Here is a 113,242-nt window from a genome sequence, read left to right as displayed (position 1 = left end):
TTTTTTTCTCCGTCCGATTTGAGCTGAGAAAAAAAATCGCAGTTGAGCTGTCACTCATTGATTAACATTGGTCCGAGTGCAATCCGATTTTTTTTATCGGATTTCACTCGTCCGTTTTTCTCGCACAAGAGTGCAAGATAAGTAATGTAATGTATGTACACAGTGACAGCACCAGCAGAATAGTGAGTGCAGCTCTGGAGTATAATACAGGATGTAACTCAGGATCAGTACAGGATAAGTAATGTAATGTACAGTGCTGGCCAAAAGTATTGGCACCCCTGCAATTCTGTCAGAGAATACTCAGTTTCTTCCTGAAAATGATTGCAATCACAAATTCTTTGGTATTATTCTCTTCATTTAATTTGCTTGCAAGGAAAAAACACAAAAGAGAATGAAGCAAAAATCAAATCATTGATCATTTCACACAAAACTCCAAAAATGGGCCAGACAAAAGTATTGGCACCCTCAGCCTATTTCTTGGTTGCACAACCTTTAGCCAAAATAACTGCGAACAACCGCTTCCGGTAACCATCAATGAGTTTCTTACAATGCTCTGCTGGAATTGTAGACCATTCTTCTTTGGCAAACTGCTCCAGGTCCCTGATATTTGAAGGGTGCCTTCTCCAAACTGCCATTTTGAGATCTCTCCACATGTGTTCTATGGGATTCAGGTCTGGACTCATTGCTGGCCACCTTAGAAGTCTCCAGTGCTTTCTCTCAAACCATTTTATAGTGCTTTTGGAAGTGTGTTTTGGGTCATTGTCCTGTTGGAAGACCCATGACCTCTGAGGGAGACCCAGCTTTCTCACACTGGGCCCTACATTATGCTGCAAAATTTGTTGGTAGTCTTCAGACTTCATAATGCCATGCACACGGTCAAGCAGTCCAGTGCCAGAGGCAGCAAAGCAACCCCAAAACATCAGGGAACCTCCGCCATGTTTGACTGTAGGGACCGTGTTCTTTTCTTTGAATGCCTCTTTTTTTTTCCTGTACACTCTGTTGATGCTTTTTCCCAAAAAGCTCTACTTTTGTCTCATCTGACCAGAGAACATTCTTCCAAAACATTTTGGGCTTTCTCAGGTAAGTTTTGGCAAACTCCAGCCTGGCTTTTTATGTCTCGGGGTAAGAAGTGGGGTCTTCCTGGGTATCTTACCATACAGTCCCTTTTCATTCAGACATCGACGGATAGTACATATTGACACTGTTGTACCCTCGGACTACAGGGCAGCTTGAACTTGTTTGGATGTTAGTCGAGGTTCTTTATCCACCATCCGCACAATCTTGCGTTGAAATCTCTCGTCAATTTTTCTTTTCCGTCCACATCTAGGGAGGTTAGCCACAGTGCCATGAGCTTTAACCCCTTAAGCCCCGCGGGTGGTTTGCACGTTAATGACCGGGCCAATTTTTACAATTCTGACCACTGTCACTTTATGAGGTAATTACTCTGGAACGCTTCAACGGATCCCCCTGATTCTGAGATTGTTTTTTCGTGACATATTGTACTTCATGATTGTGGAAAAATTTCTTCGATATCACTTGTGTTTATTTGTGAAAAAAACGGAAATTTGGCGAAAATTTTGAAAATTTTGCAATTTTCAAAATTTGAATTTTTAAGCCCTGAAATCAGAGCGATATGTCACACAAAAGAGTTAATAAATAACATTTCCCACATGTCTACTTTACATCAGCACAATTTTGGAACCAAAATTTTCTTTTGTTAGGGATCTATAAGGGTTAAAAGTTGACCAGCGATTTCTCATTTTTCCAACAAAATTTACAAAACCATTTTTTTAGGGACCACATCACATTTGAAGTCACTTTGAGAGGTCTTTATGACAGAAAATACCCAAAAGTGACACCATTCTAAAAACTGCACCCCTCAAGGTGCTCAAAACCACATTCAAGAACTTTATTAACCCTTCAGGTGCTTCACAGGAATTTTTTGAATGTGGAAGAAAAAAATGAACATTTAACTTTTTTCACAAAAATGTTACTTTAGACCCAATTTTTTTATTTTCACAGGGGTAACAAGAAAAAATGGACCCCAAAATTTGTTGTGCAATTTCCCCTGGGCACGCAGATACCCAATATTTGGGGAAAAAACACTGTTTGGGCGCACGGCAGGGCTCGGAAGGGAAGGAGCGCCATTTGACTTTTTGATTGTAAAATTTGCTTGAATAATTAGCGGACGCCATGTTGTGTTTGGAGAGCCCATGTGTGCCCAAACTTTGGAGCTCCCCCACAAGTGACCCCATTTTGGAAACTAGACCCCCCCAAGGCACCTTTCTAGATGCATAGTGAGCACTTGGAACCCCCAGGTGCTTCACAAATTGATTCGTAACAATGAAAAAGTGAAAAAAAAAAACACTTTTTCATTTTTATGAATCAATTTGTGAAGCACCTGAGGGTTCCAAGTGCTCACAATGCATCTAGATAGGTGCCTTGGGGGGTCTAGTTTCCAAAATGGGGTCACTTGTGGGGGAGCTCCAATGTTTGGGCACACAGCGGCTCTCCAAACGCAACATGGTGTCGCTAACAATTTGAGCCGATTTTCCGTTAAATTTGTTAGAGGACACCATGTTGCATTTAGAGAGTCCCTGTGTGCCCAAACATTGGAGCTCCCCCACAAGTGACCCCATTTTGGAAACTAGACCCCCCAAGGCACCTATCTAGATGCATAGTGAGCACTTGGAACCCCCAGGTGCTTCACAAATTGATTCGTAACAATGAAAAAGTGAAAAAAAAAAACACTTTTTCATTTTTATGAATCAATTTGTGAAGCACCTGAGGGTTCCAAGTGCTCACAATGCATCTAGATAGGTGCCTTGGGGGGTCTAGTTTCCAAAATGGGGTCACTTGTGGGGGAGCTCCAATGTTTGGGCACACAGCGGCTCTCCAAACGCAACATGGTGTCGCTAACAATTTGAGCCGATTTTCCGTTAAATTTGTTAGAGGACACCATGTTGCATTTAGAGAGTCCCTGTGTGCCCAAACATTGGAGCTCCCCCACAAGTGACCCCATTTTGGAAACTAGACCCCCCAAGGCACCTATCTAGATGCATAGTGAGCACTTGGAACCCCCAGGTGCTTCACAAATTGATTCGTAACAATGAAAAAGTGAAAAAAAAAAAAACACTTTTTCATTTTTATGAATCAATTTGTGAAGCACCTGAGGGTTCCAAGTGCTCACAATGCATCTAGATAGGTGCCTTGGGGGGTCTAGTTTCCAAAATGGGGTCACTTGTGGGGGAGCTCCAATGTTTGGGCACACAGCGGCTCTCCAAACGCAACATGGTGTCGCTAACAATTTGAGCCGATTTTCCGTTAAATTTGTTAGAGGACACCATGTTGCATTTAGAGAGTCCCTGTGTGCCCAAATATTGGAGCTCCCCAACAAGTGACCCCATTTTGGAAACTAGACCCCCCAAGGCACCTATTGAGATGCATAGTGAGCACTTGGAACCCCCAGGTGCTTCACAAATTGATCCATAAAAAGCAAAAGAATTAACAGGGACACTGGGGTGGGAAGGGGGGTTAAAAGACAGGGGAGTGGGAAGAGGGGTAAAAAGACAGGGGAGTGGGAAGAGGGGGATTGGGGTGAATGAGGGGAGATCAGAGTTAGACTTACCAAAGGGTCAGCAGGACTGGAACAGAAGACCCAGAGCAGGAGACCAGGAGCCCGGCGCTGGTGACCAGGAGCCCGGCGCTGGTGACCGGGAGTGGAGCTGGAGACTCGGACCAGAGCTGGAGACCGCTGCAGGACGCAGAAAAAAAAGGTAAGGGGGGGTAAAAAGAGGGGGGAGGGGGGATTGGGGTGGATGAGGGGAAAACAGACTTACCAAAGTCTTCTCTGCAGGATCAGCAGCAGGCTCTGGAGCAGGAACCACAGCAGGTCAGGAGCAGAAGATCCAGGAGCTGGAGCAGAAGATCCAGGACGCTGGAACAGAAGATCCAGGAGCAGCGGCAGCAGCAGCGACTGGAACAGTGAGAAGATGGTCTTGTGGTGTCACAGAATATTCTGTGGCACTACAAGGCCCAGCACAGACACATCAGATGTGATCGCTCTGTAGAAATCCTCACCAAATGTGAGGGTTTGCAGGGCGGTCACAGGGTGATGATGGGGTGGTGACAGGTGGAGGTAATCTGATTGGAGCAATCATTGATGACATCGATCGCTTCAATCAGAGTACCTGAATACAGGTGACCAGGCGGTCACAGGGAGGTGTCACCCCTCTGTGACCCCCTGTGGTGCATGTTGTGCCCCAGCCATCTGATTGGTGACACTGATTGCACCAATCAGAAATGGCTGGAGCAGAGCACGCACCACAGGGGGTCACAGAGGGGTGACACCTCCCTGTGACCGCCTGGTCACCTGTATTCAGGTACTCTGATTGGAGCGATCGATGTCATCATCGATCGCTCCAATCACAGCAGTCTGGGGGCTTGAGTCACATTACAGGGGGTCATGGGGCGGTGACAGGCAGGTCACAAGCCGGTCACCGCCCCATGACCGCCCTGTCACCGCGCGGTCGCGCTACAATCGGTGCGATCGATGTGATCGGCGATCGCACCGATCATAGCAGTCCGGGGCCAGGGCTGGGGTGTCCTAGCAACAGGAGGTAAGATGGCACCGTAACTTTAATGCGGTCACCGCGACTTAAGTCGCGGTGCCGCATTAAAGATATGACGTACTAATACGGGTCTGGCTCTTAAGTCCCAGGGCACAGACGCGTATTAGTACGTCAGATGTTATTAAGGGGTTAAACTTCTTGATGACACTGCGCACGGAAGACACAGGAACATACAGGTCTTTGGAGATGGACTTGTAGCCTTGAGATTGCTCATGCTTCCTCACATTTTGGTTTCTGAAGTCCTCAGACAGTTCTTTGGTCTTCTTTCTTTTCTCCATGCTCAATGTGGTCACACAAGGACACAGGACAGAGGTTGAGTCAACTTTAATCCATGTTAACTGGCTGCAAGTGTGATTTAGTTATTGCCAACACCTGTTAGGTGCCACAGGTAAGTTACAGGTGCTGTTAATTACACGAATTAGAGAAGCATCACATGATTTTTCAAAGGGTGCCAATACTTTTATCCACCCCCTTTTTTAGGTTTGGTGTGGAATTGTATCCAGTTTGGCTTTAGGACAATTCTTTTTGTGTTTTTTTCATTGAAGACAAATTAAATGAAGAGAATAATACCAAAGAATTTGTGATTGCAATCATTTTCAGGAAGAAACTGAGTATTAGCTGACAGAATTGCAGGGGTGCCAATACTTTTGGCCAGCACTGTATGTACACAGTGACTGCACCAGCAGAATAGTGAGTGCAGCTCTGGAGTATAATACAGGATGTAACTCAGGATCAGTAATGTAATGTATGTACACAGTGACTCCACCAGCAGAATAATGAGTGCAGCTCTGGAGTAAAATACAGGATGTAACTCAGGATCAGTAATGTAATGTATGTACACAGTGACTCCACCAGCAGAATAGTGAGTGCAGCTCTGGAGTAAAATACAGGATGTAACTCAGGATCAGTAATGTATGTACCCAGTGACTCCACCAGCATAAGTGAGTGCAGCTCTGGAGTATAATACAGGTTGTAACTTGGGATAAGTCATGAAATGTACCATATTATGCACATTAATTGTCTTCGCAAAGTGTGGTTCAAGTATCTTCAAAGAAATATTCTTCTTTCATGCACAGGTGATTGAGAGTTTCTGGGTCACCATGTGTAGCGATCGGCTGCTTAGATTCCTATGATGGTTTTTGCTTCAGCCCTTAGGCAAATGAATCTGCATGATTTGCAATCTGGAGTTATTTGTAAATTTTAAAGTACGGTACTTTTTTTGTGAATTCACATCTTACACTAAGAATAGAACATCAATGTGTTTTCCAGAAAACCCCTCCAAGTGAAAAATATCAGTAAAGTCTAAAAATACTTTCACAAGTCCTAAATGGCACCGTTTCTGCATTTCATGGTATTACGTTAATTTACCAGTAGAAATCATCAATAATCATAAAAACTAAATGTATAGTGAAAAAACCCTCAGTAATGTGTATGTCACAGGTTTACTGCGACATAGAGGAGCCAGAAGACCGCAGCGTCTGATTCCTCCTACTCCTGCACTCATTAGAAGCCTTTCACCTTCATATTAAACGTTGCAGGTTTCTTTTAGCAGTGCAGGGGTTAATTTGCTGCTGACAGCTTTTAGAAGCTTCAGAGGTGATGCTCTCAGCTGTTCACTGCTAGCCACTCCCCGCTCCTATATATATACTGGGCTCTAGCAAGTAGTCATTGCCAGAGCTAGCTTCATGCTGCATGGTTAGGAGTGTGGTGGTTTGTTGTTTGAGAAGGCATTTGGTGGTTTCAGCTAAGACTGTTGCGTGGTTTAGGTTGTGCACAAATCCTCTCCTTCTCCTACTTTGGTTTTTCCCCATCCTCCACTCCCCAGTGTTAACCTCTGTTGTTTGTGCGCGTATATTTGTATGATTGGTATTTTCCTGTATCCGTGTTTGTATTACCTTGTTAGTCTGTTTTGTGTACTGCCATGCACTACTACTCCCCTCTTCCCTCGGTGGGGGAAGGGGACAGACTAAGGGCGGATTCAGGAGTTCAGATAAGGTACATGGCCCTGGCGTCTTCACCTTCAGAAGTAATCGAGGGAACAGGGCCAGCTAGGGCGCCACTAGCGTAAGGGACAGGGAAGTAGCCCCTGGTCCCGGGATACCTAACAAACAGAATCGTGACAGTGTGATGATAATCTAGAATTTAACCGGAAATGCGTGTCTCTGTCTGAAGGCTTTATAGACTGCGCAAGCGTGACACGCCTGCGCAGTCTGGCTCCAGACTGAAGACCGCATCGAGTCGTTACAGGTAAGAGGAGTGTATGGCACCGGAGATCGCGGTATGCTTAGGCACTGAATGCACACCTCGATCTCTGGCGCCATACTTACATACTTACCTGACCGGCAGGAGCGTTGCCGCGGCGCCTCTCTTCGCCGGAGACCGGGGCAGCAGTGAGCCGTCGGAATCGGCGCATGCGCATACCGCTATCCGGCGCCATTTTACTGAAGACACATTTGCAGTGTGTCTTCAGCAAAATGATGCCGAAAAGCGCGGTATGGACACGCGCATACTCCAGCGCCGCACTCCTCCTCCGGCAGAACAGGACACAGCAGCGCTGGAGCACAGGGAAGAAAGGTAAGTATAAGTGTTTATTTTTTTTGTATGTGTGCAGTGTGAAAGGCATGAGGGGTGCCATGCATACCAGGATTGGGGTGTGAGGGGGCCACGCATACCAGGATTGGGGTGTGAGGGGGCCACGCATACCAGGATTGGGGTGTGAGGGGGCCACGCATACCAGGATTGGGGTGTGAGGGGGCCACGCATACCAGGATTGGGGTGTGAGGGGGCCACGCATACCAGGATTGGGGTGTGAGGGGGCCACGCATACCAGGATTGGGGTGTGAGGGGGCCACGCATACGAGGATTGGGGTGTGAGGGGGCCACGCATACGAGGATTGGGGGATGAAGGGGCCACGCATACGAGGATTGGGGGATGAAGGGTTCTCGCATACGAGGATTGGGGGATGAGGGGTTCTCGCATACCAGGATTGGGGGATGAGGGGTTCTCGCATACCAGGATTGGGGGATGAGGGGGGCCATGCATACCAGGATTGGGGGATGAGGGGGGCCATGCATACCAGGCTTGGGGGATGAGGGGGGGCCACGCATACCAGGATTGGGGGATGAGGGGGGGCCACGCATACCAGGATTGGGGGATGAGGGGGGGCCACGCATACCAGGATTGGGGGATGAGGGGGAGCCACGCATACCAGGATTGGGGGATGAGGGGGAGCCACGCATACCAGGATTGGGGGATGAGGGGGAGCCACGCATACCAGGATTGGGGGATGAGGGGGAGCCACGCATACCAGGATTGGGGGATGAGGGGGTGCCATGCATACCAGGATTGGGGATGAGTGGGTGCCATGCATACCAGGATTGGGGATGAGGGGGTGCCATGCATACCAGGATTGGGGATGAGGGGGTGCCATGCATACCAGGATTGGGGGTGAGGGGTGGCATGCTTACCAGGATTGGGGGTGAGGGGTGGCATGCTTACCAGGATTGGGATGTGGGGGAGCCATGCATACCAGGATAGGGATGTGGGGGAGCCATGCATACCAGGATAGGGATGAGGGGCCATGCATACCAGGATAGGGATGAGGGGTACCATGCATACCAGGATAGGGATGAGGAGTGCCATGCATACCAGGATGGGGGTGAGGGGCCCATGCATACCAGGATTGGGGGTGAGGGGTGCCATGCATACCAGGATTGGAGATGAGGGGAGCCATACATACCAGGATGAGGGATGGGGTGCCATGCATACAAGGATGAGGGGTACCATACATACCAGGATAGGGATGATGGGTACCATACATACCAGGATGAGGGATGGGGTGCCATGCATACCAAGATTGGGGGATGAGGGGTGCCATATGTACCAGAATTGGGATGAGGGGTGCCATGTATACCAAATTTGGGATGAGTGGGCCATGCATACCAGGATTGGGGATTAGGGGTGTCATGCATACCAGGATTGGGGATGAGGGGTGCCATGCATACCAAGATGGGGGTGAGGGGCCCATGCATACCAGGATTGGGTATGAGGGAGCCATGCATACCAGGATTGAGGGTGAGGGGTGCCGTGCATACCAGGATTGGGGGTGAGGGGTGCCGTGCATACCAGGATTGGGGGTGAGGGGTGCCGTGCATACCAGGATTGGGGGTGAGGGGTGCCGTGCATACCAGGATTGGGGGTGAGGGGTGCCATGCATACCAGGATGGGGGTGAGGGGTGCCATGCATACCAGGATGGGGATGAGGGGTGCCATGCATACCAGGATGGGGATGAGGGGTGCCATGCATACCAGGATGGGGATGAGGGGTGCCATGCATACCAGGATGGGGATGAGGGGTGCCATGCATACCAGGATGGGGATGAGGGGTGCCATGCATACCAGCATAGGATGGTGGGGACAGGATGGGGGCAGCACAAATACCAGGATGGGGGCAGCACATACCAGCATGGGAGACCATATACCAATAAAAATGCTCGCCACCCGGGCGTAGAACCGGTTCCATAGCTAGTCACACATATGCACCACTGATTATCACTACTACAGATCTGTACATGCTAAGGAGCAGCCTGCAGCCCCCCTCCCGAGGGTAACATTATGGCCTGCAGCCCCCCTCCCCGGGGTAACATTATGGCCTGCAGCCCCCCTCCCCGGGGTAACATTATGGCCTGCTGCCCCCCTCCCCGGGGTAACATTATGGCCTGCTGCCCCCCTCCCCGGGGTAACATCATGGCCTGCAACCCCCCTTCCCCCCAGGGTAACATCATGGCCTGCAACCCCCCTTCCCCCCAGGGTAACATCATGGCCTGCAACCCCCCTTCCCCCCAGGGTAACATTATGGCCTGCAACCCCCCTCCCCCCCAGGGTAACATCATGGCCTGCAACCCCCCTTCCCCCCAGGGTAACATCATGGCCTGCAACCCCCCTCCCCCCAGGGTAACATCATGGCCTGCAACCCCCCTTCCCCCCAGGGTAACATCATGGCCTGCAACCCCCCTTCCCCCCAGGGTAACATCATGGCCTGCAACCCCCCTTCCCCCCAGGGTAACATCATGGCCTGCAACCCCCCTTCCCCCCAGGGTAACATCATGGCCTGCAACCCCCCTTCCCCCCAGGGTAACATCATGGCCTGCAACCCCCCTTCCCCCCAGGGTAACATCATGGCCTGCAGCCCCCCTCCCCAGGGTAACATCATGGCCTGCAGCCCCCCTCCCCAGGGTAACATCATCCCCTGCAGCCCCCCTCCGCAGGGTAACATCATGGCCTGCAGCTCCCTTCCCAGGGTAACATCATGGCCTGCAGATCCCTTCCCAGGGTAACATCATGGCCTGCATCTACCCCCAGGGTAACATCATGTCCTGCAGCCCCCCAGGGTAACATCATGTCCTTCTCTCACAGCACACGATCTTTCATGCTGTTTGCCTCTTACCATCACCACCAGGCACCAGGAGCTGCCAGCAGGAGGGAAGCATTGAAAGGCAGCACAAGACACAAGACCAGCAGGGAGGCGGAGCCAGCACTGAACTGCAGGAGAAGAAGACAGCTGGGAACACCAGGGGCTCTGCTTGAGGTGAGGTGAGTAAAGTAGACGTGGCCACGCAGAGCATGTTGCGTGTTCGCGTCTGCTATATTGTCATGCAGGCTGCGCACAAAACATTATAATGAGGACAATCTGGCCATAGCCCCCTCGGTCCCCGGGTTGTAGCCCAGATTGCCCTCATTATAATCCGCCATTTGGCAAATATTAAAAATTATTGTAATCCTAATTGACCTAAAACGGGAAAGGTTTATTCTGATTTCATGTCAGATATTGAAAAAAACATGCCTATGTGTCTTTTTATATAGTGTATGTTATCTCCTGGTTTCAACTGTACATATTCGCCCTCTCATATAATAATGTCCCCCATCCTGTAATAATGTCCCTGATCCTGTGCCCCTTTCCTGTAATAATGTCCCCCATCCTGGCCTCTTCCAGGTATAATGTCTTCATCCTGGGCCCCTTCCTGGTATAATGTTTCCCTTCCTGGTGTAATGTCCTCCATCCTGCATACAGAGATATGTCATAAAGTTCTGTTGCCGGCCACCACTAGGGGGAGCTCCCTGTATGCAGAGATACATGATAAAATTGGTGGCTGCAGACAGAATCTTATCATGCATCTCTGTATACAGGGAGCTCCCCCTAGTGGTGGCTGAGGGCAGAGAGAATCATATCATGTAACTGCTTTTTCCTTGCCAACCATCACATCAGTCTCTCCTCTCTACACCACAGTTTTACACAAAGATTTTGCACATGCCATAAAATCAGTAAAGAAAACCAGAGCGATCCAATGTAAAGTGCGGAAGGATGAATGTGTTTTATTGAACATTTCTAAAAAATAAAATAAAATCCAAATAAAATAAAATAAAAATACAATTTATAAATATTCTACATTTTTTTTTTTGTTCCCATTGATACCAAACCCTGATGTGAGCGCTGCACAGAGCAGTCTCTCCTCTTATCTTCCTTTTGGTAAAAAATAATCGGTATCTTTAGATATTTGTAGCGTTTCCCACATGCGGATTGTAACACTGACAAACGAGCGTTTGTTGAGTCATTTCTCGGGATAATGCAGTCATTTAGTTTCCATAAAGCTGTAGACAAGGCAACAAGACATGCAGAAGAAGAGGAGAGCGTCAGGGAGTGCACGGATGTGGCACAAGCAGGTTTTTGCAAAATTGTATTTAGCTCCTGTAAAAACAAAGCCATCGTGACCATAAACCACACCCACATTTGTGTGGCCACGCCTTTTTCACTCCCATATATGTGTGGGTCTCCACCCCTGAACATTCCTTTTTTTATCTAAAGATCCCTCTAGTGGTGGATGCAGGATTTGCAGGGGATTTGGAACTGCAGGCAGAAGGCAGAAAAATTGAATTAAAATAATTGGAATTATTATTAATCTATTTTATATGCTGGCAGGGCTGCCTCCAGGTATTGTTTCTGAGCTTCGTACAATCTAATCGTCAGTTAATAAAATCTAAAATTGTACTTCTAAAGCTTAACTGGGACATCCAAATCTGCTGTATGCATAAGTCTATACCAGCAATGAATAAACTGCACCCATAAATGTATACCAGCAGTGAATACACTGCACCCATAAATGTATACCAGCAATGAATAAACTGCATATACTAATATATACCAGCAGTGAATAAACCACATATACAGGTGCATCTCACTAAATTAGAATATCATCAAAAAGTTAATTTATTTCAGTTCTTCAAAATAAAAAGTGAAACTCCTATATTATATAGTCATTACAAACAGAGTGATCTATTTCAAGTGTTTATTTCTGTTAATGTTGAGGATTATGGTTTACAGCCAATGAAAACACAAAAGTCATTATCTCAGTAAATTAGAATACTTTATAACAACAGCTTGAAAAATGTTTTTAAAATCCGAAATGTTGGCCTACTGAAATGTATGTTCAGTAAATGCACTCAATACTTGGTCGGGGCTCCATTTGCATCAATTACTGCATCAATGCGGCAATGTGGCATGGAGGCGATCAGCCTGTGGCACTGCTGAGGTGTTATGGAAGCCCAGGTTGCTTTGATAGCAGCCTTCAGCTCGTCTGCATTGTTGCATCTGGTTTCTCTCATCTTCCTCTTGACAATACCCCATAGATTCTCTATAATAGATTCTCTATGGGGTTAAGGTCAGGCGAGTTTACCGGCCAATCAAGCACAGTGATACTGTTGTTTATAAACCAGGTATTGGTACTTTTGGCAGTGTGGACAGGGGCCAAGTCCTGCTGGAGAATGACATTTCCATCTCCAAAAAGCTTGTCGGCAGAGGGAAGCATGAAGTGCTCTAAAATTTCCTGGTAGACGGCTGCGGTGACTTTGGTCTTGATAAAACACAGTGGACCTACACCAGCAGATGACATGGCTCCCCAAACCATCACTGATTGTGGAAACTTCACACTAGACCTCAAGCAGCTTGGATTGTGGCCTCTCCACTCTTCCTCCAGACTCTGGGACCTTGTGGAGTGTGTCAATGATTGCCTTCTGGACATCTGTCAAGTCAGCAGTCTTCCCTGTGATTGTGGAGCCTACTGAAATAGACTAAGGGACCTTTTTGAATGCTTTGGAAGCCTTTGCAGGTGTCTTTTGTTAATTATTTTAATTTACTGAGATAATGACTTTTGTGTTTTCATTGGCTGTAAGCCATAACCATCAACATTAACAGAAATAAACACTTGAAATAGATCACTGTTTGTAATGACTCTATATAATATATGAATTTCCCTTTTTGTATTGAAGAACTGAAATAAATTAACTTTTTGATGACATTCTAATTTAGGGAGATGCACCTGTATTAATATGTACCAGCAGTGAATAAACCACATATATTAATATGTACCAGCAGTGAATAAACTGCATATATTAGTATACACCCTTAGTGAATAAACTGCATACATTAGTATATACCAGTAGCGTGGTTGTCAGAACCGTCTGATAAACTGCAGACTGAGATGCTTTATGACAGATATAGCCACAGTGGACCACCTTCATTTTGTGCATGATACAGTACTAAGTGTACTGTCATGATTCCAGTCCTGCATGTTGGACCTAGAATGACTCGGTGTTAAAGTGTGGAGATTCACATAACTGTACACAATAGATGGTATGCATGTAATATCTGTGGAGGGCAGCGGCTGGTGATACCCATCCTAATGCCACATAACAGGGAAGCAGATGAAAAGCTGCCATGCATTACCCTCTGCAGTATCGCCGCCAGCCTGGCAAATCATTTCTGTAACAGAGTGTGTTAGCAGCCGAGAAGTCACACTGGTGCTAGTGGGGTGGGTTCAAGTCAGATGACGCAGATTCATGTCATTAATTCCTAACACTATAATAAGTAAATGGCTGGGCTCTTCCCTGCATTAACGCCGCAGATGACGCCAGGTCCCAGCCCGCAGCCATCAGCGGCTCTGTACTGAATTATACTAGACAGGTTAATGGGAATTGTGCATTGTTCGCCATGTTGGCTGCGTACCCTGTGCTGCACATTCGCTGTAGACTCTGCTGTCAGGTTACATCGCATTTCACTCCGGCCAACACAAAGTTTCAGGTCTCCTGCACCTGACGGGTCGGTGACGTCACTGTACAGGGTCCGGGCTCGCAGAACATCATTTATAGTAACCCTTTCCTCTTCCAATAGCCATAAGTTTTTTACTTTTCTATCCCTCCAGCCGTATGAGGGGCTTGTTTTTTGCCGGCTTGTTGTAGTTTGGATCAACTCCATTTATTTTACCGTATCATGTACTGAAAAACGCAGCAAAAATTTCCAAGTTCGGTGAAATGATGAGGAAAAACCCCAAAATAATTCCACCTTTTTTATTTTAGGTTTTATGACTCTCACAGTGCGGTAAAAAGGACCTGGTAATATAATTGTCCGGGTCACTACGAATACAGCGATAACAAACTTGTTACGTTTTTATAAATAACTTAATGGTTGAAAAAAAAAAAGTAACAACTTTTTTTATTCTCTATTTTTTATTTATTTTTTTTTCTTCCCGCATTTAATTTGAAGTTTAAATCCAGTTTTATTTTACATTTTGATCGGACGTTTACAGACGCGGCGATACCAAGTACATTCATTTTTTTATTTATTTTTGAACTGGGAAAAGGGGGCGATTTAAACTTTTATACATATGTATCATTTTTTTACTTCATTTTTTAGTACCATAGGAGACTTGACTCTGCGATCATTTGATCACTTGTTTTATGTACTGCAGTACTACAGAACTGGAGGATATTGGAAAATGATGCAGGCTGGACATCAAGATGGCGATGACACTGGCCCACTCCCTTTGGCTCATTGCCTATGGCTGCTGGAACCCCATGCAATTGGACCATTTAAAAGCTGCTGTCAGAGATAGACAGCAGTATTTAAATGGCTAAGCAGCCGCGGTCGGTGCAAGCTTTGGTTGCCACTGTATAACGCAGCACCTGAGCCCGGAAGGAATAAACGAGGCTCAGAGTTTATTATTGAGTTCAATGCAGTGAGCTCCCCCTAGTGGTGACTCTAGAAGAACAGATTCTAACTGGTGCAAAACTACAAGTCCCAGCATTAATTGCATTCAGGAACCCAAATATTAACACATCTCCACATGCCAAAGACAACGTTCTGCAGCCCAGGATTTAATAGGGGTTCATAACAACATATGCACAATGCTGCTACCATCCCGAAAATCCACTGCATCTGCGGCCAGTGTGAACGGCCGCTAATGCAACAGCTTCACCGGCTCTGTACAAGACCTGACTCCCGGAAGGACTTATTGCCCGCTACTGGCTCGTTACCAAGAACTCCAATCTCATCCAATGCTCATTAAAGAGGTTGTGCAGGAGTAGAAAAACATGGCTGCTTCGTCTAAGAATAGTGCCACCCTTGTGTCAGGTTGTGTCTGAGATTGCAGCTGAACCCCATTTATTTCAATCCCAGACAAGACCCGGGTGGCGCTGTTTCTCTAATCTTAATCAACACCACCTTTTTGTTAATTTGCGCGTCCTACCTGAAACATCGTAGTCAGAGACAAAAGACTGCGACTTGCAAACGGCGATCAGATGGCAAAAGAGCCAACATTACTGCTGATCCTCAGCTCTCTATAGGGTTCCTTTTATGATGAAAAATTCTGCAGCAAGATCTCTGCTTGCTGTCAGTAAAATCTCCAAGGTGCACGGCGTGTTTATGTCCTTTTCGGCCTTGGTCAGCATCAGTTTGTAGCCACTGAACAATGTTTCCATTTACTAAAAGCAAGCAGAGATCTTAAACTGTGAACTAAAAAAGGCAATTGGTTAATTGGTGCCTATGCCATTATTCTTGTCCTGCCTTTCTTTTTGCACTAGCCGCTTTTGCGTCCAGACTATTTTTGATGACTGGTGTAAAGATGCTTTTTTTTTTTTTTGTTTATGTACTTTAAGAGTAAAATGTTGCATACTCGCCCTCCACTATAATAAATATATATTGTTTTGTACTCCGCTAGGGTACTGGAGTATCATTGGATGAAAATTTTTGCAACATTTTGTAAAGTCTTAAGTGATGATTTAGCCAAAAATATCTAGACAATGAAAACTGGGCAAATGCAAAAAAAAACCTTACAAGGGCTGAAAAAAAAACCTTTGTACAAAAGAGGGTGCAAAAATAAAAATGCCAAAAGTCAAAAATTTTACTCCAAGAAAAGGCGCAAAAAGATGAATCAGGGGTCTGCTAGAAATGTGCAGAACTTAATTAAACTTTATTTATTGTCTGCAGCCAGTGCCCCCTCCTCAATAACCCAGCGCCGACTCTCAGTGATGTCACTGATCACGTGGTCTGGGGTCTGGACTCAGCCAGCCATAACTTTATCAGAAACCTCAGGATGGGACGAGCCAAGAATTTATATACAAAGCCGCGCAGATAAGAGCCAGCCCAGTACTGGAGCCATCTGCGGTATGTACAAGACCTCCGCAGCAGCAAAGCTCAGCCATACTGGCCCCAGAATGGCAGTCGCACTGCACCCCTGGCGCGGCCATAGTCTTTGGCATTCTGTTTGATGCCCTTCAATATCACACATCGGTGGTCCTAAAACTATCGATAGAGGGTCCTAGACCACAGCTTTGTAACAGGTCGCCGGTCTACATCCAAGCTTTACCCAGTATATTACATTCATAACGGTCTTATCCAGCAGCAAGGGAGTTAAACGGTGTATAATAGGAACACTGAGGTACATACATATATAATGCGCTTGCGTCTCAGGACCCCGTGGGGCTTACGTACCAGGCAGATAAAATGAAAAATGGGGTCTTGTTTTGGCAACGTTCCAGTGACGGAGATCAACCCCCGCCAGAATTGGCACATTCCTTCAGAACCCAGTATGGACTACTGCCACCATCATCCAGTGCGGATAATGGATTGATTTTTCAGGTTTGCTTACTGCCCAGAATGCAATTGCTTATTTTGCAATTCCCTAATATATTCAATGCCTTTTCCTGATCGAGCGACCCGATGATTTCAGATACTGCATCGTCCAGTCTGTGACTGATGGGAAATCTGAATTCTACTACAAATCCTGTAGATCATAGGGAGTTTTGCTAGAAAGGCAACTCTATAAATATCCCCAATGTAGTCCCTAAAAAATATAATATTATATTACTTTGGCAGCCACACGAGACAATGATGGTCTGCTGTGCTGCTGTCACAATAATTTTATTTATGAAGGTTTTGTTTTTGGGTGGACCAGACTTCTTCATTTCTTACATTTCATAGGTTTCTTTTCTGCTGCAATGAAAAACCCCAAAATTACTGTACCGCCACCACCACAGGTAAGTCAGGTACAGCCGTTCTCATTAGCAACCCTTGTGGATACAGTTAGGTACTGCATACATATATTTTATTTTATTTTGAAAAAAAAATTTCAGCTTAAAAAAAGAAACCTACAAAATATAAACCAAACGCTCCTTTTTTTTTTTTTTTTTTCATTCTAAAACACTCCTTAGGGAATATTTGTAATTTTTTGTTCTGCAGCACACAAAAACATCAGGACAAGAAAATCATAAAAAAAAATAAATATAAATAAAATTACAAATTTACTTTGAAAGTGACCTGATACAGATTCGGTACCTTTTTCTCAACCCTCTATTTTGCATAAAGTAAAAATGCGTTAATGTACCGTGAACAAAAAAAAAGTGAATCGCAGCCAATATGACCCCAATCAGCCCCAGAAGCTTGTGACACAACAAATACATAAAAAATAAATAAAAAGATATGCTATACATATATGTATAAAAAAATCACATATTCACAAAGAAAAAAAACACAATTCAGCATGGTGGACACCGCCCCATGGCGGCTGCTCGCTGCTCATCCCTTTTTTTTTCCCAAAAAGTCTTTTTTTTGTAAAATACTGCATGAGTGGGACGGCCTCGTCTGTAGTCTCTGACGTTGTTCCTTACCATCCTCCAGGGGTACAGTTTGAGGATTTGTGAGGTCTGGGGTGGGGTCCTTGGTCCTGGAGATTAGGGCCAGCTCTTCCTTGTGATTAAGCAATCCTCCCCGAATGCAAGATAACACAAGAAGCAGCAAGAAGGAGACGGGATGCTGTAAAAACTGAAGCATGGCGGGTACCCGGGAGCACAGACAGATGCTGCAGCGCCTCCTGCCGGCCGCCAGCGCTGGGCGAAGGTGGTCGGGAAAAAGAGGGCATGTTAACATGGGCATCCTCGTCCTGGCGCTGTATGGGAGTGATTGATAAGAGGGAGGTAAGCTGCTGACGTTAGTCTGGTGGCACAGGGAAGATACTCTTTACCCGGGGCATCTGCAAAAGAGAAGGAAAAAAAACACAAAAATGAGCATGAATTAAAATTAGGCACACATGACATCACTTAGGCGGCTCATCTGGGTGTCAGATTCAATGGTAACGGTGTAGTGAGCCAATAAGACAACCAATACATTGCCTACAGCAGCAAGGGAGACGGTGGCTGGCAAATCCCGCTGCCATTAGGGTCAGGCGACCGTGGTGTGTCAGACTACACACAGGTTACAGGGGAGCATGGGACATGAAGAACACAGCTGCTTTCTTCCAGAGTTAGCGCCACCTGTGATCATGGGCAGTGCCAGGTATTACAGTCCAGCCCTGGACATATTTACCGACAGTCCCGATATTCCTGGAATAATCCAGCAAATCTGAAAACAAAACTGGTGCCGTTTACGCAAGCTCTGCTGAAAACGGCATTTTGGGGGTATTCCTGGGGCGATGGGTCTAATATTGGCCACTTTTGGGCAAATTCTGATTCGCGTTGAATTCTAGACACAACCCATGGGAAGGACAGCTGGAAACTTGTCCTGCTGTCACAGCTGATGGGTTGTCAGTGTAGCTTTATCAGTCTAGCCTTTATCTGCAAAGCCTCAGCACAGCACAGACATGGGTGCAAAGAGGGCAGTCTAGATCATTCTCCCTCAGCTGGGACATGTATCATATACAATCCCAGCATCTGGATGGGAAGAATTCTATATTCATTCACTGACAGCATGCAGAGATCCTAAAAACAGGGTTTTTTTAGAAAATTTCTGAACTTTATTTACATAAAATGACCAACACGGAGCAAACGATCAGACATATCGAACTCCAGCAGCCCAATCCCTCTATCGCCTGTATTTGTCATTAAGGCACAGTCAGGCGACCCCCATAAACTTTGGATCATCAGATAAGCATGGGTGGCTTCCTGTATATGTGATGAATATAGCAGGGCTCCATTTAGTCACAGTGGTGCTCCGAACACCAGTAATGGTGCAGCGCCCCCTCGTCCTCAGGACGCTCACATATCCCGGTGTACAGAGATTCTCAATGATTCATCCCCATCCTCGCTGAAACCCTGCATCCGACACAACTGTCCTAGAACTGAGATTCCCAGAGCAGCGGATACAGCGGCCCCTGTAATGTGCGACACAACCCGGGCCGGGACTACTGCATCCAATCTGACGTGACAAGATGCTGCAGTTTTAGATACAGAGCTCAGTAAATAGTATCACACAGGATGGGATTAGATACAGCAGAATGTATCATACAGGATGGGATTAGATGCACCACTCAGCAGTCTTTGGAGAGCCTTACTGTAGGACAGATGATCGCAGTCTATTAGTTCTTATCAGCCGCCCCTCTTATAACGCTCCAGTACTGATATATCCTCCAGGCATTACATCATATGTGACTGATATCAGCCCCTCTTATAACGCTCCACTACTGATATATCCTTCAGCCATTACATCATATGTGACTGATATCAGCCCCTCTTATAATGCTCCAGTACTGATATATCCTCCAGATATTACATCATATGTGACTGATATCAGCCCCTCTTATAACGCTCCAGTACTGATATATCCTCCAGACATTACACCATATGTGACTGATATCAGACCCTCTTATAGCGCTCCACTACTGATATATCCTCCAGCCATTACATCATATGTGACCGATATCAGCCCCTCTTATAATGCTCCAGTACTGATATATCCTCCAGACATTACACCATATGTGACTGATATCAGCCCCTCTTATAACGCTCCACTACTGATATATCCTCCAGACATTACACCATATGTGACTGATATCAGCCCCTCTTATAACGCTCCACTACTGATATATCCTCCAGACATTACACCATATGTGACTGATATCAGACCCTCTTATAACACTCCAGTACTGATATATCCTCCAGACATTACATCATATGTGACTGATATCAGACCCTCTTTTAATGCTCCAGTACCTATATATCCTCCAGACATTACACCATATGTGACTGATATCAGACCCTCTTATAACACTCCAGTACTGATATATCCTCCAGACATTACATCATATGTGACTGATATCAGACCCTCTTTTAATGCTCCAGTACCTATATATCCTCCAGACATTACACCATATGTGACTGATATCAGACCCTCCTTATAACGCTCGACTACTGATATATCCTCCAGACATTACATTATATGTGACTGATATCAGACCCTCTTATAATGCTCCAGTACTGATATATCCTCCGGACATTACATCATATGTGACTGATATCAGCTCCTCTTATAACGCTCTAGTACTGATATAACCTCCAGACATTACACTATATGTGACTGATATCAGCCCCTCTTATAACGCTCCAGTACTGATATATCCTCCAGACATTACACCATATGTGACTGATATCAGACCCTCTTATAACACTCCAGTACTGATATATCCTCCAGACATTACACCATATGTGACTGGTATCAGACCCTCTTATAACACTCCAGTACTGATATATCCTCCAGACATTACACCATATGTGACTGATGTCAGCCCCTCTTATAGCGCTCCAATACTGATATATCCTCCAGACATTACACCATATGTGACCGATATCAGCCCCTCTTATAACGCTCCAGTACTGAAATATCCTCCAGACATTACACCATATGTGACTGATATCAGCCCCTCTTATAACGCTCCAATACTGATATATCCTCCAGACATTACATCATATGTGACTGATGTCAGCCCCTCTTATAGCGCTCCAATACTGATATATCCTCCAGCCATTACACCATATGTGACTGATATCAGCCCCTCTTATAACACTCCAGTACTGATATATCCTCCAGACATTACACCATATGTGACTGATATCAGCCCCTCTTATAGCGCTCCACTACTGATATATCCTCCAGCCATTACATCATATGTGACTGATATCAGCCCCTCTTATAGCGCTCCAGTACTGATATATCGTCCAGACATTACACCATATGTGACTGATATCAGCCCCTCTTATAACGCTCTAGTACTGATATAACCTCCAGACATTACATCTTATGTGACTGATAACGTCCCCTCTTATAACGCTTCAGTAGTGATAGAACTTATTATGGTACTTTGTGTTATGGCTCTGCAGCGCCCCCTTGTGGTGATGCTATGGTTACTGCAATGCACAGAGAGTCCTCCTTTCTTGGTCTTGGGTGGTTTCCTCTGGTTACTGTCACCAGTGTGATCTTTTCCTGGGGATTTCACACCAGTGTTATGTAGGACAGCTCATAGTGTGACATGGAGCTGTGAATGCCGGGCGGCTGCTGATTCCCAAGGGAGGCGCAGATAAGACAGGGACTGCACCAATACCGGAGGAGACCTGACAACTCCTGGGCTGCTTTGTACGGCACGCTGTAGTCAGCAGCATGGCCAGAAATCTGCATTATAAGAGCAGGACCCCATTCCCTGACATCCACAATGGGAACTTCTGGTGCAGAATCCATACAGTTGATGCAGATTTTGCTGCAGATTGGGAAGTGGATCTCTGCAGGATAATATTATAGGATCATCGCTCCTTGGCGTAACTCCGCAATAGAAGGGGGAATTCCGGTGCCGTTACACGAGGTCCACAGTAGCACCCACACCCTCTATACTCGCCCCATTAGCAGAAGTGCATTGCAAGTGATACCAGAGTTCCTCACTGTAAACCCCTTCCCCTGCACCACAGGGCACTAAGGAAGTGCTGAAAGGAGTTGCTGGAACTTATAGTCCTACAGGAGGTACAATAATAGTGCAAGTCCAACCAGGTAGCGGCACGGTCTCAACCAGGTAGCGGCGCGGTCTTAGACTGCACAGTGCTGCATGTTATTAATACTGTTATTGTATTCTGTAATCCGGCATCTGATAGTCCAGAAATACAACGCGTCCTGCAGATGTTCCCATTACAGGATGATAATCTGGATTCTCTCAATCCCAGGCACCAGTTATGATAAGTGACTTACACACAGTGGCGGTTGGCGGTCCCTATACCAGCCCGTCATATAGCGATAGTGCTTGCACAATTGAGGGGTCTGCCTTTGATCCTTCCTGAAACTCCTGCAGGGTGAGTTTACCATCTGAGTTCTGGAAAGAAAGTGCAAGAAGGGTTAATATCAGCCCCTGATGGAACATATTCACATGAGGCAGATTTCTCATTCATCTGACGTTTTTTTTTTGGAGAGTGGGATTTCCGCAAGCACCATTCAGGAGCGTAGAAACTTCTGAGAGAAGTCTCCCCATCGCTTCTCTCACCTTGTCCATCATCGCAAAGATCCGGTCTACCCTCTTCTCTGGGGTGTTCTCCTCCTCGGGAAGCTCCACTGTGTTCCCCTGCAAGGAACAGACATATTAATGTGCAACTCCTCTAGGCAATCTCCCCCATATACAGTACTGTTCATCAACCCTGGAGTCCCCCTTTACATATAGTCTGTGACAATATAATGTAAGAAGTAGCTGACATGGAGGGTGAGAAGTATCAGGTCATGTCCAGCGCTGGGGACTATAACAAGCATGCAGAGTATTGCAGGAAAGCAATCAGACGGTATCTGCACGGGGGGCCCCGGCAGCGAGAGGGTCTGGGAATCTTACCACCATCTGGTAGATAGCGTCCACTATGTCCAGCATCTCGTTCCGTGTGATGTAGCCGTCATTATCCAGGTCGTAGAGTTTGAAAGCCCCTAGAGAAAGAGAAGCATGGACCCAGGAGATCAATCATCTGAGGAGCTGGCGGGACAGTCAGACAAGTGCAGACACCAGACCTCATCACTGACGCTGCTAGTGCTCTTGTGGGTGTGGCTTAGCAGGGGGCGTGGCTTACAAGACAAATTTACTATAATTTGTGGTTTTTATTCATGATGGAAACCCTAACTCAGATGTGAATAGAGCCGCAGCCATAGTGGTGGCTGCCACCTGAAAAAGTCCATGAGTTGCTGACCAAATGGAACGAGCTCACATACTAATGCAGTGACATAATACAATAATGCAGTGACATCAAATACTAATGCAGTGACATCCCATAGTAATTCAAAGACATTCTATAATTCAGTGATATCACATACTTATGCAATGACATCCTATAATAATGTGGTGACATCCCATACTAATGCAACATTTTATAATGCAGTGATATCACATAAAGATAAAGTGACATCCCATACTAATGCAATGGCATCCTGTAATGCAGTAACATCCCATACTAATGCAGATACATCCCATACTAATGAAGTGACATCCCATACTAATGCAATGGCATCCTGTAATGCAGTAACATCCCATACTAATGCAGTGACATCCCATACTAATGCAGTGACATCCCATACTAATGCAATGGCATCCAGTAATGCAGTAACATCCCATACTAATGCAGATACATCCCATACTAATGCAATGACATCCCATGCTAATGCAGATACATCCCATACTAATGCAATGACATCCCATACTAATGCAATGACATCCTGTAATGCAGTGACATCCCATACTAATGCAGTGACATCCCATACTAATGCAGTAACATCCCATACTAATGCAATGACATCCTGTAATGCAGTGACATCCCATACTAATGCAGTGACATCCCATACTAATGCAGTGACATCCCATACTAATGCAATGACATCCTGTAATGCAGTGACATCCCATACTAATGCAGTGACATCCCATACTAATGCAGTGACATCCCATACTAATGCAGTAACATCCCATACTAATGCAGTAACATCCCATACTAATGCAATAACATCCCATACTAATGCAATGACATCCTGTAATGCAGTGACATCCCATACTAATGCAGTGACATCCCATACTAATGCAGTAACATCCCATACTAATGCAGTAACATCCCATACTAATGCAGTGACATCCCATACTAATGCAGTAACATCCCATACTAATGCAGTAACATCCCATACTAATGCAATGACATCCTGTAATGCAGTGACATCCCATACTAATGCAGTGACATCCCATACTAATGCAGTAACATCCCATACTAATGCAGTAACATCCCATACTAATGCAATGACATCCTGTAATGCAGTGACATCCCATACTAATGCAGTAACATCCCATACTAATGCAGTAACATCCCATACTAATGCAATGACATCCTGTAATGCAGTGACATCCCATACTAATGCAGTGACATCCCATACTAATGCAGTAACATCCCATACTAATGCAGTAACATCCCATACTAATGCAATGACATCCTGTAATGCAGTGACATCCCATACTAATGCAGTAACATCCCATACTAATGCAGTGACATCCCATACTAATGCAGTAACATCCCATACTAATGCAGTAACATCCTGTAATGCAGTGACATCACATACTAATGCAGATACATCCCATACTAATGCAATGACATCCCATGCTAATGCAGATACATCCCATACTAATGCAATGACATCCCATACTAATGCAATGACATCCTGTAATGCAGTGACATCCCATACTAATGCAGTGACATCCCATACTAATGCAGTGACATCCCATACTAATGCAGTAACATCCCATACTAATGCAATGACATCCTGTAATGCAGTGACATCCCATACTAATGCAGTGACATCCCATACTAATGCAGTGACATCCCATACTAATGCAATGACATCCTGTAATGCAGTGACATCCCATACTAATGCAGTGACATCCCATACTAATGCAGTAACATCCCATACTAATGCAGTAACATCCCATACTAATGCAATGACATCCTGTAATGCAGTGAAATCCCATACTAATGCAGTGACATCCCATACTAATGCAGTGACATCCCATACTAATGCAGTAACATCCCATACTAATGCAGTGACATCCCATACTAATGCAGTAACATCCCATACTAATGCAGTAACATCCCATACTAATGCAATGACATCCTGTAATGCAGTGACATCCCATACTAATGCAGTAACATCCCATACTAATGCAGTGACATCCCATACTAATGCAGTAACATCCCATACTAATGCAGTAACATCCTGTAATGCAGTGACATCCCATACTAATGCAATGACATCCTGTAATGCAGTGACATCCCATACTAATGCAGTGACATCCCATACTAATGCAATGACATCCTGTAATGCAGTGACATCCCATACTAATGCAGTGACATCCCATACTAATGCAGTAACATCCCATACTAATGCAGTAACATCCCATACTAATGCAATGACATCCTGTAATGCAGTGACATCCCATACTAATGCAGTGACATCCCATACTAATGCAGTAACATCCCATACTAATGCAGTGACATCCCATACTAATGCAGTAACATCCCATACTAATGCAATGACATCCTGTAATGCAGTGACATCACATACTAATGCAGTGACATCACATACTAATGCAGTAACATCCCATACTAATGCAGTAACATCCCATACTAATGCAATGACATCCTGTAATGCAGTGACATCACATACTAATGCAGTGACATCCCATACTAATGCAGTGACATCCCATACTAATGCAGTAACATCCCATACTAATGCAGTGACATCCCATACTAATGCAGTGACATCCCATACTAATGCAGTAACATCCCATACTAATGCAATGACATCCTGTAATGCAGTGACATCCCATACTAATGCAGTGACATCCCATACTAATGCAGTAACATCCCATACTAATGCAATGACATCCTGTAATGCAGTGACATCCCATACTAATGCAGTGACATCCCATACTAATGCAGTAACATCCCATACTAATGCAGTGACATCCCATACTAATGCAATGACATCCCATACTAATGCAGTAACATCCCATACTAATGCAGTAACATCCCATACTAATGCAGTAACATCCCATACTAATGCAATGACATCCTGTAATGCAGTGACATCCCATACTAATGCAGTGACATCCCATACTAATGCAGTAACATCCCATACTAATGCAATGACATCCTGTAATGCAGTGACATCCCATACTAATGCAGTAACATCCCATACTAATGCAGTGACATCCCATACTAATGCAGTAACATCCCATACTAATGCAGTGACATCCCATACTAATGCAGTAACATCCCATACTAATGCAATGACATCCTGTAATGCAGTGACATCACATACTAATGCAGTGACATCACATACTAATGCAGTAACATCCCATACTAATGCAATGACATCCTGTAATGCAGTGACATCCCATACTAATGCAGTGACATCCCATACTAATGCAGTGACATCCCATACTAATGCAGTGACATCCCATACTAATGCAGTAACATCCCATACTAATGCAGTAACATCCCATACTAATGCAATGACATCCTGTAATGCAGTGACATCCCATACTAATGCAGTGACATCCCATACTAATGCAGTAACATCCCATACTAATGCAATGACATCCTGTAATGCAGTGACATCCCATACTAATGCAGTAACATCCCATACTAATGCAGTGACATCCCATACTAATGCAGTAACATCCCATACTAATGCAGTGACATCCCATACTAATGCAGTAACATCCCATACTAATGCAGTAACATCCCATGCTAATGCAGATACATCCCATGCTAATGCAATGACATCCCATACTAATGCAGTGGCATCCCATACTAATGCAGTGACATCCTATAATGCAGTGACATCCCATACTAATGCAGTGACATCCTATAATGCAGTGACATCCCATACTAATGCAGTAACATCCCATACTAATGCAGATACATCCCATACTAATGCAATGACATCCTGTAATGCAGTGACATCCCATACTAATGCAGTAACATCCCATACTAATGCAGATACATCCCATACTAATGCAGTGACATCCTATAATGCAGTGACATCCTATAATGCAGTAACATCCCATACTAATGCAGATACATCCCATACTAATGCAGTGACATCCCATACTAATGCAGTGACATCCCATGCTAATGCAATGGCTTCCTGTAATGCAGTAACATCCCATACTAATGCAGATACATCCCATACTAATGCAATGACATCCCATACTAATGCAATGACATCCTGTAATGCAGTGACATCACATACTAATGCAGTGACATCCCATACTAATGCAGTGACATCCCATACTAATGCAGTAACATCCCATACTAATGCAATGACATCCTGTAATGCAGTGACATCCCATACTAATGCAGTGACATCCCATACTAATGCAGTAACATCCCATACTAATGCAGTGACATCCCATACTAATGCAGATACATCCCATACTAATGCAGTAACATCCCATACTAATGCAGTGACATCCCATACTAATGCAGTAACATCCCATACTAATGCAATGACATCCTGTAATGCAGTGACATCCCATACTAATGCAGTAACATCCCATACTAATGCAGTGACATCCCATACTAATGCAGTAACATCCCATACTAATGCAATGACATCCTGTAATGCAGTGACATCACATACTAATGCAGTGACATCCCATACTAATGCAGTGACATCCCATACTAATGCAGTAACATCACATACTAAAGCAGTAACATCCCATGCTAATGCAGATACATCCCATACTAATGCAATGACATCCTGTAATGCAGTGACATCCCATACTAATGCAGTAACATCACATACTAAAGCAGTAACATCCCATACTAATGCAGTAACATCCCATACTAATGCAATGACATCCTGTAATGCAGTGACATCACATACTAATGCAGTGACATCCCATACTAATGCAGTAACATCACATACTAAAGCAGTAACATCCCATGCTAATGCAGATACATCCCATGCTAATGCAATGACATCCCATACTAATGCAGTGGCATCCCATACTAATGCAGTGACATCCCATACTAATGCAGTAACATCCCATACTAATGCAATGACATCCTGTAATGCAGTGACATCCCATACTAATGCAGTGACATCCCATACTAATGCAGTAACATCCCATACTAATGCAATGACATCCTGTAATGCAGTGACATCCCATACTAATGCAGTGACATCCCATACTAATGCAGTAACATCCCATACTAATGCAGTAACATCCCATACTAATGCAGTAACATCCCATACTAATGCAATGACATCCTGTAATGCAGTGACATCACATACTAAAGCAGTAACATCCCATGCTAATGCAGATACATCCCATACTAATGCAATGACATCCTGTAATGCAGTGACATCACATACTAATGCAGTGACATCCCATACTAATGCAGTAACATCACATACTAAAGCAGTAACATCCCATGCTAATGCAGATACATCCCATGCTAATGCAATGACATCCCATACTAATGCAGTGGCATCCCATACTAATGCAGTGACATCCTATAATGCAGTGACATCCCATACTAATGCAGTGACATCCTATAATGCAGTGACATCCCATACTAATGCAGTGACATCCTATAATGCAGTGACATCCTATAATGCAGTGACATCCCATACTAATGCAGTGACATCCTATAATGCAGTGACATCCTATAATGCAGTGACATCCCATGCATGTCCGGCGATCACTTACATCTCAGCTTCTCATCCAACGTGCCACGTGAAGTCACCGACAAGGCCTGGATAAATTCTGCAAATTCGATCTTCCCATCCTGCAATAATAAACTTGTCGTTACTATCCATAATAAATGTTACATACAAATGATTCCAGAGGTAAAACACTACAAGTCCAATCATCTCCACTTGAACTCTACTGATGCCTGAGTCACAGTAAGGCCACGGCCCCACTATCAGTATTTGGTCAGTATTCGGTCAGTATTTTTTCTCAGGAGTGGGAGCCAAAACCAGGTGAGGAACAATCAGAAAAAAGGTATAATAGAAACAAGTCACTGACTCTGCATTTATCACCCACTCCTGGTTTTGGCTCCCACTCCTGAGAAAAAATACTGACCGAATACTGATGGTGGGGCCGTGGCCTAACGATTATATCAGGCAACTGCAAAACTAGAAAATCCCTAGTGAATTAAAGAACTGAAGCCGGCAGCGTGTGATCATAGCAGAACTGGCGGGGAGTAGAGGACTACATATCCATTGTCTTCTCTTCAGGTGGTAGACGGCTGGTGACTTACTTTGTTCTCATCAAAAACGTTGAAGACAAAAGTGGCAAATTTTGTGGGGTCTCCAAATGGGAAGAATTGTTTGTAAATCTTCTGGAAGCCGGCGGCGTCCAGCTGACCACTAGGACAGTCTTTGATAAAGCCTTTATACCTGCAGGATGAAGAAGAAGGAGGATTACACCCATTGTCTTACAGAGCGACAATACATGCAGGGACACGGAGCTTGCAGATGGGGGTATTGCGGACCCTATTCCATATACAGTGGCATGTAAAAGTTTGGGCACCCCTGGTAAAAATTACTGTTATTGTGAACAGTTAAGCAAGTTCAATATGAAATGATCTCTAAAAGGCCTAAAGTTAAAAATGACACATTATCTTTGTATTTTAGGTAAAAAAAAAAAATATTGTACTGTTTTACATTTTAAAAATTACAAAAAGGAAAATGGGCCGATGCAAAAGTTTGGGCACCCTTGGAGATTTGTGTGCCCAGATAACTGACCAAGGTTTCAGACTTTAATTAGCCTGTTAGGGTTATGGCTAGTTCACTATCATCGTTCGAAAGACCAGGAGATGCAAATTTCCCAGCTTTATAGAAACCCAGCCTCCTCTAACCTTGTGCCAAAAAAGACAGCAGTCATGGGTTCTTCTAAGCAGTTGCCTAGCACTCAAGTTACCTTTTCCTCAGTTCAAAATGTAATTAAGTAATGGCAGTTAACAGGCACAGTAGAGGTTAAGATAAGGTCTGGAAGACCAAGCAAAATTTCAGTGAGAGCTTCTCGTAGGATTGCTAGACGGCAAATCAGACCCCCCACCCACCCCACTTCCCACTTGACTGCAAAAGACCTTCATAAAGATTTAGCAGACTCTGGAGTTGTGGTACATTGTTCTACTGTTCAGAGACACCTGCACAAATATGGTCTTCATGGAAGAGTCATCAGAAGAAAACATCACTTGCATCCACACCATAAAATTCAGCCTCAGAAGTATGCAAAACATCATCTAAACAAGCCTGATGCATTTTGGAAACAAATTCTGTGGACTGATGAAGTTAAAATACAACTCTTTGGCCACAATGATCAAAGATATGTTTGGAGAAAAAAGGGCACATAATTTCAGGAAAAGAACATCTCGCCAACCATTAAGCATGGGGGTGGATCAATCATACTTTGAGGTTGTGTTACAGCCAATGGCATTGGGAACATTTTACAGGTAAAGGGAAGAATGGATTCAATGAAATTTCAACAAATTCTAGATGCAAACATAACACCATCTGTAAAAAAGCTGAAGTTGAAAAGAGGATGGCTTCTACAAATGGATAATGATCCTAAACACACGTCAAAATCCACAATAGACGACCTCAAAAGGCGCAATCTGAAGGTTTTACAATGGCCCTCACAGTCCACTGATCTGAACATCATTGAAAATCTGTGGCTAGCCTCAAAATAGCAGTGCATGCAAGACGACCCAGGAATCTCACAGAACTGGAAGAATTTTCTATGGAAGAATGAAGTAAAATCCCTCAAACAAGACCTGAAAGACTCTTGTCTGGCTACAAAAAGCGTTTACAAGCTATGATACTTTCAAAAGGGGGTGCTACTAGGTACCAACCATGCAGGGTGCCCAACTTTTGCATCGGCCCATTTTCCTTTTTGTAATTTTTAAAATGTAAAAAATGAAAATATATATTTTTTGCCTGAAATACAAAGGAAATGTGTTATCTTTAACCTTAGACCTTTTAGAGATCATTTAATCTTCAACTTGCTTAACTGTTCACAATAACAGTAATTTTGTCCAGGGGTGCCCAAACGTTTACATGCCACTGTATATGGCCCGAGTGACAGGCTCACTACATAATATAAGGCCATACAGAAACAAACACCAGCACAACTCCATTCATAAAGCTTCACCACCTGCAACACAGCAGACAGCTGCAGATGATTATCCCATTGTCAGTGAAGAATACATCTACCTTCACCTTTCCGATCTACAAAATATCATCTATTTGGGATTAGTATCCCTTTAAATGGACGCAGTCAGGATATGAACTGTCACTAGAAATTCCTCAGTTCCATAAATCACAGTGAAGTCCATTATCTTTATCCTTTTATCTTTTCATTCAATATTTCATCAATGTAAAGAGATCACAGATAACGCAAGAGAAACTATCATCAAGAAAGAGCAATATATATTATATGCCCACAGCGAGGATTTTAGTGCAGAAGACAAGCAACAAAGAGCCAGAACAAGGTGTAACAGCTCCCTGTACACAGATATACATGATAAGATCCTGTCTGCAGCCTCCACTAGGGGGAGCTCCCTGTATACAGAGATACATGATAAGATTCTGTCTGCAGCCTCCATTAGGGGGAGCTCCCTGTATACAGAGATATATGATACGATTCTCTCTGCAGACTCCACTAGGGGGAGCTCCCTGTATACAGAGATACATGATAAGATTCTGTCTGCAGCCTCCACTAGGGGGAGCTCCCTGTATACAGAGATACATGATAAGATCCTGTCTGCAGCCTCCACTAGGAGGAGCTCCCTGTATACAGAGATACATGATAAGATCCTGTCTGCAGCCACCACTAGGGGGAGCTCCCTGTATACAGAGATACATGATAAAATCCTGTCTGCAGCCACCACTAAGGGGAGCTCCCTGTATACAGAGGTACATGAGAAGATCCTGTCTGCAGCCACCATTAGGGGCAGCTCCCTGAATACAGAGATACCTGATAAGATCATGTCTGCAGTCACCAATAGGGGGAGCTTCTTGTATACACAGATACACAACATGATCCTGTCTGCAGTCACCACTAGGGGGAGGTACCTGTATACAGAAATATATGATAAGATTAAGCCTGTATGCACCACTAGGGGGAGCTCTCTCTATACAGAGATACATAAGATTCTATCTGCAGCCACCACTTGGGGGAACTCCCTGTATACAGAGATACATGATAAGATCTTGTCTGTGTGCAGCCACCACTAGGGGGAGCTCCCTGTATACAGAGATACATGATCAGATTCTACAAACAATAAATTAAGGAAGGTTGACAGCACTCACTAAGATGGACGCTCGTTCAAAGTTCCAAGGAACCCACTTGGAGGATTAATTAACACCGTCCAGTCCAGGGTGATGCATTTCAAAAATTGAAGTTCATTCTGCCATCATACATAATAAGATTCTGTCTGCAGATTGAAATTGCGATCATAGCATATAACAATAGGTTTGAAAGTGTCATGACTTTTTAACTTTGAACTAAATCACAGAGAATTATAGACGTTTCTTAAACTCTGTATTCTGGTATATACTAGCAAATGTGAGTGATACATTTTTTAATACTAATACCCTAGCTATTTTCTTTTTATGACTTTGAGATCATTGAGTCAACAATTCTTATTACAATTTTGATACTCTAATTCTATTTTAATTGTTAATAAATAAAAGTTCATTTTTAATATTTACTCCAATTGGAATAGTCTGTGAATGTTCTCTGTATACAGAGATACATCATAATATCCTGTTGTCTGCAGCCACCCCTAGGGGGAGCTCCCTGTGTACAGAGATACATCATAAGATCCTGTCGTCTGCAGACACCCCTAGGGGGAGCTCCCTGCATACAAAGATACATGATAAGACCCTGTCGTCTGCCGCCACCCCTAGGGGGAGCTCCTGTATACAGAGATACATGATAATATCCTGTTGTCTGCAGCCGAGCTCCCTGTATACAGAGATACATGATAAGAATCTGTCTGCAGCCACCACTGGGGAGAGCTCCCTGTATACAGATATACCTAAGATCCTGTCTGCAGCCACCACTAGGGGGAGCTCCCTGTATACAGGGATACATGATAAGATTCTGTCTGCAGCCACCACTAGGGGGAGATCCCTGTATACAGAGATACATGATAAGATCCTGTCTGCAGCCACCACTAGGGGTAGCTCCCTGTATACAGAGATACACGCTAAGATTCAGCCTGCAGCCACCACTAGGGGGAGCTCCCTGTATATAGAGATACATGATAAGATTCAGCCTGCAGCCACCATTAGGGGGAGCTCTCTGTATACAGAGATACATGATAAGGTTCTGTCTGCAGCCACCACTAGGGGAAGCTCCCTGTATATAGAGATACATGATAAGGTTCTGTCTGCAGCCACCACTAGGGGGAGCTCTCTGTATATAGAGATACATAATAAGATCCTGTCTGCAGCCTCCACTAGGAGGAGATCTCTGTATACAGACATGTATAACAATATTCTGTCTGCAGCCACCACTAGGGGGAGCTCCCTGTATACAGAGATACATGATAAGATTCTGTCTGCAGCCACCACTAGGGGGAGATCCCTGTATACAGAGATACATGATAAGATTCTGTCTGCAGCCACCATTAGGAGTGAACTCCCTGTATATAGCGATACATGATAATATTCTGTCTTCAGCCACCACTAGGGGGAGCTTCTTGCATACAAAGATACATGATAAGACCCTGTCGTCTGCCGCCACCCCTAGGGGGAGCTCCTGTATACACAGATACATGATAATATCCTGTTGTCTGCAGCCACCACTAGGGAGAGCTCCCTGTATACAGATATACATGATAAGGCCCTGTCTGCAGCCACCACTAGGGGGAGATCCCTGTATACAGAGATGTATAACAATATTCTGTCTGCAGCCACCACTAGGGGGAGCTCCCTGTATACAGAGATACATGATAAGATTCTGTCTGCAGCCACCACTAGGGGGAGATCCCTGTATACAGAGATACATGATAAGATTCTGTCTGCAGCCACCATTAGGAGTGAACTCCCTGTATATAGCGATACATGATAATATTCTGTCTTCAGCCACCACTAGGGGGAGCTTCTTGCATACAAAGATACATGATAAGACCCTGTCGTCTGCAGCCACCCCTAGGGGGAGCTCCTGTATACACAGATACATGATAATATCCTGTTGTCTGCAGCCACCACTAGGGAGAGCTCCCTGTATACAGATATACATGATAAGGCCCTGTCTGCAGCCACCACTAGGGGGAGATCCCTGTATACAGAGATGTATAACAATATTCTGTCTGCAGCCACCACTAGGGGGAGCTCCCTGTATACAGAGATACATGATAAGATTCTGTCTGCAGCCACCACTAGGGGGAGATCCCTGTATACAGAGATACATGATAAGATTCTGTCTGCAGCCAACACTAGGGGGAGATCCCTCTATACAGAGATACATGATAAGATCCTACCTGCAGCCACCACTAGGGGGAGATCCCTGTATACAGATATACCTAAGATCCTGTCTGCAGCCACCACTAGGAGTGAACTCCGTGTATATAGAGATACATGATAATATTCTGTCTGCAGCCACCACTAGGGGGAGCTCCCTGTATACAGAGATACATGATAAGATTCTGTCTGCAGCCACCACTAGGGGGAGATCCCTGTATACAGAGATACAGGCTAAGAATCAGCCTGCAGCCACCACTAGGGGGAGCTTCCTGTATATAAAGATACATGATAAGGTTCTGTCTGCAGCCACCACTAGGGGGAGCTCTCTGTATATAGAGATCCATAATAAGATCCTGTCTGCAGCATCCACTAGGAGGAGATCTCTGTATACAGAGATGTATAACAATATTCTGTCTGCAGCCACCACTAGGGGGAGCTCCCTGTATACAGAGATACATGATAAGATTCTGTCTGCAGCCACCACTAGGGGGAGATCCCTGTATACAGAGATACATGATAAGATTCTGTCTGCACCAACCGTTAGGAGTGAACTCCCTGTATATAAAGATACATGATAAGATTCTGTCTGCAGCCACCACTAGGGGGAGATCCCTGTATACAGAGATACATGATAAGATTCTGTCTGCAGCCACCATTAGGAGTAAATTCCCTGTATATAGAGATACATGATAATATTCTGTCTGCAGCCACCACTAGGGGGAGCTCCCTGTATACAGAGATACATGATAAAATCTTACCTGCAGCCACCACTATGGGGAGCTCCCTGTTTACAGAGATATATAAAATTCTGTCTGCAGCCACCACTAGGGGGAGATCCCTGTATACAGATATACCTAAGATCCTGTCTGCAGCCACCACTAGGAGTGAACTCCTTGTATATAGAGATACATCATAATATTCTGTCTGCAGCCACCAATAAGGGTGAGTTCCCTGTATACAGAGATACATGATAAGATCCTACCTGCAGCCACCACTACGGGGAGCTCCCTGTATATAGAGATATATGATAAGATTCAGCCTGCAGCCACCACTAGGGGGAGCGCCCTGTATATAGAGATACATGATAAGATTCTGTCTGCAGCCACCACTAGGGGGAGCTCCCTGTATACAGAGATACAGGATAAGATTCTGTCTGCAGCCACCACTAGGGGGAGCTCCCTGTATATAGAGATACATGATAAGATCCTGTCTGCAGCCACCATTAGGCGTGAACTCCCTGTATACAGAGATACATGATAAGATTTTGTCTGCAGCCTCCACTAGGGGGAGCTCCCTGTATACAGAGATACATGATAAGATTCTGTCTGCAGCCACCACTAGGGGGAGCTCCCTGTATATAGAGATACATGATAAGATTCAGCCTGCAGCCTCCACTAGGGGGAGCTCCCTGTATACAGAGATACATGATAAGATCCTACCTGCAGCCACCACTACGGGGAGCTCCCTGTTTACAGAGATATATAACATTCTGTCTGCAGCCACCACTAGGGGGAGATCCCTGTATACAGATATACCTAAGATCCTGTCTGCAGCCACCACTAGGAGTGAACTCCGTGTATATAGAAATACATGATATTTTGTCTGCAGCCACCACTAGGGGGAGCTCCCTGTATACAGAGATACATGATAAGATCCTACCTGCAGCCACCACTATGGGGAGCTCCCTGTATACAGAGATATATGATAAGATTCAGCCTGCAGCCACCACTAGGGGGAGCGCCCTGTATATAGTGTGAGGCAGTGACCGGAATCGTATACGAGGGACGTTATATATCCCCCAGAATGTGTACAGAGACCTATTAAATCCATTGGAGTGCATTGCAGTCACAGACACAGCTGCGGCTGCAATGCAGGAATGAAGGTGAGCATTGACCTGGTCAGGCTATCTGGCTAAGGCAGATTAAGTAAAACCCGGCAGGGCCTTCATTTCTTGGGGGAGGCTACAGGAAGGCAGTGGGGCGGCCTCCTCCCTCCAACCCGGGTTTTCCAGTGGCTCTTGCCACAGGTCCTTTAAAACTCCTTCACTAAGGTTTAGTGTTGTTCTATGTTGCAACCTGCTAGGAGCATAGCAGGAAAGCTCAGCAGGACTGAGTGTGGCTGAACCACCACCTAGGAAGGCTCTGCACCTGTCAGGCTCTGAGAGGCCCGGGGTGGCCGTTGTCCCCGGCAACCGTTGTTTATGGACTCATGTTAACCCGGTTGCGAACCGGAGGACTTTCTGTTTAACCGTGAGTTGCTGAATAAAAGCTGTTTATGTTGGACTTGCTTGGGTCACGGCCTCAGTTACTGCACGGTGTGAACACCGCCGCCTTACAGCTTGGTGGAGAATGCGGGCAGTGTGACTGAGGCATACCCCCGCCGGCAGCTGCATGACCACAATTCGGCCTGCCACCTTTCAGTTCCACCACATGGGCAAAATGGAGGAGCTGTTAAAGCAGTGGACACTTGCCCAGCAGCAGCTGCTGCAGTCTCAGCGGCAACAGCAGGAGTAGCACCAGAGTCTCCAACGGCAACAGCAGGAGAGGGAACGGCAACAGCAGGAGCAATACCTGAGTCTCACACGGCAACAGCAGCACAATCAGCAGCAGCAGCTACTGTACCAGCAGCAGCAAAAAACAAATGAACTGATGATGCAACAGATTGCTGCCCTGCGGGAGACACCGACCGCATCAGCCCCGGAACGTCGAGACGCCCGGGACAAGGTTCGATCAGCGTTGAGGAAGATGGGACCGGAGGACGACGTGGAAGCCTTCCTTACCAACTACGAACGCACAGCAGAGCAGGAAAACCTACCAGCTGACCAGTGGGCGGAAGTGGTGGCTCCGTTTTTGGTTGGCGATGCCCAGAAGGCCTGTTTCGACCTCAGTCAGGAGGACGCCCGGGACTACCAGAGGCTCAAAGGTGAGATCCTTGCCCGGCTGGGGGTCAATACATACGTGAGGGCTCAGCGTGTGTTTTCGTGGGCCTATGTGGAGACCCGACCTGCCCGGTCTCAGGCTTATGACCTCCTGCAGCTGGTAAAGAGGTGGCTCCAACCTGAGACTTTGTCCCCAGCCCAGATAGTCGAGAGGGTGGTGGTTGACCGGCTGGTGAGGACTCTGCTAGTCGCTATCCAACGTTGGGTGGGGCAAGGGGACCCCGGCACCCACGACCAGGTGGTCAGTTTGGTCGAGCGCTACTCGGCTACTCAGGACTTCATTCGAGACTCCGCCCCCTCTCGGCTGTCACGCCGATCCCTGCCAACCCAGGAGTCGGGAAAGGGGTCGCGTCCCCCTGCTGGGGACAGTCAGCACCGTGCCCGTGCTGAAGGGGAACCCCGGAGTGAGAGCGGCAGGAGACTGGTTCCCTCCCAAACTGCCATAAGACCTAACAGTACCTCCACCCTTAGGTGCTGGCGGTGTCAGAGGCCGGGACATGTGATTGCTAATTGTCCCCTGACTACGGAACCCATGGACTGCGGATATAGCCGCCGGGTCTCAATGTACGCCCAGACCGTCTGCACAGCGAGTGCCGAATCCCGGGACAGTGAACTCCAACTATGCCAGGTACTGGTTAATGGGCACCCCACGGAGGCCCTCCTGGACTCAGGGAGCCTTGTGACTCTGGTACATGGGTCGCTGGTGGCAGGAGACAACTCCAGTGGACGGCCAGTCGGGGTTGTATGTATCCATGGGGACCTCCGAGAGTACCCAACTGCAGAGATAGTTTTGTCCACGCCATGTGGAGACATAAAACATGTGGTGGGAGTGGTAAAAACTCTTCCCTATGGGACTGTGTTGGGAAGAGACTTGCCCCTGTTCTGGACTCTGTGGAAAAACAAAATCCACTCTCCCCCGGTAAAATGTATTTCAGACGCTGTGCCCGATGAACCTGCCGTAGGTGTGTCCAACCTAGGGACAGAGTGTGACCCCGATAGGTTTCCCTTAGAGGTGTTGGCAGGAGAGGTCGAGGACACCCCATCGATCCCCGAGCTGAAAGTGTCCCGGGGCATGTTTGGGACAGCTCAGCTACGGGATCCCACCCTGACTCAGGCGCGGGAAAGGGTGTTAGAGATAAATGGCGTAGCTCAACAGCCCGGTGCAGATACTGTATTTCCACGCATGGTAATCAACGGTGAGTTACTCTACAGGACAGATAAGATCAGGGACGATGTTGTAGAACAGTTAGTGGCACCTCAGTCGTACCGTCGAGAGATTCTGGAGATGGCACACTCACACCTGCTGCGTGGACACTTAGGGGTGAAAAAGACGCTAGACCATATCTTACAGCGGTTCTTTTGGCCTGGGGTTTACGCGGAAGTCAAAAGGTATTGCGAACCCGGCCCCGAATGTCAGTTGACCTCACCCACTGCAAGCTTCCGTAGCCCATTGGTACCTCTGCCAGTGCTAGAGGTGCCTTTTGAACGGATTGTAATGGATTTGGTTGGACCCATTGTAAAATCCGCCCATGGACACCAACATATACTGGTAGTCATCGACTATGCCACTCGGTACCCGGAAGCTATACCACTACGCCACACCTAAGCAAAACTGATTGCACAGGAGCTGTTTGCCATGTTCTGTCGCCTTGGACTCCCCAAGGAGATCCTGACAGATCAGGGGACCCCCTTTATGTCCAAAGTGACAAGGGAACTATGCAAATTGCTAAAAATTAAACAATTACGCACCTCGGTGTACCACCCTCAAACCGACGGGCTAGTAGAACGGTTCAATAAAACCCTCAAGTCCATGTTAAAAAAGGTGGTTTCTAAGGATGGAAGGGATTGGGACATGTTGTTACCTTATTTGATGTTCGCCGTCCGTGAGGTACCCCAGGCTTCCACAGGGTTCTCTCCCTTTGAGTTACTGTACGGCAGACACCCTAGGGGTCTGTTGGACGTAGCCAAAGAGACATGGGAACAAGAGCCAACTCCGCATAGGAGTATAATTGAACACGTGGCTAGTATGCAGGACCGGATCGCGGCGGTCATGCCCATCGTGAAAGAGCATCTGTTAGGTGCCCAGGCAGCTCAGAGGCGCACATATAATACAAGAGCCAGAGTCAGAACTTTTAACAAGGGTGATCGGGTGTTAGTACTGGTACCCACAGCCGAGAGTAAGTTCATGGCCAAGTGGCAAGGACCATATGAGATTCGAGAAAAAGTAGGGGAGGTAAATTACCGGGTGTATCAGCCCGGAAGGAGGAAACCTGAGCAGCTTTACCATGTAAACCTGTTAAAACCTTGGAAAGATCGAGAGTGTTTAGTTACAGACGGCACCCCGCGCATATCATCAGAGAGTTCTCTACCTTTAGCCAGGGAAGCATTCGAGGGGGAGGTCAGGATAAATGGTGCCCTCACTAAACAGCAGCGACGGGAGGCTCGCTCGCTGGTGCAGCACAGTAACGACGTGTTCTCAGAGCTACCGGGTAGGACTACGGTTATCCAACATGACATTGTCACCGAACCTGGCGTAAGGGTACGAATAAGACCGTACCGGGTACCCGAGGCCCAGAGGCAAGCCATCACGGCTGAGGTAAAACAAATGCTTCAGCTAGGCGTCATAGAGGAATCACGGAGTGAGTGGGCTAGCCCCATCGTATTGATTCCAAAACCAGACGGCTCATTACGCTTCTGTAACGATTTCCGGAAATTGAATGAAGTGTCAAAGTTTGAACTTTATCCAATGCCCAGGGTGGACGAGCTGATTGAGAGACTGGGGCAGGCCCAGTACTTTACCACGCTCGATCTCACCAAGGGTTACTGGCAGGTACCCCTCACAGATTCGGCGAAGGAAAAGACCGCCTTCGTAACTCCAGAGGGTCTATACCACTATGTGGTCTTACCTTTTGGGTTACATGGGGCCCCGGCTACATTCCAGAGGTTGATGGACATAATGCTTAAGCCCCATCAGGAGTACGCGTCCGCCTATTTAGATGACATTATCATCTTTAGCACTGACTGGCATACGCACTTATCCCAGGTACAAGCGGTTCTGGATTCTCTCAGAGCTGCGGGGTTAACAGCAAATCCAAAAAAATGTGCGATAGGGCTAGAGGAAGCCCGATATTTGGGATATGTGATAGGCCAAGGAGCTATTAAGCCCCAAATCAATAAAGTTGAGGCCATAAAAAACTGGCCTAAACCGTCAAGTCCAAAGCAGGTGAGGGCGTTCCTTGGCATCCTTGGGTATTACCGCCGGTTTATACCTAATTTTGCGGGGCGAACGGCAGCCCTGACTGATCTCTTGAAAGGGAAAAAAATTGGTAATGGTTCAGTGGAACCCTAAGGCAGAGGAAGCTTTTCAGTCCATGAAGTTGGCCCTGTGTGGACAGCCGGTCCTCATCAGCCCCAACTTCAAGGAAACCTTCATTGTACAGACAGATGCCTCGGAGGTAGGCCTAGGGGCGGTATTGTCACAAAAAGTGAACTTGAGTAGAAAACTTGTCCCGGCAGAGAAAAACTATAGCGTGGTAGAGAAGGAGTGTTTGGCTATTAAGTGGTCCTTGGAATCGCTACGTTATTATTTACTAGGGCGTCAGTTCTGCTTGGTGACGGACCACTCACCCTTGGTATGGATGAGAAATGCCAAGGAGAGAGATGCGCGAGTCACCAGGTGGTTCCTGTCACTGCAAGATTTCAGTTTCTCGGTAGAACATCGCCCTGGGAAGTCGCAGGGAAACGCGGATGCCCTGTCCCGGGCACCCTGTATAGTGTCAAATGTTCAACCCCACAAGTTTGAACAGAGGGGGGGATATGTGAGACAGTGACCGGGATCGTATAGGGACGTTATATATCCCCCAGAATGTGTACAGAGACCTATTAAATCCATTGGAGTGCATTGCAGTCACAGACACAGCTGCGGCTGCAATGCAGGAATGAAGGTGAGCAATCGCCTGGTCAGGCTATCTGGCTAAGGCAGATTAAGTAAAACCCGGCAGGGCCTTCATTTCTTGGGGGAGGCTACAGGAAGGCAGTGGGGCGGCCTCCTCCCTCCAACCCGGGTTTTCCAGTGGCTCTTGCCACAGGTCCTTTAAAACTCCTTCACTAAGGTTTAGTGTTGTTCTATGTTGCAACCTGCTAGGAGCATAGCAGGAAAGCTCAGCAGGACTGAGTGTGGCTGAACCACCACCTAGGAAGGCTCTGCACCTGTCAGGCTCTGAGAGGCCCGGCGTGGCCGTTGTCCCCGGCAACCGTTGTTTATGGACTCATGTTAACCCGGTTGCGAACCGGAGGACTTTCTGTTTAAACGTGAGTTGCTGAATAAAAGCTGTTTATGTTGGACTTGCTTGGGTCACTGCCTCAGTTACTGCACGGTGTGAACACTGCCGCCTTACAATAGAGATACATGATAAGATTCAGCCTGCAGCCTCCACTAGGGGGAGCTCCCTGTATACAGAGATACATGATAAGATTCTGTCTGCAGCCTCCACTAGGGGGAGCTCCCTGTATACAGAGATACATGATAAGATTCTGTCTGCAGCCACCATTAGGGGGAACTCCCTGTATATAGAGATACATAAGATTCAGCCTGCAGCCTCCACTAGGGGGAGCTCTTTGTATACAGAGATACATGATAAGATTCTGTCTGCAGCCACCACTAGGGGGAGCTCTCTGTATTCAGAGATACATGATAAGATTCTGTCTGCAGCCACCACTAGGGGGAGCTCTCTGTATTCAGAGATACATGATAAGATTCTGTCTGCAGCCTCCACTAGGGGGAGCTTCCTGCATACAGATTTGCACACCACTGGATGTTGAATTATGAAATGTCACTGCACCTTTCCTTTCACACATGACCTTTAATGTCTTTACAGTCTCCCGTACACTTGTTCGGCTGACAATCCAATGCCTATGGGGGCGCCAGCTGACTGATGGTTGGAGGGGATGTTGATCGCACATGTCTGATTTTGGAGTGCTGATCACATTAGTCACCGGCTGATGTCTCAGTCAGCGGCTTTGTCATAGAGAAGCCTTGGCCAAGTTCTCCTGTACATGGGAGAGTTGCGGGAGATGGCCGCTGGATAAAAGATCGGCTGACAGCCATCTAATGTGTATGGCCGGCTTTATTTTTGGTTCCTCATTAGCTCCTCATAGTCACCATCTGTGCACCTAACTTGTTATTGGATTTCCCCTCAGCTGATAACAGGGAGCAGACGCCTCCTCCATAAATCCATTGCCATCCAAATCCCACTTCCTTATTCCAGTTCTTAATTAAAAAAAAAAGAAGTGGAAAATGCCCAGATTCACCCTAAATTGCACAAGGATAAGCGCAAGATACAGCAATAATACATAACACATGAGCGTGCCAGAGCCGGAGAGATGCGGAGCGGGGGAGGCGAGCGGTCTGTGCGGAATCTGTCACTACAGCTCTACTATATACATATATGTTATATATGGATTATTAGCATTCACCCCACTAATGTCCCGTAATGTGAAATCCACTAACATTACTGCAAAGGTGACGTAGTGCTGTGTAATGCCAGGAAATTGTATCACATGTTATAGGATTACAGTACAGACCAAAAGTTTGGACACACCTTCTCATTTATAGATTTTTCTATATTTTCATGACTATGAAAATTGTACATTCACACTGAAGGCATCAAAACTATGAATTAACACATGTGGAATTATATACTTAACAAAAAAGTGTGAAACAACTGAAAATATGTCTTATATTCTAGGTTCTTCAAAGTAGCCACCTTTTGCTTTGATGACTGCTTTGCACACTCTTGGCATTCTCTTGATGAGCTTCAAGAGGTAGTCACCGTAAATGGTCTTCCAACAATCTTGAAGGAGTTCCCAGAGATGCTTAGCACTTGTTTGCCCTTTTGCCTTCACTCTGGGGTCCAGCTCAGCCCAAACCATCTCGATTGGGTTCAGGTCTGGTGACTGTGGAGGCCAGGTCATCTGGCGTAGCACCCCATCACTCTCCTACTTGGTCAAATAGCCCTTACACAGCCTGGAGGTGTGTTTGGGGTCATTGTCCTGTTGAAAAATAAATGATGGTCCAACTAAACGCAAACCGGATGGAATAGCATGCCGCTGCAAGATGCTGTGGTAGCCATGCTGGTTCAGTATGCCTTCAATTTTGAATAAATCCCCAACAGTGTCACCAGCAAAGCCCCCCCACACCATCACACCTCCTCCTCCATGCTTCACGGTGGGAACCAGGCATGTAGAGTCCATCCGTTCACCTTTTCTGTGTCGCACAAAGACACGGTGGTTGGAACCAAAGATCTCAAATTTGGACTCATCAGACCAAAGCACAGATTTCCACTGGTCTAATGTCCATTCCTTGTGTTCTTCAGCCCAAACAAGTCTCTTCTGCTTGTTGCCTGTCCTTAGCAGTGGTTTCCTAGCAGCTATTTTACCATGAAGGTCTGCTGCACAAAGTCTCCTCTTAACAGTTGTTGTAGAGATGTGTCTGCTGCTAGAACTCTGTGTGGCATTGACCTGGTCTCTAATCTGAGTTGCTGTTAACCTGCGATTTCTGAGCCTGGTGACTCGGATAAACTTATCCTCAGATGCAGAGGTGATTCTTGGTCTTCTTTTCCTGGGGCGGTCCTCAGGTGAGCCAGTTTCTTTGTAGCGCTTGATCGTTTTTGCAACTGCACTTGGGGACACATTCAAAGTTTTCCCAATTATTTGGACTGACTGATCTTCATTTCTTAAAGTAATGATGGCCACTCGTTTTTCTTTACTCAGCTGCTTTTTTCTTGCCATAATACAAATTCTAACAGTCTATTCAGTAGGACTATCAGCTGTGTATCCACCAGACTTCTGCACAACACAACTGATGGTCCCAACCCCATTTATAAGGCAAGAAATCCCACTTATTAAACCTGACAGGGCACACCTGTGAAGTGAAAACCATTTCCGGTGACTACCACTTGAAGCTCATCAAGAGAATGCCAAGAGTGTGCAAAGCAGTCATCAAAGCAAAAGATGGCTACTTTGAAGAACCTAGAATATAAGACATATTTTCAGTTGTTTCACACTTTTTTGTTAAGTATATAATTCCACATGTGTTAATTCATAGTTTTGATGCCTTCAGTGTGAATGTACAATTTTCATAGTCATGAAAATACAGAAAAATCTTTAAATGAGAAGGTGTGTCCAAACTTTTGGTCTGTACTGTAGATACATAGCTCAGGAGACCGTATCACACAGGATAGGATTAGATGCAGCAGCCTACAGTATCACTATAATGTTGCAGATTGGGATCTGTGGACATTTGCACTGGTGACGTGCAGGGATATTTATCAGGCTGTATACAGGTATAGGCACCGCTGTGTATATACACAAGTCAGTGGCACTGATATACAATGCAGGCTTTGTATACAGGACTCAGGACTGTGTATTTGTGCTGGATACACAGCTGCGGGTACACAGGGCATTGCCATGACTGCACACAGCAGCGCGGTGCCAGTCCACACTGTACATGTGAAGAGGAAGTCACATGATCACATCTGTAAACACAGCTGTCATACGGGAGACTGCACAGTCCGAGCCATCCATAATGTGCACAGTGTGTACAGCTGGTATAACCTGGGCATCTCCTGTATATAAATATATATGTACAGCTGATATAACCTGGGCATCTCCTGTATATAATTATATATGTACAGCTGATATAAGCTGGGCATCTCCTGTATATAATTATATATTTACAGCTGGTATAACCTGGGCATCTCCTGTATATAATTATATATGTACAGCTGATATAACCTGGGCATCTCCTGTATATAATTATATATGTACAGCTGATATAACCTGGGCATCTCCGGTATGTAATTATATATGTATAGCTGATATAACCTGGGCATCTCCTGTATATAATTATATATGTACAGCTGATATAACCTGGGCATCTCCTGTATATAATTATATATGTACAGCTGATATAACCTGGGCATCTCCGGTATGTAATTATATATGTACAGCTGATATAACCTGGGCATCTCCTGTATATAATTATATATGTACAGCTGATATAACCTGGGCATCTCCTGTATATAATTATATATGTACAGCTGATATAACCTGGGCATCTCCTGTATATAATTATATATGTACAGCTGATATAACCTGGGCATCTCCTGTATATAATTATATATGTACAGCTGATATAACCTGGGCATCTCCTGTATATAATTATATATGTACAGCTGATATAACCTGGGCATCTCCGGTATGTAATTATATATGTACAGCTGATATAACCTGGGCATCTCCTGTATATAATTATATATGTATCGCCAGTATAACCCGGGCATCTCCTGTATAATATAATATATGTAGAGCTGGTATAACCTGGGCATCTCCTGTATACAGTTATATATGTACAGCGGCTATCCGTCATGCATCTTGTATACTGTGGTACGGACCATGCTCGTGTGTACACAGTAATATTGAGTTGTACATCGCCATCTCTGGCTGCAGATCTCGCGGCCTCCTGTGCTGCAGCGGATACACGCAGTCGGCAGATGGACAGCAGCATGAGTGCAGCTCAGTTTCCATTCATTTAACAGCGTGGAGGTGCAGACCGATCTGCTCACAGAGCAGAGATAGGACACGGGGCTGCAGGCACCGCATGGTCATACTGACGTTATATCCAGTAAAGTCAGTTTTTGAGAAATTCTATGGCCAGATTAATGAATTTACTAATGTATGAGGCCCCCACGGATCGGATATTGATGACCGGACAACCCCTTTAAAGGTACTCTAATTTTCAATCCTCTTTGGAACTATTGGCTACTAATGAATTAAAGGGGCTATTTACCCTTAATTATTAAAAAAAAAAACACCCAACTAGGTGAAAAAAACCCTCTCCATTTTTTTCTTATCATTGTGGCAACTCTTTCAGCACTACTTTGATCCCTCGCCGGTCTCTGTGCTCCTTCTTCCAGGCATGTGACTTATGCAGCCAATCAGTGGCCACAACAGTATCACACTGCTCAGCGGTGTGGCCAGTGATTGGTTGTAGTAGTCACATAAGGTGTGTACATGGACATGTGACTGCTATAGCCAATGATTGCCTGCAGTGGTGACTCAGGGCTGTGGCAATGACTGACTGCATTGGGCACATGACTGTCCAGATTGGAGATAAAGCAAAGAGATTGATGGGAGTCCGGGCAGTGTTAGATGACTAATAAGGCAAATTGTCTCTTCAAAGAGGAAGAGGACGAGAACTCTAGTGCCACCTACAGGAAGTAGCTATCCTAAAAGTCAATAGTGACCCTTTAACGAGCCTTATCACATGACTTAGGATATAAGCCAGAACCAGAAACTCAATTTGCAGACACTGTGTTTTGGGGGAACAGTATGATTGTTTCTTCACTCTGCTGGGCAATCCCTTTAAAAGGTGTACAGTAGAAAAAAAATATGGCCGCCTCCACCGCGCGTGGGCACAACTGCGGTAATTGCACGACACACATACTGAAATAGACAAAGCTGAGCACTAATAATATAGAGGCTTTCAGAGGAGCCGAGCCGTGCTGTGATTATGGCAGGACAGCAGACATCTCTGGGGATCCTCACATAGAAGCAGATCCCCTGCAAGGAGTAGTCATGTAGGTATTTAATATGCTCTACCAGGCCATGCTGGGAGTTGTAGTTGTGCAGCAGCTGGAGAGCCACAGGCTACAGTGTTAAGCTATGTTCACACATTATGTTTTTTTATGTGTTTTTTTATGCACATTTTTAGCTGCATTTAAACAGTACCAGCAAAGTCTATGAGATTCCACAAATGTCATACATCATGTTTTTTTTTGTTGCTGATGATTTTGTGCCTTGCATGTTTTTTTGCAAAATAAAGCATGTCACTTCTTTCAGCGTTTTTTTCACCCACTGGAAGTAATGGGTGGTGAAAAAAACGCTGAAAGAATGCACCAAAAATGTAGGTGTCAGGTTTTTCAGCGTTTTTTGTGCCAAAACCAGAATGAGATTTTTTTTTTTCACTGAACTTTATGTACATACGTATAAGAGACAAAAGAACTGGAAAAAAAAAAAAAAAAAAGAGCAAAAAAATAAGCAAAAACGCAAGAAAAATCCTGAACAACCTCCTGTCAAGAGATCAAGTTTTGCTGTAGTTCTGCTGCAGAAAAAAACATGATGTGTGAACATAGCCTGGACATGATGTAGCGGCATCTCCTGCTCGGACCGATTATTATAAGGCTTGCATTGTTGCCACGTTTTACGTTCCGCCACTTACAGGCCACGTCTTTCTCTTGCATTTTACTGTACTCGGACTTCACTAACAGATTATCTACAATCCTGGAACTGTTTGGTTTTCGAGGTCCTGGGCGAGCATCCGTAACAGTAGAAATAAATAATTAAAGGGACTGTCCAGTCCTTGTCTTGTACCACGGTCAGGGGCGGGCTGGGCCAGGGGGCAGAGGGGCAAATGCCCCCCAATACGCCCCCAATGCAAAACATACCCACCTGCTGATTGTCCCCGATTTCCCTGCCAGTCTTAAACCTTCCCTCCCTGTGGGGAAATCATCTGACTGCTGCAGGCAATCACTGGCCGCAGCGGTGACTCATTGTTCAGAGATGTGATCAGTGATTGACTGCAGCAATATAGATATATTTGTACACCTGAACACAGCAGCCAATCAGTGACAGCTGTTGTCATTGATTGGTTGCAGCAGTCACACAAAGTCCCCGCAGAAAGAGAAGGCTTGGATCTGGGGTGCGGTATGAAGAGGGATCGGCAGGTGAGGGTTTTTCATTTTTTGTACCATGCTGGGAAGTTTGGTAAAGAAAAAGTAGAGGACAACCCCTTTAAAAAGAAGACCAAAGACATAACTAATTTGTTATGCCTAGAGGGGACAGGCAGGAAGCGCCACGGCTCTGGTGGTATTAGAATCGTTGTATCATGCTTGGACCCATCAGGCTCTGCAAGTTACAAAGTATCAGCTCTGGTTGGAGTTCTCCTTTAATGAGGCATTACCATCATATTGCTAACCCCCAAGGGTGGCAGCTTAAAGCCTGTCATGTAACTGCCCATTATTGACCTTATGATAACCGTTACGAATAGAAATAGACATACCGCCATAGTACGTCACTCAGGCATAAATATATATACGGCCTCACCCGGAGTCATGTAAGCACGAGCTCTGCAGAATGAATATTTGATAAGTGCATTAGGTTCTCCACATCCAGGGGAATCTACTGTCTCCAGTAAAAGCTGCAGCACAGCAGGCGATGATTCCTAACCCTCCCTGGGCACGGCCGGCTGCATTCAATTATCGAGCTCACGTCTCCTCACACCGCTGCGGTCATTGGCCCGAGTGATAGACGACACTACAATATCATGGAGAAGGGGCACGTGATCTGACAGCCACACTCGATGGTGCCCATGTAACAATATGGTGTAATAGTCATAGAACAGGAGAAACACAGGGAATATTCTGCACAAAAGTCTGGAAAAAAAAAACAACATTTTATAAGATATAAAAACGTAAGGTCTGAACCTCCGTACTGAGCACGGATAAAATCCCACCAGAGTCGCTGCAAGGATGCAACCCCCAGATATACAAGATAAGTGATCGCTGCAAAGGTAGAATGCAGGGTGAAAATATCAGTGGAGCAACCGCTGCAACCACACAGGGGTCTAATAGGTGTGGGGGCTGCTGCCACCTCCAGAGCAGTTGGAATTGTGCATTATGATGAGCTATTGGAATGTAAATGGCCCATATATTGTTCTTGCACAAGGGCCGCTTCTGTCTCTGTCCACCAGTGGTAGAATGCTTCCTTCTATGACAACCACCCTCCATCAGCACGACCCAGCCGACACACAAAGCTGCAAAGCCAAGTCTGCAACGTGAACGAAAAAGCAGCAAAACATGGAGGATAACATATAATACTATATATAGACCGGGCAGAGCCATAGGTGTGCTGCCCATATGTACAACGGACCAATGCAAGACAACGACCCAAGATCCACCTGTATAAAAATCGCAGTATGCACCACAGATACCACACAGCTGTATAAACAGACATTTGGATGACAGACGGGACACCATGCATATGACAAATCGCAAACATTTTCTGGATAAAAAACGACAATTTTGCAAATGCCGGTCTGAACCTGGCCTTAGGTTATTTTCCCATAGAACAAACTGGCTGCATCTCTCCCACCACAGCAAATATGGCTGCGGAGCTCATTATGGAGAGTCAAATCTCACCCTCTGCGTGGCATAAATGAACATGATTCAGATCTGAAACCCTCCTATCAATTTTGGATGTCTTCGATATCTCCGGTCTCGCGCTGACACTGTATAACGTGTTTCCGCAGCAAAAATATGTCACAGCCATCTGCTCTGTTTATTGCGTTTTTGTTACCGTTTTGTTTTATGCGTTTTTTGCTGCAGATTTTTTAAATCATATTTTTTTAGTGCAGTAATGAAGGGATTCTGCAGTTGCATATAACTGATATTTTACATGTATTTTTTTTTTTCAGGCTCCACAAAGAAGCCAAAGGGGTGAAAAATGTGCCGAAAAAGGCAACGTCTTTAAAAGCACAGCAGCCATGGAATTGAATGAAATCACGTTCATTTTCTGCAGAAAAAAAAAAAACGCAGCAAAAACGCATAGTGGGCACACAGCCTTACACAAAGGTTTCCGCATACAATAAAAACATTGAGAAAATAGAGACTTACCACTGCTGCACCTCCTTCTCTGTAACTGCAAGACACAAGACAGGAGGCAGGGTTAGACAATTAGACTGCAAGCTCCTCTGTACACCCCCCCCCCCCCCCCCGCACGTCAGACCACACAGGGAGCTGCGCTGGAGTCAGCTCTATTTTAGGATTAATCATTAACACCCATGAAGGTTTTATCAATGAATCACAGAGCTTTCTGGAAAAACTTGCAGACACATAGATCATCTGAATCCAAACTCAAGTCAAGAAAAAGGAAAACTCTCAGCATCTGGGCAGCGGTTCTCGAATATCTTACAACCAGCATCAACAACTAATTCTGCAGCGACAAAGTTCCCATCTGTCCGCTGCTCACCGGCACAGTGTCACTCATTTGGTCTCTGGTGTTGCGCTAAAAGAGTGTCAGGACCCTGGTCCCTCTGTCACCTGGGTAGTCCATGGCCACCACACCACAGCCCCGCTATCCCAGAATATCTGGCTACATCTCATCATTTTCTTCTGATTTGTAGGTGCGGTGCAACAACGTCATCATTGCGGTGTAATGCTGCACGGGGCTGTAGTCGTGGGCGAGGCACTAGTCCTTGGTGGCCTGGCACGTTGCATGAAAGTGAAGGTTCTGGGTGGGTGTGTGGCCAGGACCAGATGTTTCACAGTTCACTGACGGAGACTACTATTCAAAAATAAAATCTTTAATGTAACTTGATATGGGTTATATACAGGGTACAAAGTCTTATGAATGATTCCTTTACAACTTAAAGCATTTCCACACAGTTTCCTTCCTTAGTAGGTTACTCCAGGGTTCTCTATGTCCACGGTTTCTTCCTACTTCACCACAACCCAGCTTTTACACTACAGGCCTGGTCAACAAATGTCATCTACTTGTTCTGCGGTTCCACATCCTCTTTCTACTACTGGCACCCTGGATCTACCGTCTAGGGACCCTTAACTAGTCCCACGTACTCAGTCCTGTTTTAGGCCCGTCACCTTCCAGCGTTGTAAGCCGGGGTTTCGTGGCTAGGTGTCCTCTCCTAGCACCCGTCTCCAGAAGGCCATTCTCAGTCATGTGTCATTTGGATCTCGCTATCCCTTCTCTTTGGTCTCCTCTCATTTAGTGCCACCCTTGAATGTGGCACTGTTTACTCTGGAACTTCCGGTCGCTCACTCAGCACTCCAGGCCCTATCTGTCTTCCTAGCAGGAAACGGTCACTTTCCCTTATACTAACCACTCACTGTGGGCTAGTCCCAAAATTAACTAACCCATACATGCCAAACAAATCTGGCCCACAGGTTGGTTTTATTTGGCCTGCAACACCAGAACCACCACCCCGATGTGGGGCCATTATTCTGTATGGAGCACAATGTGGGGCCCATTATTCTGTATGGAGGACTGTGTGGGGCCCATTATCCTGTATACTGGTTGGCTGCGACTTTGTCCAAATTTTTCATTTTGGCCATCTGTGTGTTTGAGTTTGACATCCCTGCCCTAACCGTTCCTACATTCAAACCACACAAATCTAAGGCACATCACAATTCACAACACAGTTCACATTACAGGTCATTAACACATTACATTTTATATTTCACACACTTGAACAACAACAAACTTGTTTCTTCAAGGGGGAAACGTAGGCAGCATGTCCATATCCTTATAGCGGCACGGCACACATATGTCGTCACGCCAAGTCTACTAATCTGAAGAGGCGCAGTGGATGCTGGCCGAGGCCACTCTCCGCATGTCATGGCAGCCTGCATTCTGGGAGATGTAGTTTCACAACAGTTTAAAAGCCACAAATTGGAGAACAGAACACTGCTCTATTAAAACAGAAAGGCTTCAAGCTGCTGGGAGTTGTAGTTTTGTAATATCTGGAGAGCGACACATGTGATGGATGATATAGTTCTTAAGCTGCTGGGAGTTGTAGTTTTATAATATCTGTAGAGCGACACGTGTGACAGCCTGGTATAGTTCTCAACCTGTTGGGATTTGTAGTTTTGCAATTTCCGAAAAAGCCACAGGTTTGAAAACAGAATATTATTATAACCTAAAGTCCCCAAGCTGATGGGATATCTGCACTTATCGATAGGTCTGATCGGTGGGGTCTGACCACTAATGGCCACATTGCCCTGTGATACTTTTGCACAGACCACTCCTGTCCTCCCATTCTCCCACAAGTCCCAGTACTGACTGGTTGCTCTGCTGCAGGAGTAGGTTAACCTTTCATCCTTTTGTGCCTGGACCCCCATATGCCGCAGCCCCAGACTGAGAGCACCCCGCCATGAAGTGCACATGATCTAGCACAAGTCGCCTTCTTTCATCTCTTCAGCCTCTGGGGGATTTACACGACACGCAGGTTCTTCATATCAAAGTCGCTGCCAGTTGGGGTTCCCAATTACTGTCTCCCAGCACAGGCTCAGTGTGTCCTCGTCAGGGCCAGCTCCGGAGCTCCCGTCATTCAGCGCCATTTATCACAATGGCGCTCGCTTTATGATTAATTTAGCACAATTTTTATCTAAGTTGACTCCAGTGTTTTGCAGTAAGATACAGACACTTTTTATTACTCTTCTCTTCCAGGGAGAAGGTTGAAAAAAATCTGTCTACAGCCCACGGTGCACGGCCGGTTCTCTATGTTTTTTGTGCAATTTTGTGAGAATTTTATGGAAGTCCTAGTTGGAAACATGACAGTTTGCCATATTACTTGGGCCTTAAAGGGATGTGTTACTTTGACTTCTTTATTAATGACATCCCTTTAATGAGCAGCCAATTCCTCAGTGGCCATAAAGGTCTGAGTCCACGGATCGAGTGATGGCCGTGTCAGATCTGACTGCTGCTGATGGCTGCTGTCACCCGATGTCTGATTGTAGCAATTTTAGATACTGTTTTGCAGAAATATATACTATGTATCTTGGTGCGTTATTTGGCAGAGGGTCCGCCACATCTACACCCCTGACCCCATCAGTACAATTGCTACCTACCCCTGCAGCCTAGCACCAGGGATGTCCTTGTGTCCTGACCCCCCACCATCGCTACTAAACCAGAAATTTCACATCTTAAAGGGGAACTCTAATGTTTCATCATCTAACATGAGTCTCAGGAAGATGTCTGACATTTCACACGTTACTGTATAACAACATGGGGAGGCCTTAACAGTGAAGGAAGAGACTTTAGCCAAGAGGGTGGTTAGGCACAGATGGAGAATGAAAGGTGGTTGATCCCCTCCCCCCCCAAAAAAATATTAGGTAAAGAAGAAGCCTCAGGGAAAAGATGTGCGGTCGTACGCCACCGGTCACTGATTGACAGATGACTGCGGATTTCTATTATGCACCACAAGGACACGGAAGGACGATTGTATCTATGAGTAGTCATGCTTCAGCAATGGCGCATAAAGGGGAAGGTGACCACAATCCTGTGCCGAAGGTCACTGACTGGGAGAAATGGGAACAGCACAGAGGATTTCAGGGAAGGAGGGTGCTAACCTTGTGGGAGGCTACATATAGAGTTACATTGTGTAGAAGAAGGGTGTCCAGCAGCACAGCATATTTATGGAGAGGAGTCCGCTGATCTCCTCAAGGTGACAAAGTTTTCTAGTGGATGGAGCAGTTCTTCCAGAAGCACTGAGTATTTTAGGACAGCAGTGGAGAGATTTTGTGGGAGGCCAGTGAATGGCAGTCTCATAGTAGAAGGAACAGGATGCCCCAGCAGCGCAGAGTAGTTTCAGCATGGACCTGCGCTGCCGTAAGCGCCTGTATGATGTCAGCATTGGAAAATAAGCCGAGGATTGAATCCTTCTCCTTCAGTCCTGGCTGAATGTGATTTAAATCTTATTCTGTACGAAGCTGCTGAAATCCCAGCGAGTTTCCACTTCCAGGGAAGAATCCTATTTTGGTCGACACAAAGGTCCCTTCTAATCCTCCATGATCTGTCTGCTTAGTGTTACCAGCCAGGGAGACCACCTGTGCCGTGTATCTAAACTTAATCTGTGATAGAGACCCAGAGAACCCCACAGATGCTGAGACATATACAGGTGCTTCTCACTAAAGTAGAATATTATCAAAAAGTTAATTTATTTCAGTTCTTCAATACAAAAAGTGAAACTCATATATTATATAGAGTCATTACAAACAGAGTGATCTATTTCATGTGTTTATTTCTGTTAATGTTGATGATTATGGCTTACAGTCAATGAAAGCACCAAAGGCATTATCTCAGTAAATTTAAACAATTAACAAAAAAAAAAACCACCTGCAAAGGCTTCCTAAGCGTTTAAAAAGGTTCCTTAGTCTGTTTCAGTAGGCTCCACAATCATGGGGAAAACTGCTGACTTGACAGATGTCCAGAAGGCAGTCATTGACACTCCACAAGGTCCCAAAGACTGGAGGAAGAGTGGAGAGGCCACAATCCAAGCTGCTTGAGATCTAGTGTGAAGTTTCCACAATCAGTGATGGTTTGGGGAGCCATGTCATCTGCTGGTGTAGATCCACTGTGTTTTATCAAGACCAAAGTCAGCGCAGCCGTCTACCAGGACATTTTAGAACACTTCATGCTTCCCTCTGCCGACAAGCTTTTTGGAGATGGAAATGTCATTCTCCAGCAGGACTTGGCACTTGTCCACACTGCCAAAAGTACCAATACCTGGTTTACACACAACAGTATCACTGTGCTTGATTGGCAGCAAACTCGCCTGACCTTAACCCCATAGAGACTCTATTATAGAGAATCTATGGGGTATTGTCAAGAGGAAGATGAGAGACCCCAGACCCAACAATACAGACGAGCTGAAGGCTGCTATCAAAGCAACCTGGGCTTCCATAACACATCAGCAGTGCCACAGGCTGATCGCCTCCATGCCACATTGCCGCATTGATGCAGTAATTGATGCAAAAGGAGCCCCGACCAAGTATTGAGTGCATTTACTGAACATACATTTCAGTAGGCCAACATTTTGGATTTTAAAAACATTTTTCAAGCTGTTGTTATAAATTATTCTAATTTACTGAGATAATGACCTTTGTGTTTTCATTGTCTGTAAGCCATAATCATCAACATTAACAGAAATAAACACTTGAAATAGAGTTATTACAAACAGAGTGATCTATTTCATACGAGTTTCACTTTTTGTATTGAAGAACTGAAATAAATTAACTTTTTGATGATATTCTAATTTAGTGAGATGCACCTGTATCTAAGCTTATCATGTGTGGGACTGCCCCAGAGAACCCCACAATCATACATCCCAATTATATGAATCTGAGACATTGTATCTAGGCTCATCATGTGTGAAACAGTCCCAGGAACCACACAGTGCTGCACTCCATCATCTAATGCTGAGCTGATGTATCTAATCTTATTCTGTGATACAACCTCAGAGCTCTCCAGAGTGTTACATCCCCATCATGTGAAGCTGCGACAGTGTATCTAAGGATATCATGTGTGATACTACCAAAGAACCTAACAGCACTACATCTCCATTATGTGATGCTGAGCTGCTGTATGTAAGCTTCTCATTTGTGATACAGTCTCAGTAAACTACACCTCGCCTTCCATCATGTCATTCTATCAAACTCCTAAAACCGTGAACACAACTGCACAAAGAAGTCCAGGATCAAAGGATAAAGGCAGCTTCTGTGGTGCAGTAATTATGTGGATCTGCATCTGCCCTAATCTTATGTGACCCCAGAAACCCACTGAGATGCACCGAGCCCCGAGGAGTCTCTGCACCGAGATGCACCAGGCCCCGAGGAGTCTCTGCACCGAGATGCACCAGGCCCCGAGGAGTCTCTGCACCGAGATGCACCAGGCCCCGAGGAGTCTCTGCACCGAGATGCACCAGGCCCCGAGGAGTCTCTGCACCGAGATGCACCAGGCCCCGAGGAGTCTCTGCACCGAGATGCACCAGGCCCCGAGGAGTCTCTGCACCGAGATGCACCAGGCCCCGAGGAGTCTCTGCACCGAGATGCACCAGGCCCCGAGGACTCTCTGCACCGAGATGCACCAGGCCCCGAGGAGTCTCTGCACCGAGATGCACCAGGCCCCGAGGAGTCTCTGCACCGAGATGCACCAGGCCCCGAGGAGTCTCTGCACCGAGATGCACCAGGCCCCGAGGAGTCTCTGCACCGAGATGCACCAGGCCCCGAGGAGTCTCTGCACCGAGATGCACCAGGCCCCGAGGAGTCTCTGCACCGAGATGCACCAGGCCCCGAGGAGTCTCTGCACCGAGATGCACCAGGCCCCGAGGAGTCTCTGCACCGAGATGCACCAGGCCCCGAGGAGTCTCTGCACCGAGATGCACCAGGCCCCGAGGAGTCTCTGCACCGAGATGCACCAGGCCCCGAGGAGTCTCTGCACCGAGATGCACCAGGCCCCGAGGAGTCTCTGCACCGAGATGCACCAGGCCCCGAGGAGTCTCTGCACCGAGATGCACCAGGCCCCGAGGAGTCTCTGCACCGAGATGCACCAGGCCCCGAGGAGCCTCTGCACCGAGATGCACCAGGCCCCGAGGAGCCTCTGCACCGAGATGCACCAGGCCCCGAGGAGCCTCTGCACCGAGATGCACTAAGCCCTGAAGAGTCTCTGCACCGACATGCACTAAGCCCTGAGGAATCTCTTTACCAAAATGTACCCAGCCAGGAGGAGTATCTGCACTGAGAGGAACAGAGTCTGGAGGGGTTTCTGCACCGTGATGCACCAGGCCCCGAGGAGTCTCTGCACCGAGATGCACCAGGCCCCGAGGAGTCTCTGCACCGAGATGCACCAGGCCCTGAGGAGTCTCTGCACCGAGATGCACCAGGCCCTGAGGAGTCTCTGCACCGAGATGCACCAGGCCCTGAGGAGTCTCTGCACCGAGATGCACCAGGCCCTGAGGAGTCTCTGCACCGAGATGCACCAGGCCCTGAGGAGTCTCTGCACCGAGATGCACCAGGCCCTGAGGAGTCTCTGCACCGAGATGCACCAGGCCCTGAGGAGTCTCTGCACCGAGATGCACCAGGCCCTGAGGAGTCTCTGCACCGAGATGCACCAGGCCCTGAGGAGTCTCTGCACCGAGATGCACCAGGCCCTGAGGAGTCTCTGCACCGAGATGCACCAGGCCCTGAGGAGTCTCTGCACCGAGATGCACCAGGCCCTGAGGAGTCTCTGCACCGAGATGCACCAGGCCCTGAGGAGTCTCTGCACCGAGATGCACCGAGCCCTGAGGAGTCTCTGCACCGAGATGCACCGAGCCCTGAGGAGTCTCTGCACCGAGATGCACCGAGCCCTGAGGAGTCTCTGCACCCAGAGGCACCGAGCCCTGAGGAGTTTTTGCACCAAGAGGCACCGAGCGCTGAAGATTCTCTGCACGGAGATGCACCAGGCCCTGCAGAGTCTCTTCACCGAGCCCTGATGAGTCTTTGCACCCAGATGCACCGAGCCCTGAGGAGTTTTTGCAATGAGAGGCACTGAGCGCTGAGGATTCTCTGCACCGAGATGCACCAGGCCCTGCAGAGTCTCTGCACCGAGATGCACCGAGCCCTGAGGAGTCTTTGCACCCAGATGCACCAAGCCCTGAGGAGTTTTTGCACCGAGAGGCACTGAGCGCTGAGGATTCTCTGCACCGAGATGCACCGAGTCTGGAGGAGCTGCTGCACCAAAAGCCACCAAGCCAGAAGGAGTGTCTGCACCGAGCCCTGAGAAGTCTCTGCACCGAGCCCTGAGGAGTCTCTGCACCGAGATGCACTATGCCCTGAGGAGTCTCTGCACCGAGGCCTGAGGAGTCTCTTTACCAAAATGCACCCAGCCAGCAGGAGTCTCTGTACTGAGAGGAACTGAGCCTGGAGGGGTTTCTGCACCATGATGCACCGAGTTCCGAGGAGTCTCGGCACCGATCCCCGAGGAGTCTCTGCACCGATCCCCGAGGAGTCTCTGCACCGAGTCTGGAGGAGTCACTGCCGACCGTGCATTGTGATTCTCAGGTGACAGGATTTCGCTGAGCCCCCGCCACCTTGTAGACGACAGCAATCACAGCCCAAGCATGAGACTTCTCAGAGCAATTACCAATTACTGCACTGCAGGTGGAGGCCACAAATACTGAGAGGGAGGCGGTCTGGGTACATGGCGGGCTGGAGGGACAGGAGGGCACTGGCCGGGGGATGGGGATGTTTTCAGACTTGCGTTACCTGGAGTCTCCAGAGTCCCATACAATTCATCACATTCTCCATTAGTTTATACTCTGCGCTTTGTCTGCTCCTCGGTGACCGTCTGCTGCGTGGAGCAGAGCAACGTCACAACATGGAAAGGAGAGGAAAATATGGGGGACAGTACAGGGAAGACGGCGACCCCATACTGGTGGGATGCGTCTGGATGGGAATACTGCCCAGACCCCAATAGAAGAGGGGGCAAATTAATAAAGGCGATTTCCTGCATAAAGGTATATGAGGGCTGTTATTGCCGCCCACATCCAACGTCAAACCAGCAGTGCCTCCCTGCCACTGCTCCAGTGTTTGTCTACAGGCTGCAGCAGTGACATCACCATTAGCACACATTACCGCTGCAGCCAATCACTGAGCTCAGAGGCACTGACACTGATAAATAGGAATTGTATAGTGATACGAATTGGACATTTGTATGGCACTATACATATAGTTCTCAACTGGTGCATATTAAGTTAAATTTGGAATAAGTAACTCACACCTGAGGATATAAGTATGGGTAAATCGCCAAACATGAGTAATTCATAGAAGCAAAAAAGACGATCGGAAGAACCCAGGAAAATATTAATTTAGTATAAAAAAAATAACTTATTAGATATAATGAGATAAAAGATCAGGAATAAATATCTGACAAAAATGGTGCAAAAACATACATTATAAAAAATCCATCATGGTGTAGGACCAACGGGGTCCATACTGTGAGAACCAGTATAACACTATGGCCAATAGATTGACCTTATGTACCCCACATTATCACAACAAAGTCCCACTAGTAGAGCTATATTATAAGTGTCCAGAGAATCAATCATACACTGTGGCTGTCAGTATATTAGTCAATTTTCGCCCAGTAAACCATCAAACCAGCCACAAGGAAAAGCCAAAGGACAAATGAATCAGTAATAAGGTATACCTGGACTCAGGACAAGACGGTGTGGGGGCTCACAGATGGACCGCTCGTCCACCCCGTATGTTGTATGGCACTGTATATGGGTACTGTATAGTGCTGTTTTATGGACACTGTAGTGGTGTATGGTAGCTGGACACTGGGTATGCCGCTGATATATGTTCATTGTACAGTGATATAAGTTGGGCGCTAAATGGTGGCATAAATTGTATTTTGTATGGTGCTGTTATATGGGCACTGTATGGTGGTATTAAATGGACACTGTATGTCAATATACATAAGCACTATAAGGCAGTATTAGTTTGGAACTCTATGGCTCTGTATGGTGGTATTAGTTGAACACTATGGCACAGTACATGGGCACTATATGACGGTATTAGTTGGGCATTGTATGGTGGTGTCAGTTGGACACTATGGCACTATGTATGCGCACTGTATGGCAAGATACTGTATATATATATATACAGTGCCTACAAGTAGTATTCAACCCCCTGCAGATTTAGCTGGTTGACACATGCGGAATTAACTTGGCATTGTGACATTTGTACTGTAGATCAGCCTGGAAGTGGGAAATGCACTGCAGCAAATTTTTTTTTTTTTTTTTTTTTTTAAACGTTAAAAGTTAATTCAGAGTGTCATTTATTATTCAACCCCTCAAACCACAAGAATTCTGTTTGGTCCCCCAAAAGTATTAAGAAGTAGTTCAGGCACCAAGAATAATGAGCTTCACATGTGTGGATTAAAGATCTCTTTTGCCAGCCTTTTCTGACTATTTAAGACCCTCCCCAAACTTGTGAACAGCACTCAGACATGGTCAACATGGGAAAGACAAAGGAGCATTCCAAGGCCATCAGAGACAAGATCTTGGAGGGTCACAAGGCTGGCAAGGGGTACAAAACCCTTTCCAAGGAGTTGGGCCTACCTGTCTCCACTGTTGGGAGCATCATCCGTAAGTGGAAGGCTTATGGAACTACTGTTAGCCTTCCACTGCCAGGACAGCCTTTGAAAGTGTCCTCCCGTGCCGAGGCCAGGCTTGTCCGAAGAGTCAAGGCTAACCCAAGGACAACAAGGAAGGAGCTCCGGGAAGATCTCATGGCAGTGGGGACATTGGTTTCAGTCAATACCATAAGTAACGTACTCCACCGCAATGGTCTCCGTTCCAGACAAGCCCGTAAGGTACCTTTACTTTCAAAGCGTCATGTCAAGGCTCATCTACAGTTTGCTCATGATCTCTTGGAGGACTCTGAGACAGACTGGTTCAAGGTTCTATGGTCTGATGAGACCAAGATCGAGATCTTTGGTGCCAACCACACACGTGACGTTTGGAGACTGGATGGCACTGCATACGACCCCAAGAATACCATCCCTACAGTCAAGCATGGTGGTGGCAGCATCATGCTGTGGGGCTGTTTCTCTGCCAAGGGGCCTGGCCATCTGGTCCGCATCCATGGGAAGATGGATAGCACGGCCTACCTGGAGATTTTGGCCAAGAACCTCCGCTCCTCCATCAAGGATCTTAAGATGGGTCGTAATTTCATCTTCCAACAAGACAACGACCCAAAGCACACAGCCAAGAAAACCAAGACCTGGTTCAAGAGGGAAAAAGTCAAGGTGTTGGAGTGGCCTAGTCAGTCTCCTGACCTTAACCCAATTGAAAACTTGTGGAAGGAGCTCAAGAATAAAGTCCACATGAGACACCCAAAGAACCTAGATAACTTGGAGAAGATCTGCATGGAGGAGTGGGCCAAGATAACTCCACAGACCTGTGCCGGCCTGATCAGGTCTTATAAAAGACGATTATTAGCTGTAATTGCAAACAAGGGTTATTCCACAAAATATTAAACATAGGGGTTGTATAATAATTGACCCACACTTTTATGTTTAAAATTTAATAAAATTCAACTGAGCAACATAACTTTTTGGTTTGTAAGATTTATGCTTCTGTTCATAAAACTTACTCTCGTTTGCAGTTTGAAGGCTCTAACTTATTTGCATCTTATCAAACCAGCTAAATCTGCAGGGGGTTGAATACTACTTGTAGGCACTGTATATATATATATATATATATATATATATATATATATATATATATATATATATATATGTACTGTATGGTGCTATTAATTGGACACTGTATGGCAGTATACATGGGCACTGTATGACGACATTAGTTGGGCACTGACCATGGGCACAATATCAGGGTGATGTGGGTGGCATGGTACCAGTCACTTATCAGTATGGTGATGATAGATGCGGGTATCACATATTGGATCTCAGAATGCCCAGATCTCCAGAACCGTCAGGCAGCAAAGAACAGAAAGTGAGAGGAGCAGCGGCCGGACAGACGGGGAGCTAATTGCTTCATTATTGGAGAAGCTTCTTAAAAGGAGAAAATAAACAGGGCAGGATGGAGGGTGATAGAGACGGGTGAGGGGGGCGCGGACCCATGGGAAGAGAGAAGCAATTTCACAGAAGCAATTTACAAAAAACTGTTCTAATTCCCTGCGGTACAAGGAAAACAGTGAAGAGAAGGGAATTACCAAAGAGCCTGCAATCTGTACAGATACCGACTGCAAATAGCCCATCCAACGTGGCGGTGCGTTTTACGGCTGCGGTATGTGCACCTGCAGCCCTGCCCTCACCATCCAGCCACCCAACAGCAGTATACTCCTCCCCTGAAACACTCTGCACTGCTGGGACCCTGCTCTTTCCACTTCATGAATCGCAGTCCTTGACCTCCCCCAAGATCAGTACATCTCTCTACTGAAATACTCTGTGCTGATTGGGAATGACATACCGCTCATCCAGTGACCCCCACATGATAAGTACCCTCCTCTCCTGAAATACTCTGTGCTACTGGATACTTTGCTCCCTCCATTATCTAACGCTTGGTCCTTGACCTTGCACAGGGTCAGCACACTCCTTTTCTGAAATATTCTGTACTGCTGTAGTGGGTATTCTAACTCTCATCCTGCCACCTCCTATAAATAAAACCTGCTTCTTTCCTGAAACACTCTGTGCTGCAGCAATCATTCTCCTCCTAATGTTACATCACAATCTTTATCCTCTAACACCAAAAAGCTACAAAGAAATTTCTACTTCACACTGAATAATGGGGGATGAGTGCGGGCGAGAGACGCTGAAAATGGCAACTTGTTAAACACCCTGAATTATGGAACAGAGGAGAAGGTGAAGTGCACAGTCTGCTTTCATCTGCAGCGCCAGGTGGAGAAGAGGCGATAATGAGGTGGAAAACGGGTCTAAAAGTGTCCGGGAATACACTGCATATGTAACCCTCCGTGATGTGGGGGCACCCGGCACCATCTCCTGGGCCCGGACCCCACTGCGCTCACAGCTGATATAGTACATGGTCAAAAGCTGCAGCAAAAAAAGTCACTTGTGATCACAACCTGTGACGAGGACTCCTCCACTGGACGAGATCTGGGAGTCCTGCAGTCACACTGACACTTAATACAACCATATTACCAGCCCCTAAGGTGGCGCTGGCAAGTTATGCTGCTGTTTTTTTCTGTCAAATCTAGGAATGGACACAAAAATGTACAGATATAACTGCACAGTGTGAACAGGGCCAGTCCTGGAACTACAATGAGCAGTACTATAGGGGCTGGGAGAGCCCACCGCAATGGACATGTTGTCCTGCTGCTGGTGCTGCCAATGGGGCAGCAATCAACTAGTGTTAAAGGCATTGTAAAGGATAAGAAAAAAGCAGTTCTGAAACAGCGCCACATTCAGGCTGTGTCTGGTATTGCAGCTCAGTCCCATTGGCATGTATAAGGGTAAAATGTAGTGCCCTGTATTGGCAATGGCGTGGTTTCCATTTTCTCTACAGTTGGACACTTTTAAGGCCACGTTCACACATTCAGTATTTGGTCAGTATTTTACATCAGTATTTATAAGCCAAAACCAGGAGTGGAACAATCTGAGGAAAAGTATAATAGAAACACATCACCACTTCTGTATTTTTCACCCACTCCTGGTTTTGGCTTACAAATACTGATGTAATATACTGACCAAATACTGAACGTGTGAACGTGGCCTTAAGGGGGTTTCTGATCGTCAGTTATTAATGGCCTGTCCTTAGACTATGTGATCAGTGTTTTAAGCCCAGAGAACCCCCTAAGCTTCACTTGCGGCTTTATTCACACAGTACAGAGACCAGCAGTGCAGCTTCTGCTATCGGACAGTACATGGATCCCGTCCAGCAGGAGATTTATGTTTGGATTGAATGTTTTGACATTAAGAGGACGGATTTATCTATATCACCAGACTATCAATGCACAAGAGGCGTTCAATTACCTGCGGCAAAGGGCACTCAGATGCTGGCCTGCCAATGCAGCATGCACAGCGCCAGGCCAAAACGTATATGCACCCCAGCTCAGAAAAGCCACACCCGTCACACACAGCCCTGCAGCCTCCAGGGCTTAGGCCACGGCCCCCCAATCAGTATTTGGTCAGTATTTTTTCTCAGGAGTGGGAGCCAAAACCAGGAGTGGGTGATAAATGCAGAATTGGTGACTTGTTTCTATTATACCTTTTCTCTGATTGTTCCTCACCTGGTGTTGTCTCCCACTCCTGAGAAAAAATACTGACCGAATACTGACCGAATACTGATAGTGGGGCTGTGGCCTTAGGCTGAAGATCGGAGAGCCAGAATACATCTTATCAGGCAGATTTACCATTCAGGTGTATAGGAGAGATGGGTGAGCACGGCAGAGGCCTCTGTAAATGCAGGCACACTACACAGACCACTGACGTGTGTAATTCTCAGCGCACCCCGTCCTTCACAACCTCTACGTCACCCAAGGCAACGGCTGATTGCTGCAAGCGGCTCAAGGACCCAGAATTTACTGTAAATGCTCCTCATTCCTGGGAGGCTCATTTCTCTCCATGGCAGCCAGTGGCATTGTTATTACACCCCGGGAGAAAATAATACAACGCTGAGAACCTACCCATGTATCCTGCACCCGAACCATGACCGCCTCACTCGCCAACACCGACTGTCCCAGCCTCAGCCCCTGCACCCCAGAGCCTAATCCCCTCACCCACCACCACCCTGAGAGTCCCCATCTCAACCCCTGCACCCCAGAGCCAAACCCAGACCAACTCACCCGCCATCACCCTGAGTGTCCTCACCTCAACCCCTGCATCCCAGAGCCGAACCCAGACCTACTCACCCGCCATCACCCTGAGTGTCATCACCTCAACCCCTGCACCCCAGAGCCAAACCCAGACTAAAGGCCCTGTCACACATAACGAGATCGCTAGCGAGATTGTTATTACCTCACGGTTTTGGGATCGCTGGAGAGTCGTTTCGTGATCGCTGGGGAGCTGTCAAACATGCAGAACTTCCCAACGATTTCGGCCTCCCCAGCGATCTAACTAACGATCTCGGCGGTCGTTGGGACGCTTTCACACAGCAGCTATTTCAACGATCCACACCTTGATAGGGACTGTACTGTGTCACAAAGGCGTGCATAAAATTAGGCAAAATCAGGACTCAGTCGAATGAACGGATATCAACAGCCCGGAGAATTCTGCTAGGATCTGCAATCCAGCACGAGGTCAGAAACAAAGGATGGAATCGCTATTCTGTTGCCTTCTTTATGCATGGCGGAAAATGAGAACGCTGTAGCGACCACCAATCGGGGACGAGGGGCGCGGAAAAGTCCAATTTATGCACACCTACGTGTCTCAGTTCTGAATCGCTAACGAGGTCGTTGATAAGGTGTCAAATACAGCGATGCACACTGCCCAGCGGGAGCGCAACGACCCAGGAATGGTCCAGGAAGCTTTGTAACGATCAGAGATCTCACAGCAGGGGCCTGATCGTTGCTACCTGTCAGACATAACAAGATCGCTAGCAAGATCGCGATTGCGTCACAAAAACCGTGACGTATCAACGATCTCGCTAGCGATCTCGTTATCTGTGACGGGGCCTTAACTCAGCCATCACCACCCTGAGTGTCCCCACCTCAGCCCCTGCACTCCAGAGCCGAACCGAGATCAACTCACCCGCCATCACCCTGAGTGTCCCCACCTCAGCCCCTGCACTCCAGAGCCGAACCGAGATCAACTCACCCGCCATCACCCTGAGTGTCCCCACCTCAGCCCCTGCACCTTAGAGCCTTACCCTGAACCCAGACCAACTCACCTGCCACCACCCTGAGTGTCCCCACCTCAGCCCCTGCACCCCAGAGCCAAACCTAGACCAACTCACCCGCCACCACCTTGAGTGTCCCAGCCTCAGCCCCTGCACCTTAGAGCCTAACCCCTAACCCAGACCAACTCACCCACCACCACACTGAGTGTCCCCACCTCAACCCCTGCACCCCAGAGCTGAACCCCGAACCCAGACCAACTCACCCGCCATCACCCTGAGTGTCCTCACCTCAACCCCTGCACCCCAGAGCCGGACCCAGACCAACTCACCCACCATCACCCTGAGTGTCCTCACCTCAACCCCTGCACCCCAGAGCCAAAACCAGACTAACTCACCCGTCACCACCCTGAGTGTCCCCACCTCAGCCCCTGCACTCCAGAGCCGAACCGAGACCAACTCACCCGCCATCACCCTGAGTGTCCCCACCTCAGCCCCTGCACCCCAGAGCCAATCCTAGACCAACTCATCCGCCACCACCTTCAGTGTCTCAGACTCAGCCCCTGCACCTTAGAGCCTAACCCCGAACCCAGACCAACTCACCCACCACCACAATGAGTGTCCCCACCTCAGCCCCTGCACCCGAGCCAAACCTAGACCAACTCACCCGCCACCACCCTGAGTGTCCTAGCCTCAGCCCCTGCACCTTAGAGCCTAACCCTGAACCCAGACCAACTCACCCACCACCACCCTGAATGTCCCAGCCTCAGCACCTTAGAGCCTAACCCCGAACCCAGACCAACTCGCACCCCAACACCACCCTGAGTGTCCCCACCTCAGCCCCTGCACCCCAGAGCCTAACCCCGAACCGAGACCAACTCACCTGCCATCATCCTGAGTGTCCTCACCTCAGCCCCTGTGCTCCAGAGCCTTACCCTGAACTCAGACCACCTCACCCACCACCACCCTGAGTGTACCTTCCTCAGGCCCTGCACCCCCGAGACTGAACTTAACCAACACACCCACCATTACCATGAGTGTCCCCTCCTCAGCCCCTGCACCACTGGAGCTGACAATCTTACTTCCTCATCATCCTATTTTTGGGCTGCCATGGGCAACACCATCCCATCGACCAGACCTGGATAAAATGCGTCCCTCAGGCCAGAATGGAGCAAATATGGGCTGCACTATGCCCTCCACCGCCGACATCTTGATATCCACTGTTATCTGCATCCTCAGGATGCATTGGTGAAGGATGGACCCCCAACTCCTTCTACCACCAATCAACTTGTGAGGCAGCAGAGGTGAGGAGAGCCAGTGCATCGGAGACCGGAGCAGAGCGCTGAGGGAACAAGAGCAAGATGAGTATGTGTTGCTTTTCTTTATATATATGTGTATGGGATGTGTGCCTGTATATAGGGGACTATGTGGGGGCTCATACTATATAGGGGGCTAAGAGAGGGCATCTACTGTATATAGAGCGGCTATGTGGGGGCTCATACGGTATATGGGAGGGTTGTGTTTGGGATTATACTGTATATAGGGGGGCTATGTAGGGACTCATACTGTATATAGGGTGAATATGTGGGGGCTCATACTGTATATATCAGGCTATGAGAGAGCACATATTGTATACAGAGAGGCTATACAGTATGTTGTTTCATACTGTATATAGAGATATAGAGAGATTTGTTGGGGGTCATACTGTATATTTGATGGCTATATGGGGGCTCATACGGTATATACGAGGGCTGTGTGTGGGCTCATGCTGTATATAGGGGGCTATGTTGAGGCTCATACTGTATATAGGGGAATATGTGGGGGCTCATACTGTATAGCTGGACCCGTAGGAGCGCTGTTGTAGTGTGACACGGCCGTCGTCCTCCCTCGCCTCCCGTACAGTCCCTGCCTACTGCTTTGCTGTGTTTATGGAATAAAGAATTTTAATCACAGTATCTGGTGAGTGCCGTTTTTCACTTTTTCTTGGATGACATTTACACAATCTAATGTGCGTACCACCAACAGTTTCTGCACATGGCATATTGCTCCATATGGGGGCGTAACTTGTTTTATTAATTAGAAAGTACTGGTGACGGAGTAGGAGTAGCTCCTCTGGATTTTTTTCATACTGTATATAGGGTGGCTACGAGAGGTCTCATACTGTATATAGGGGCTATGAGAGGGTACATACTGTATATAGAAAGGCTATGTGAGGTCTCACACTGAATTTAGAGGAATATGTGGGGGCTCATACTGTATACAGGGGAGCTGTGTGTGGGCTCTTATACTGTATATACGGTGCTGCATGTGGACTTATACTGTATATAGGGGGCTATGTGAGGGCACATACTGTATATAGAGAGCCTATGTAAGGTCTAACACTGTATATGGGGGCTCATATTGTATATAGGGGGCTATGTGGGGGCTCATACTGTATAAAAGGGGCTGTGTGGACCTATACGGTATATAGCTGGCTGTGTGAGGGCTCAAATGGTATATAGGGGGCTGTGTGCAGGCTCATATGGTAAGAGGGCTGTGTGCGGGTTCATATGGTATATAGGGACGCAGTGTGCTGGCTCATACGGTATTTAAAGGGGCTGTGTGTGGGCTCATACTGTATATAGAGAGGCTGTATAAGGGCTCATATGGTATATATGGAGATGTCAGCATACTTCATTCTGCTCACTTTTGTGATATTTAATATTAATAGTAATTATAATTAATATTAAGATAAATTAATTTTAGCCTAGTTCGGCCCTCCACCACACACACATGGTCTCTCTGTGGCTCCTCGGGAAAATTAATTCCCCTGTCCTTTGTAATAGAAAACTCTTGCATTGCTGAGCTTTCTTCATGTAGTAATACTAATAACTAGATGCAATACTCACTGGCTGCATGCTGTTGTTCACTGTTATCAGCCATCAACTCCTTCCTTCTGATAATCTCCCTGCAGCCGCCCAGCGATTGCTCCTGCTATCATATTATGAGCGTGCCGGGCAGGGGTGTAGCTGGCAGGCAGCAGGGGCATGTACAGGGCACCAGAGGGGGCAGAGAACATTGCTAGGGCAGTGAACTGGAAAAGGAAGGACAGCTGGGTACAGCTCTGGTGCTGGTACACATGTTGATGCCCACTAATGGGTGATATAGCTGCCAGGGCTGGAGGGGTAAGTCCTGCTGTAGATGGATGCTATGAGCCCTCTATAATGTGACATCCCATCCAGTCGAGGCCCCGGTATAAAAAAAAAAGTAAAACCTATAAACCCACATAAAACCTGCACAGGCCAGTATAAATAACACCGCCATACCCTGCCCTGGCCGCATTACCTAGACTGGACGCTGGCAGTAAAGAAGATGGGGATTCGGCTCTGGATTAATGGCTATAAGCTCAAAATCATCATCTAAATGATTGGGGTTATCCATTCATTGCAGATATGGTTCTGGGGCTATAAAGTATGCCGCCTGCAGCCAGGATGCTTCGTTTCAGTTTTGCATCTCAAGGAAAGTAAGACATCTGCCAGGATGGAGGAGCTCCCAGCCCAGCGCGGCCCCCCGTGCCCACGCGCACACGTCTCCCAAGGAAGGGGCATTGGCCGCTGCTGCAGCTTTACGACAATGCCAAGCAGATACTGCGTAATAAATATCATTTATGAGCGCACGTTAACCCCTTTTGCACCCCGGCGGAGGTTGGGGGGCAGCGATAAGGAGCGCAGCATATCCTTAGATTTTCTTCTGTAGAGAATAGAAGACGACGGATACGAGTTTCTGGATCTGACGTTCCGCTGCCTGAGCGTTCACGCCTTGTTACTATGGCAACCTCCTGTTTTCGGTGCCCCGTTATCTCCACAGGACCCACAAATACCCATGTAATTCTTCCCATATGATGGCAGTGCCCCTCCGTGGTGAGGGTGCGGTGTTTATGGGAACCGACCTAAACCGATCATTGTCTCATATATTCATGTTACTAACTGTCATTTTGTCACCGGTGAAATTACTGACAAGTGTCAGCCACAAATGCAAAACGTCCGGCGCCGTCTGACGAGAAACCCTTTAATTACACTACCCATTATATCTGACTTTATTACTCGTAACCTCCTGATAACGGGCAATCTGTGATGGCTTTTTGCCTGAGATAACAAGAATTGACTTATATGACAGATACGGCTACCAGAAAGCCTTAAAGGGCCATTAACCTTACAGTCTGGGGATTATAACACTGTTGGAGCGATATAAGAGGAGCGGCTGATATCAGACACAGGAGAGGGAGCACTGGAGATATGTGAAATAGGGTAGTGATCATGGCGGGCAAGGAGGTCTCTACACTTCATGCCACTCATTCCAATGATAACAGGGAGAAATAGTCACCTGTCCTACAGTCGCCTCTCCCCAGTAATGGCTGATAACAGAGAGGAATAGATTGTACTCACCTGTCCTACAGTCTCCTCTCCCCAGTAATGGCTGATAACAGGGAGTAATAGATTGTACTCTCCTGTCCTACAATCACCTCCCTAGTCTGAAATGTCTGATAACAGAAGGCAATAGCTTTTACCTGTCCCTACAACAGCGTCTTCCATTGGCTGATAAAGAGCAATAAATGGCATTCTACACCTTATCTATTGGTTTGTTAAGCTATTTTCACAAAAAGATGCCAGTAACAGGAAAAACATAGAGGAAACGATCTACGGCCAGATTCTTGGCAGGAGGATGGGTGCCCTAAAGTAACGGTCTATAACTAGATCTCTGGGAATGGTGCGATAGTGTGGAATATCCCAATATTGTTCAAATGATCACTTATGATTTCCAAGCAGACTATCGCTGCTGCTCTGTGTTATCAGCTCCTGCATGGCGATGGTCGATACTGAGCAGACCTAGAATAGGTCTGGAGACTGGTGATTATTAAGGAGGGGTCCCACATCTCCTTTGTGGGGGGCCACATGTGTAGTGGGGAGTCTTATCTATAAAATCTCATATCCAGTCTTGTCTATGGGATGGTCGCACCCTATGGGGTAGTGGCATATCTATGTTGGGGTCCCACATTTTGTATGGAGTGGGTCACATGTGTAGGGGAGAGTCACATGTCTATCGGTTGGTCGCACTTCTGTGAGGCAACTTTATTCTTTCTCCTTGTGGTCAGTGTTCAGGTCCCAAATTCCAGGCAATGTCCAGAACACGTCCAGCAGTGTACACAGAGCCCATACGGTATTTCCCTAAATATTATCAGGCCTAGAGTACACAGGAACGCCCGCACCCCATACACTGGAGCTGCTACACTAGGCCTCATACTGGAGGCGGTGGGACAGCTGTAGGGATCCATGTGGGCTCTTCTGGAGGGGGAGGCTCAGGATAATGAGAAGGAGATTTCCTCCTGGATGTGTGAAATGCCAGTCTGCTGCCAGAGAGCCGAGGACTACAGCAGGGAAAATGAAGATCAGGACAGACTATTATTACTACATGTCATGATGATGATGATTGATAGATAGATAGATAGATAGATAGATAGATAGATAGATAGATAGATAGATAGATAGATAGTGAGGCTGCTCTTGGCTGACCCCACTATTAACCCTAATCATCGGTACATCAGTTCAGAGACTCCACATCATAAGAACTGGATGTGATGTAACAGTTTGGGGGCTGAATACAGGGGGCTCCTGTGATTATAATCACCATTATTACACCAGTCCCAGCCTCCGCTCACACCCATGTCTGTAGCCCATGACTACCAGCCAGCACAGAAGTCTCAGTGCATCAGCGCACAACAGCCATCACTCAGCCTCCACTGCCAGATGACAGATACCAATACATCTGTCCCCCACTCACCAGACACCCCCACATTGTATTCTGCACAACCCACAACACCTCTTTAGAGATGTAAAACACCGCCACATCTTGTTCACTGCACCCCAAAACAAGGTAATCCAGGTCCTTAGTGTGCAAGGCAGGATCCCTACTGCTGGCCCCCCAGAAACCAAGCCCTCACTGTTCAGGCAGGACACCTCTATAGCACCTTCCCTTGTAGAGTGTAAGCTCTGGTGGTCAGGGAGATCCCTCCATCTGTACCAGTCATGCTTTTTACACTTGTGTGTCTCATGGTATGTATAGTAGACTTTATAGACTTAAGTATCATTGTTGCCTATTTATGTTACATAGACTTTTATTTATACCCATGTATTATATATCTATGTATTATGTATCATTGTTGTATATTCATACTTTTTATAGACTTATCTATCATTATTGTTTCCTTATGTTACATAGACTTTTACTTATAGACATGTATTGTATATCTATGTATTCTGTATCGTTGTAAATTTATACTTTTATTTGTAGACTTATTTATCATTATTGTATCTTTATGTTACATATTAGACTTATTTATAGACCTATATTGTATATCTACATAATATTGTATATTTATACTTTTTATAGACTTATGTATTATTATTGTGTCTGTGTTACATATTAGACTTTAATTTATAGACCTGTATTATAGATCTATGTATTATTATTGTATATTTCTACTTTTTATAGACTTATGTATCATTATTGTACCTTTATTACATATTAGACTTATTTATAGACATATATTGTATATTTATGTATTATTATTATATATTTTTACTTTTTATAGACTTAAGTATCATAATTGTATCCTGATGTTACAAATTAGACTTTCGGGGCGTTAACCCTTTCTCCCCTGTGCAGCTTCCCCTGTTCCCCAGACCCCCAGATGGCAGAGCACTTACAGTAGGTCTTCCTGGTCAGCTCCTCCACCACCTCCGGCTTCAGTTTGCTGTTGGATTTGCCCATTGTCTCCGATGATTAATTCATGGATCGCAGCCTCCAGTCCCGGGTGAGGCCCTGCCCGAGTGTCTGCTGCTGGGAGGGAGGGAGCTGGGACTCCCACAGCTCAGGCTTCTGTCTCACCCGTCTGTCCCGACAATTGCTGGCTGCACCCCCGTGTCCTGACAATGGCGGGGCCCCTGAGCTGGCAGCACACTGTGGCCTCCGCTGGAGGTGCAGGCTGTCTCTGTGCTGCTGCTGCTGCTGCTTGTGTGGTTGTCCCTGGTTACTTGACTCTGTTACACATGCTCTGTCCCTGCAGTCTCCTCCTATGTCTCTCATTCACTGGCTGCACCCCCTTCTTCCTGACACCCTCCCTTCTTCCTGACACCCTCCCTCCTTCCTGACAGCCTCCCTCCATCCTCCTTTGCAGATAACGCCTCTCTGTTCTCTCCCACAATTGCTTTTCTTTCATGTCCTCATCCCCAGTTATCTGCTGGGAGTCACTCCATTAACCCCTGCACATTGTCTTCTCTGCTGCTGCTTATTACAGGCGGCGGCTGTAGCTTCTGCATTGTGCTCGGCTGCTGCCAGCCTCTGTGCAGCCATCAGCAGAGGTTATAAGCCAGGCGGTCAGGTCAGTGGCCTCTGAGTGCTGCCTGGGGTGGCCACAGCCCCCTCACTGCTTCAAGGCCAAACTCAGCACACTAGGAGACTGGAAAGTGCCATCCTAGAGGGAAATCACTGCAGCTGGGAAGCAGGTTTCATTGTATGGAACCAAAGTGTTATAATGTATCACTGTAAATTATAACCAGTATATAAAGTGTATCAGAAGTCACCCAGTGTTATCTATGTAATCAGGGCATTATAATGTATCACTGTAAATTATAACCAGTATATAAAGTGTATCAGAAGTCACCCAGTGTTATCTATGTAATCAGGGCATTATAATGTATCACTGTAAATTATAACCAGTGTATAAAGTGTATCAGAAGTCACCCAGTGTTATCTATGTAATCAGGGCATTATAATGTATCACTGTAAATTATAACCAGTATATAAAGTGTATCAGAAGTCACCCAGTGTTATCTATGTAATCAGGGCATTATAATGTATCACTGTAAATTATAACCAGTATATAAAGTGTATCAGAAGTCACCCAGTGTTATCTATGTAATCAGGGCATTATAATGTATCACTGTAAATTATAACCAGTATATAAAGTGTATCAGAAGTCACCCAGTGTTATCTATGTAATCAGGGCATTATAATGTATCACTGTAAATTATAACCAGTGTATAAAGTGTATCAGAAGTCACCCAGTGTTATCTATGTAATCAGGGCATTATAATGTATCACTGTAAATTATAACCAGTATATAAAGTGTATCAGAAGTCACCCAGTGTTATCTATGTAATCAGGGCATTATAATGTATCACTGTAAATTATAACCAGTGTATAAAGTGTATCAGAAGTCACCCAGTGTTATCTATGTAATCAGGGCATTATAATGTATCACTGTAAATTATAACCAGTGTATAAAGTGTATCAGAAGTCACCCAGTGTTATCTATTTAATCAGGGCATTATAATGTATCACTGTAAATTATAACCAGTATATAAAGTGTATCAGAAGTCACCCAGTGTTATCTATGGAACCAGGGCATTATAATGTATCACAGAGTGTAACTTGTACTTTATGTTTATGTACTATATATATATACAGTGGGGAAAATAAGTATTTGATACACTGCCAATTTTGCAAGTTTTCCCACCTACAAAGAATGGAGAGGTCTGTAATTTTTATCGTAGGTACACTTCACCTGTGAGAATCAGAATCTAAAAATAAAATTAAATTAAAAAAAAAAAAACAGAAAACCACGTTTTATGATTTTTACATAATTAATTTGCATTTTATTGCATGAAATAAATATTCTATCACCTACCAACCAGCAAGAATTCTGTTAGTTTTTCTTTAAGAAGCCCTCCTATTCTGCACTCGTTGCCTGTATTAATTGCACGTACATGAACCCATTACCTGTATAAAAGACACCTGTCCACACACTGAATCAATCACACCCCAACCTCTCCACCATGGCCAAGACCAAAGACCTGTCTAAGGACACCAGGGACAAAATTGTAGACCTGCACAAGACTGGGATGGGCTACAGTACAATAGACAAGCAGCTTGGTAAGAAGTCAACAACTGTTGGCACAATTCTTAGAAAATGGAAGCAACACAAGTAGACAAGTAGTAAAAATTACAGAGCTCTCCATCCTTTGTAGGTGGGAAACTTGCAAAATCAGCAGTGTATCAAATACTTATTTTCCCCACTGTACATATATATCAGACGTCATCCAGTCTTATGCACACACACACAGTACTGTGTAGAAGTTTTAGACAGGTGTGGAAAAAACTGCTACAGAGTAAGAAGCTTTAAAAAAAAAATAGAAGTACTAATAGTTTATTTTTATCAACTAAAGCACAATTCCAGCAGGTTTTTTTTCAGTGCTGGAGTGGTGCTTTAAATGTAGGCCCCTGTCCCCGGTCATTTACTCACCCTCCGGCGTCTTTACCATTTTTTGGCACCACTCCGGTCCTGCGGCACCATCTTGTGAGCGCAGCTTCTGACTGTCCGGAAGTCAGAATCTATGTCACAAGCTCTCAATGCCAGAAAGAGGTCAGAATGAGGCTGTCATAGACTTGTAATGAAAAGTGACCTCCGCGCCACTCCATGAAACCTTGAAGCTGCCGACAGGTCACTTTTCACCGGAGACCGACGGGAGCGACGCTGTTAAATGTTGAAGGCGGCGGCGGCAGGTGAGTATCAAACAGGGGGCAGGGGACTAACATTTAAAACACCACTACAGCGGTGCAATAAAAAAAAAATGCTGGAGTGATGCTTTAACTAAATGCAAAATTAATAAGCAAAAGTTAAATATAAATCCCATCAGTATTTGTGAATGCTGTTTGTCTTCATCAGTTCTTCTAGGTACACTTGTACGATCTGTTACTCCCTTTTATCCACCATTAATGGGGAGAAGCTGACTGTAAGACAGGTGACTACAGTCTGTTGTTCTCTGATTTCAGCCACTTCAGTCTGGAGGGAGTCTACAGTATTATTCAATGTGGTGAGTGATAGGAAGACAAAAAAGTTTTTTACTGATATTTAGTAATGACTCATTTCCCAGATTTGGTCAGCGTCTCTTTATACAGATTGACTATATAGATTAGTCTATAATCAAGAACATGAATCCACACAGTGCCTTGTGACTGGCCCCTCTCTCAGAGCCATAGTGTACAAGGGTGAGTATAGTGTATTCTTCTATACAGAGTGCAGCCTGCCCCCGGGACCCCCTGATTTTACTCCTCTGTAGGTGGCGGCAGCAGACACCCCCCTTCCACTTCCCCCAGTCTGTAGCTCTTGGACATTGCTGCACAGATTTGTGATTGTTTTGCAGTGTGATTTGGGCAGAAGGTCGGCGGCGATAAATGATATGCTTGCTGGTATATAATTTCTGTAATTATGACTTTGCACACCGTTTCCATGGGGACTTTTTGAGGACTTTTAGCTTCAAGTAACGACACGATTCTGCAGGTTTTATAAAAGGATATTTTTGTTCCAGTCATATATGATCTGAAAATATAAGGACTTGTATCAGTATTTCCATATATTCCTAGTTTTCAGACTGATTTCTTTTCATGGTCTTAAAGGTCACTGTCACTACCCGGCGCCTGCGCAATAGAAACCTGCGACGCAGTGCACAGGTAGACAGGGACGGGATGAAGCACAGCGCGCTGTTTGTGAGCGGCACTTTGCACATGCCCGGGAAGTCAGGGAGACCACTGCACGTCACAGGGCCCTGTGACGTGCAGGGGAGTGGGGGGAATATGATAATTAAGCATACTTGCAGGGATTTGGGGGAATAATAAGCATATAGGCGGGGATTTGGGGGAATAATAAGCACACAGGCGGGTATTTCTTGGCGTCCCCCGGACTCCAAACCTGTACAAAATAGGATTGATTAAAGCGCTTTTCTCTGCAATCAAACCTCAACTATGGGCCATACAGGTATGTATAGATTTACTTCTCTATACCCTGTATGGCCATAGTAGAGGTCTGATATCTCCAAAGTGGTGACAGATTCCCTTTAAATAGAACCTCACCCATTTGCCATAAATATATATATTTTTTAGCTGGTGTTAATGCCACTGTTCTCCCGAATCCGGCAATATATTTCTTTTCTTTCTGCGCCTTTCCATTCCTGCGATATGGCCGTCTATTCCCTGTATGTAAATCTTCTCTGTGGGCGTCATCATGATGACCATGCCCAGATTGCTAGCAAGACTAGTTTAACATATAGGAAAAATGTGGCCATATCTCAGGAATAGAGAGGCGCAGTGACAAAACAAAAAACAATTCCAGATTCAGGAGAACAGTGGCATTTACAACAGCTATAAAAATATCTATTCATGGCAAGTGACTGGTCCCCTTTAAGATACCAAATGTAATAGGTAGGGTTGCCCAACTATCTAATGTGTATGGAGGTTAACCAGACCTTTTCCCAGTGGCACGAAGGAGTTGGGCGGAGTACCTGCCAGTCAAATGGGCACTTGCTGAAGTGTATGGCCACTCTTATGTCTATTCACAAGACTGTGAAGGAACTGCTATTGCTGCGCGGTGGGTTTGGAAAAAAACATATCAATATAATATGAGCCAGTGCAGTTGAACCTTGGCATACCCAAAGTGTTCACTTCTAGAAAAGTCCTTTGTTTTTGGATTTGTGTTTTAAAGACAGTAAAAATATATTTTTGTATTGGGACAAATATAAGAAACGGGTAGGGTCGAAGTAAAAACCTATCAAAGAGATTGATAGGAGAGGTAGCTAGTGGGAATGCTGGGAGTTGTAGTTTCACAGAAGAACTACAAGTTGAAAACTTACTGGTGAATGTTTAGGGGTGTAAGAAATGTAACCATGGATCACCAGATCCCTTCATTTCAATTACAAGCACCTCAGTATCCTTCACTCTAGGAATCTTTTTCATTACGTAATCCATGCTTAAGTTTACTCAACATCCTATAACAACAATAACAAAACCTATAAAACTTATAAAAGCTAAGTTCCTCTCAAAATCGACGCACTCCACAACTGCACACTTTAGAAATGGAACGCTACAAAACTTCAACACAACTAAAAGTTTATCAACTCTAACACTTCACAAATAGTTCTGGATATAAAAATCTACTCAATTATCAATATACTCCCAAGCCACACCTATTCCCCCCCTGGCTGGCTCGCCATTTATATAAGAAATGCCATTATCGCAAACAATATCAATATCGAATGACAAAGATACTGAACAATAGTAACATCAAGAAATATTATTGACAATGCCAATATCAAACTATAAGAACATCGCATGACAACAATATCCCTACGTAGATTCTCGGGGACGGTCAGCAAAGAAAACACAACAAAAGTGTATAAAAAAGAGACTATTTTATATCTCAAACCAAATGTAAAGTATAAAACTGACAAAAACAGATAGCAACAAAATCATTACAACCAAGAAACATTAATTCCTTAAGCTTACGGTAATTCACAGTAAGTCATAGTTACCAGAAAGGAACCTTTTACATAGTGCCTCCTGGTTATGCCACCTCGGTGTCATCTCCTTGGGATGTCCTCTCCTTGGTATGGCCGACCTTTCTCAGGGACCCATCTGTGAATGACAACCTTCATTCAGTTTTCCTTCAATCTCCTCGTACCACTTGTGTCTTTATATCCCTTTTTGAGAACCAAGTTATCCCCTTCCTCCTTCAGCCTGAAGACACTATTTCTCCTCTTATGAACAAAGAACTGCTTTGATCTACCTGTTCTTTCCCTTAGCTATGCTTACAAAAGATAATGACATCCTGATTCTTCTTCACTAGCACACTGTATTTAAATGACACAGAGACATGTTGGCCTGGTGGTATCACCCTGTAATAGTTGTAATACAATGGGGAATATCTTATGGATACAAGATCCTTTGTATTTTAAGATATATATGAGCAACCGAATTACCACTACTTAACACCCTTTTAGAAATTAACCAAAGGCCTAACTTTTAGCTGCAGAATATAAAATCATATATGTACCAATATTATGACATATACAGTATGTGTATATCTTACAGTGGGACCTGCACGCAAACACTGGACACTCATTCATTAGTTTCAGCTCCACAAACAAACAGAAGACCTTTCAGATGGGACATCCCTTTAATTAAGATATGTATTTGTTTTCCTGCTAAATGTATATACATGGGCATGCAGCCACTTCCACTAATGACAGCTTTAATGGTTGATCACACATCCCAGCGACTTTACGGCATTAGATATAAACTCGTTATAAATCTCTGGGAATTAGAAGAATTAGAAAAATATGTGAATTGCCCCAAATTACATAAAGACATTAATGCTGCGAAGCTTCCAGGAGACACGGAGGGTTTATCATTCTCCCCTGTCCATTTATATCTCCACAGCCTGTACAGTTCTGTAAACCTGTGTATTAGCTCTATTCTCATTTACTAAGCATTAAAATGGATAATCTCCACTGGATAGAGGATAACTTCCCAGGATCATGGGTGTCCAACCGCTGTCACCCCCACAATCCTGAGAACCTGAGGTTCTGAAGAGGTCCTATGAACTACAGTATTATAGCGGTTACATTCTTGTAAATAGGGGCAGTATTATAGTAGTTATATTCTTGTACATTGGGGGCAGTATTATAATAGTTATATTCTTGTACATAGGGAGCAGTATTATAGTAGTTATATTCTTGTACATAGGAGGCAGTATTATAGTAGTTATATTCTTGTACATAGGAGGCAGTATTATAGTGGTTATATTCTTGTACATAGGATCACTATTATAGTAGTTATATTCTTGTACATAATGGGCAGTATTATAGTAGTTATATTCTTGTACATAATGGGCAGTATTATAGTAGTTATATTCTTGTACATAGGGGCCAGTATTATAGTAGTCATATTCTTGCACATAGGAGCAGTATTATAGTAGTTATATTCTTGTACATGGGAGCAGTATTATAGTAGTTATATTCTTATGTGTAGTGGCAGTATTATAGTAGTTATATTCTTGTACATGGGGGCAGTATTATAGTATTATTATTATTATTATTTATTATTATTGCGCCATTTATTCCATGGCGCTTTACATGTGATAGGGATATACATAGCAAAAACATTTACATAATCTTAACAAAACGAGTCAGTGACTGGTACAGGAGGAGCGAGGACCCTGCCCGCGAGGGCTCACAGTCTACAAGGGATGGGTGAGGATACAGTAGGTGAGGGTAGAGGAGGTCATGCAGTAATGTGGTGGAGCGGTGGTTACTGCAGGTTGTAGGCTTGTCGGAAGAGGTAGGTCTTCAGGTTTCTTTTGAAGGCGTCCATGGTAGGCGAGAGTCTGATGTGTTGGGGTACAGAGTTCCAAAGTAGGGGGGGTGCACGGGAGAAATCTTGTATGCGATTGTGGGAAGAGGAGATAAGAGGGGAGTAGAGAAGGAGATCTTGTGAGGATCGGAGGTTGCGTGCAGGTAAGGACCGGGAGACTAGGTCACAGATGTATGGAGGAGACAGGTTGTGGATGGCTTTGTATGCCATGGTTAGGGTTTTGAACTGGATTCTCTGGGCAATGGGGAGCCAGTGAAGGAATTGACAGAGGGGGGAGGCCGGGGAATAGCGGGGGGACATGTGGATTAGTCGAGCAGCAGAGTTTAGGATAGATTGGAGAGGCGCAAGAGTGTTGGAAGGAAGGCCACAGAGCAGGAGGTTGCAGTAGTCGAGGCGGGAGATGATGAGGGCATGCACTAGTGTTTTTGCAGAGTCTTTGCTGAGGAATGCACGGATCCGGGAGATAATTTTGAGTTGGAGTCGGCAGGAAGTGGAAAGGGCTTGGATATGTGGTTTGAAGGAGAGATCAGAGTCCAGGCTTACCCCAAGGCAGCAAGCTTGTGGGACTGGGGAGAGTGAACAGCCATTGATGTTGATGGATAGGTCAGATGGGGGATATAAATGAGAGGGTGGAAAGATGATAAACTCTGTTTTATCCATGTTGAGTTTTAGAAATCTGGCAGAGAAGAAGGATGAGATGGCGGACAGACATTGTGGGATTTTGGTTAGTAGGGAGGAGATATCGGGTCCAGAGAGGTAGATCTGTGTGTCATCAGCATAGAGGTGATACTGAAAGCCGTGAGACTCTATGAGCTGTCCCAGGCCAAAGGTGTAGATGGAGAAGAGCAGAGGTCCTAGAACTGTACCTTGGGGGACACCGACAGATAGGGGGTGAGATGAGGAGGTGGTGCGTGAGTGGGAGACGCTGAATGTCCTGTCTGTTAAGTATGAGGAGATCCAAGATAGGGCCAAGTCCGTGATGCCAAGAGATGAGAGAATCTGTAGTAAGAGGGAATGGTCCACTGTGTCGAAGGCAGATGACAGGTCCAGAAGGAGGAGGATGGAGTAGTGTCGCTTGGATTTGGCGTTTAGTAGGTCGTTGGTAACTTTGGTCAGGGCAGTTTCAGTTGAGTGATGCAGTCAGAAGCCAGATTGCAGGCGGTCGAAGAGGGAACAGGAGGAGAGGTGGGAGGACAGTTCAAGGTGGACATGTTGTTCTAGTAGTTTTGAGGCGAAGGGGAGAAGTGATATGGGGCGGTAGCTAGTCAGAGAGGATGGGTCAAGGGAGGGCTTTTTGAGGATGGGTGTGATTGCGGCATGTTTGAAACATGAGGGGAAGACACCGGTTGTTAGTGACAGGTTGAAGAGGTGGGTTAGGGTTGGGATGAAGACTGTGGTAAGGTTAGGGATGAGGTGGGATGGGATTGGGTTAAGTTTGCAGGTGGTGAGGTGTGATTTGGAGAGTAAAGAGGAGACTTGACCTTCTGTAATGGTGGAAAAGTGGGGTTTGGAGGAGGAAGGTTGAGTAGATATGAGGAGGGGTTGTGCGGACTTTAGGCAAAAGCTTTGTCTGATGGTGTCAATCTTCTGCTTGAAGAATGAGGCAAAGTCTTCAGCTGAGATGAGAGAAGAGGGAGGAGGTGCTGGGGGACGAAGGAGAGAATTGAAAGTGTTAAATAGCTGTTTAGGGTTGTGAGACAGGGAGGATATGAGAGATGAGAAGTAGGTTTGTTTTGCTGTAGTGAGTGCGGATTTGAAAATAGTGAGGGATTGTTTGAATGCGATGAAGTGCTCGATGGAGTGAGACCTTTTCCATCTCCGCTCCGCAACCCTGGAGGCCCGTCGCAGTTCTTTAGTAAGTTTGGTGTGCCAGGGTTGCCTGTTGATTGTGCGAGATTTGGTATGTGTGAGAGGGGCGATCGAGTCAAGAGCTGCAGCTATTGTGGTGTTATATGAAGCGGCAGCAACATCTGCATTGTGTAAGGAATTTATGTATGTAAGAGGGAGGAGGGATTCAGAGAGTGAGTGTAGGTCAAGGTGTTTGAGGTTTCTGCGAGCGTGTGTAAGTTTGTGGAGTGGGGATTGTGCACCTGGAGAGGAGAGGGTAGAGAATGTGAGGAGGTTATGGTCAGAGAGAGGGAGGGGTGAGTTAGAGAGGTTAGATAGGGAACAGAGGCGGGTGAAGATGAGGTTCAGTGTGTGGCCATCTTTATGAGTAGCTGCCGAAGACCATTGAGCAAGGCCGAAGGAGGAAGTGAGGGATAGGAGCTTAGAGACAGATGAGTGGGAAGTGTCAATGGGGATGTTGAAGTCACCCATTATGATAGTGGGGATGTCAGTGGGAAGGAAGTGAAGCAGCCAGGTGGTGAAGTGGTCTAAGAAAGTGGTGGCTAGCCCTGGGGGTCGGTAAATGACGGCCAGTTGGAGGTTGGAGGGGGAATAGATGCGCACACAGTGCACCTCAAAAGAGGGGAGTGTAACAGAGGGTGGCAGTGATATTTAGGTGAAAGCGCAGGTATCTGACAGGAGAAAACCTACGCCTCCGCCATGTTTGCCGTTGGGGCGGGGGGTGTGGGAAAGGTGGAATCCGCCATATGAAAGTGCAGCTGGGGAGGCTGTGTCAGAGTAGTTATATTCTTGTACATAGGGGCAGTATCATAGTAGTTATATTCTTGTACATAGGAGCAGTATCATAGTAGTTATATTATTGTACATAGAGAGCAGTATTATAGTAGTTATATTCTTGTACATAGGGGCAGTATTATAGTAGTTATATTCTTGTACATATGGAGCAGTATTATAGTAGTTATATTCTTGTACATAGGAGCAGTATTATAGTAGTTATATTCTTGTATATAGGGGCAGTATTATAGTAGTTATATTCTTGTACATAGGGGACAGCGTTATAGTAGTTATATTCTTGTACATAGGGGGCAGTATTATAGTAGTTATATTCCTGTACATATGGGCAGTATTACAGTAGTTATATTCTTGTACATAGGGGGCAGTATTATAGCAGTTATATTCTTGTACATAGGAGCAGTATTATAGTAGTTATATTCTTGTACAAAAGAACAGTATAATAGTGGTTATATTCTTGTTCATGGGGCAGTATTATTAGAAATATCTTAGTAATGCAGTATCATCACGTAATCTTGGTAAGTTTGCTGCAATGTAATTCTGTTTGTTGTGTGTTTTATATTGCAATCATTTGAGGATCTGACACAGTAAAGCTTAACATAAACTTATATATTTAGGAAGTCGTCCTTTTTCTGCAAATATTTGTGTTTCCAGAGTGCGGAGTCAGACGTTTATGTCGCCGGGTCTTACGTATGACGATGCCTTTTTTTCCGTGTTGGACAGGGCACTGTGGGTGGTCGAAACGCCTGATTTATAATCTAGTGTTTATACGTGTGGACATGTTGATGCGGTTGGGGAAGTAGATCACATTTTTGTCATAATACAGTATTTTTCTTGCTGACACCGCCGAGCATTGAACGTTTTAGTAAGTACAGGTATGAGATGGACAGATACTGCCGGATCACACCGTGAAGAAAATACAAGATAATAGGCTTCTAGCTACACGCTGCTCCGTCTCATACGTCATGAACCATGACCGCCGCACTGGGACAATGCGGACAGACTTCTACGTTTCCAAGCTGCTCAATCAGTCTGGAAAACATCAATAGGTGGATGAATGACTACATCAAGGGTTGTAGGGAAATGATGATGTGCAGATTTATAATGCCCAGTCCTATGTTCCCTGGGGAGGCGCCGGAGGCACCAGCAGTGGCACAGGTCAGTGCCCGCAGGCTTGTGTAAAGGCCCAATATCAAGCAGCATTTGGTTTGCTCTGTGGCATAATCCTCACATGGCAGGATGCTGCGCGGGGCCCGGGTTATTTCACATACGTCCACAAACAAACAAAATGGCGACATTCTGAGAATATGTTGTTGTTGCTATTTTAGGACTGACTCCAGACTCTCTTGGGCCTTGGTGAAGCAGCGTCGAGGCTCAGTCCTGTGTAACGAAAGCAACCTCTACATTATAGCGATAAACATTCTGGAGCTGACAGAGGCATGAGCTCATTCATCTCTGTCTGGACCCTCAAGGGGGGCCCTAACATCTGTCTCTTCTCCGCTTCCACATTACGTGAGCAACTGCATTGTATGGACACAGCAAATCGGGAGCTACGGTGTAATGATTGCCAAAGCATCCTTGTCTGAGTCCAGCCATCAGCTGGGAAAGGTGAAGCTGAGAGCATGAATTATGTGCAGTGGCGCCTCTCAGAGGTGGTGCATAGAAATCAGCTAAGCTCAACAGATGGGGTAAAATGTGGAAGTGTAAGGATCTGAGCAACTATGACAAGGGCAAAAATGTGATGTATAGACAACCTGATCATCACCAAAATAGCAGATCTTGTGAGGTGTTCCCAGTATACAGCGGGTCTTGTGGGGTCTTCCCAGTATACGGTGGGTCTTGTGAGGTGTTCCCAGTATATGGCGGGTCTTGTGGGGTTTTCCCAGTATACAGCAGGTCTTGTGGGGTGTTTTCAGTATATGGTGTGTCTTGTGGGGTGTTCTCAGTATATAGCTGGTCTTGTGAGGTGCTCCCAGTATACGGCTGGTCTCGTGGGGTGTTCCCAGTATACGGTGGGTCTTGTGGGGTGTTCCCAGTATACAGCAGGTCTTGTGGGGTGTTTCTGGTATACGGTGGGTCTCATGGGGTGTTCCCATTATACTGCGGGTCTCGTGGGGTGTTCCCAGTTTACTGCGAGTCTCGTGGGGTGTTCCCAGTATACGGTGGATCTTGTGAGGTGTTCCCAGTATACGGTGGGTCTTGTGAGGTGTTCTCAGTATACGATGGGTCTTGTGAGGTGTTCTCAGTATACAGTGGGCCTCATGGGGTGTCCTCAGTATACTGCGGGTCTCGTGGGATGTTCCCAGCTTACTGCGGGTCTCGTGGGGTGTTCCCAGTATACAGTGGATCTTGTGAGGTGGTCCCAGTACACGGTGAGTCTCATGGGGTGTTCCCAGTATACGGCAGGTTTTGTGGAGTTTTCCTGGTGTACGGTGGGTGTTGTGGGTTGTTCCTGGTCTTGTGAGGTGTTACCTTTATAGGGCAGGTTCAGTGGGGTGTTCCCAGTATACGCTGGGTCTTGTTGGGCGTGTTCCCTGTATACATTGGTTCTTGTGGGCTGCCCCCGGTATATGAAGGGTCTTGCTGGGTGTTTCCGGTGTACATTGGGTTTTGTGGGGTGTTCCCGGTATACGGCAGGTCTTTTGGGGTGTTTCTGGAATATGGTGGGTCTTCTGGGGTGTTTCCAGTGTATGGTGGGTCTCGTGGTGTCCTCCCAGTATACGGTGGGTCTTGTAGGGTGTTCCTAGTATACGGTGGGACTTGTTTGGTGTTCCTGGTATATAGTGGTATAGTGGGTCTTGTGGGGTGTTCCCAGTATATGGCGGGTCTTATGGGGTTTTCCCAGTATACGATGGATATTGTGGGCTGTTGTGGGGTGTTCCCGGTATACGACAGGTCTTGTGTAGTGTTCCTGGTATACGGCAGGTATTGTAGGGTGTTTCCGGTATACAGCAGGTCTTGTGGGGTTTTCCTGGCATATGGTGGGTGTTGTGTTCCCAGTATATGGCGGTTCTTGTGGGATGTTCTCGGTATACGGCGGGTCTTGTGGGGTGTTCCTGGTATATGGTGGGTCTTGTGGGGTGTTTCTGGTATACAGCGGGTCTTGTGGGGCGTATTCCTTGTATACGTTGGTTCTTGCGAGCTGCCCCCGGTATACGATGGGTCTTGCGGGGTCTCTCCGGTGTACATCGGGTCTTGTGGGGGTGTTTCTGGAACATGGTGGGTCTTGTGGGGTATTTCTGGAATATGGTGGGTCTTGTGGAGTGTTCCCAGTATACAGTGGGACTTGTTTGGTGTTCCTGGTATACGCCAGGTCTTGTGGGGTGTTCTCAGTATACAGCGGGTCATCTGGGGTGTTCTTTTGGGGTGTTTCCAGTATACGGTGGGTCTTGTAGGATGTTCTCAGTATACGGTGGGTTTTGTAGGGTGTTTCCAGTATACGGTGGGTCTTGTGGAGTGTTCTCGGTATACAACTTGTCTTGTAGGGTGCTTCTGGTATACGGCAGGTCTTGTGGGGTGTTTACTGGTATACGGCGGGTATTGTGGGCTGTCCTCTGTATACGGCAGGTCTTGTGGTGTGTTCCCGGTATACAACTTGTCTTGTAGGGTACTCCTGGTATACGGCAGGTCTTGTGGGGTGTTTACTGGTATACAGCGGGTATTGTGGGCTGTCCTCTGTATACGGCAGGTCTTGTGGTGTGTTCCAAATATACTGCAGGTCTTGTGGGGTGTTATGAGTTATGTGCAGTGGCGCCTCTCAGAGGTAGTACATAGAAGGCAGCAAGTGAACAGACAGGAAAAATGTGGAAGTGTAATCTGAGCGACTATGACAAGGGCCAAACTGTAATGTACAGACAACCTGGTCATCTCCAAAATAGCAGGTCTTGTGGGGTGTTCCCAGTATACGGCGGGTCTTGTGGGGTGTTCCCAGTATATGGAGGGTATTGTGGGGTGTTCTCAGTATACAGAGGGTCTTGTGGGGTGTTCCCAGTATACGGCTTATCTTGTGGGGTGTTCCCAGTATACGGCGGGTCTTGTGCAGTGTTCCCAGTATATGGCTTGTCTTGTCGGGTGTTCTCAGTATACGGCGGGTCTTGTGGGGTGATGGGATCACTGAGCGTTATCCCGATGCATAATGAGAGAGACAAGACTGATTCTGGTACCATTCATGGAGATGCACCTTGACCCTGCAGATCCGCTGTTTCCCATGCGGCTCTGCGGCCGCTCATCCCTGACATAACTACATCAGGCAGCATCTGTATTGATCATGGCATTGTTTGGCGCAGCCTTCTACAGGTGCCGTAGCCTCGAGTTTAAATACCTTAGTCCTGAGTTAGTGGCTCCGGCAGGCTCCGAATCTATACAGTGAGCGCCTGAGGAAAGTGAGGAGGATGAAATCCCTGCGGAGCTGTGGCTCTGAGGACGTCATTAGCAGAGGGAATGGCTTTATGTTACTGTGTGCAGGATAGTGACACGTTTATCACAGAATACACACATAGGTGGCATGTAAAAGTTTGGGCACCCCTGGTCAAAATTACTGTTATTCTGAACAGTTAAGCAAGTTGAAGATAAAATTATCTCTAAAAGGCCTAAAGTTAAAGATGACACATTTCCTTTTATATTTAGGCAAAAAATATATACTGTATATATATTGTCATTTTTTAAATTTTAAAAATTACAAAAAGGAAAATGGGCCGATGCAAAAGTTTGGGCACCCTTGGAGATTTATGTGCTCAGATAAGTTTGACCAAGGTTTCAGACCTTAATTAGCCTGTTAAGTTATTGCTTGTTCACTATCATCGTTAGGAAAGGCCAGGTGATGCAAATATCCCAGCTTCATAAGATCCCAAAATACAAAACATAAACAAAATAAACATATACCCTGCTGTAAATAAATAAGTAAAAGCAATAGTGCATATAAATAACATTGGGTACTCAGTAACCACCGTTTTTGATTAAAAAAAAAAGTGTAGAAGCCATCCCACCAATGTCAAGGTGTACCCAAGTTCGGGCTGGTCCTGACCTCTAATATTAAAACCTTACCCTGCGTCATAGTGAAGTCCTGTGTGAATAAGAGCTGAGAAGGACACAGCTAGTGAGAAGCTTTTAAAATGTGATATCCAGTTCAAATGTTTCTGTTTTGGTTTTTGTCTGTTTATAAAATCCCAGCCTCCTCTAACCTTGTGCCAAAAACAGCAGCCATGGGATCTTCTAAGCAGTTGCCTAGCACTCTGAAAATGAAAATAGTGGAGACCCACAAAGCAGGAGAAGGCTATAAGAAGATAGCACAGCGTTTTCATGTTGCCTTTTCCTCAGTTCAAAATGTAATTAAGAAATGGCAGTTAACAGGAATAGTGGAGATCAAGATAAGGTCTGGAAGACCAAGCAAAATTCAAGTGAGAGCTGCTCTTAGGATTACTAGAGAGGCAAATTGGAACCCCCACTTGACTGCTAAAGACCTTCAGAAAGATGTAGCAGACTGCAGAGTTGTGATACATTGTTCTACTGTTCAGAGACACCTGCACAAATATGGGCTTCATGGAAGAATCATCAGAAGAAAACCTCTCCTGCGTCCTCACCATAAAATTAAGCGTCAGAAGTATGCAAAAGAACATCTAAACAAGCCTGATGCATTTTGGAAACAAGTCCTGTGGACCTATGAGGTTGAAATAGAATTCTCTGGCCACAATGATCAAAGGTATGTGTGGAGAAAAAAGGGCAAAGAATTTCAGGAAAAGAACATCTCGCCAACCATTAAGCATGGGGGTAGATCAATCATACTTTGGGGTTGTGTTACAGCCAATGACACGGGGAACATTTCTTGGGTAGAGGGAAGAATGGATTCAATGAAATTTCAACAAATTATTGATGCCAACATAACACCATCTGTAAAAAAAAGCTGAAGTTTAAAAGAGGATGGCTTCTACAAATGGATAATGATCCTAAACACATGTCAAAATCCACAATAGACGACATCAAAAGGCACAAGCTGAAGGTTTTACAATGGCCCTCACAGTTCCCTGATCCGAACATCATTGAAAATCTGTGGCTAAACCTCAAAATAGCAGTGCATGCAAGATGACCAAGGAATCTCACAGAACTGGACTTATTTTCCAAGGAAGAATGGATGAAAATCCCTCAAACAATAATTTAAAAACTCTTGTCTGGCTACAAAAAGCGTTTACAAGCTGTAATACTTTTCAAAAGAGGATGCGACTAGGTACTAACCATGCAGGGTGCCCAAACATTTGCATTGGCCTATTTTCCTCTTTGTAATATTTAAAATGTAAAAGATGATAATATATATATTTTTTGTTGCCTAAAATACAAAGGAAATGTGTCATCTTTAACCCTTAGTGACCAGGCCAAATTTTTTAATTCTGACCACTGTCATTTTGAGGTAATAACTCTGGAACGCTTCAACTGATCCCAGTGATTCTGAGAATTTTTTTGTGTGACATATTGTACTTCATGACAGTGGTAAAATTTGTTTGATATTTTTTGCGTTTATTTGTTAAAATATTGGAAATTTGGCAAAAATGTAGAAGATTTTGCAATTTTCAAGCTTTTAATTATTATGCCCTTAAACCAGAGAGTTATATCACAGAAAATAGTTAATAAATAATATTTCCCACATGTCTACTTTACATCTACATCATTTTTTAAACATATTTTTTTTTTGTTAGGAAGTTATAAGGGTTAAAAGTTGATCAGCAATTTCTCGTTTTTCCATCAAAATTTACAAAACCATTTTTTTAGAGATCACATGACATTTGAAGTGAGTTTGGGGGGCCAAATGACAGAAAATACCAAAAAGTGACAACATTCTAAAAACTGCACCCCTCAAAGTCCTCAAAACCACATTCAAGAAGTTTATTAACCCTTCAGGTGCTTCAAAGGAACTAAAGCAATGTGAAAGGAAAAAATGAACATTTTACTTTTTTTCACAAAAATTTTACTTTAACCCCAATTTTTTTTATTTTCACAAGGGTAACAGGAGAAAATAACCCTCAAAATTTGTTGTGCAATTTCTCTTGTGCCGATACCCCATATGTGGGGTAAAACTACTGTTTGGGCACACGGCAGGGTTCGGAAGGGAAGGAGCACCGTTTGACTTTTTGAATGCAAAAATGGCTGGAATCGAGAGCGGATGGCATGTCGCATTTGGAGAGCCTGTGATGTGCCTAAACAGATGAAACTCCCCACAAGTGACCCCAGTTTGGAACCTAGACCCCTCAATGAATGTATCTAGATGTGTGGTGAGCACCCTGTGCTTCACAGAAGTTTATAACATAGAGCCGTGAAAATAAAAAATATTTTTTTTTCCACAAAAAATTTACTTTTGGCCCCAAATTTTTATTATCACAAGGCTATCAGGAGAAAATGGACCCCAAAATTTGTTGTGCAATTTCTCCTGAGTATGCCCATACCCCATATGTGGGGTAAAACTGTTTGGGCACACGGCAGGGTTCGGAAGGGAAGGAGCACCGTTTGACTTTTGAATGGAAAAATGGCTGGAATCGAGAGCGGACGCCATGTTGCGTTTGGAGAGCCCCTGATGTGCTAAACAGTGGACCCCCCCCCCAAGTGACACCATTTTGGAAACTAGACCCCTTAGGGAACTTATCTAGATGTATGGTGAGCACCTTGAACCTCCAGATGCTTCACAGAAGTTTATAACATTGAGCCATGAGAATAAAAAAATCTAATTTTTCCCACAAAATCCCCATTTTTCCCCATGTTTTGTGGAAAAAATGTAATTTTTGTATTTGCTGCAAACTTTGCAGGTACACAAGGGTTAATAGGTGAAACTGGAACCCATAATTTATTGTGCAATTTCTGCCGAACACGGTGATGCCCCATACGTCGTCAGAAATTAATGTTAGGCCACACGTAAGGGCTGAGAAGAAAGGAGCGCTGTTTGGCTTTTGGAGCACAGAATTTGGTAGATTAGTTTGCTGGTGACATTTGCAGAGCCCCAAAGCTGCCAGAAGAGCAAAAAAAAACAAAAGTGACCCCATTGTAGGAATTACACCTCTCAATGAATTCATCTACGGCTCCAACATCCACGCCATGCTATTTTTCTGGAGAATTGCAAATATGGCAGTTTAGTGCTCATACATTGTGCCCCCATATATTGTGCCCAGCTTGTGCTTCTGGAGACACGCACCCTGTAAATTTTTAAGTGCTCTCTCCACTACAATAATGCAAAGCATGTGGCCGCTTATTGCGGTTTAGGCACAGTGGGGCTCAGAAGGAGGGGGGCATTTGGATTTGGGAGAGCAGAATTCACTCGATTTTATTTGAAGAGACGGGAGCAATGTCGCTTTTTTAGCGTCTTTTACTTATAACAGTACCGTTAGTCCCCCCTAAAGTCCCAGTGACAAGTGACGGACCTGAATGGGGGCTGGTTTTGTGCGGGATAAATTAGGGTTTTTTATTGGTAACATTTTGGGATACATAATATTTTTTTTATCGCTTCCAGAATAAGGCTGGGATCACATTCTTGTGTTCAACACTGATCACTTATGTTGGGGTTTCCGTGTAAATCCTACAAAAATACGATTCAGATGAAACGCCGAACGGAACCACCCACCATAATGAGGTAGATGGAGACACTTTGGAGTCCATTTGGCATCTGCTCCGGTGGTATCCATCTTTTTAGACATTCACACTTGTGCGCTAAAAAGATGCCTAAAATGATGGAACACCGCTGTAACAGAGACCTGTCCAAAGTGACTCCGTCTGCCTCATAAGTGAGTGGTTCTGTCAGGGGGGTTTGCTTGAATCGTGGTTTTGGAGAATTTACATGGAAACCCCAATGTAAGTGCTCAGTGGAGAGCGCAGGATAAATGTGAGGCTTATTCCGATTTTTGGGAGGTAGAATAAACAAGACAGCAGTACAAGAATAGTTCTTATTTTTATTTTTGCGCAGTTCACCGTACGGTATAAGTGAGAAGGCGGATTTATTCTGTGGGTCGGTGCGATTACAGTGATACCAGATTTATATTTTTTTTAGGTTATGCTGCTATCACACAGTAAAATTGCTTTTTTGTAAAAAAAAAAAAAAAAGTAGTTTTTTTCATCGTCATATTCTGAGAGCTGTAACTTTTTTATGTTTAGTTGTATGAGGGCTTATTGTTTGCGGGATGAGTTACAGATTTTTTTTATACCATTTTGGGGTACATAGTAATTTTTGATCGCTTTTTATTCAGATTTTTCAGACACAGAATGAACAAAAAACAGCAATTTAGTTATTGTTTTTGTTTTTTGTGCCGTTCACCGTGCGGGAAAAGTGATAACACTGATTTGTTCGTCGGGTCGGTACGATTACAGCGATACCAGACTTATATAGTTTGTTTTATGCTTTGCTATTATTACACACTAAAAACAATATTTTACAACAATGAATTTATTTTTGCATCGTCATATTTTGAGAGCTGTAACTTTTTTATTTTTTTGCCGAATGAGCCATATTAGGGCTTGTTTTTTGTTTGGCGTTTTCATTTATACAATTTTTTTTACATGTGACTTTTTTTATTGATTTTTTAATCACTTTTTTTGTGAGTGATGATGAAAAAGCTACATTTTTGGTGTGCTTTTTTTTTTTTTTTTTACAGTGTTCGCGATATGGAATAAATAATGTGGCAGTTTTATAGACTAGGTTGTTCCGGATGTGGCGATACCAATTATGTGTACTTTTTTAGTTTATTATTGTTTTATCACAAACGCTGCTTTTTGAGTGGCGAAACAGATTTTAGTTATCTGTATGCACTTTTTTGTGCGTTTTTTTTACTTTTCTACATATTTTATTTGACTTTTTTTCACTTTTACACTTTAGTGTCACTGTGGGACATGTATAATTTTCACTTTGATCTGTGGTCTCATGCAGCTGCGGTGACACAAACATATTTTCCGAGCTTGCCAAAGTTACTTGATTAGGACTTGAGCATTGTCTACTGGAGTCTCCTAATATCAGACAGTGTAGGTGTGTTCTGCCTAATGACCTAATGGAGAAGATCTGCATGTCTTTGGAGTGTGGGAGGAAACCGGAGAACCCGGAGGAAACCCAAGCAAACACGGGGAGAACATACAAACTCCTTGCAGATGTTGTCCTTGGTGTGATTTGAAACCAAGACCCCACCACTGCAAGGCTGCTGTGCTAACCAGTGAGCCACCGGGCTGCCCTGTTGACCACTGCCTCCTACTACAGATCCTCTCTTCCTTTGGCGTCAAAAACCTTGCCCTATCTTGGATCTCCTCATACCTTTCTAACCCACTCTCCCACTCCCACACTACCTCCTCACCCTGCCCCCTCTCATTTGGAGTCCCTCAAGGCTCCGTCCTAGGACTACTCTTCTCAATCTACACCCTTGGCCTGGGACAATTCATAAGATCCCGTGGCCTCCAGTACCATCTGTACGCTGATGACACCCAGATCTACCTCTCTGGCCCAGATGTCACCTCTCTGCTGTCTAGAATCCCAGCATCTCTAGCAGCCATATCCTCCTTCTCCTCTCACTTCCTCAAGATCAATGTGGACAAAACTGAACTAATCTTTCCCCCATCTCGCATACCTTCCCCACCTGATCTTTCTATCACAATAAATAACATCACACTTTCCCCTGTACCGGCAATCCGCTGCCTCGGAGTAACCCTTGACTCTGCCCTGTCCTTCAAACCCCACATCCAAGCTCTCGACACCTCCTGTCGCCTCCAGCTCAAAAATATTTCCAGAATCCGTGCTTTCCTCAACCCTCAATCTACTAAACTGCTTGTGCATGCCCTCATCATCTTCTGCCTCGACTACTGCAACACCCTCCTCTGAGGCCTACCTGCTAACACTCTCGCACCCCTCCAGTCCATCCTCAACTCTGCTGCGTGACTAGTTCATCTCTCGCCTCGTTACTCCTCCGCTTGCCCCCTTTGCAAATCCCTTCATTGGCTCCCAATTGCCCAGCGTATCCAGTTCAAACTACTAACACTGACCTACAAAGCCATCCATAACCTCTCTCCTCCGTACATCTCTGAATTAATCTCCCGATATAGTCCTTTACGGAATCTCCGGTCCTCCTGACGCGCCCCCAGGGCCGTGGGGCACTCGGCAGCCGGGCCTCTGGTTGCCAGGGGATATCACGGTAGCTGGCCCGGTCCGTGACCCAGGGCGGTCAGTGCAAAGGGGGGTACTTTTATATGAGGTTTTTGGGATTGTTCGTGACGCCACCTGTGGAATGCAGCAAAGGGGTGCCGCCGCTGCGGAGCAGTCCTCTGGAGCTGGTGTTACCGCGGCAGGGATGGCGTGGCTCTCCACAGGTAGAGCTAGCTCCAGAGCAGTGTAGGATGTGGAAGTTGCGCTGGGCGTTATAGTGCAGTGAGGGGAAGATGGTGCAGATAAAGAATGGACGGAGGCAGTGCGGTGCAGTCATCCGAGTCTTTACTCACAGTTCTTATGACAGTTCCACTGGTGCACTGTATGGGTGCTAGCCTCCCACGTCGCGCTGCGTTCACCAGGCAGGGTTCAGCACTTCCTCAGGTAGATTAGGAGTACCGAACAGAACCCCACTTTCTTGTGTTCCTAGCTAGACCGACTTCACGCTGGGTCTTTCTCCCTCCTGCCCTGCGCTGCCCACTCTCAATCCCGCTCGGGTGCTCTGAAGTCCCTCCTGTCTCGTCGGAGTTCCCGGACCTGCTTGACCCTCACGGAGATTAGAATGCGGCTTCGGCAACTGACTATATAAGCCAGAAGCCTCCGGTTTTTCTAGCCGAGACTTGAAATACACGACTGGGCCAGGGGCCGGTCCCCTTCTTGCGGCCTACAATCCCTCTGGCTTCTGACAGATTTGGGGCGTACGGGTGCCTTCCTGCACTCGCTGTACCCCCTAGGATCCCTTCTTAGAACGGAGCCTACTCCTCTGCTCCCCTCCTGGGCCTCTATCACTAGGCCCCTACTTGTGGAGCAGAGCTCCTACTGAGACTCTGCTCCCAGACTGTTCTTCTGAACTGTCCTCTCACTACTGTGCTGCCACCCTAAGATGACTTCCCTTTATATATACCTACTACTATAGTGCTCCCCTAAACTGCTTCCTCCACCCACACCCACTACTGGTTCCCCCTACCTTTGGGTTCCCCCCACTCCAGCCAGGGACAGGGCTCAGCAGGAAAACACTTTGCATCTTGCCCTTCCAGCCGGCCTGGAGCAGTGTAGTGTTGGATGCAGGTGTTGGGGTTCTGGGCAGCACTCCCTCCTTACCTGAGAGAAGGAGACACCACACCTCTGGGTGAGGTGCAGTACCTCTGTGGCGACAGAACCCTCAGGGGCGCCACACTCCCAAGACCTCCTTCTCTCATCCACACTCATTTCTCATCTAATTGTCTCCAAGATTTCTCCTGAATATACCCCTATGGAATTCTGTGCCTCAACACGTCCGATTAGCCTCAACATTTGGATCCTTCAGACGGAACCTGAAAACCCATCTCTTCAAACAAGCTTACAGCCTGCCGTGACCCCGCTACCTCCTCAACACCACTGGAGCTGCTGCCTTACCAACACCGGACCTGCCCCTCACCACCACCGGAGCTGCCGCAACACCCCCAACTTACTGTCTCCTTCCCCACCATCCTGTAGAATGTAAGCCCGCAAAGGCAGGGTCCTCTTCCCTCCGTACCAGTCTATCATTGTTAGTTTGTGTACTGTAAGTGATATCTGTATTTGTTATGTAACCCCTCCTTATGTACAACACCATGGAATCAATGGCGCTACATAAATAAATAATAATAATAATCCTCTAGTAATGAGGGTTGTAGTTCTTTCATATGCTGTTGTGCTAGATATCCAGATTTCAGGATCCTTTCCTTTTACTTGTGTATACTTGATCAGGTAATCGGGGGTCTGTAGGGCTATCACTCAATCAGCAGAACGTTCCCTGCCTGGAGGCCCCCGTTATATCCCCCTGGGGTCCGGTGTTGCAGCAATCTCAGGCCGGGAGGTAAATATCACCGATTGTGATGAGAGGTGCTTGCATTTGGCTAGAGCTGGATTGCATGGTAGGTGAGAGCGTCTGATGGGAGCTCTGCGTGCTAGCTGCACCCCAACATCTGATTACCATGACGTATAGACCCGAAGATAATCATCGCCGCCAGGAAACCGAATCAGCTTCTCAGTGTGGAGTCTGAGGTTTGTTATCCTGAGATAAGCGGCGGCGGCCTGCTCATTCCCAGCCGGAGAGAAGATGTAGAAAGATTATTATTTTTTTAACATATTCAGTGTTATCCTGCACTAAAACAAAGTCTCGAGGTATGTAAACCCCATCCCAAAGTGCGTCTGTCAGTCCGGTGGAGTTGGGACACAATGGGGATTGGACAAAAAAGGCCCCTATTATACCAGCTGTAACGTCAGTAACGATGTGCGTGTGACCAGTGTATACATCGCAGACAATTGTAGCTTCAGCTTTGTGGGAACAGTTTGGGGAAGGCCCTTTTCTGTTCCCCATGACTGTGCCCAGCGCACAAGGTCCATACAGACATGGAGACAGGGCCGGTTTTAGACAAAAAAAAAATGGGGCTCTGGGCAAAAGTTTAAAGTGGGGTCTCAGGTGCTAATATATTGCAGCATCACAAAGAAACGTTTCGGTTGCATTTACATGCGCTGAGTTCAGACCGTTAAATGACGTTAAGCGCGATCGACAATATTGAAGTCGTTTGGTCCTTGGTTACCAACCTCTTTACACAGGCTGACAAAAAAACGATAGATACAGAACGATCACTAGGAGATCCATCTGTCCCTATACAGCATCATGTTATCAGCAGCATATCTGCAGTTTACACCGGGTGATGTGCCGCTGAAAAACAATGATTTTTTTTCTTCTGCCATAAACAACTCAATCACCAGATGAATAGATACACATAACACACACACACATGTATACACAGAGCACCTACGCACACACATATGTATACATAGAGCATATATATACAGATACATGCATACATAGCACCTACATACATATATACAGAGCACCTATACACAGATACATGTGTAGCACCCCGAGGGCTCGGCTGCTACAGGGATATTGCACCTCAAACCAGAGGTGTGGAATTCCACTCCCGGGTAAGGATGGAGTGTGGACCAGGACTCGGTAGGCTGCATGCACCACACACACCCCATTTCCGAGGGACAGCTCAACGGTGCTCCCACGAGACAGGAGTGCAGGCACGACAGCATCTGTCCCTGACTGGAGTGGGGAGGGGAAAGTACACCCAGTGGTGTAGGAGCAGATAGGGGTGGGTCTTTGGGCATAGGTAGGAGCCCATTGGTTGCAAGTCACCTGGGCTCATACACAGAGAGGGAGGTATATAAGGTGGGCACCATCTTAGAACAGGGTCCAGTTCAGTCCAGCCAGTTCAGAGAGGAGGAGAAGAAGACAGGAGTTCAGCCAGAGAGGGCTGACAGGGAGCTGTGGCTCAGTCTGGGCCCAGCTCCAGAGGCAGGCCTGGAGTGGAGGCCAGAAACAGCAGAAAGAGAGAGGAAAAGGAACGGAAAGGAAAGTGAGAAAGGAACTGGAACAGAGGAGAGAGGAAGCAAGGAACACAGAGAAAGGCCCAGAGACACGAGGACAGAAGGAACCCCATATGCCCAGAGGAGATACAGGGTGAAGGGTTGGCAGAACAGGGTACCGGAACCCAAATTGGTGGAGGCAACAGATTCCTCAGCCAAAGACCGGAGGTTGTTACCACATCTTGGTGCGACCCCTCACTACATCCACCAGAAAGGCATACCGTATAGGGTCAGGGAAACCGGGAGAGGTTTCGCCAACAGAAGGCCCGAGGAAGCTGGACAAAGGTGGGTCACTGGTGGGGACGGCCAGAGAAAGGTATAGAAGGGAGCTCTGAACCACACTCTGGAATTACCTGGGAGTTGACCGAGTCCCTCACCTGGTGGACGCAGCACGGCTCGGGCAGTCATCGCCTGCAGCATTGACATGAACAACAACTGTGAGTAAAGCATTGAAAACTGCAACCGCACGTCTCTGTGGTTCCTCGCCACAAAAGCACCATTAGCACTGGGACGCTCACACCATCACTCCCATCATCTCTCACATTAGCTGCCCTGAGGCAATACTTCTCCCGTGGGGAGTTATCCCATACTCAGCTGCGCAAACAACATCAGCCTCAGCGGTCTGCAGCGCAGCGGCGGTCCCCACTGACCGCAATCCACGGGTGGCGTAGTCGGACACTTGCTATACATTAAGACTGCCACTGGTTTGACCACCCTGGGCACGGACCGGGTCACCGCCACTCGGAGACTACAACCCCCAGCATCCTACAACAGGCCCGGTTCCAGGTTCCCCAGCACAGCACAGGCCCAGGGGGCGCGTCAACTTTGGCGTAGTCGGCAGGATCATTACCAACCCGCCACAAGCGGGTATTGCGTGCCTGGAGAAAACTGCACATGTACCTTAAAAAGAAGTCTCCCGCCATTTCCAGAAGTTTCCCGCCGTCCGGAGTCGTTTCCCGCCATCCGGAGCCGATTCCCGCCATCGGACGCCATCTTGGACCGTTTCCCGCCGTCTTCATCCGTTTTTCCCGCCCTGGCAGAGCGGACGCCATTATGTGCGCACCAAAGGACAGCAGGAAGCCACCTCCCATCGTGGGCCAGGTCCCAGAATGGCGCCAAAGAAGGAGCCCACCCCCACCAGCCATGAGTGCAGCAGTGGAGATGTCCATCAACGTGGGGGGGCTGCCCCTGAGGGTGATTGTCAGCAGATGCCCCCAAGACCAACCCCCATGGGGGCGGATAGGAAAGAAAACTGAGGGGCTGGGTGCGGCCTTGATGAGTCTGGACCTGCTGCATCCGGAGATGGAAGGAGCAGAGAACTCCACCAGCACCCTGGCCCGCAGCCTGCTGCAAGCTGAGCCACCCTGCAGCCTGACTGAGTTGCTGGCCCAGCTGCCTAGAGACCCGGGCAGTGCGCGCGCAGCGCTGGAAGACCTAAACAGAAGAATGGTCCGGGCGCAGCGGGATGTGTTTGCCGGGTGGAAGGAGGAGATGACCCGGCAGCACGAAGGCAGCCAGCGGAGGACCCCGCCGGGATCGGCAGCTGCAGACGACGCCGCGGAGGAGGCCATGGAGACCGAGGCAGGTAATGGGGACGTCACCACCCCAAGCCCTGGGAACACCAGCCTGCCCTCACCCTCCGTTGCGGGACCCAAGGCCCCGGGGACCGTACCTGACACCACGCCTCCACCGCCGCCAGCTAGGCCTCAGGCAGCGAGAACCGTCCTCACGCCCCGCCCCGCGCTGTGCCCTCTGAACCCGGGCGCCGTAACGTGGGAGACGTCACAGGCCAGGACGCAAGGCCCAGCACACCCGGGCGCCGCTGCCTCACCAGCGCCCCCTACCTTGGCGGTGCCACCCCCGGGCGCGACCAACAAGCGACCACCGGCCTTGTCGCAAGGCCGAGTGCCCCCGGGCGCTGCCACACGTCCGAAGCCCGCGGTGCCGCCCCTGGGTGCGGACCTGTACGCCCAACATACCAGCCCGGACGGGCTGCCCTTTGAGTCGCCACCAGAGTTTGACAACCCCCATCTCCGGGGAGAACAACCCCTGAGCGAGCCTCTGATCCCGGCCCCGGAGCCCGCCAACATCGCTCCACCCCCGCTGGAGGATGCCCAGTTTGCATGGGACCCCACCGGCGAGAGTCTCATGGGGTTCACCCAGGAGACCCGGGCAGAAGCAGCCCAGCGCCTGGATTGCTGCCGTCAGCAGCTGGCCACCTATGAAAGAGAGCGGCGGCAGAGGCGCATCAGGGAGGAGCGACTCCAGGCCAGGAGCGCGGAACAGAAGAGGAGGGCCCGACAAGACACCCACGCCATCCGCGGTCCCAGAGCCACCGGGACCGTAGTCAAGTTCCAGCTAGAGCATGGCTGGGGCTTCATCAGAGACCCGGAGGCTGACACCGACGTCTTTGTCACTAGAAGGGACGTTGAAAGCCACCTGCCAGAGGGACATCGCGGCCGTGACCTGTACCCTGGTGACGTGGTCACCTACACCCGGCACAAGGGCGCAAAGGGACTGTACGCCCTCCACGTTCACCGGCTCACGGAGAAGGAACTGCAGTACCGCCCAGACACGGAGTACACTGAGGGTCCGGACGGACCAGAAGATTACCCGGAAGAGCAAGGAGCATCAGGAGGACACCGTTACCAGTAAACAGTAAAGTGGAACTGTATATAGTTACCCGTCAGGGTACAAGAACTTGCTGAAACTGTTAAATGATTGAAGTGTGGTCCCCATTGGGACTAGTGTGGAGTTATTAAAGGGACTGTTACCTGTGTGCCCCTAATCCCTAACCAGGCTGAGGACTGTGAGCAGCTACTCCCTTATCCCCACTGGCCGAGGACTGAGAGCGGCCACCCTTGTATATAGTTGCGCTTCTTAAAGCGCCCCCTACTGGTTTTATACAAAAAAAATGCAACGTCTACCTCAGAATTAAATGGACTGTTGCACCTTTACCTGGTCACAAGTTGCACAGCGGCCAGAGCTCCAGAATGTGTTTTTGAAGAAAATGTTTTATTTGAAAATGTCTTATATTGGAAAGTTTTATATGCTGCTAGAATAATACTGCAAATGTTTTATGTGATGTTTTATATGCTAAAAGAGTTCCAGTGGCATTAGCAAGATGTTTTATGGAAAGGAGTACCAGTAATGTTAAAAAGAAAGGAGTACCTCCCATAAAGGGATGAGTTACAAGTTAATATCTTATATGTGAGTACACTTTAAAATTTGTATGTTTTAAATAGTTTTATTCTTTTCCAGCCCGAGGACGTGCTGTGATTTACCAGGGGGGAATGTAGCACCCCGAGGGCTCGGCTGTACAGGGTTATTGCACCTCAAACCAGAGGTGTGATATTCCACTCCCGGGTAAGGATGGAGTGTGGACCAGGACTCGGTAGGCTGCATGCACCACACACACCCCATTTCCGAGGGACAGCTCAACGGTGCTCCCACAAGATAGAAGTGCAGGCACGACAGCATCTGTCCCTGACTGGAGTGCGGAGGGGAAAGTACACCCAGTGGTGTAGGAGCAGATAGGGGTGGGTCTTTGGGCATAGGTAGAAGCCCATTGGTTGCAAGTCACCTGGGCTCATACACAGAGAGGGAGGTATATAAGGTGGGCACCATCTTAGAACAGGGTCCATTTCAGTCCAGCCAGTTCAGAGAGGAGGAGAAGAAGAAGACAGGAGTTCAGCCAGAGAGGGCTGACAGGGAGCTGTGGCTCAGTCTGGGCCCAGGTCCAGAGGCAGGCCTGGAGTGGAGGCCAGAAACAGCAGAAAGAGAGAGGAGAAGGAGCGGAAAGGAAAGTGAGAAAGGAACTGGAACAGAGGAGAGAGGAAGCAAGGAACACAGAGAAAGGCCCAGAGACACGAGGACAGAAGGAACCCCATATGCCCAGAGGAGATACAGGGTGAAGGGTTGGCAGAACAGGGTACCGGAACCCAAATTGGTGGAGGCAACAGATTCCTCAGCCAAAGACCGGAGGTTGTTACATCTTGGTGCGACCCCTCACTACATCCACCAGAAAGGCATACCGTATAGGGTCAGGGAAACCGGGAGAGGTTTCGCCAACAGAAGGCCCGAGGAAGCTGGACAAAGGTGGGTCACTGGTGGGGACGGCCAGAGAAAGGTAGAGAAGGGAGCTCTGAACCACACTCTGGAATTACCTGGGAGTTGACCGAGTCCCTCACCTGGTGGACGCAGCACGGCTCGGGCAGTCATCGCCTGCAGCATTGACATGAACAACAACTGTGAGTAAAGCATTGAAAACTGCAACCGCACGTCTCTGTGGTTCCTCGCCGCACCAGCACCATTAGCACTGGGACGCTCACACCATCACTCCCATCATCTCTCACATTAGCTGCCCTGAGGCAATACTTCTCCCGTGGGGAGTTATCCCATACTCAGCTGCGCAAACAACATCAGCCTCAGCGGTCTGCAGCGCAGCGGCGGTCCCCACTGACCGCAATCCACGGGTGGCGTAGTCGGACATTTGCTATACATTAAGACTGCCACTGGTTTGACCACCCTGGGCACAGACCGGGTCACCGCCACACGGAGACTACAACCCCCAGCATCCTACAACAGGCCCGGTTCTGGGTTCCCCAGCACAGCACAGGCCCAGGGGGTGCGTCACATGCAAACACAGAGCACCAACATACAGATACATTCATACACGGAGCACATACATACAGATACATGTATATACGGAGCACCTACATACAGACAAATGCATAAACGGAGAACATATATACAGATACATGCATACTCGGAACACATACATTCACAGATCACATACATGATCCCGCACAGTACAGGATCTCTGGTGACATCACAGTCATGTGACTGTGATATCAACAAAGGTCCTTAAGAAGTGTCAACCTTAGAAATGATATTGATAGTGCAGAGCTATTATCAATATAAATTCTGCTACAGACCCTGAGGGCATCTGGGAGTATGGGGGGCCCAGGGCAATTGCCCAGCTTGCAACCCTCCAACGCTGGTCCTGCATGGAGGGGGAAGAACATGACTGGTCACACAGAGCCCGGACCCCAACCACATCCAAGAATGAAGATAGCGAACTTTGCCTCCCCCAAAATCAGGGTCTGACCTCATAAATGCTTTTCTGGATGAAGTGGCAAAAATTCCCCCTGACGCATCCAAAATCTTGTAGAAATCCTTCCCAGAGGAGCTGAACTGTTATATCTGGGTCACAAAACCCACATTGTGAGTCAATCCCGGGTGTCCTTCATTCATGACCTCCACTAATTGTCAGCTCCAGAAAATTCTGCAATTAGCATCTCCCTCTGTTTGGAGGACCCGACTCATCCATGCTTCACACCTTAGTCTTTTGATTTCACTCTCCAGCATGTAATACTTATTTTCTCCAGTGATGGCGATGCAGGGAAACTGAAGTATCGTTTTCGGGTTTGTCAGACAAGGACTGATCGCTGCAGGTCCCAGCCGCCTGAGAGAAGCTTTTTCAGTGCAGGGCGGCCTTGTTTGTGATGGTAAATTGCAGCTGGAATTGTTTCTGTCTCCGCAGATCACACCAGATAAGAAGTGTCACTATCAAGTTCATGGACTTTTCGGTATGTAAAAAGTGAGGACTGTGCAGATCTGACTGAATGGCTCTGATGTAGGGCTCAGTCCCAGCCGCTAATTTAGAGTGACAGACCCACTTTCCAGCGCTCTTGTCCTCCCTTCATCTGCAGGGTCTCTGCTCCGTGCATTCTGATCATTCTAGTTCATTGGAAATCTATTAGTGATGAGCGAGTGTGCTCGTTCAACCCTTTAAACGAGCACACTCGGGTACTCGCCGAGCTCGGCATTTCAGTTACAGCCGCCGCGGCTGCATGTGTCGCGACTGTTACACAGCCGTGACACATGTAGGGATTGTCTGTTTGTCAGTAACTGAAATGCCGAGCACGCCGAAACTGCTCGGCGAGTACCTGAGCGTTATCGTTTAAAGGGTTGAACGAGCACGCTCGATCATCACTAAAATTTATCTTTCTCTTTTGATCTGTGCAGCCCTGAAATAATTGGCTGAGAAAGTGTTTCATGTCCAGGACTTGTAGGTTAATGAAGGTCAATATCTGAGGGCCGAGCATTCTCTTAGGATAGGTCATCAATATCAGATTGGGTGGGGTCTAAATTCTGATGCCCGCACTATCGGCTGATCCATGAGGACGTAGCGATGATGATTTTATTAGGCACTGCCCCATAACATTCCCTGCTGGGCTGTAGGGATTTGGGGGTTACAGATTAACCTCCCCAGACCCACATATTTAAATTGCAGATGCCACCATCAGAATACCAGCGATGGGTTGGTTCGGAGTAGGTCGTGAGGCCAATCACCTGGATCTTCTCATTAAAGAGCTTTTGCAGTTTGCAGAACCCCATTTTATTACAAGAAAGCCCCCCAAACCCATGAGAGGCAGCGAGCAGTAATCACATCCAGTGATATCAGCGCAGGGATACATGATTACAGAACAGACATTGTGGGATTTCTGCGGGATCCCCAGGAGATGTCTCTTTATCGGCTCCTGTCTAATGTGCTATTAAAGATGAGGATGGAGAATAGAGGGGGAGGGGAACGACCGCTGCAGATCAGACCATATTAACCCGCAATCACTGGGAGGCGGCAGGTGTCAGATGTGACAGAGCACAAGGAACATGCGGCGTTTGGTTATTGGGGGGAGCCCTGTTTATTATCACGAGCACTGCTTGCTCTGACAGCTCGGACGTACTGCGTTCTGCCATCAGACAGGCTTGTTACATAGCTCTATGATAAGACTCAACAGAGATGGCTCTGCATAGACCACAGCCTGTCAGAGGAAAAGTGCCAATAAATGGGATGGCAATCAGAGAAAGTCAGAGACGGGGTGAGGAGAGCTAGAGCGAGGAAAGAGGAGAGCTAGAGCGAGGAAAGCTGGAGAGCTAGAGAGAGGAGAGCTGGAGAGAGGAGGGAAGGAGAGGAAGGAAGGAGAGAATACAGAGAGAGAAGACAGAGAGAAGACATAGAGTAAGACAGAGAGAAAGAGCGGAGACTTAGAGAGGAAAGAGAGCAGAAAAGGAGAGACATGGGAAATAAAGAGAAGACATAGTGAGGAAAGAGAGAGAGGAAGAGGAGAGACATGGAGGAAAGATGAGACCTAGAGAGGAAAGAGAGAAGAAGAGGAGAAACATAGGGCGGAAAGAGAAGACATAGAGAGGAAGGAGTGGAAGAGTAGAGACAATGAGAGTAAGAGAGGAAAAGCGAGGAAAGAGCATAAACTTAAAGAGTAAAGCGATAGGAAGAGGAGAGACATATAGAGGAAAGAGGAGACATAGAGAGGAAAGAGAGAGAAAAAAGAGACATAGGGAAGAATGAGGAGACAGAGAGGAAAGAGGAAGAGTAGAGACACAGAGTAAGAGAGAAAGGAAAAAGCGAGGAAAGAGCAGAAACATAGAAAGGAAACATATGGGGAAGAAAGAGGAGACAGACAGGAAAGAGAGAGAGAGAGAGAGAAAGAAGAGAGACATAGGGAGGAAAGAGGAGACAGAGAGGAAAGAGGAAAAGGAGAAACAGAAAGAAAGAGGAAGAGCGAGGAAAGACATCGGTAGGAAAGAGAGAGGAAAGAGACAGAGAGGAAGAGAGACATACAGAAGAAAGAGGAAAGACACGGGAGAGAAGAGACAGAAAGGAAAGAGAGAGGAAAGAGTTGGGAAAGAGGAGAAACAGGAAAAAAGAGAGAGGAAAGAGGAGAGACATAAAGGAAAGAGAGAAAAAGGAAAGCCTTAGAGGAAAGAGAGAGGAAATAGGACAGAGGAAAGAGGATAGAAATAAAGAGGAAAGAGAGAGGTAAGAGGAGAGACAAAGATATGAAAGAGAGGAAAGAGAAAAAGAGAGTCACTAGTGAAGACAGAGAGGGGAAGACGAAAGTAAGAGAGAGAGAAGAGAGCAGAAGGGAGAGAAAGCGAGAGGAAATAGAGGGGAATGAAGAGAGAAATAGAAAAGAAAAAGGGGATAGAAAAAGAGAGGAGAGACAGGGAAAAAAGGAAGGTGGGAAGAGAGTGCAGAGAAAAAAGATACAAGAAGGAGAGGAGAGAGTGATAGGGATAGATAAGGAGAGGAGGGGGACAGGAAAAAATAGAGAAGAGAGGAAATATAGTAGAGTCAAAGTGAATAGAGACATAAGAAGAAAAGAGGAGACAGAGAGGAAAGAGAGAGGAAGAGGAGAGACAGACATAGGGAGGAAAGAGGAGACAAGAGAGGAAAGAGGAAAAGGAGAAACATAGTAAGAAGAAGAGCAAGGAAAGAGAGAGAGAGGAAAGAGGAGAGACATCGGTAGGATAGAGAGGAAGGAGAGAGGAAAGAGTAGAGACATGGGAGAGAAGAAAGAGAGAGGATAGAGGAGAGGCATTGAGAGGAAAGAGAGAAAAGGAAAGAGGAGAGAGGAAGGAGTAGAGACGAGAGGAAAGAGACAGAAGAAAGAGAGAGGAAAGAGATGGGAAAGAGGAGAGACAAAGGAAAAAAGAGAGAGGAAAGACAAAAAGGAAAAAGGAGAGACATAAAGGAAAGAGAAAAAGGGAGAAAGAGACAAAGGAAAGAGTGAAAAAGGAAAGTCTTAGAGGAAAGAGATAGGAAAGAGAGGAAATAGAAGAAAGGATAGAAATAAAGAGGAAAGAGAGAGAGGTAAGAGGAGAGACATAGATATGAAAGAGAGGAAAGAAAAGAGAGAAGAGAGTCTCTGGTGGAGACAGAGAGGGGAGAGGAAAGGAAGAGAGAGGAAAGAGGAGAGAGCAGAAGGGAGAGAAAGTGAGAGAAAGAAGAGAGAAATATAAAAGAAAGGGGGATAGAAAAAGAAGGGAGAGACAGGGAAAAAAGGAAGGGGGAAAGAGTGCAGAGAAAAAAGATAGAAGGAGAGGAGAGAGAGGAAGAGACAGATAAAGAGAGGAGGGGGAAAGGAAAAAAATAGAGCAGAAAGGAAATATAGGAGAGTCAAAGAAAGGAAAGAAAAGGGAAAGAGAGAGAGAATAGAGAGAAAACAAATAGGGTAGAGAGATTGGAGAGGTAGGAGAGATAGTGGGAGCGATATAGAGAGAAGAGGGGTAAGAAGAGGAAAGTTATAAGAGAAACAGGTAGAGAGGAAAGAGAAAGAAGAGTTAGATAGAAGAGAGATGATAGGGTAAGAAAGAGGAAAGAGCATGGAGAGAGGAAAGAGACAGGAAAGAGAAGGGAACTATGGGGGAAATGATGAGAAAGAAAAAGTTATGAGAAAAGGAAAACAGAATGAGAGAGGTAAAAAGAAAGGATCAGGGAAAGTAAAAAATAAATTGTGACAGGAAAAAAAGGATGAGAGAAAGAAAAAAAAGAGGATGTGAGAGGGAAAAAGTATGAGAGAGATAGAAAAGGGGATAAAGGAGAGGGAAAAGTAGATGAGAGGGGAACAGACGATGAGGGAAAAAGTAAATGGGAGAGGAGAAATGGAAAGAAGTGGAAGTCAAGGAGGGTGGGAAAAGAGAGAACGGAGAGAGAAAGTGAGAGAGGGGAAGGGAAGGAAGTGCGAGGAGAGAGACAAAAAGAAGGCGTCTGAGTAATGTAATGGCGGCCATTTGTCCAGCAGACAAGTGGATTTCAATTTTCCTCTGCATTTATAACAATGATGTGCAGCCTCTCTCCAGGCTTCAGAAGCCATCAAGGGGGTCGCCTGGGGCTCAGTCTCCTGCTCAGGGTTGCTGACAGTCCACAAATTCCAGGACAGGCCGTAAAAATAGGGCAATTTTCCCCCTCTGCAACTTCTACAGATCATTTTGACTGTAATTCTCATCATTTTACAGGTCACAGTGAATGCAGCTGATGTCTACATATCAGAGTTATGGGCAATAGACATGGATCACTGATAATAATAATGGTTTATTATGCTTTACTAGTGCGTCCTTAAAAAATATTGTTTGTCCGTGATTTTTTGATAAGTTGTCCAGAAAAAATAAAAAGTCAAGTTGGCAACCTGCTCCTGCCCCCTTCACCCTGCTCCTGTCCCCTTCACCCTGGTCCTGTCCCCTTCACCCTGCTCCTGTCCCCTTCACCTGCCCCCTTCACCCTGGTCCTGTCCCCTTCACTCTGCTCCTGTCCCCTTCACCCTGCTCCTGCCCCCTTCACCCTGCTCCTGCCCCCTTCACTCTGCTCCTGTCCCCTTCACCCTGCTCCTGCCCCCTTCACCCTGGTCCTGTCCCCTTCACTCTGCTCCTGTCCCCTTCACCCTGCTCCTGCCCCCTTCACCCTGCTCCTGCCCCCTTCACCCTGCTCCTGCCCCCTTCACCCTGGTCCTGTCCCCTTCACTCTGCTCCTGTCCCCGTCACCCTGCTCCTGCCCCCGTCACCCTGCTCCTGCCCCCTTCACCCTGCTCCTGTCCTCTTCACCCTGCTCCTGTCCCCTTCACCCTGCTCCTGTCCCCTTCACCCTGCTCCTGCCCCCTTCACCCTGCTCCTGTCCCCTTCACCCTGCTCCTGTCCCCTTCACCCTGCTCCTGTCCCCTTCACCCTGCTCCTGCCCCCTTCACCCTGCTCCTGTCCCCTTCACCGTGCTCCTGCCCCCTTCACCCTGCTCCTGCCCCCTTCACCCTGCTCCTGCCCCCTTCACCCTGCTCCTGTCCCCTTCACCCTGCCGGTATCTACCCGGGCCGGCAGACATGACTGCAGCTCAGTGGCCAGAGCCTTGTCTGCAGGACCACGGTGGTTTCCTCGCAGTCTGGGGGCGGGGAGGACCCATCAGACATTGTCTACAGCAGTTAATGTGCATCATAACATCCGTTGCCTGGCAATTGTGCCTCTCCGCGGTGGGGGCGGCCTCACCTAGATGTGCAGCAATAAACATTATAATTAAAAGCAGAATCACGAGCTTTTCTCCCTGTGTCTCCATCAGGCGGCATCACTCGCGGGCGCACGTCCTGTCAGCACCCGGCGGGCAGAGCAGGGGCAGCACAGCTCTCCTCTGCGTCAGTAAGGTGGAGGCTCCCAGCAAATGGGAAGCGTAAGTGATGGCATGCTGAGGCTTTTAGTCCCACAGGTGCTGGCGGCACATTTCTGTCTGTTCTCATGCATATTCCAGACCATTAATCCTGCCCACATTCACTATAGGATCTACAGAGCTAGACTCATACATTCACTACTCTGCAGGCTTCACAGCTGAAATCTCCAAGCATTCCTAGCTTCTTCATGTTCACAGAGATTAATCTGGTGATGTAGAATTGTCCAATGCAAAAAAAATGGATGAAGCCCCAGACTGACATAATACAGGGCCCCAAATATCACAGGACCGAGAGTACAAAAGGCCACTCACTGCACACACAGGGCACCTACAGTGCATTGTGAAAGTATTTTTTTGGGAAGAATCAACAAGTGGAATGAAATTTATTGGATATTTTAAACTTTAACAAATTAAAAACTGAAAAGTGGGGCGTGCAATATTATTCGGCCCCTTTACTTTCAGTGCAGTTCAGTGAGGATCTCTGAAGGATCCAATGTTGTCCTAAATGACTGGTAATGATAACTAGAATCCACCTGTGTGTAATCAAGTCTCCTATAAATGCACCTGCTCTATGATAGGCTCAGGGTTCTGTTTCAAGTTCAGAGAGCATCATGAAGACCAAGGAACACACCAGGCAGGTCCAAGATACTGTTGGGGCGAAGTTTAAAGCCGGATTTGGATACAAAAAGATTTCCCAAGTTTTAAACATCTCAAGGAGCACTGTGCAAGCGATCATATTGAAATGGAAGGAGTATCAGACCACTGCAAATCTACCAAGACCCGGCCGTCCCTCTAAACCAGGGTTCCCCAACTCCAGTCCTCAAGGCCCACCAACAGGTCATGTTTTCAGGATTTCCTTAGTATTACACAGGTGATAATTCCATCACCTGCACAGGCAATAATTCCATCACCTGTGCAATACTAAGGAAATCCTGAAAACATGACCTGTTGGTGGGCCTTGAGGACTGGAGTTGGGGAACCCTGCTCTAAACTTTCATCTAGAACAAGGAGAAGACTGATCAGAGATGCAGCCAAAAGGCCCATGATCACTCTGGATGAACTGCAGAGATCTACAGCTGAGGTGGAAGAGTCTGTCCATAGGACAACAATCCATCGTACACTGCACAAATCTGGCCTTTATGGGAGAGTGGCAAGAAGAAAGCCATTTCTCAAAGATATCCATAAAAAGTCTCGTTTGAAGTTTGCCACAAGCCACCTGGGAGACACACCAAACATGTGGAATAAGGTGCTCTGGTCAGATGAAACCAAAATCAAACTTTTTGGCCACAATACAAAACGATGTTTGGAGTAAAAGCAACACAGCTCATCACCCTCAAAACACCATCCCCACTGTCAAACATGGTGGTGGCAGCATAATGGTTTGGGCCTGCTTTTCTTCAGCAGGGACAGGGAAGATGGTTAAAATTGATGGAAAGATGGACGGAGCCAAATACAGGACCATTCTGGAAGAAAACCTGTTGGAGTCTGCAAAAGATCTGAGACTGGGACGGAGATTTATCTTCCAACAAGACAATGATCTCAAACATAAAGCAAAATCTACAATGGAATGGTTCAAAAATAAATGTATCCAGGTGTTAGAATGGCCAAGTCAAAGTCCAGACCTGAATCCAATCGAGAATCTGTGGAAAGAGCTGAAAACTGCTGTTCACAAACGCCACAGTGACTGCACCAGCAGAATAGCGAGTGCAGCTCTGGAGTATAATACAGGATAATAATGTAATATATGTACACAGTGACTGCACCAACAGAAAGAGAGTGCAGCTCTGGAGTATAATAATGTAATATATGTACACAGTGACAACACCAGTTGAATAGGGAGTGCAGCTCTGTAACTCAGGATCAGTAATGTAATGTATATACACAGTGACTCTGCTGTGCGCTGTCCATTATCCGGGTGTATTATGAAGTTGTAGGAGGGTCTGATAAACTCTTAGGAACAAGAGTGCAGTGCACATTAGAGTTGGTGATGTGGCTCTGGAGCGTCTCCGTTATGTCTGAGTGTTGAGAACCATGACAATTCCTGGTTCTGGGATTAGTATCTTCTCCAGACATATTACTACTGCAATGCAGCACCCTCCTCGCTCCACGCTGAGCTGTGACACACGATGCAGCCGGCATCTTCACCGTCACCGTGCACCATACATTAGTCAGGGTTCTGGAGAGACATGCTAACCCTTCATGTGCCACAGAGGCGAAACTATGGAGACATTGCACAGACATGGAGCCGGAGGAAAACAGAGCACTATGTATACTCATCTCTGGCCATTACTCAGGGACAGGAAGATGAACTGCCACAGAAAGGGTTAAATAGTCACCGCCTACTGCAAGGCCACCCTTTATTCTCCCCCAAGATTACAGAGTAAAGCCTCCATCAGTGTCCTATATGGGGCGCTCGGGCTTACACATTTCTCTTAGTTGTATGGTGGCCTACAACTTTCGCAGCAAAGTGCCTTGTTTAATGTGAGAGTGAAAAATCCTTCAAAATGTGCATATGTTCTAATAAAACAAGTGGAAAATTCCTTTAAGATGATATCCCAGCAAGTTATCACCTACTACAGGAACTTAATGTCCGCTGGGGGTCCAACTCCTGAGACCCCTACTGAAGGCAAGGGCAGGGCTCCAAAATTCCTTATTGGGATGTAACAGAAGAACACCGTCCTAGTCCATGGGACCCCCAGAAATACCCGAGCTCTGTACTCAGCCACCTCCCGAGTCATTGTCTGTGCGACCCCCAGAAATAGCTGAGCTCTGTACTCAGCCACCTCCCGAGTCATTGTCTATGCGACCCCCAGAAATAGCCGAGCTCTGTACTCAGCCACCTCCCGAGTCAGTCTATGCGACCCCCAGAAATAGCCGAGCTCTGTCCTCAGCCACCACCCGAGTCATTGTCTATGCGACCCCCAGAAATAGCCGAGCTCTGTACCTAGCCACCTCCCAAGTCATTGTCTATGCGATCCCCAGAAACAGCAGAGCTCTGTACTCAGCCACCTCCCGAGTCTCTAAGGTACCCCCAGATATAGCCGAGCTCTGTACTCAGCCACCTCCCGAGTCATTGTCTATGCGATCCCCAGAAATAGCAGAGCTCTGTACTCAGCCACCTCCCGAGTCTCTAAGGTACCCTCAGAAATAGCCAAGCTCTGTACTCAGCCACCACCCCAGTCATTGTCTATAGGACCCCATGAAATATCCGAGCTCTGTACTCTGCCACCTCCCGAGTAATTGTCTATGCGACCCCCAGAAATAGCCGAGCTCTGTACTCTGCCACCTCCCGAGTCATTGTCTACGCGACCCCCAGATATAGCCGAGCTCTGTACTCTGCCACCTCCCGAGTCATTGTCTACGCGACCCCCAGATATAGCCGAGCTCTGTACTCTGCCACCTCCCGAGTAATTGTTTATGCGACCCCCAGATATAGCCGAGCTCTGTACTCAGCCACCTCCCGAGTCATTGTCTATGCGACCCCCAGAAATAGCAGAGCTCTGTACTCAGCCACCTCCCGAGTCAGTCTATGCGACCCCCAGAAATAGCCGAGCTCTGTACTCAGCCACCTCCCGAGTCATTGTCTATGCGACCCCCAGAAATAGCAGAGCTCTGTACTCAGCCACCTCGCGAGTCTCTAAGGTACCCTCAGAAATAGCCAAGCTCTGTACTCAGCCACCCCATTGTCTATAGGACCCCCAGAAATATCCGAGCTCTGTACTCAGCCACTTCCCAAGTCATTGTCTATGCGACCCTCAAAAATTTCCAAGCTCTCTACTCAGCCACCGCCCCAGTCATTGTCTATGGAACCCACCGTAATATTTGAGCTCTGTACTCAGCCATCGGCCCAGCCAAAGGAAACCATCTCAAAGCCCCATTCTCAGATCCAACAGGGACCCTGCGGTCAATCCCCCATGGACATTAGGTGTAGTCCTCTAGATGTGCCCATAACGTCTAAACAAACTTTACCCTCTGCCATCCCTCCAGACTCCCCTACACACAATGCGCCTCACATCCTGGAAGAATTAGGCATAGAAATTCAGCATTCCCGACCCCAGAGCCCCCTCACACATTAGATGATTAGCCTGTCCCACCACAATCATTGGCTTGGCCGACCTTGCTTCTCTACTGTGTATGTGGTGCAGGGGACAGAATGACAAGCTCTGGTGGGATATACAGTGCTGGCCAAAAGTATTGGCACCCCTGCAATTCTGTCAGATAATACTCAGTTTCTTCCTGAAAATGATTGCAATCACAAATTCTTTGGTATTATTCTCTTCATTTAATTTGCCTTCAATGAAAAAAACACAAAACGAATTGTCCTAAAGCCAAATTGGATATAATTCCACACCAAACCTAAAAAAGGGGGTGGACAAAAGTATTGGCACCCTTTGAAAAATCATGTGATGCTTCTCTAATTCATGTAATTAACAGCACCTGTAACTTACCTGTGGCACCTAACAGGTGTTGGCAATAACTAAATCACACTTGCAGCCAGTTAACATGGATTAAAGTTGACTCAACCTCTGTCCTGTGTCCTTGTGTGTACCACATTGAGCATGTAGAAAAGAAAGAAGACCAAAGAACTGTCTGAGGACTTGAGAAACCAAATTGTGAGGAAGCATGAGCAATCTCAAGGCTACAAGTCCATCTCCAAAGACCTGAATGTTCCTGTGTCTTCCGTGCGCAGTGTCATCAGGAAGTTTAAAGCCCATGGCACTGCGGCTAACCTCCCTAGATGTGGACGGAAAAGAAAAATTGACGAGAGATTTCAACGCAAGATTGTGCGGATGGTGGATAAAGAACCTCGACTAACATCCAAACAAGTTCAAGCTGCCCTGCAGTCCGAGGGTACAACAGTGTCAACCCGTACTATCCGTCGGCGTCTGAATGAAAAGGGACTGCATGGTAGGATACCCAGGAAGACCCCACTTCTTACCCCTAGACATAAAAAAGCCAGGCTGGAGTTTGCCAAAACTTACCTGAGAAAGCCTAAAACGTTTTGGAAGAATGTTCTCTGGTCAGATGAGACAAAAGTAGAGCTTTTTGGGAAAAAGCATCAACATAGAGTGTACAGAAAAAAAAAGAGGCATTCAAAGAAAAGAACACGGTCCATACAGTCAAACACGGCGGAGGTTCCCTGATGTTTTGGGGTTGCTTTGCTGCCTCTGGCACTGGACTGCTTGACCGTGTGCATGGCATTATGAAGTCTGAAGACTACCAACAAATTTTGCAGCATAATGTAGGGCCCAGTGTGAGAAAGCTGGGTCTCCCTCAGAGGTCATGGGTCTTACAGCAGGACAATGACCCAAAACACACTTCCAAAAGCACTATAAAATGGTTTTAGAGAAAGCACTGGAGACTTCTAAGGTGGCCAGCAATGAGTCCAGACCTGAATCCCATAGAACACCTGTGGAGAGATCTCAAAATGGCAGTTTGGAGAAGGCACCCTTCAAATATCAGGGACCTGGAGCAGTTTGCCAAAGAAGAATGGTCTACAATTCCAGCACAGCATTGTAAGAAACTCATTGATGGTTACCGGAAGCGGTTGTTCGCAGTTATTTTGGCTAAAGGTTGTGCAACCAAGTATTAGGCTGAGGGTGCCAATACTTTTGTCTGGCCCTTTTTTGGAGTTTTGTGTGAAATGATCAATGATT

At 46.5% G+C, this 113,242-nt stretch overlaps 1 protein-coding gene across 1 annotated transcript; it reads right to left on the bottom strand.

The window, feature by feature from the left end:
- Window positions 1-14,153: 14,153 nt before the first annotated feature.
- NCS1 (neuronal calcium sensor 1) lies at window positions 14,154-72,289 on the bottom strand. The gene is made up of 8 exons (XM_073640734.1): window positions 71,883-72,289; window positions 49,940-49,964; window positions 29,053-29,191; window positions 28,497-28,575; window positions 22,587-22,675; window positions 22,251-22,328; window positions 21,962-22,082; window positions 14,154-17,990 (listed from the first exon to the last, which is right to left on the bottom strand). The coding sequence occupies exons 1-7, from the start codon at window positions 71,944-71,946 to the stop codon at window positions 21,984-21,986; spliced, it is 573 nt and encodes a 190-aa protein (XP_073496835.1). The 5' UTR covers window positions 71,947-72,289; the 3' UTR covers window positions 14,154-17,990; window positions 21,962-21,983.
- Between the last annotated feature and the right edge of the window lie 40,953 nt (window positions 72,290-113,242).

Source organism: Phyllobates terribilis, unplaced genomic scaffold (genome assembly GCF_046119375.1).
Source record: "Phyllobates terribilis strain yellow unplaced genomic scaffold, ASM4611937v1 Scaffold_7__3_contigs__length_470593459, whole genome shotgun sequence".
Lineage (NCBI taxonomy): Eukaryota > Metazoa > Chordata > Amphibia > Anura > Dendrobatidae > Phyllobates > Phyllobates terribilis.
The sequence above is the reverse complement of the archived record's forward strand: the minus strand, read 5'-3'. Positions and strand labels throughout refer to the sequence as shown.

What these genes read in the sequence shown, in the direction of transcription:
- NCS1 (XM_073640734.1), bottom strand. Translation starts at nt 71,946, where the DNA reads ATGGGCAAATCCAACAGCAAACTGAAGCCGGAGGTGGTGGAGGAGCTG. An exon ending in GAGAAGGAGGTGCAGCAGTG is followed by an intron (nt 29,192 to 49,939) that starts GTAAGTCTCTAT and finishes TTCATCCTGCAG; the next exon opens with GTATAAAGGCTTTATCAAAG. An exon ending in ACGTTTTTGATGAGAACAAA is followed by an intron (nt 28,576 to 29,052) that starts GTAAGTCACCAG and finishes TTATTATTGCAG; the next exon opens with GATGGGAAGATCGAATTTGC.